Genomic DNA, 144,179 nt, shown 5'->3' with positions numbered 1-144,179 from the left:
ATATGAATAGAAGAGAATTCATAGACAAAAATTTCAATACTGTCACACAAGTCTTGTCCGAGATCAGAGCGCTGATCCTTGCAATCAGTTTTTCTTCAAGGGTTTATCTGCCCTGAGGCAAGCAGTATCCCTGCGGACTTCGTACAGACTCTGCCGCCAATATGCTTGGATTGGTTTTTCTGTATGGATATCCTTCTCGGACTATCATTGCTTTACCACTCACAACACACTACCCTTGGGGCAATCGTTCGTGTCTTCAAGCGTTAGGGTCTTGAAGTCTATACATACGGGCGTAAGGGAATAAACAATCTGATGGTGCAGAGTGATTTTCTTGGAACATCCATTATGTATTGGAGTTATTCTCTGTGAGAGATACTTCAGCTATCCGCTTCGTAAACTGTACCAACTAGCGTTTTCGTTTAATCTATTGGATGATCGACCTAAAATGCACGTGGCATACCTAGTCAAAAGGAATTTTGTTTTCCATTAAAATCAAGTCTATCCTTATTTTGTTGTACAGATCGGATGAGAAACATGATGGTATTGTGTTTTCAGTTTTCAGTCGACGTAAAGCTGCCACACAAACCATTAGCACAGTCATAAATGCTCACTGTGTCAATTGTAACGTTTATATCAAAATCATTTAGATGTTTTTACATAGCTGGTTCGAGTTACAATAATTATTGTATTTTTAAAATGAAAAGTGTATAAAGAAAATATGCAAAGCTCAGTGGCGTTTGTGTGTTTCATATTTATTTATATATAGAGAGAGAGAGTAGGTGTAGAAGTTGTGACAATGGACAACCTCTTTCCAATTCCTAAACCTAACAGTCCAGGTTTCGTTTCCAAAACCGGACCTCAGTCAGGCCCTCGTACGCGCGCCAAATCGGTTCCCACTATCTATATGATTTCTCCTTGGTAAGAATACAATAGACCGGGTCCTAGAATCACCGGTTGATATATAGACTACTAACATGCCGTACCTTAAAGGTCACCTTCATGTGAGTGTGTGTGAGTTGGGCTGGGTTCACCAGAAAAGGCGTGACGAGCAAACGCTTTAACCACTAGGCCACCCACCGCCCCAAACCTTGATATAATGGTAACTGTGGTAGTGAACACTGTGATGACAGAGAACATTCACTCACTCACTCACTCATCAACCAACAATCGATGCTATCACTTCAACAGATTTACCTATCTAGTGATATTGACGTATACCACAATCATGTTTCATACAAAATTAGTTATAAGATTAATCTAAACAGCTTAACAAGTTCGTGTTAAATATCCAACAGGACCTATTATGAAGTTAAGAAACAGCATATAACAATAGAGCAAAAACAAGCACCTGTCAATCCATGCAGTATTAATTAGGTCCTATTATGTCTGATGCCCAACAAGAACTAAATGGCTAAACCCCACACATGTTCCCACAGCGGTAATATGAAATGGAGATTGCGTTCGTGATGATGGTCAAGTTCACACAATGCCTGGAACATGGCGATCCATACTGAGGTAATTTCCACACCAGGACGACGACGAGTCTTCAACAAAGCGATGCAGCGCTACAACTGCTGGAACTCCCATAGTTTCACATAGATTTACGACATAGACGTGAGAGCTAGATCACTTTGTGGAATGAAACCTGCAGTCTCTAGGGACTGTAGCTCACCCTGGTGTCCTTTGTCTTGGACGTTTTCTTTAGTTAGCGTTACAGAGAAAATATATTCAGTATACGATTAGCTGTCTTACTATTGTATTTATCAGTTTTACAAATGTTTTTAGGCCTACAAGAAGCTAAGGTTTACATTTAGAAATCCGTTACGAAAAATGGTTGCTTGTAGTGGCTGGTCGAAAGGAAATAATCATTTTAGTGAGCCATTTTAGTATCACTGGCCTGTGTTATCAAACAAGTAATAATGAAGTAATTTTTGGATTCGTTCAAACGTATAATTAGTCTGACTGTTGAGGCTATATAAAAAGAATTTCTCGAAGGTGCCATTTAGAACGCGAATCTGAAGTGCCCTCAAAACCACATAACGTTGTTATAATGTTGAAAACCTCAATCTCTCTCACACACAAACACCCTTTTCTACTTCTTTCATCTTAAGAGTGGTAAGGCTTTAGTGGCTTATACGTCCACGCATCAACAATGCAATTGTCGATGTCATGTCTATAACAGTTAGTGGAGGTTGATGGTGACCGCTGTCAGTGTTATTATTACGTCAATTTGGCTTGTTTCTAACAGTATTACAGCTTATGAACATGTGTAGTACAGAGTATTGCAACAGATGGTCACAACTGGCTGAGGCAAACCAGTAGGTGGCACGTCCCCGTGATGAACGATGCCATGCACTGAACCAAGTACCTGTGCTGACCACCCTGTTCATTGAGCCACCTCTTCCGACGGGTATTGTTGGTGACCTGTTCTAACTGGGAGGGATGTGGTACTAGTACAAATTTCGACAGTCGAGAAGAACTAGGATAATTAATACATTGTATATATAACATAATACATACAGAAAAAGGAGGTGTAAGTGAATTTCCGGTTTGAGACTTGACTGTGAAGCATAACAAAATTACAATATACATCGTCTACATACGAGATAAAATATAATTATCTTGTGGCTTGTATAGCGACTAGTACAGTATTACTGACAGTGGTAAATAGACACATCTATTTCAAATGAAGAATATTAATTGAAAACCGTTGCAGTATGCATCACAGTCAAAAATTCATTACGCGATCCGTTTTAGCCTCGTATAAGCCGGAAGAAGGTCTAGACGTAGATTCAAAATGGCTCCTGATTACGTCCGTGGTGTATTTCCCGAAGTGTCTGATGTGTTCTGATTGTATAAACCTAGTAAGCCGAGATATTCTAATGTCACCACCTACGCTTTGGGTCATGGTCAATGCCTATCTGAGAACCTGTGGGAAGCAGGCTGTGTGAACACAACAGGTGCATTTTGGAATCTAATTTGTGTTGCTGGGAACGCGGACAACCCTTGGCGATAGATTTTCTGAATTAAAGACATGGGTCTGTCCCCAGATAGATGCCCCTGCTATCAATTCTTGACACGGTGCGTCTCGCTACCCTGACAAGCGTGTAATTGGTCGACCCCTGTCTGATTATACGCTGTCACAGAGGGGCTGGTGTTTGCACGTCGATGTAAAGAGAACACGATGCTATCATTCTAGAGCGTCTAAAAATGTTTTGTCATATAAGGGGATTTCATGTGCAGATTTGATCAGACAAACAATCTCGTTTTTTCTATAAAACTCGAGTGGTTGGAAATCTTGACATTATTTTGGGAAAACACTTTCTGTAGGAATATTTGGGGCGGATACAGCTTTTTAAGAAAAGGGGGTTGCACACTCTTGAGAAAGTGTGGGTGCACACTTCATTTTTACGAGATGCTCATTGGTCATTTGATAAACTTTTAGGACAAAAGGGGTGGGTTGGGTCCGCGCGCGCGCGCACGCACGCACGCACACACACACACACACACACACACACACACACGATCCACCTATGAATCTGCTCCCGATCTTGTTGGGATACTGAATACCATCAGTGATGACACCGTCATGTTCACGGGGTCAGTAAACGGGAGCATTGAGGTTAACGGTGGATGATTATGGGCATGGGTGGATGTTTGTTGGCATGGGTGGATGTTTGTTGGCATGGGTGGATGATTGTGGGCATGGGTGGATGATTGTGGGCAAGGGTGGATGATTGTGGGCATGGGTTGAGGATTGCGGGCAAGGGTGGATGATTGTGGGTATTGATGATTGTGGACAATTGTGGGCAAAGGTGGAGGATTGTGGGCAGGGTGGAGGACCAGGTTCAGGGTGGACAATTGTGGGCAAGGGGTGGAGGGTTGTGGGCAAGGGGTGGAAGACCAGGTTCAAGGTGGACGATTGTGGGCAAGGGGTGGAGGGTTGTGGGCAAGGGGTGGAAGACCAGGTTCAAGGTGGACGATTGTGGGCAAGGTGTGGAGGGTTGTGGGCAAGGGGTGGAGGACCAGGTTGAAGGTGGACGATTGTGGGCAAGGGGTGGAGGGTTGTGGGCGAGGGTGGAGGACCAGGTTCAAGGTGGAGGATTGTGGGCAAGGTGTAGGAGTCTTGTGAGCAAGGGGTGGAGGATTGTGGGCAAGGGTGGAGGATTGTGGGCAAGGGGTGGAGGATTGTGGGCAAGGGGTGGAGGATTGTGGGCAAGGGGTGGAGGACCAGGTTCAAGGTGGACGATTGTGGGCAAGGGGTGGAAGACCAGGTTCAAGGTGGACGATTGTGGGCAAGGGATGGAGGGTTGTGGGCAAGGGTTGGAAGACCAGGTTCAAGGTGGACGATTGTGGGCAAGGTGTGGAGGGTTGTGGGCAAGGGGTGGAGGACCAGGTTGAGGGTGGACGATTGTGGGCAAGGGTAGGAGGGTTGTGGGCGAGGGGTGGAGGACCAGGTGTTAGGTGGACGATTGTGGGCCAGGGGTGGAGGATTGTGGGCAAGGGGTGGAGGATTGTGGGCAAGTGGTGGAGGACCAGGTTCAAGGGGTGGAGGATTGTGGGCAAGGGGTGGAGGATTGTGGGCAAGGGGTGGAAGACCAGGTTCAAGGTGGACGATTGTGGGCAAGGGGTGGAGGATTGTGGGCAAGGGGAGGAGGACCAGGTTCAAGGGGACGATTGTGGGCAAGGGGTGGAGGATTGTGGGCAACGGCCGGAGGACCAGGTTTTAGGTGGACGATTGTGGGCAAGGGGTGGAGGGTTGTGGGCAAGGGGTGGAGGACCAGGTTCAAGGTGGACGATTGTGGGCAAGGGTAGGAGTCTTGTGAGCAAGGGGTGGAAGACCAGGTTCAAGGTGGACGATTGTGGGCAAGGGGTGGAAGATTGCGGGCAGGGGTGGAGGACCAGGTTGAGAGTGAAGGTTATGAGTAGGGGATTAGGATGAGGAAAGGGCTGAGTGTAACGGTACTGCTGGAAGGGCTGGTTTGTTTGTTTGTTGTTTAACGCCGCACTCATCAATATTCCAGCTATATGGCCGTGGTCTCTAAATAATCAACATTATGAGCATCGATCTACGCAGTTGAGACAAGATGACATGTGTCAACCAAATCAGCGAGCCTGACAACCCGATCCCGTTTGTCGCCTCTTTCGACAAGCAGGGGTTGCTGAAGACCAATTCTGAACCGGATCTTCACGGGTCGGGAATGGTTTAAGTTGATGGAAGAGGATGCACTTTAGGATAGGTTTGAGGGAGGGGTAAGCAATTTTAATTCCGTTTGGGAGTAGAATATACTTAAAACTAGCGATTTGTTTGTTGTTTAACGCCGCACACAGAAATAGTACAGCTCTCTATATGTCAGCGATGTGTGGGTAATCGAGTCATCGTGTGTACGGATCTACGGGCTGGAATAGGCTGATATGCATCAACTAAGCTGACGACAAGCATGGCTCTGATGAAGATAAGTTCTCACCCTGATATTCACAGGTTAAACCGATAAATATCATAATACCTTCCCTGAAGATTAGCACCTGGATGCAATCAACCAAACTCACGAACCTTAAATATTAAGTTTAATATCACCTGTATCACTGAAGCTGTATATTACCTGACATGCGACACCGACGTTTCCTGTTTCAGTAGACTTCAATATCTACACAATTTAGTGTCACCTGTTATTACAAAGCTAAATATATTAAGCGTGAGTACAATGACTTCGAGCAATACCTACTTCTAAAATAGATCTTAATCACATACCTCCATGCACAATAAGTCATATATAAATAGCGAGCCTATGGTCACTCCATAATTGTTTTGCAGGGACTGGTGTCTGACTCTTTATGGTAACGTGTTGGTGGCTCATCTTGGGCAAATAGAAAATAGCAGATGATGAGGGGCACAATATGTGTAAAGGGCACACGAATGGCAGGCTGATCGGGAAGAGGACACAGAAGTGGGCACACAAGAAGAACTCGATGGGAAGAGGGCACAGAAGCGGGAACACAAGAAGAACTCGATGGGAAGAGGGCACCGAAACAGGCACACTAGAAGAAGAGCTCGATGGGAAGAGGGCACAGAAGCGGTCACACAAGAAGGAGAGGTCGATGGGAAGAGGGCACACAAGCGGGCACACAAGAAGGAGAGCTTGACGAGAAGAGGGCACCGAAGCGGGCACAGATGAAGGAGATCTCGATGGGAGGATGGCACAGAAGCGGACACAGAAGAAGAAGAGCTCGATGGGAAGAGTGATGCAGGCCACAGACATTTACAGCTTTGGTTTAACCCCAGAGTGATGCAGGCCACACACATTTACGGCTTTGGGTTAACCCGTGAGTGATGCAGGCCACACACATTTACGGCTTTGGTTTAACCTGTGAGTGATGCAGGCCACACACATTTACGGCTTTGGTTTAACCCGTGAGTGATGCAGGCCACACACATTTAAGGCTTTGGTTTAACCGCCAAGTGATGCAGGCCACAGACATTTACGGCTCTGGTTCAACCGCCAAGTGATGCAGGCCACAAACATTCACGGCTTTGGTTTAACCCCGTAGTGATGCAGCCCACAGACCTTTACGGCTTTGGTTTAACCCCATAGTGATGCAAGCCACAGACATTTATGGCTTTTGTATACCCCAGAGTGATGCAGGCCACACACATTTACGGCTTTTGTTTAACCCCTGAGTGATGCAGGCCACACACATTTACGGCTTTGGTTTAACCCCCAAGTGATGCAGGCCACAGACATTCACCGCTTTGGTTTAACCCCAGAGTGATGCAGCCCACAGACATTTACCACTTTGGTTTAACCCCTGAGTAATGCAGGCCACAGACATTTACCGCTTTGGTTTAACCCCAGAGTGATGCAGCCCACAGACATTTACGGCTTTGGTTTAACCCCTGAGTAATGCAGCCCACAGACATTTACCACTTTGGTTTAACCCCAGAGTGATGCAGCCCACAGACATTTACCACTTTGGTTTAACCCCAGAGTGATGCAGGCCACAGACATTCACCGCTTTGGTTTAACCCAAACGGATAGTATAGTGACAAACCAGGAAACAGGAGACAAAGATGTTGTGTTATTCAACTTTTTTATTTCGAAGAAGCTGATATCCAAGACTTTTCTGAGTCATATTCATAACTTCTGAATACCCTCCACAGAATTCGGACAAAGAAAAAGTGAAGGCGGACATAACATTCAGGCGTGCACAATACAACTTTGAACATCTTTGTTTGATGTTCAAGGTGTTAAATAGACCTTTCTATCTTTCATTTGTTTGTTGTTAAACGTCGCACTCCGCAATATTTCAGCTATATGGCGGCGGACTGTAAATAATCTTCACGGATAAGATCTGGGTTAGAATTGGTCTTCAGCAACCCATGCTTGACGTAAATCGCGACTAACGGGATCGGGTGGTCAGGTTCGTTGACTGGGCTGAACAGTGTCATCGTATCCAAATCGGTAGATCGATACTCATGATGTTGATCACTGGATTGTCTGGTCAAGACTCGCTTCTTTACAGACCGCGTCCATATTACTGGAATATTGCTGAGTGCGGCGTTAAACAACAAACAAACAAACAAAACTAACCCGGATATAAAGGGTCAGACATTCTTTTCATTCCATAAACATTGACAATGGGACAATGAGAGATTCTGTCAGTGAAACAAGTGTTTACTTCTCATAGTGGAGTGTCACACCTATACAAAGGACTGCCCCCCTTGCCTTAGCGGCAACATCTATCCGAGGTTGTATTCTGTGCGTCTGTTTCGGGTACTCCCGAAGATAACAGTGAATGACACCGGTTCACTCGAGTCGAAACTCGTCAACTGCCTGGAAAATGGTAACCTCGCTGGGCCCAGGTCACGCTGACAATGGAGCGCACGTAGCGTTGCACAGCCACAATAAAGTTATCCAGCGACCACGACTGAGTGGGTGATGAGCTTCTTTGGGTACTCTGTAACCTCTTGCTGAGTTAAGTCATAGTGTTGTCACCTATATTTCCGAATTAATAAATACTTACTTCGCCGTTTATGGGCATCTCTTTCGCGCTAATGGAAATAATTTGCCTCTTACTTGGCAATTAGTTAACTAATCACATTTTTCTACCGCGGGTGCTTTCTTTTGTTGTTGAATATTGTACATCTTTAAATAATGCGCATGTTTTGCTGAAAGTGACTTCTTGTCACGAACTGGTATCAAATTTGTTGTACAGTCTTTCCTGCAAGTGTCATGGTCAATTACGTCCATCAATCATTGATCAGCTTCATTATCTAGGATACGAAGACACTCATATGAACACCCGACCTCATCATCCATTAGTGAAATAGGTCGTGCTGATCACCAGTAACAATCTATCACTTTTAAAGACATTCAAGAAAAAAACGATAGTGGACATGAAAATACTTCCTCTAGCTCAGTCAACCCATTTGATGTAAAATTCATCAGGGCGTCCTACTTCTCCATCTATCGACCCGCTGTAACACCGAGCACCGCTCGTGAATAGACGGCGAACGTCTACATTGGATGCTTCTATCCCGCTCTTTGATGCAAAGCCCTGTAATTCCACCTTAAACTGGTTTTAACAAGTTCCTTATCCCGGGATTTTGACACGCCTCGCACGTGAATCTTCGGCTCTCGGAGGGATCCAGATTGACATGCCTCTTCAATTCGACCTAATTTTATCGAGTATTTGGACTGCCAGTTTGAGTATTTTCTTTGACATATGAATAATTTAGTTGTGTCGTTTTACACTGTTTAGCCGTCAGATTTTCAAGTAAATTAAAAGTGTCCATTTTATCATGGGTGGCATTAGATTACGTGATGCTCACGTGCTTCCGATCGATTACTCAGTAATTACGCAGTCAACTCTACGAGAGCGTTGAGAGGCTCCATGTTATTACACCATAAATATATCATAGTATAACAAAACATACCTGAATTCAAATACCTTCAAAACCCTTTTATAGCTAAAGCTATTACCAACATAACGATAGCATAAAACAGATGTTTGCATATGGTTTGGTCTTCGCTTTCAATGACTGCCGGGTTGTGATTTAGAAACCCTCTGATGTGAGGTATTACGTATACGATGCAGTCAGCCCTGAGACCAGAGTGTGCCGAAAGACCGAGCTCTCCTGGCGGACATATCATCAACTACATGTTGCTCGATATTCAAAGGTCAACGTAAGGTCACAACAAATTGGTCATCACCGACCGACCCTAAAGTTTTAAAAACAAAATTGAATGCTAAATTAGTTTTATGAGAAATATTACATGTCATCGTATCCCAGTGGGTGACGTAGATCAACGCTAGTCATATCAATCAGTCGATCATTTTGTCCAATGTCGAATATTTACAGATCTCAGAGAAAGAGACGGAAGCTCAGGTCACAAATCAGTTAAATATCAGCAATGTTGGGCGCGGGGGGTTCCTGGATGGATGACCGTGTTTGGCAGTTGACTCCTGAGAGTTTCTAGGACTTCAGTCCTGCCCCACAACGAAGCACATGTGATACATGTGATTTCACCTTAGGCAAGTGAGTTTGTTCAAACTTGCCTCTGTTTACCAAGCAGAAAATGGGTACCCGGGGGGATAAGTCATGTTACTATTAACCTTCGAGCGCCTCACAGCCAGTTTGGGTTCTCCGGGGTAATAATTGATTGCAATCTACAATAATCAGATTGTGCCGCTTTGAGAGTGCCCCTCCGTGGTGCAGAATTCAGCGCATCACAAATGCCCCTATTATTATTATTATTGTTACAGTCTTGGGGTAGAGTGAGTGAGGAATTAATTATGGGGTGTGGTATAGAAGGAATGAACATGCGTTAGTTGTGGAAGATACGTTAATGTACGTGATCTAAGTTTAGTGAAGGACATGATTCTATACATGGTCTGGAGATGATGCACAATATTGTAAAGTTATGGACATTATCTGGAGGTAATGGAAAAGAAAAAAAAACATATGGAGGAGGCAATGGACATGCAAGAACGGCAGGAGACGTGGTCTAGAGGTAATGTGTCTGCAAGAACGGTTGGAGACGTGGTCTAGAGATAATGGGCATGCAAAAACGGATGGAGACGTTGTCTAGAAGCAATGGACATACAAGAACGTCAGGAGACGTGGTCTTGGGGTAATCGACATACAAGAACGGCAAGAGAGACGGTTAGAGACGTAGGGTAGATGCAATGGACATGCAAGAACGACGGTAGACGTGGTCTAGGGGTAATGGGCATGCAAGAACGACAGGAGACGTGGGCTATATGCAATGGACATGCAAGAACGGTTGGAGACGTGGGGTAGATGCAATGGACATGCAAGAACGGTTGGAGGCGTGGTCTAGAGGTAATGGGCAGGCAAATACGGTTAAAGACGTGGTCTAGATGCAATAGACATACACGAACGGCGATAGACGTGGTCTAGAGGTTATAGGCATGCAAGAACGACAGGAGACGTGGGTTAGATGCAATGGACATGCAAGAACGGTTGGACACGTGGGGTAGATGCAATGGACATGCAAGAACGGTTGGAGACGTGGTCTAGATGCAATGGACATGCAAGAACGGTTGGAGACGTGGTCTAGATGCAATGGACATGCAAGAACGTTTGGAGACGTGGTCTAGAGGTAATGCACATGCAAGAACGGTTGGAGACGTGGTCTAGAGGTAATGCTCATGCAAGAACGGTTGGAGACGTGGTCTAGATGCAATGGACATGCAAGAACGGTTGGAGACGTGGTCTAGATGCAATGGACATGCAAGAACGTTTGGAGACGAGGTCTAGAGGTAATGGGCATGCAAAAACGGATGGAGACGTTGTCTAGAAGCAATGGACATACAAGAACGTCAGGAGACGTGGTCTTGGGGTAATCGACATACAAGAACGGCAAGAGAGACGGTTAGAGACGTAGGGTAGATGCAATGGACATGCAAGAACGACGGTAGACGTGGTCTAGGGGTAATGGGCATGCAAGAACGACAGGAGACGTGGGCTATATGCAATGGACATGCAAGAACGGTTGGAGACGTGGGGTAGATGCAATGGACATGCAAGAACGGTTGGAGGCGTGGTCTAGAGGTAATGGGCAGGCAAATACGGTTAAAGACGTGGTCTAGATGCAATAGACATACACGAACGGCGATAGACGTGGTCTAGAGGTTATAGGCATGCAAGAACGACAGGAGACGTGGGTTAGATGCAATGGACATGCAAGAACGGTTGGACACGTGGGGTAGATGCAATGGACATGCAAGAACGGTTGGAGACGTGGTCTAGATGCAATGGACATGCAAGAACGGTTGGAGACGTGGTCTAGATGCAATGGACATGCAAGAACGTTTGGAGACGTGGTCTAGAGGTAATGCACATGCAAGAACGGTTGGAGACGTGGTCTAGAGGTAATGCTCATGCAAGAACGGTTGGAGACGTGGTCTAGATGCAATGGACATGCAAGAACGGTTGGAGACGTGGTCTAGATGCAATGGACATGCAAGAACGTTTGGAGACGAGGTCTAGAGGTAATGCACATGCAAGAACGGTTTGAGACGTGGTCTAGAGGTAATGGGCATGCAAGAACGGTTAGAGACGTGGTCTAGATGCAATGGACATGCAAGAACGTTTGGAGACGTGGTCTAGAGGTAATGCACATGCAAGAACGGTTTGAGACGTGGTCTAAATGCAATGGACATGCAAGAACGGTTGGAGACGTGGCCTAGATGCAATAGACATGCAAGAACGTTGTGAGACGTGGTCTAAAGGTAATGCACATGGAAGAACGGTTGGAGACGTGGTCTAGATGCAATGGACACGCAAGAACGGTTGGAGACGTGGTCTAGATGCAATAGACATGCAAGAACGTTTGGAGACGTGGTCTAGATGCAATGGACATGCAAGAACGTTTGGAGACGTGGTCTAGAGGTAATGTTCATGCAAGAACGGTCAGAGACGTGGCCTTGGGGCAATCGACATGCAAGAACGGTTAGAGGCGTGGTCTGGAGGTAATGGGCATGCAAGAACGGTTAGAGGCGTGGTCTGGAGGTAATTGGCATGCAAGAACGGTTAGAGTTGTGGTCTGGAGGTAATGGGCATGCAAGAACGGTTAGAGTTGTGGTCTGGAGGCAATGGACATGTAAGAACGTTTGGAGACGTGGTCTAGAGGTAATGGGCATACACGGACGGCAGGAGATGTGGTCTAGAGGTAATGGGCATGCAAGAACGGCGGGAGGCGTGGGTTTAGAGGTAATGGGCATACAAGAACGGTTGGAGGCGTGGTCTAGAGGTAATGGGTATACAAGAACGGTTAGAGGCGTGGTCTGGAGGTAATGGGCATGCAAGAACGCTTAGAGTTGTGGTCTGGAGGCAATGGACATGCAGGAACGGTTGGAGACGTGGTCTAGAGGTAATGGGCATACACGGACGGCAGGAGATGTGGTCTAGAGGTAATGGGCATGCAAGAACGGTTAGAGTTGTGGTCTGGAGGCAATGGACATGTAAGAACGTTTGGAGACGTGGTCTAGAGGTAATGGGCATACACGGACGGCAGGAGATGTGGTCTAGAGGTAATGGGCATGCAAGAACGGCGGGAGGCGTGGGTTTAGAGGTAATGGGCATACAAGAACGGTTGGAGGCGTGGTCTAGAGGTAATGGGTATACAAGAACGGTTAGAGGCGTGGTCTGGAGGTAATGGGCATGCAAGAACGCTTAGAGTTGTGGTCTGGAGGCAATGGACATGCAGGAACGGTTGGAGACGTGGTCTAGAGGTAATGGGCATACACGGACGGCAGGAGATGTGGTCTAGAGGTAATGGGCATGCAAGGACGGCGGGAGATGTGGGTTTAGAGGTAATGGGCATGCAAGAACGGTTGGAGACGTGGTCTAGATGTAATGGACATGCAAGAACGGTTGGAGACGTGGTCTAGATACAATAGACATGCAAGAACGGTTTGAGACGTGGTCTAGATGCAATAGACATGCAAGAACGTTTGGAGACGTGGTCTAGAGGTAATGCACATGGAAGAACGGTTGGAGACGTGGTCTAGAGGTAATGGGCATGCAAGAACGGTTAGAGGCGTGGTCTGGGGGTAATGGGCATGCAAGAACGGTTAGAGTTGTGGTCTGGAGGCAATGGACATGCAAGAACGGTTGGAAACGTGGTCTAGAGGTAATGGGCATACACGGACGGCAGGAGATGTGGTCTAGAGGTATTGGGCATGCAGGGACGGCTGGAGACGTGGGTTTAGAGGTAATGGGCAAGCAAGAACGGCAGGAGACGTGGTCTAGAGGTAATGGGCATGCAAGAACGGTTAGAGGTGTGGTCTGGGGGTAATGGGCATGCAAGAACGGTTAGAGTTGTGATCTGGAGGCAATGGACATGCAAGAACGGTTGGAAACGTGGTCTAGAGGTAATGGGCATACACGGACGGCAGGAGATGTGGTCTAGAGGTAATGGGCATGCAAGGACGGCTGGAGACGTGGGTTTAGAGGTAATGGGCATGCAAGAACGGCAGGAGACGTGGTCTAGAGGTAATGGGCATGCAAGAACGGTTGGAGACGTGGTCTAGATACAATAGACATGCAAGAACGGTTGGAGACGTGGTCTAGATGCAAAAGACATGCAAGAACGTTTGGAGACGTGGTCTAGAGGTAATGGGCATGCAAGAACGGTTGGAGACGTGGTCTAGAGGTAGTGCTCATGCAAGAACGGTTGGAGACGTGGTCTAGATGCAATGGACATGGAAGAACGGTTGGAGACGTGGTCTAGATGCAATAGACATGCAAGAACGGTTGGAGACGTGGTCTAGAGGTAATGCACATGCAAGAACGGTTGGAGACGTGGTCAAGATGCAATGGACACGCAAGAACGGTTGGAGACGTGGTCTAGATGCAATAGACATGCAAGAACGTTTGGAGACGTGGTCTAGATGCAATGGACATGCAAGAACGTTTGGAGACGTGGTCTAGAGGTAATGCTCATGCAAGAACGGTCAGAGACGTGGTCTGGAGGTAATGGGCATGCAAGAACGGTTAGAGGCGTGGTCTGGAGGTAATGGGCATGCAAGAACGGTTAGAGTTGTGGTCTGGGGGTAATGGGCATGCAAGAACGGTTAGAGTTGTGGTCTGGAGGCAATGGACATGCAAGAACGTTTGGAGACGTGGTCTAGACGTAATGGGCATACACGGACGGCAGGAGATGTGGTCTAGAGGTAATGGGCATGCAAGAACGGCGGGAGACGTGGGTTTAGAGGTAATGGGCATGCAAGAACGGTTGGAGACGTGGTCTAGAGGTAATGGGTATGCAAGAACGGTTAGAGGCGTGGTCTGGAGGTAATGGGCATGCAAGAACGGTTAGAGTTGTGGTCTGGAGGTAATGGGCATGCAAGAACGGTTAGAGTTGTGGTCTGGAGGCAATGGACATGCAAGAACGTTTGGAGACGTGGTCTAGAGGTAATGGGCATACACGGACGGCAGAAGATGTGGTCTAGAGGTAATGGGCATGCAAGGACGGCGGGAGACGTGGGTTTAGAGGTAATGGGCATGCAAGAACGGCAGGAGACGTGGTCTAGAGGTAATGGGCATGCAAGAACGGTTAGAGGCATGTTCTGGAGGTAATGGGCATGCAAGAACGGTTAGAGTTGTGATCTGGAGGCAATGGACATGCAAGAACGGTTGGAGACGTGGTATAGAGGTAATGGGCATGCAATAACGGCGGGAGACGTGGGTTTAGAGGTAATGGGCATCCAATAACGGCGGGAGACGTGGGTTTAGAGGTAATGGGCATGCAAGAACGGCAGGAGACGTGGTCTAGATGCAATGGACATGCAAGAACGACAGGAGACGTGGGCTAGATGCAATTGACATACAGGAACGGTTGGAGACGTGGTCTAGAGGTAATTGACATGCAGGAACGGTTGGAGACGTAGTCTAGATGCAATGGACATGCAAGAACTGTTGGAGACGTGGTCTAGAGGTAATGGGCAGGCAAAAACGGCAGGAGACGTGGTCTTGAGGTAATGGGCATGCAAAAACGGCAGGAGACATGGGGTAGATGCAATGGACATGCAAGAACGGTTAGAGACGTGGTCTAGAGGTAATGGGCATACACGAACGGCAGGAGACGTAGGGTAGATGCAATGGACATACAAGAACGGTTAGGAGTATAATAGGTTATATTAGTATATCGATTAATTTAAAACAAAATTTACTAACACAATTTGTGGAAATGTGCTCCCGGGAACGTGATACTGGCGAAGTCTTCTTCGTTGTGGGCCAAGTACATGTATAGCCAAGATAGACTTGAAGAAATATGTGAATCTTTATATCAACATTTTCATTAAACCTGAACTGTGACGTCAATGACTTCAGTATGTAGTTTTCTATTGCATCCAGTGCTGACAATGCAATGTATTTGAATAAACAGAATTGGTGGAATTTTCATTAAACCTGAACTGTGTTTAGTCAATGACTTCAGCGAGGTCAGTTTTCTATTGTTGGCAGTGCTGACAATGCAATGTATTGGTGGAATGTAAGAACGGTTGGAGACGTGGTCTAGATGCAATGGACATACAAGAACAGTTAGAGACGTGGTCTAGATGCAATGGACATTCAAGATCGGCAGGAGACGTGGGCTAGATGCAATGGACATGCACGAACGTTTGGAGACGTGGTCTAGATGCAATTGACATGCAAGAACGGCTTGAGACCTGGTGTAGATGCAATGGACATGCAAGAACTGTTGGAGACGTGGTGTAGATGCAATGGGCATGCAAGAACGTCAGGAGACGTGGTCTAGATGCGATGGACATGCATGAACGGTTAGAGATGTGGTCTAGGGGTAATGGGCATACAAGAGGCGTTGTCTGGAGGCAATGGACGTGCAAGAACGGTCGGACACGTGGTCGAGAGGTAATGTGCATGCAAGAACGTTTGGAGACGTGGTCTTGAGGTATTGGACAATTGTGAGGAGAATTGGTGTAGGAATATTGACTAGGCTGCCTTGACTTTTTGCTGATTTCATTGGAGGTGTGTGACAAGGATGTCAAAGACAGGAGATGGATGCCAATATATTAGTATATCGATTAATTTAAAACAAAATTGACTAACACAATTTGTGGAAATGTCCTCCCGGGAACATGATACTGGCGACGTCTTCTTCGTTGTGGGCCAAGTACGTGTATAGCCAAAATAGACTTGAAGAAATATGTGAACCTTTATATCAATATTTTCATTAAACCTGAACTGTGACGTCAATGACTTCAGTATGTAGTTTTCTATTGTATCCAGTGCTGACAATGCAATGTATTTGAATAAACTGTATTGGTGGAATTTTCATTAAACCTGAACTGTGTTTAGTCAATGACTTCAGCGAGGTCAGTTTTCTATTGTTGGCAGTGCTGACAATGCAATGTATTGGTGGAATGTGCTTGAAAATATGGCATTGATTCTGAGGAGGGCGCAATATATCACGCTCTGTTGCACCCTCACGCACTTATACAAGCCTGGACGTATCTACCAGCACACTGAACTTCACTACTAGGAGAGAAGTTCAACTGGATAGCCCACTCAGTGATTCTGACAGGGAGCTGCAATCCCCTTAATGCTGAGCATCAGAGAGGGTAACAACAAGTACCAGGACAGATTCTAGTACTTTTGTTTGGTTGAGTCACATTCGGGATTCAACCCCACACCCTCATAGTCAGGCACCTAATTGCCTCTCCGCACTGGCTGAATGGGTTAGATGGCTGACTTTGTGTGCTGGCGATTAGGTGCCTGACTCTTGAGAGTTCCCGGATGCCAGATGGGACTCAACCTAACAAAAGTAGTAGAATCTGTACTTTACTGATAAAGTGTAATCCAAAAAAATAACACGTTACATTTGACCACTTTCTAAATGGCATTGTGTGGTCATAACAAGTAAGGCCATTTACCCCCATGGCCTTGTGATTCGAGTACCAACCTTCTCTCACCAGATGAGGTGGTCTACTGGTATACAGGCACAGAATTCCCACTTCGTGTCACCAGCTGCATTTCAACATTAACAAGACTCTCAGGTTTTCAACTAAGTGAACACAACACTATTATACCAATATATGATTCCTTTATTCAGGAACAGATATGTACATATGATTTGTTTACTTGTCAAGCACAACGTACATCAAACATTCCAGGGGAGAAATAAACCAGGTTTAAAGGGAATCTTTTCTAACACTTACAATGAATATTGAACTTTGGATCACTTCAAAAATGCAATCAATGTCAAATGAGATGATTAAGTGCATTACATTCTCCCCTCCAAGTGCAATACAAATTTCAAACAGGCATAATTATAACAAGACCAGCTGTGACACCTCTGTGACTACTAAGTAGTAAAAGCATCTTCGTCACATCTAGGCTAAAAACAAAGAAACACGGACTACACATACAGCAGCCATAACACTACTACCTAATGTCTCATAAATATACTTTCAAATATACAAAATATACAAGTGCTCTGAAATTCCCCAACACTCACACCTAATTGATGATTAGTCAAGTACTTTGAAATACTCCAACAAGCTGAAGTAAATTGACAGTATATACAGAAATAATAAACACCAGATCTTTTCCTCGGACATGATACAAATCCTCCATAGAAAGTGCAGTCATTTGAAACATGAACAAACTTTACCCTCTGAATCTAAATGAGGTATGTGTGTGTTCTTGAACAAATGAGAGTCGGCATTATATAATGATTCTGGTTCATATCTAAAGTACTGGTACCTCAGTTCAACAACTTTAATCTTATATAAAAGAAAACAACCTGGGAACACACATAGAGCATCGATAATTTTGGAGCTGCCATGGTGCTCAGACCTGGTTGCAGTGAGGTATTGTATTAGAGTAAAAGACCTGATGGTAATGAGACTGGAATACCAGAACACAAGTAAAGATAACCATCAACAATATATACTGCTTGCATCAAAACTCATTCTCAAGACACAGCACCTACAAAGGCATGCACTGATCCACAAAGCCTGAGGTGCTTTGGTAAAAAACAATTCCTTAAATTTAGAATAAATTTGAAAAAGGCCAGATAAATCAACTACACGTGGCAACACACAAGGAGAGGCAACACATAAGTCAGAGATTTTTGTGGTGACTTGAAGAGTTGTCTCCCTTGGGCTCTGTGGCTCAGTATAGGCATAAATTCGAAATTATTTGGCTGCAATGCAATAATTGCACTAATCTAACAATGTTTTGTCATTTAGACAGGGCAGGGCGGAACAAATAGGCTGAATTCTATTTGATGTAACAAGTGAATGCTAATTTGTAGAGCTGTCTTAAACTTAGTAATCTAAGCGCTGTCTAAGATTTCAAAGATCTATTTTCTTTCTCAGTAAGAGCATGAACAGTTGAGAAACATGCCAAACTGTCACAATGTGAAAAACAATATAATATAATATTTTGGGGCATTCCTGTACATAAGTGTTATGTCTAGAAATATACAAATTGACCATATTTGCAGTAACATGTGAGTCAGGATTTGATGGGGTCAGAATGGGTACAGCATTGTGCAGAGTCAGAGACACCTGCTTCAAAATACACTCAAGAAAATGGATTAGTTATGGCACATAGCAACGGTAACAGTGTTGCTCGATAGAGCTGGAAATCTGACATCACTGGATCCTGGCCTACACAAAATAGCGCTGATGTTGCGTAACAAAGCTTGTAACATATCTTAATCTACTGATGTGCAGTATTTGTTGGAAAATATATATTACTGGCCATAAAGTGCCTACATCACAAGGGTTGGCATCTCTATCAAATTCTAAGAGTTGGAATCTGTTACAATTTCAAAAATGTTTATGAATGAAGGCTTGATCTCGTCCCTATATGGCTAGAATAATGCCGATGTGACGTAAAGCCCAACTCAACTCAACTCTAACAACTTCAACACTCAGTCTGTGAAACAACATATAGTAATCTTGAATTCCATGACATTATATCATGATGTGTTGTGGTCATATACTTTAAGCAAACCATATACAGCACATAAGGACAGATAGTTTGTACATATTTACAAGGGGTCACTTGTTTATGTGTATAAATGTGAAGAATGCCTGTGTAAGATGGAAACTGATGTATACATGAGAGAGGGACAGACATGAGAGCATCAGAGAGTGATGACAGTAATGTTAGTATCTTGACTCATCTGTAAAACAAAGAAACATAAATAACAAACCCCGAAACATATTCATTCCTTCAAAACACACATTTTCTCATATATGCAGACACTCGTGAACACTTTTGCACATTTGTGCAGATACTATATTCTTGTGAACACATTTTGTTGACTACTGAGATGTTGAGAAACAATATCATGGTAAGCAAGTAGTGCTGGTTATATCTCACAATATGTAAATCGATAATCGGAGCTCGATAATCGGAACTCAGTAATCGATCAATAATCGATTGTAATCATAAACCACACAACAAAAGTCATGTGGGCAATAACCGGACACAATCATAACACTGTGCGAATGAAAAAGCCGATTACTACTACGCTCAAGACAACTAAGGATACTTCCTGTTGAGACACGCACACGAGTACGTTGTTTACATTGCAGTTTTATTAGTCAGAAACTGCATCAGTTATTCAACAAACAAGCATAACAATAAGAAAACATACTTTCTAAAGATTAATTTGATGCCTCCCGAGCCGATTGATAATTGCTGACGCAAGCAGGATCGATTGACTATTCGATCAATTGTTCCAGCACTATAAGCAAGTGTGGCCAAAGATATTGGACATAGATATGGAATAATAATGACCAATAACTCTTCATGTATGTATGTCAAGAAACGACAGTTATTGCTTTTGGTCTAAATGCCCAAGCTAGTTTCAACTCTTCACTTGTATCTCCTATCATAGTATCAATATCACACAGTGTGTCTTAACAAGGGGGATAACTCCATCACAAGGCAATTTCGAAACATGACCACATGCAACCAACATCAAACATCAATGTATTAATGATACTACACAAACATTCTGGCGTAGTACTCAAATGTTACATTGTAGTAATGAATCATGTATTTATTTTTATTAACATTCACAATTATTTTTCATTTAAATAAATACTTTGCAAGTAAATGACTTTTGAATAGCAAGAGATTAATAATATTTGCTTAATTAATACAGATTTTAATATCATGAAGAACCTCAAGAATGTTAAAACATGGACACTACCTTCAAGTTTCCTGACAGAAGCTAAGTCAGCCTAAATTTGTATTTGAAGGTCAGAGAACTAGAGTACTTTTCTACAAATCATTTGCTAACAGAAATCATTTGTTGAATGTGGACAACATAGAGGTGATGATTGAAATCAACATAAAACTGCTAAATCATACATTTCTTTAATCTGATCAATAAAAGTAAATGAAAAGGGCTAAATAAAATTAGAAGAAATAAGACAATGTGCAGTTTTATGTTTGTTTGAACGAAAAAGATTGAGATTTCCTTAAGATATTTTGTTTCTGAGAATAATAGACTTCGGTAAAGATTTGAAGGGTACAAAATAGGGTGTCATTACAAAACTACATGTATACCCCGACAGCGACTTTGAAATTTTAAATCATCTTACCTGTTGGCCAAGTTAAAAGAAAATATACACCAAACAGCAGTGATGACATAGCTCTTCAGATACTTGAGCACTACTAGCCATTGGTAGGTATGTCATTCCTCAAGTGAAATGTAAAAAGTAGTCCCTTGCGAGATCTATCAAGACATGTGGCATTATACATATTTCAACTTAACTTGAGAATTATGATAAATGTTGTTCGTTAATATGTGTGATGAATTTCTACCTGTCGTTATGGATCTTAACTTGAATCAACTTTCAGTGTTAGGCTTAAGACATTAATTTACAATATTTCATGAAATGTTATGTAAAATGGCAGATTTATCACAATCGATGTCTTTTTTTCTGTTCAGAAGTCATTATTTACAAGTCCGATTTGTACATAGTAAATTGATTTAGCACTGTAAAACAGATCACATTTTCTTTCAACAATGAAACCAACAACAATCTTCAAAATATACCCACCCACCCACCCAAATACATCTAGCACCTGAAGTACACCTGTAGTAGCAACACTAAATCAGAGTAAGTCAGGCACCCTACACCATGATCACACGCTATTGACAGGGTACAGCCTCTGACAGTAAAACCCACCCACGTTTTACTGACATATACATGTACATACACATTGTTCATGAAATTTCAAGGGTTCCTTTTCACGACGCTTATGTGATAAATGTTAAAGATTTAAGCGTATCCCAGATTCAAAATCAACAGAAGACCTGAGGACCCCTGGAGCCCCTTGATTCGAACACTGCATATATATTAACACCTGGAAAACAACCAAGCATATACCCCCAACTTCCATATACCTTTAGGAAGAATCACAAGACCATGTGACACTGGTCTTGTGTTGATTCATGCCTGAGGTGACCCGATACCTATGCTTGTACAAGAACACTCACTGTTCTTTAGTTTGAGATGGTCAAAAGCACTATTAAGTGATTCCACTTACAGGTAATTGAAAGTAATTTATCAGTCAAAGAGGCTATGTACCGGTACAATTTAACCCCTATTGATCAGAAATAATGAGTTCTCTAAAGAGCTGCTGGTCGAGTGAACCAGGAAATTCATCACTGAAAGAAACCACTGAGACTGCATTGTATGACATGATACACAGATGGAGGTGAGGAAACTAGATGCATATCTGTCAACTGATGGCCAGGTAGTGTTACACTGAGAGTATAGTCTTAGTAGCTTACGCTGCTTTTAGCAATATTCCAGGTATATCACTATGGGGGACACCAGAAATGAGCTTCACACATTGTACCCATGTGGGGAATCGAAACCTGGATCTTCAGCATCACAAGTGAACGCTTCAACCACAAGGCTACCCTACCACCACTTGTACAGTTACAAACCATGGCCTCCTTTCACAAAGCATTAAGGTGATCGTAAGTCACTAAGGTAACCTTAGTGCAATGTTAAAGAATGGGGGATAAGGTTAACCTTAGTAAAGGTTGCTTCGTGAAAGGAGCTCCATATTAGATAATTGACACCAGTTTCTCTATTTCAAAATTACCATGTCACATTTTAAACAAACACAAATGTATCCCATCAGATAATTAATAGGATGGGGTGAGGAAGGGGAGGGCTTAGTATTTTTCCAGGTGTATAGACATAAAACAGAGAGGTTTTGCTGGCACATTTTCTATCTCTTTGACATTAACATGTATGTGTACTGAGTTTTCTTATATCTTAATGTTTATCTGGACCTTACTATGAACATATGAGTTATCCTGAGATAGTGTCACAAACAAATATCATTCATTTACGGGGTTCCTGCTCAGGTTGTCATCTCACACAATTTGTCATAAGGAGAGCCATCAGTGCCACATCTGAAATACAACTACATGAAGGATTTCATACTTGAACTGTCCGGAAACTCATACCACTTTCACTGAACGTGGACCAGACAATGTCACATATCTTGTGGACTGTCTCTTATGATCGTACTCCATTAGGACTTTTCAAAGCAGTAGATCAAAGAAAGCCTGATAGCCGTATGCTACATTTTCGCACAAAATGACCTTCAATTTGAAATACTATTATGTAGTGAATAATCTTAACATACATCAAACAAAGTAATGATCACAGTTTCTAAAAGTTGTATATAAAACTACCATGTGAAAACGTGTCAGTCATTAATCTTCTCCTCAGTCTACAGCCTTAGATAAACTCTTTCTTCAACAATACAAAAACAGTCTCTTTACATCCAACTTATGTCCCAATCCAATGACACTATTCTTCTGATAGGATTGATATTTGTTCAATGCTGAAAGACCTACAGGTGTAGGTAGCTAATCCTGGCATTGTTTAGAAATACTGATGGATGGAATTGACAGTGGTAACAAAGTACCCATTCGGTGGCTTGCTTCTTCCCTGAGTGGCAGTGGATTACCATGACGACTAGTCACCTTGACAACAGGTTACCACAACGACGGATAATAGAGTCATCACTGTAGCATCAGCTCAGCTGTCACTGCCAACGTGTTCCTCGAATCCCTCGCTTTCCGTGACAAGAGCACGTTCAAGAATGACACGCCCCTCCTTATAGCGCTGGTTCTCCTCTGTTGCAAACTCATAGATCCATCCAAGTTTGGCGTCACAGTTTTTGCATGATACATCCCGGACCATGTGGCGCCCAGTCAGCATGACACGATCCTGCACTTCACTGTAGTTCAGATTCACCACTCTGTTGAACAGGAATGCTCGTCCAGTTGCACCTGAAACGATCCGTAACTCAGGTATGGTTGTGTCAGGACATAATATTCAGAACATGAGTATTTGAGGTAGTATAATAGTATGACACCCGCCACAGAAACTTACCTTGGCCATTCCAAAACAATTACAGGACAAAATTCATTTTAATTCCCTAAATTCCCAAACTGCCTGTCAAGGGGTTTGAAAACATTTCAGCATAACCAAAAGGACAATATGTTTCAGCTCCAAACAAGGTAGGAATGAAACCAAGTATGGAGCAGATAAGAAATATTTTTCTACTTAGGTGACATCTATGAACAGGGTGCAATGGATACAGGACAATATTATTTGCAATTCAACAATATATACAATGAAAACCATTTGTTTTTCAATATTTCTGCTCAGAATTGTTATGAACTTTTACAACTTAGACATAAATATTTAAACATGAAGTCAATGTTTGTGGGTGCACATTTCTGGGCAAAACAGCTTTGGCAATAAAGAATCTCCCTCACACAATATGTTTTAGATTACATTGAATGTCAATTAATATTTAAGAGATAATTTGAGTTGTGATCTCTGAATCATTCCTGTGTTTACAACTGTGTGTTGATTATAATGACGAGATAAAGATGGCGGGTAATGTTCTATATGCACGACACCCAGCTGATTCAACATTCACATGCTAATTAGAGCAGCATGTCTTGCCAGATTCAATTAGCTGCTGTTACTTATCAAATTTACATTATGCACAATTATTCCTTTGGGTACATCATTCTTAAATTTCCGACAAAGTAACTGCTGAGCTTAATTTTCCTACTTTTAACTTATGTACCAGAAGATATAGACGAAGGAATACTTGACCGATGGTTAGGAGTGGAAAGATTGGTTGAACATAGGAACTGTTAATGAATGACCTGACGGTGACACTGAGGGATAGGTTACAACATCAGATGTCAGCATCAAGGAAACACTACACCATCCATCATGATCAACACTAGAGAGAGAGACAGAATGTACAGAAATATCATGAATCTGTTATAAAGACATACCTTGCTTGATTAACCGCAGCGGCCTCCAGTTAAAACTGTTCACTAAATAACAGTAGTAAGAGGTACCACCCATAATTGAACAACTTCCCAAGCAAGCTGCTGGTGAAGCTAAGACTTGTTGAATATGTTCATCTTTGTCACTATGAATATGAAATATTACGAGGAAACCTACACTCCATGGTGGTATCTTATTTAACTATCATAATACAATGTACTATTGCAACAGCTGTACTGTTATTGCAATAGCCTTCTTATCCTTATAATGTAACACATTTATCATGGTGAAAAGTTAAAGAAGACACAGGATGAGTGAGTGAGTATAGTTTAACGCCGCTTTTAGCAATATTCCAGCAATATCACGGCTGGAACACCAGAAATGGGCTTCACACATTGTACCCATGTGGGGGATCGAACACGGATCTTTGGCATGAGGAGCCAACAGTTTAACCAATAGGCTACCCGACCGCCCCAAGACACAGGATGATAAAAGAGATCTGAAGGTCATGATGCAGAATGACAGATATATGTAACACCAGCCACAGGGACATTTTGATGAGGAATATGAATCTTGTAGAGGCTACTGATGTATTACCGACTGCCTATTCAACAATACATGAAATTATGACTGTAAGTCAGAAAGTCCTTATCATATTACTACTGACTGACTAGTAACTATATACAGTAGAAATCAACAAGGATCTGGGACATTTCACATTTCCTTTAGGTTTTAAAATTTCAAGATAAATACAAGTAAATTCCATGCTCTGTTTAACATGTCTGGTGAAGATTAATGTGACTGTTAATGAACTGTTTGAGAGGCATTGTGAGCAATAGGAATGACAAGTCTTTTTGGATGACCGCCGTCTACATGGCACCATCGGCACCATCAACACCCTCAACTGCCTAGTTATTGTACAGTAGAGAAGTTGATCATCCATAAAGACTTGTCATTCCTACGACGGTTAATGTTTTACCTGTAAACCTTGTAGATATCAACTCTGCTCTGTTGGTGAGGGGTGTTTCACAGCTGGCACAGGAGAAGAGGCGAGTCCCTCCAATGTGGTTCAGAAATATACGACCCATTCTGTTAAAACAAATCATTCCAATGTTAGACAGAAATAAAACCAATCTACCTAACGACAACCCACGTTAATTCGTTTGTTTGGATTACAACAGATCTCACTTCATAAAATACCTAACTATATATACTATATGTATATGTATGCACTTAATCACACAGACGCGTGATGCAAACAAGCATAAGTATGTGCCAATAATGGCATTTCAAATATTTACAGTGACTGCGAGTTTGGGATCCGTAGCCCCACCCGATTTATAACTGTACATATGAATAGATCTAGTCCATGTACGAACAACTCTTTCACTGGTCGACCTATCATCGGTCTTTGTCCAAATTCGCTCTGATTTGGGCACACTGGCTGTTTTCAGACATTCACAATTCTTCCTTGACCAACACTGCTCATTGTTTGTTCGCTTTCATGGGACCTAGGATGTCCAAAACGCATCAAATTTCCCTTACATTATCATTTACATCGCCTTGCTGTCGCCAGCTGGTTGCGAGGAAAATATACACATCACGTGACCGATCTATTTATAGACACAAAATGGCAACAAATCCGAATTACGTCTTGTTTATTACTGGTCAGGAATCCGATAAATCAAAGATTATTCTGTTTTGACAAACTATAGTAACATATTCGACGAGAAAATAAAAGATGCAATCTAAAAATCATTGTCCTTCTAATGAATAAACAAATGATGTCAGCACGGTGTTGGTCGGTCAAAAAAAAGATTTCCTGGTTCCTTCATTAACGTTCTCAGCACCTCACCCTTCGCAAATGACGTTCGATAAATCCATGCAATTCTGCAAAATATTACGTACAGATTGCTTATGTCGATCGCCGTTAGGCGGTTAATTCATGACTTCGGCCATTAACAAACAACACTGAGTCAGTGCTCCGCAAATTTTGACAGGCCGACATATTTGCCGTCAGACTGCACGGCTAATATGTGTATTTTGCCTCATTTATTCATGTTCACTGGTATCAGTGAGGGTTTTACTGCATAGACACGACATAATGTATGCATATACTACCTTTAAGCGGCAAAACTGGTCCGATTTTGCCGCAAATTCGCCGAGATCTGACAACTTTCAGTCGTTGATGTTTACCTCTCTCTGAGCAGACAGACCTGAAAACCAAAACATTAGCTGACGTAAGTATCCACGTGGCCTGGCGAGAGGTCGAACGAGAAGGTCATAGGGCAATTGATATGCACGACTATTATAACAACAACTTGTTTCAATAAACAAAGGATGTAGTGGTCGTCTGTTAGATGTCAATGCTATTTTTACAAATTGACATGTTGTTATAACAGTTCAACTATTTTGTATGAAAGGTTGGGCATTCTCCGTATGTAACAAGAACGGTATGAATATAAGCTATACAATAAAAATACAAATGTATGGAGGAAAGCATACTCCATAACTATAGACTACCGTCTGTCTGTCTGTCTGTATGTCTGTATGTCTGTATGTATGTATGTATGTATGTATGTATGTATGTATGTATGTATGTATGTATGTATGTATGTATGTATGTATGGGAGTACTGCACTTTACCGGGCGCACTTTTTCAGATTAATTAGCGCTGCTGGGGTTCCCTAACCCTAACCCTTACCCTTAACCCTAAGGATCGTAAAGGGTACCTAACCCCAGGGATACTCTTATAGAGTCTCCCTGCTAACCCTAAGGATCGTAAAGGGTGTTATGTATGTATGTATGTATGTATGTATGTATGTATGTATGTATGTATGTATGTATGTATGTATGTATGTATGTATGTATGTATGTATGTATGTATGTATGTATGTATGTATGTATGTATGTATGTATGTATGTATGTATGTATGTATGTATGTATGTATGTATGTATGAGTGTATGTATGTATGTATGTATGAGTGTATGTGCGTGCGTGCGTGCGTGTCCTCTCAGTTGGCATATCTCATTTTGATAAATATGTATCATATGAATTGGTAAAACACTGTTTACTTGTGCCATCGCCTCAGCTATAGACTGTCTTCTTGCAGTCAGGTAGTGAGTATGGTTTAACCCCAATGCACAATGTTATAGTACTATCTCTGCGTGTCAGGTCCAACATGAGACGTCATACGTGGTAAAGGTCCATCTCCCGTGAAACCAAAGGCCCGGATACAGCGTCTGACCCTCTGACAAATCCGGCAGATTCGCCAACGGTCAGATAGAAGTCTACAACCCGCCGGCCCCAGTGTCTGACTGTATATTTCACAATGACTTTGACTGAAGTTGTTATATGTGACATGTGACACTTGTTTGTTGTTCATAAATCTTATGTTTGTTAATAATTTCAATGCCAATTATAAGAAATGTTAAATCTGAAATGTGTGTTTAATTTTATTCTATGGGTCCTGTGAATTATCAGTGGGTCAGACAGATATCTGAAACTTACAGGACCCAATGTCCTGTTACTTTGAAACACCATTCGTGAACACTGCCCGGATATAGTGCTGAGTTTAGTTATAGGCCACACTCAGCAGTATTCCAGTTATATGGTGGCGGTCTGTAAATAATCGACCAGACAATCCAGTGATCAACAGCATGAGCATCGATCTACGCAATTGGGATACGATGACATGTGTTAACCAAGTCAGCGAGCCTGACCACCCGATCCCGTTAGTCGCCTCTTACGACAAGCATAGGTTACTGAAGATCAACTTTGACACAGAGTTTCACGGGTTGATCTAGTGCTGAAACACAGAGACAATGCCCACATCTAGACGGATCCTGTTTAATGATACAACCGCCTGCAGTTCAGTAACTGAATGTTCATGGCAAACATTCTGTAACCTAACATTCACAATGCATACAAAATGAACTTGCAAATGGGCTCTGACATATACGAGAAGCAAATGTCAAAACGTCAGTGCTGATTGGTTGGAAGTGCTAATGCATGGAGGTATCAGATTTTGTTTAGACTTTCGGCGTGAATCTGGGAATCGAACACAGTACTAGTTTCATGATGTGGCAGAACTGGTATCACACGAGATAATCGTTTGTGTTTGATCCTTCATCCAAACGTTTGTCTCCAATGAAAGCCAAAATGTTCCGGCCTGTGTGAAATAATGAATCACAAGTTTCATACCGTTTGTAACTTTTGAGAACCTATTTTTGTTTACTGTGATGTGTTTGGGGTAAAGCCCTGAATAGGTTTAGTTATTTTTATCAAACCAGTTTGCATCCATTGTACTGACTTAGGCCTTACGATCCGAGAAATTGTTCTATTTTATTGTTTAATGCATAATAGAGTTGATATTGTATAAACTAACTTGTTTCATGTGAATGTAAAATAGGTAAACAGAGTCAAGGATATCTACAAAAACATATTGTAAACACTATAAATTCATTGAAGGAAGAAAAAATGACAGGTTGAGAATCACCAGTACAAGTCATACATTGACTGCAAAATTAAATCAACACTACTGAGAACAATCCACAGACAATAAATATCGCAATTTACCTCCAATAAACATCAATGTGAGAAATAATGCTAATTGATTGTGTGAACACACTAACCACTTTATTGTTTGCTGATCGACAGGTCTGCTAACTTAATTGATGATACTTCCCTTTTCTTGTTTATATGCCTTTTGCTTTCATATGTTAAGAGTTTTATAAAATTGTTCTCGTTTGACATTCCTTTCAAGCCATAAGCTTTAGATACAACTAAATAGGTTATCTCAGGTTTCATGTGTAAAGCAGTGAAAATGTATTTAATAAGAATCTCTACAGCGGTTGGGTTGTATTGTGTTCTTGCGGTACAACAGAGTGCTGTCAACATTATGATGTAAATAAGTAGTTTCATAGAATATAGCATCATTTAATCAGCTCGCGTGATTATGCGCAGTAAGGGCCCTTCGTCAAGTTCCGGTGCCTCCATCTTCTTGACATATAAAAGCCGGTAGAGGAAACACTGTGATCAGTGTGTGTTGACCAAGTTATTCAACATGTTGCGGTGGTTATCAAACGACGACCGTCGAAAGAAAGAGCCCGAGGTGTACGCGAATGTAGTTGAAGGGCTAAAGAAAGTCTACAAGCAGAAATTACTGCCATTGGAAGAGCACTACAAATTTCACGATTTTCATTCCCCGCCCCTCGATGACGCTGATTTTGACGCTAAGCCTATGATTTTGCTAATCGGCCAGTATTCAACGGGTAAAACCACATTCATCAGGTACCTTCTGGAGGCAGATTTCCCCGGAATAAGAATCGGCCCTGAACCAACAACGGATAGATTTATAGCTGTTATGTACGGTGATCAAGATGGCATGGTTCCTGGTAATGCGCTTGTGGTTGACACGAAGAAACAGTTTCGTCCCCTGTCAAAGTTTGGTAACGCCTTCCTCAACAGATTCCAGTGTTCCATGGTAAAAAATTCAGTCCTGGATAGTATTACAATTGTTGACACACCTGGAATTTTATCTGGTGAGAAGCAGAGGGTTGACAGGGGGTATGACTTTGCAGGTGTCTTGGAATGGTTTGCAGAGAGGGTTGACCGGATTATCCTTCTATTTGATGCTCATAAACTTGACATTTCTGATGAATTTCGCAGAGCAATAGATGCAATTAAGGGCTATGATGAGAAGATTAGAATTGTCTTGAACAAAGCCGATATGGTTGATCATCAGCAGTTAATGAGAGTTTATGGAGCGTTGATGTGGTCCCTTGGAAAAGTGCTCAATACACCAGAAGTAGCAAGAGTTTATATTGGATCATTTTGGGATCAACCATTACACTTTGATATGAACAGAAGGCTCTTTGAACTAGAAGAAACAGATCTGTTTAAAGATTTGCAAAGTTTACCAAGAAATGCAGCCCTTCGGAAACTGAATGACCTCATCAAGCGGGCACGACTTGCCAAGGTAAGAACACAATGATCAGAATGTTTGACATTTTTTACATACTTGTGATAATACTTCCTATTAACATGCTTGGCACAGAGACGAAGGATAGATGAGTTACCTGTGAGTGTAGGCCAACATAGGAATGTCAATAATTAGTCGGGTTTAGATGACAGTGTAATATTGACACATGGTATTTTAGAGAGAGTTATTTTATTGAATTAGGACCCTAGTGGAGCAAAATTTATCCACACTTAAACATATGGGGAATGATTAGATATAAGCTGTTCCTTACTGAAGTCAAGTATAAATATTTTTTAAACATTTTGAGTGATTGTTTTATTCAGTTAAATCATGTATTTATTGTAATCGTTTACAGTTGTGACACACATCTAAATCTCACTCTGTCATCTAAATATCAAAACTTTTAACATCATTTCTTCATGTGTTATATAATAGCTGATTCAACATCACTAATCAAATGATACACAAAAAAAAAGCAAGAACATTATCTACACATTTATATTGACAACTACAAATATGGCAAAGTGCAAAGTGCAAAGAGGCATGAAGTTCATGTTGTTTCCTTTAGATGAATATCAGATTGTCATTATGATTTGGGGCAGTAGGGTAGCCTAGTGGTTAAAGCATTCACTCATCACGCCGAAGGCGCGGGTTCGATTCCCCACATGGGTACAATGTGTGAAGCCCATTTCTGGTGTCCCCTGCCATGATGTTGCTGGAATATTGCTAAAAGCGGCGCGTGAAACCAATCTCACTCACTCACTCATTATGACTGATAATAAATCCTGTCTACAGCATGACCAAGACACTATTGTCATGATGTTGTATATTTACTGATCACGGAAGACATCTCTGGTATTTCAAACTTAGTTCTTCCTGAAACATGTGAATCCCTCATTACTGATTAGTCAGCAAGCCAGTGTTATGTCATTGTGGGTGGTTGTGACATGTTATGATGCTGTTATTGTTCAGGGAATGAAGTAAGGACCTGCAGGCGTGTTTGTTAGGTCAGAGATGAGGTCATTCTGTCTTGTTGGTTGTTGATGCTTATGTCAGTTGCCACTTTTCCGTCAGTCACAGTGGCAAATTTGACGTTAATAAATTGCAGATCAAGCTGACTTATATTCAGATTTTGGTAACAACTTGGAGGAAGTTGTTAAAAGTTTTATTCAAGTGCACTAACAAAATCACTACAGATGATCATGTAATTTATGTTTCAATTAATGTTTTCTTTTCTTTATGTCTTGTAAAATGAAAGAAAAAAAACACCAACGAAACGTTTCTGTCACAAGCCTCTGTCAGACTGTTCTCTGAGCTTTCAGTAGTTGTAAATGCCTACAATGGTTACATTGTAAACAGACAAAGTGACATGCCAGATATATATTTCATGGTGGCTGATGTACATAGCGATACATAGCTGTATGTAGGTCACAGCTGCTGGATAGTCAGCCAGTCCACATCTTGTATCATGTATATATAATGTATGTATATCTTTAGACTCAAACCTAGACTAATGCTTAGTCTCTGAATATTTATAATTTTGATAGTAACAAATATACTCATTTAAATTTAAAAGGAGCCCCAGTGAGATGGAGTTTCAGAACCTGAGGAAATCTAGACTTACTTCAATTAGAGCTTTAAATAGCACTTCAGGAAGGACTAGGCAGTAGGGAAAATAATGTGGTTCAGATACTGTGAGACAGACTAACTCAAACACAACCCTCCATGCCCCAGTTCGTCCCTGTTATGTGCCTGTTGTAGCCTAAAGTGCAAACACTGTTACACATACAGTATACATCACATACATGAGAGCTACAGCTTCGAGGGCCCATTATTACATTCCTGTGTAGATTTGACCTGTGATCTGATGGTTTGGAGCCCATTCAGCTTGGAAAATCTCTGTTCTCTCCATTAATGACACATGTAACTCACTGTGAACTAGATCGAGTAGATTCCTATGAATTGCAAGTTGTAAATCAGCACCAGTCAATTTTCCTTCATGCCTTAGTTCAAGTTTGAACTTTTTGTAATTGAGTCTTTGTTTTGACTGTAGTGAAGAGGGCATGTGGTGCCACAGCTAACAGTTTCCTCAAACACACTAAGGTTAAATCAAGGATTTACCAAACCTGCTCAGAGGCCAATATTCAGCCCCAAGTCTGCATTATAGGACTATGAATTCCCGATCGAATGAATAAAATCCCAATACCTCAAAGGTACAAAAAAACAAAGTGAATTTTGTACAATATCACAATTTTTTCTCAAATGGTAATTTGTCTGTAGTAAACTGAATTAATCGTTTCATGTTATTGCACTGAGCCATGTGATGGATTAATTTTCTGTTATAATACTATTAATAATATTATAGATAATATCAGTATCCACCTAGTGGCTCTCCAGGCCATCACCATAACTGCACACAACAGTCAGAGCTCCAGATAAGATTTAGCTCATGTGGGTATTATGAATGTTGAGTGGGTATGTCATTTTCCGTTACCCACTGCTTTCAAATATGTGCGTATTTCAGTCACTTTACTCACCTAAGTATTACGTCATTGAGTAAGTTTACTAAGCAGGTATGTTCTGCCTTATGTCATACCTAATCAAAACCAACTTAAATATAATGGAAATTATTTCATAAAAAATCACTCACCCTATACTGACATTACAACACTTGTCCTATACTAACAGTACAACTTGATAGCAATCAATGTCTTTTTCATTACGCAAGCGATTTTTATAAATATATTCCGTACGCATTTGTTTTAAACTTTTTGCGTATCTAACATTTTAAATGCGTAATTGGTACGCAACAATTATTTTTCAATGCGTAATTCTATGCGTATTTTACCCGGATACACAGCTTATCTGGCCCTCTGCAACAGGGTAATATAGATACGGATTAAGGTAGGCGTGCTATTCTACTTGATGTCAACTATGCAGGAAATGCCTCGCCTAATTGTTTAGTTTTCTGTTGCTATGGTTACATGGTTAATGTCAGTTATATGTAGGTAGGAAAGAAAAGCATACTATTCTTTAGTAAGTTTTAAGAATTACACACATATATGTTCTAAGAATACTCTAAAATGAGATAATGATTGTGTGTCAGTATCCCAGCACCAACACTGTTGTGTTGATAGAACAACACGAAGGGCCTGCGCAGTCGTTGAAGTGAATCGATTTGAACAAGGAATAACTTGTTTTGGACTAAAATCACACTTAAGAGTAATTTGGTGTATGCGATATAAGTCTTTTCAAACCATGTTTGAGTCTACTAGCCTGTTGTGCCCAGCAACAATCACCAAGCAATATTAACAAACTGTCTTCTTTAGCATACATTAACATAATCAATATCAGTGACAGTGACAGCATTAGGTGTAGAGTCAAGTGAAGTGTTTTGGGATTGCGAAACATTGTTCAAAACATCATTAGAAACGGGGCGGTGGGGTAGCCTAATGGTTAAAGCATTCACTGGTCATGCTGAAGACCCGGGTATAATTTTTAAAATTTCCTCACTTGGGTATAATGTGAGAAGCCCATTTCTGGTGTCCGCTGTCGTGATATTGTTGGAATATTGCTAAAAGTGGTGTTAAACGATACTCACTCTCTCATTAAAAACATTTAGACTCAGTAGTGCATTTGATCATGACTGTCTCATTTGTGTGCAGTATGTCAAAGCAGATGAAAAGGAATTATCTGAATTTCTGCCCGAATTTAAACATAATTTTCTAGGGTTATTTTTGTTGATCCCATTAATAGAAATAATCAAAGAAGGTTCTGATGGCTGAGCAATTGAATGCAAATTTTCCATAATCAACTGCAATCAGTTTTGCCCCCTCTCTCAAATTCTCAACAGCTGTAATCTTTCATGGTTTATTCATTACTTGCTACTTTGTGCTTGCAGAAAAAATAAGGATGGGTGTGGTCAGTATCCTTTTTCAAATATGCTGACATAAGTATTTGTGTTTGTGTCTGCAATGTATGATTGAAAACAGCATTAGTTTGCAAATTGAATAATTTTCATAATCAATCAGTTATGACAATCATCAATAATCATTTTACAACCAGTTCTCAAACGGAGATTTACAAAGTAGCTCTGTTATATATACCCACAATTCTCATGCATGTGGGTTTCATCAAACAAGAAACATTTCCAAGCTATGTCATTTTGGACTTTCCTTCCACATTGATCTCCACCTTGTGGCATGACTGAAGTACAGTTCCATCCAAAGCTGGGTTAATCCCAAGTCAGTGAAACATGCTAGTGTTATATGATCTGAAGTTATCACGTTTCCTGTGATGTAGTGTGTGGTGGGTTGTGTCCGTGTTAGTGAAGGACCAGTGCTGTAGAAACATGTCCTGGCACCTGGCAGTGTTGTACTGACTAATGAATGTGAATGCTGGCTTCTAGGATGGCGACGGGTTGTGTCCATGTTAGTGAAGGACCAGCGCTGTAAAGGCATGTCCTGGCACCTGGCAGTGTTGTACTGACTAATGAATGTGAATGCTGGCTTCTAGGCTGGCAGTGTGTGACAAAAAGGTCACTAAATGGCAGAGGCTTAACATACCTAAGGCCACCATTGGCCTATTTTTGAATAGTAAACAAATAGTAACAAATTAAAACTATCCTGTAAATTTGTAAATTAGTAAACTGGCTAACAGGATGTTGTCAGTGTAGAAATTAAGGGGCAATCTTAGGCAGGGCTCCAGATAAGGTCCGTATCGAAATATGCACGATACGGTAGGAAATAATTTAGAAAACGTAGCAGATATGCTACACAGCAATGGTGTATGGTCTTAAAATCATTTACAGACATATTTATCTGAAAAAGTATTGTTTTATTGGGTTTTTTTACCTGTTTACACAAGAGTAGCAATGTTGTGGTGCATATATGAAACGAAACACAAGATTACTGATACGCCATTAAATTCCATTCAGTACTCTAAATGTACTCTTAAGTTTTTCCAGTACTCCTATATTGAAAAAATAAGGAGTACGTACTCCTGATGTTGAAAAATGATCTGGAGCCCTGCTTAGGTCTTGAGGTTTGCACTATGGTTGATTAGAACATTAAAAAGGTTGTGACAACAATGACTTGACTGTCATGCTTAACTCAAAACACAGGTTTAGAGTTTCAAATCATATCATTATTTCTGGACATTGCCTGATGAAAGGTAGTGACAGTAAAATATGTCATGTGTCATGTAGTGTTCGAAATTAAGCATGAACATTAATTGGTTCTCATTATATTCCAGATGATTGATTTCCAAAATGAAATAGATTTAGAAGTTCTATGTTCAAATACTGCAGAAGAATAACTCAGGACACTCCGTAACCATGGCTACACTGTCGTAGAATGTAAGCTGTTTGCTTAAACTATTGCATTTCCTTTATGTATGTATTTCCATGTAAGTAGCCTGGACGTTTTGCTGTGTCAGCACTAATATCATATTGTTACCAAAGAAGTGTTACATGTGGCAGGCATTTGGTGATTCGGTTAGTGGTTGATGGTAATACTGAAATTGATTTTGAGAAGGATCTAAGATCCAGGAATACTGGTATTACTAGAACAGTGTAGATCAGCATGGTCAAGAGGAAATGTTAATGCCCCATTATGTTGTTATAGCGTGTGATTGAATTATGTCAAGGTGAAATATGATCAGTCCCAGGTGAACTAATTCACAACATGTATGTTATGTTGGACATGTTAGAAATCAGTATATGTCTGACATTTACATGTACAACATTGGTCAAAGCAGTGTGGCATACAATGCAGGAATTATTAGAGTTCCTTGTCATTGCCCCAGTGCGAAACAGGATGGTTTCAAGGGTCCCTTGTTTCAGGTACTAGATACTGTTGAAACACATTTTAAGGATACACTCTCACATTCAGTGTTAGCAGTGAATGGTACATGTGTGGATGATATATAATATATATGGTATATATGTTTAATGTGGATATTTAGGAAGTCTGTTTGATGAATTGACTGTCTGTGAGAATGATGTGAGAATGATGGAGCCTGAGACCCACATCGCTGCTGTTTCCGCTGTACAGCTGCAAGACGTGGTAGTGAAATTCCTGGTGAGGGTGTCACTTCAGACTTGCCTCTCTCTCACACTGTGTGATCAGGTTTCCTTGAACTGCTGCAACACAACTGCACTGACTGCTAACCACAGTTGACTTGTTCAGTGCCAGCTACTGATGATATACAGGGCACACTGTTGAAAGTGATCCTGTCGCAGGTTATATAGAAGTATTTCAGTTGGTGTCCGCTAAGTGAGTGGGTTGAGTGAGTGAGTAGTATTCCACCATCATCAGGAATGGGAGTCCTGCCTTGTCCCACATTGGGAATCAAACACTGTGTGTAGGCTTAAACTACTAGACTGCCCTCTCCACTGAATCATATTAATACTGTGATGATATACAGTTACATACATGAAACAGGTGGTTTTAATTAACCACCTGAAAACTGAAATAATTCATTTCTAATTCATAAAATAATACTGAGAAATAATAGATGGGTTTCCTACTGTTTCAGTGCATATTGTGATACAGTGTATGACAACTGTACCATAAGGTGGTCTACCACCATTAATGGTGGAAAAGATCAGTTTTTGATTTCATTGTGTACCTGTTGAACTTGAACAAAGCAGATCACAGTGTCACTGTGCTTGAGTGTTACATCTTGAGATCCCAAGATTCATATACTATTGTTGAAAGCTCAAAGATTCCAGGGGCGTTGGGGTAGCCTAGTTGGGTAGCTGGAATATTGCAAAAGAATGGGTAGAAGTAAACTCACTCACTCAAAGATTGCATGTGCCCCTGCTGCCCCCAGTATTCGTGTTAACTTTAATTGTAAGTACTTGTCGTGTGGAATCTATGATTTTACTTATCATTGACATGTAGAACAAGACCAACTTCAAAATATGATACTTTTCTACCATGACCTCTCTATCTAAAGTGTAGATAAGTATACTTCCTGATGGCCTGTGTGAAGTGAGACAATTGCCATCTTCATGTTGAAATTGCTGGAGATAATAGTTTATTGGTATTAATGTCCTTCAGTTTAGGTGTTTGTATCCAATGAGCATGTCATAACCACATTGAAAATAAGAAAATGTTGCATTTTTAGTTCCTATGATTAACCTGATTAAGTCCTGGCGCGCAAATTGTTGTGTTATGTCCCGATTGGTTGTGCCAGTCTTCACAGTTCTCACTTCCCTCTCACTGTATGTATTCAGTGATAGTTGGTTTGCAAGATCCAAATTGAGCTTGAAATTCCACAGAACCTTGTCATGGTCATTTGTGCTGAAAGGAACAGGACCCATAGATTCCTTCAGAGTTCGAACTCTGGGTTTGAATCCATGATCCTCCCTGACTAGAATAATTGTTTTTCTGCATGTACCGATGGTTTTCTGTTTCACTAAAGTGGTAATAGTTGACCTTATTTTCTTGGGGATTTCCTCCAACATGGAGTAGACACCCACAGACAGGAAGTATAGCAGAAATGCTGTTAATAGCAGCAGCAGCATCAAGCGTTACTCCTGACTTTGAGTTTGTGTCTTTACTTTCTCAATTTGCTTCCTCCCTAAGCTGCAGTTTGAGAACCCTTATTTTCAGTGTCTTATCTTGTGCATGTTTGTTTAATGCTGCTGTCAGCAATATTTCACCAGTATGACAGCAGCCTATCTAAAATCAAGTCATGGAGAGTCAAACCAGTGGCTGATAGTAGGAGAGTCAAACCATAGACTGATAGTATATACTGTAATGTCAACGGAATCTCCAAGCCTGACCACCCCATCCTAGAAGAGACCTCCAACAGCAAGCATAAAAGGGGACTGTCTAACCCAGGTCTGCACAAGGTTGTCCCTTACATAATGTTGTCCTAGCCACAATTCATATACTGTCGAGTCTCCTTGCCTGAGTTTGATTCTTTCGAAATGAATCCGTAAAATGTTCTATGGATTTATTATTAGGAGAACTTACTAAACCAAACAGAATTTTACTTGACTTGGGCTTCGAACCTGTGACTGATGACAAATATACCTCCATATATCTGAATCAGTGTTGACACCTAACACTGTAACAGCTGACAGTGGGTGTTTTATGTCACTATTGTGAGATCTATTTCAGGTGTCAACTTACCAAACTTTAAACACTGTAGTCTATTCACCTGTGAGTGTGTTACACAGGGCCAAGCCTATAGGGTTAACTCCAGCTCACTGTGGTGGTGACAGATTATCTGTTGTCCAGGTTCACAGTTTCCACGGGGAGACTGAGTCATGAGAAGTTGTAGGTGGAATTATTCGTTGGCTGTATGTGTGTGACTCCCTCGACCAGAATAACTCTGGCATCACTCCCATATCACACCATTGATGACATTCAAACAGCAGCTTGTGTCATATTGACCGTGGAATAGAAATATGTACTTTTTACCCAAGCCAGAGTCTGATCGTCATGGTGATTACAAACAAAGGGCTCATTGATGATAACATAAGTATTATTATCAACATACTGATATCCCCTAGATATGTATAAATATATATACTGAAGAAAGAAATGATTTATGGAGAATGTATTTATGAAAACAATGAGCTCAGTCTAAACTAAAAAGAATATGCCACAAATTTCCATGATTTCTTTGTTCAGTATTTTTTTCATCTTACTAATGAAATGAATGCACATTTGAATATGAAAAGTAACATAGTGATATCATAATGTTAACTATTAGCCTTTTATATCCAGGAAAAGGATATGATTTATGTTTTGAGAAATTGATCACAAGCAGGTAAAAATGCATAACTTCCTCAGATATGGAAGGTATTTGACTAGAGTGAGTGAGTGAGTGAGTGAGTATGGTTTTACACCACTTTCAGCAATAGTCCAGCATTATCACGGTGAGGGACACCAGAAATGGGCTTCACACATTGTACCCATGTGGGGAATCGAACGCGGGTCTTCGGCGTGATGAGCGGGTGCTTGGAAGGTATTTGAAAGATGAATGTATTGGTATGTTTCAGTCGAGAATTCAGTGAGTTTTGGTTGTGATAATACAAAGTATTAGTTTTTAGGTTTATATAATGTTGACACATGTTGTTCCTACACTGTGATATAAGTAAAGTACTGTCCAAAGTATGATATAACTTTCATGACTCAACTCAGGTATAAATGTTTCTCGTGAATCACAATTCTACAGAAAATATTACATTAGAAAATATCTGTGAAACTACGACATTCACAACTAATTTCTGTCCAAGTTGTATTGGATGAAAAGAGATATCAACAGTCTGTTTTCTGCCTTTATTGAAGTAGAAATTCCATATACATGCACTTGTTTCCCTGTGCTGGCCAAGTATTGATGGAGACGACGTCTTACACTGAAGATATTCGTGGCTGCAGCATGTTGGCGGAACAAGACATAAAACTGTGTCTTTTTCATGGTGTTTTCAGTAATATATAGGACAGATCTATATATACACCATGCCAGCAAGCCTGAAGGGTATGGCAGCATATCCCAGGAAAGAACATTAACCACACAACCCAAGGTGTGTTAATGCTTGTACACTAGCCATGTATTAATATTTCCTGTTTTTCTTCTGGTGATTCTGTTTATCTGTTCAGATGTGTGGAAATATATATATATATCGGCACTGCACTCCATACACTGAGATACACCATATTATAGTGTATATATATTAGCCATATTCAGTATTTAAATTAATTGTTGTCTGGGGGTGCTTGTAGGTAGGGAAGACTATTTTACTTTTAACATTAAGGTTATCACAAAACTCCTTGACTTACATACGTCATTTGAAACAGTGCCTGTTTCTTATCTTTGACTGCATGTGATGGTATAAAACTTTCCTTGTTTCTAAACTGAGTGGTTTGCCATGTGTTAATGTAATGTCATCCACTGGGTGTGTGCCTGCTGATTTTACTATTCAGGCTAGAAGCCTCGTCATGTTTGTCTGTGTCAACTTTGGGGTGTGGGGCAGCCTGTGGCTAAACCTTTCCATCAACAGGTTCCACTCATCATAAAACAGTATCAAAATCATGATTAATTCTTATCAGTTAATACTTTTGAAATAATTTGTAACACCAAGACTGCTTTAACTTCTAGGTTTGTGGTTTTGAAGAGACAGTGGAAACCATAAACCTGAGAATTCACAGCTATTCATGGTAAAGGGAAAGATTCAACAGATAGTGATATGTTACAAGCAGGAGTATTCGTGGAACTATAAAATTTGAGTAAGATTTTGAAAACTGATCAACCTCTGTCATGGAGGAAACACAAGTCCTTGTTGGCTGTGAAGGGTCACTTGACATTTCCATGCCCTGCTGATCAGGACGTCCTGCTGTTACACTGGACGATATGTAACTACAACATACATTTCCTGGTATTACGAAAATCAGATTAAACTACATTCTTACGAAACCACCGGTTCACACTATGATATGGTGTATCTCAGTGTATGGAGTGCAGTGCCGATGATTAACACAGACAGGGCGAAACCAGGGTTCAAGCTATGTACACATACAAGGAAGGGCGTGGCATCACTTTGCTGGTCAGATGTCCTGCTATTTACATATACTGACAGATAAAGGAAATACGCACTGCTCACCACTCCCCAGAGTGATGCATGACCTGTTCCCTCATCTCGGTGTGATACGTAGCTGTATACATCATAGGATATAGTCGTATACATCAGTATGTGTATACATGTATACGTCAGGCAGAATGTCACGTATGCGGGGCTAAGCACTGGAGTGAATTTCACAGATGAGCTGATGTTGGCATTTCATCATAGTGATAGTACTGGTACAATGAAAATGGTTGCTAGTCACCCTGCTGTTGATGAATGTTCCCATAGCAACAAGATAAACATGTTTGTTGTAAGGGGAAATGTTTCTGTTGATCATAACTGTTATGATTATTACTTGTCCTGGGGAAAAATGTCAATTTGACCAGGGAAAGGTATACAGGGCTCCAGATAAGGGGAGTAACGGTGTATGTACGGATAAAAAATATGCACGATACGGTAGGAAATAATTCAGAAAACGTAGCAGATACGCACCACGGCAATGATGTACTGTCTTAGAATCATTTACAGACGTATTTATCTGAAAAAGTATTGTTTTATTGTTTATTGACCTGTTTACACAGGACTAGCAATATTGTGGTGCATATATGAAACGAAACACAAGACTACTGATACTCCATTAAATTCCATTCAGTGCTCTAAATGTACTCTTAAGGTTTTCCAGTACTCCTATATAGAAAAAGTAAGGAGTACGTACTCCTGATGTTGAAAATGTATCTGGAGCCCTGGGTATACATGTTTGTATTAAATGAATGAGTGACTATGAAGATTACAGTATCATTTATCATGGTTATACTATTCCACAGTCATACCAATATTCAGGATAATATTCTGTGTGACCCTGATACATGTATTCCTATAATATCAGTACAAGGCTGGGAGGGCTACAGTGAGGTTACTTCAAGTTCTTTGTTGTTGTATTTGAAATTTGAAAGTGTTTGAAATTACAGAAAAATATCAGTTCTACTGTAAGTTTGATATGTGTCCGTGTCACTATCAAAAACAGATAAAAGAAGTCAGAATTTAGAATCATTTTCCCCAATTTGACTGTAATTGAACAAAATGAGCAATAGGATATATAATGATAAATAGCTATTTGACACAAACAGAAAGAGCTTTGTTACAAATGTCTTTGAAGTTAAAGATGTGTATCTACTGAGTAATGAACACAAGGTGAGGAATTCTTCTATCAATGATTGTAATTAGATATGCCATCCACATGGCCAGTATTTACATAGAGATAGCCAGGCAGTGGCTGACCAGTATATATACAAGGCTGGTATCTACACAGTCTGTCATGCACACACAGATACAGGGCGATTACATTGATGTCAGTGGAGATAAACAGTCTGGTTTACTGATGGATTAGATACCTACTGCAGGTACCACAGTCACTGTGACCAGCCTCCTACATATATAACATTGACAAATGAAGGGTTTAGTAAAGCCCACACAGCAAATGACATCTGTTTACAGAGATTGTACCATGATGTCGTGAATTGTCAACCATTGGTTGTATGGACATAATTAGACAGCATATAGTCCACAGTGACAAACTTGTAATTTGATAAGTACGACTTTAAAGAACAATGATATTCATGTTAAAATCAGTTGTAACTGTTTTATGTTATATTGATATGGTATAGAAATGAGAAACAGATCGCTGCTTCAAGTTGCAGTTAGTCACGAAGTATCGGATGACAGCAGACAGGGGCTGTGATGCTGATGTGTATGTGGGCCATGTATGCAGTGAATCTGAATGATAAACTCAGCAGTTGATAGCCTGATACCAGACACTTGATGATATACATCAGCAGATATGCAGCTGCAACATGTGGGAGGCTATCTCATGACCAGCGTTGTGACATATACCACATTCACTGTATAGAACATCTGCCTCAATTAGTTCCCCCTGATGAGCTTGACCAATCAACAATTTATCTTTATGTAGTTAAAAGTTTACATGATAGTCAGTATTTTTTTGTTTATATTACAGAAAATGTGTCTTTGAAAGTGATGCAAGTTGTTCACAAAGACATGGAGTTTTTCTCCAAGACTGGACACATGACTGCCGCCACATTAGCATAGGAATAGAATGGTGTTTCAGTACCGGAGGTCAATCATTGGTTGATGTCAAACAATCTCTCATCAATCTGTTCCATGTATGAAAATTACCCTCTTGGTGATCTACAACACAACAGCAAGTAAAATAACAACAGGCTTTCAATTAACACATGAAGTGTATTATTGCCTAAGTTTGAGTTTCAGTGATGTTTCATCATTTAAGTATTGTCAATTAATTTGGTAACATGTTCATAAAAGCTTTAGAAACAAGGTAAGGATGGAAATAATTAACTGCTCCAGGGCCCTCGTAGAAATATTCAGGGTGTTCTTCTTGAAATTTGAGTGTGCCATCAAGAAGGATGATATACTTTTTAGAACATATTTTATTGTCCCAAAGACAAAGGGGTTTGGCACCTTCTTCGTAAATTCTGGAGTTTCATCATTATCTGTAGTACTTTGAGCCATCATTGAACTCTGTGAATGTCATTTCACCATGAGTTTGATGATGATCAGTTGTGATTTGCATATTTGCCTCTTCCTACCCATTGTGCTTCATAATACAATTTCCTGAACTCCAAGTACAATCATTTCCCATTCCTAGCTTCCTTGTGTAAAAGTACATTTGTCACTGGTGGTAAATAATAATCTTTTTCACAATATTTGCCTGTGGTGTAGATTATTCTGAAATGATTATTTCTCTGAATTGTGATGTAACGAAAACCCGAAAAAGATGGACATGCTGCTTCACTTTAGGATAAGCCTAGACAGAGTGGTGGTGAGTGGGCTAGTGCTGATTCTGTCTTGTTAATGACTGGCTCATCAAGATCATGCTCTCGTTGTCCTTGGTCATGGATCTTCCTTGATTATGATATGATAAGTGTCAATCATTTTTAGCTGAGAAACTGGAGTAGAATTGTACTGAGGATAATTACAAATACAGTAATTTAGTCCTTTCCAACTAGTAGAATTTGAAGGCCATGGTTCTGAACCAATTCTCAGTGTTTCAGTTATGTTATGAAATAGAACTCAATAAAAACTGATAGAAAATGTAAACACAGTCAACAATTTAGTCATGTTCAAGTAGGACGAGCTATAGACTCTGAGGATCTGCAAAATACGTTTTTCATTCTTGTTGAACCTCAGATATTATAGTTTCTTTGAGTACCATCTCAGGTATTATAGTGTATTAAGGAAAACATTCAACATCAATTATTTAATAATCACATCCAGCAGGAATGGTGAGATACAGATGGACCTGCATGGCAGCCATATTGACATACTGCAGAAGGAAATGTCATGTGAAGTTTATTATCCAGTCATACCAGCAGGCAGTAAGTGGGATCAGTGACTATAGACCATATATCATACTACAAGGTCATAGAAATACTTAGGTTCCCTTGACATTGCGGAGCAAATCATGATCTAAGGGAGATAACTCCAGCTTTGCGTGGACTCCTCCATCAGTGATACAGATCAGATGGAATTATCAACATTTCACAAATGAAGATATATCTGTGAAGCATATATATAATAACTGCCACAGGAAAGAATTCATTTTAAGTCCTTTAAGTTTTCAGAAATCGGCTCCTGATACTTTGAGTGAATGTTGCTGTATGCCATAGTCGGCAACATTCAGTCAGCAGTCTCCAACTTCTTCCACTGGCTGTAGCACCAGTGAAGTAATGTCTTACGGTCTAGTGAGATCAGCTTATTTCAGTGATTGCTTCTGAATATGGGAGTCATATACATATGTACATATAATAAGGGTCCAAGTGACTTAACATGAGAATAGATTGACTTGCCATTGCATCACATCGACCCAAGAGCAAAATAGAAAGTATTTTGAACACAGATTGCATAAAAATTGCAAGATTTCTGTGTCATGTCAATCCCTTTTATGGTAGTTCTCCTTAACAGGGCCACCTGTATGTAATGGGTCCTTTAGATACCCGACCATGTGTAATTGGTCTTCGGGTATTGGACCATTAGTCCTTCAGTTGTTGAGCCATAGGCAACAGGTCATTCCCATAGGTAATTGAGACGTGTTCTATCTTGGAATCCTCATGGAGCCCATGTTGCTTTAAAGTATTTTGTATTGTACAGTCTGGGACTTTGACCACTCGTCCGAAGTCTAGTAAAATTCTGTTCTGTCCTGTAAGCACAGCCAATAATAGTTTGTATAGTAACATTAATATAGACTGAAAATGATCCAAAGAGTCAGACTGATTGTATGAAAGACCATGTATATTCTTCCCTTGTTGTTGCAGGTCCATGCTACAATCATCAGTCAGTTGAGAAAAGAGATGCCATCAGTGTTTGGAAAGGATTCCAAGAAGAAGGAACTCATCAACAAACTGGGAGACACGTTTGCTACCCTCCAGCGAGAGTACCAGATATCCCCTGGAGATTTCCCTGACATCAAACGCATGCAGGAACAACTCCAACACCATGACTTCACCAAGTTCCACGCCCTCAAACCCAAACTGGTGGAAACAGTGGACCACATGCTGGCCAATGACATCTCTCGGCTGATGCAGATGGTGCCTCACGAAGAAATGATGGAAAACTCAGACATTGGGAATGTCAAAGGTGGAGCATTTGAGGGCTACAATGAGAGTCCATTCGGGATTGGCCGTGGAGAAGGTATTGACAAGGGTCGTGGCGAGCATGAATGGGTCGTCAGTCATGAGAAGTATGAATATGATGATGCATTCGAGAGACTGAACCCTGTCAATGGAAAAATTACTGGTGCTGCTGCCAAAAGTGAAATGGTTAAATCCAAGCTACCTAATTCTGTGTTGAGTAAGGTATGGAAGTTAGCCGATGTTGACAAGGACGGAATGCTAGATGCTGACGAGTGGGCATTGGCAAATCATTTGATAAAGATAAAGTTGGAGGGCCACGACCTTCCATCGGACCTCCCTGATCATCTTATACCACCATCCAAGAAGAAAGAAGGGCCGGAATGAAAATTGCTGTTGCGTTAGAGTGTAATCTGACCTTCAACTTTAACATGATGGCTTGTATCTAACAACTCTCCTTCAAGTGTTGTTTGTGTTTGGATTCTGACATTAACACCGATTGTGTGTGGTGCACACATCTTGGATTGAAGAAGTCTGTGATGAAACAAGTCTGACCATAACCCTATCATGATCTTCTTCCGATGTAGGGGTGGGGTGTAACAAACAACTGATGGGAGGTAGTGCCTGGCACATGTCGTCATCCTTCTGATTGTGTCTGTCTCTTGTGTGGGTATATTGGTACTATTCATTAGACATGGAGATACAACGGCCACGATACATGCATTTGGTATTGCTTTGACAAATTTGTACCTCAACTGTAATTAATGAATGAGAAATGCAATTGATAAAGAACTTTGATTTAGTACCGTTTGTACAAAAGACATTTCTGTGTACAAAATCCAATATCATTTTTGACAAATATATATATAATTATATATTCTATATTATTTTAATTAATTATCTTATATCAGTGTATGACATAAGCCAAAAATCCAGCCAGACATCAGGATTTAACCAGACCAAATGTGGTGAATTTGCTTGGATGTATGGAACATCTGATATTTTTACCAGACCATCGGGCTGGCTAAATGTAAATTTAGACCATCCGTCAGAAATCTAGACCGTCTCGGGCGGGCAGATGGGCCTTATTTCACACACTGCTTATATTTACAATCATAAGCTAGGCATGGAAATTAGACATTGTTTTCAAGCGAGTAGTGTAGGAGCTAAAGGCAATGTCTTTACATATCACATGATATCGGTCACTGACATAGCCGATTCATTGTTATCATCCACTGGAGTAGTATACATTACTGAAATGTGCATTAACAAGAAAGAATTGAAATGTTAGAAGTTGAAGATAAATGTCAATGAAATTTGTTACAGGGATATATTTAACAAGTTTTTGTTGTAACAGAGCAAACAGAGGTATGACGTTATGACGCCTATCTTTACTAAAGTGTATTGTTATACTTGTTACACCCATAGTGTTGCTGTCATCTTCATCACCTTTTCCAGGGCAGCACATCTCAGTGTCATGTTCCTGTACATGGCCATCTGCTGCATAGGAACAGGGACAAGTAGGGTGTCAGTATCACGCTGATTGCCACACATTGTCAAGAGACACCCTTGACTGCAGCATGCTTAGTGTGGTGCAGGAATACTTGTCTTGAAAATTATTGAGGGTCAGTTTGTATACTAAACAATGTATGTCATTACTTTCTGTACTTGCAGCATTAAAGAGGGACTACAATAAAGGCTACAACAGAAAATGTGGTGGTGGCACAGTGTACCACATACTCTTAGTTTGTTTTGGCCTAACACCTGCATTGTATGTAAGCAGAATTGGATAAGATCACATTTCATGTTTTGGTATTTCCCCTACAAATAGTAGGCCTTAAGTTTATTTTCGCATCACCATTGAAACTGTTGTGTGTGTGTTTAGTATGTAGTTTGTAGCATGCAAGACACGTTAATTGTAGCTGTGTCAGCATTGTGTCAGCATTGTGTCATTAAGCATGAGTCGTGAATGTAACCTAATGTACAGCCACTCTACATTGACATGATGTTGCTTACCTTACAACCCTGGAAGATTAATTTTTACAGGCTAACTCTAAGCTAACCATTTCATTTGTGAAGCCAAGAAACTGATGTTTTGTCAACCACATTTTCTGACATTAAATGTTAGCAGACTGCAGTATTTGACCTTATACTCGTGGCAATATACCAGTGCAATTATACAGTCATCACAGGGTGTAATTATCAGATTTTCATCCAGAGTTGTTAATAATATGAAGCGGGAGGCATTCTATTCTATGAAGCATATTGGATATTTTACAGGATCACGTATACTGTGTATAGGATATTTCATCACATAAAGAAACAAGGGAACAGCTATTTTCTTCATCTGTAGGCACTCAGTGACAATGATATGTTGCAAGATGGGGTAATGCTGTCAAGGATGAAAGTCTAATAATTATTTCATGGTGGACTTATTACATTCTTGTACAGTTTGAGTTGTATTTATAGATATAATGAGGGACTAACAGATGTGTACACATGACAACACCTTATCATCATAGCTGTAATGTCAGTCTGTTAAGTTGTATGAGTTCAGTGGTCGAGAGCTTTTGCTGAGTGATAGTGACTTTGATCTCTTACAGCACATACTGGATCCCATCTGATAATGTAGGAGTGTCACGGTATACCTACCTATTTTGATACCTGTGTTGATATGTACTGCAGTCCTGACTTTGGGATGTTTTGGTGTGGAATTCTACATGGTTGTTTCTATCAACCAGTCTGTGTTTGATTGACAGCTTAAATATACTTGCAGCAATGGTATTGTGCTGTCGGATTATTGTGGCGTAATCCAAGTAGTCATTATAAATTGAGAACAAATCGAGTCAGCCCAGGCTGGCATTTTGTGCATATTATCATCAAGCGTTAGTTCTCAATACATTGGTACATTGGTGTATTGTGACACTCCTAAGGTAATTAACGTGATATGAGCAGTATTAAGTGTTGAAAATGTATGTTCAGTGGGTTCAAGGCTCTTGGGTTTTCAGGTGGTATCCTTGCTGTTACGTTTTACGTTTAGTTTGTTAGTGGTTAATTTTTAAAACCATCGTTGTTAATTTGTTCTGATTCTACCATTTTTATAACCATCATATTCCTTGGAACTTCCAATATTTTTGTAAAAGTTTTAAGATTTAGTTAGCATGGTTACAATTGCCACTATTTGTGTAAAACTGTTTTATTCAGATTTAGTTAGCTTGGTAGAGCTGCTTCTCAGTGTTAAGGAGAAAATCTAGAGCTGCCATGTATAGCACTGTATTGATGTCGTTGAGATCATGTGATTGATGTCTTGACTGTGCTCCTGCGACTGACTCCTTCATATTGGCTTTGCAGATTTAAGCATTCCAGGCTAGTTGTGCAGATCAGGCCTTTGTGCATACCTTTAACATTATATTTTAACTACATGATGAAAAGTTGAAACACTCGCTGGTCATGCACAATGTTTTCTATTTCAATTCTGAAATGTGCCAAACCTTTCAGTAATTTTATAATAAAGATCTATTTTCACTTTTCGAGGCATAATTTATGTTCATTATCATGAAAATGTGATAACATGGTATAGTGAAGCGGTATAACAAAATTGTAAATATTTTGTCAATATTTTCTCAGTTCTCAGCTCTTATCGTATGTTATTAAACTTCAAGTTACCAGAGGTCCTAGGTATTGTATTTCTGTAATTGCATTTTGTATTTTTCTCCAGATCTTTATGATCCAGATTAGGTCCTACATTTGCAGTGGCCAGTATGTACGAGGTGATTTGAACAACAGGTTAGAAAGTTTGGTCATTAGCATAATTGAGTGGGAAATTATATTTTGTTTTATTTTTTATACTCTCACATTCATAAATCAAATCATATTTTTGTATCAGATGGATACAGTTTGTAAAATAATGGAACTATTCAAAAATATTCAACAACAAGAGGGCCACTTGTCATCTCAGTGTGTTGCTTAACGGAGACTCACAACTAACTCCCCATGCCAGAAAGAGTGTTGCTGTTGTGATTTTTGAAATAACAGCTCAGAAAATGACCACTAGGATTAACAGTTACAGGATTGTCAATGTAATATAACCAAGGTATATATCTATTTGGCGATTTGTGTTCTTCCACCTTTGTCATTTAACAATTTCCCTTTATGATATGTGGATAAGGATCACATAATCCTTGAAGGGGAGTTATATCTGAGCAATAGCGTAATGTTTCCTTTACAGCAACGTCTTCCTGTTTGAAGCCAAGGGTAGGACCAATTTAGTAGTATGTATTAGTTTCATATTTCATTTATGTTTTGAACTTTACTTTAGATTTGATTTTGTTTGTTGCTACAACAGCACAAATACTTTCAAACAGCACCTATGTCAAATGAAAATGATTATCACTTAGAATCTGTTAGTATTTATTAACATATGCTTTCCCAATAAGCCTTGAAAGTGCTCAGGACTAGTCCTTCATTAGCTCAAAGTTTTACCAGGTCCACCATGTGTTGTTTAGTTAATTTACCACACTTATGGGCCGAGTAACACTGAATCCCTGGAGCTTGTAGCTCAGTGTAGTGTCTAGTTGCTGATTGTTATGTACAATGTAGTATTGTGAATTGTACATTTTGTAGATATGTAGATAATCTTGTATATATGGTATGTGAAATGTAGGTACACCGAATAAATGCATGATAAACAGCTCTTGATTCAGGAACAGTCGTGAAATCCAGTTCCAACTGCTATAATCATTATATTAGACATCTGCTTAGCATGCTGACAGTTCCCTGCTATTCTCTATGCATACAGACAACTTTAAATGTGTAGCTTTATACGTTTCACCAGTTTCAATAGGTAGAAGTTTAATGCATATATTTCAGCAGTAGGTTATCATCTTCCTTAGTCAAGGGTGTATTATGTCATAGAATCCCTGAACAAATATAACAGATTGACCTATGCATTTTTTGTTTCAAGCAGGGTCTATCCATGGTGTTGTTTTTCATTGAAAGATTTGAATGACTAGTCCTACCTGATGATAAGGTCATCTTATACTGTTATCACTTGATCTCTGTTAATCAACTTTTATTTACACACAATATGAAAAGTGTATGTAGAACAATATTGGTGGTTTGTATATATTGAACTATTGGCCTCAATAATGCTATGAGTAGGGGTGTGATGATGATTTATGATGAAATTTGTATGTTTTAGTGTGAAGGAATAACCCTGTGCTGTAGCAGGAATCAGTAGTACATTGTGTTTTACTGGAATGTCTGGTGTCAAGACAGGATCTGTGAAATACCAAACTGGATACTAAATGTCAGTTTTTGGAGAAGAAAGTTAAATCCTGACTTTAGCCAGTCAGAATGGTGGTTGGATTTGGTTGTTGTCATGTTAGGATGAGACATCATGTATTTATTCAGCGTCACACCTCTACTTATCTATGTTCTGGCAGCCTTGGCTCCAAGGAACCACAAGGAATGAGCTATGCATGCTACCCAGCTGTACGGTCAACTGTGCTTGCATATAAATTGTATGAAAACCACTACTTACAAAGACATTTGTAATTCAAGCCAATAAACAATTATACCAGTAGAAAAGTGTTTTGTTTTATATTCTTTAGAGGGTTGAGAACTTCGAAGCCGATAACTATTACCCATTTTGAGAATTGTATCGGCATTTGGTATTTGTATGTGACAATTCAAGTAGGTGAGACAAACTGGTGACTGTTGGTGTTGAAAATGCAATCCCTGTTGTCCTTGATCATGTTTCTTCATGTGTCATCACCATGCACCTGCTGGTGGGATTCATCCTAGTGAGTGAGTGAGTGAGTGTGGCTTTACACCACTTTTAGCAATATTCCAGTAGTATCACAGCATAGACACCAGAAATGGGCTTCACACATTGCACCCATGTGGGGAATCGATCCCGGATTTTCAGCGTGACGATGCTTTAACCCACCGCCTCTCACCCTTGTAGTGAATATCACAAATTCATTACTTGGGACTTGATTCCACATCAAGTGGACCTGCTGTGGTATTACTGATATACTGTCCAGTGATGATAAATCAAACTCACTGAAGGTGTTAAAGGGCCATTAATAGATATTGTAAATGATGGGATACTGCAATGACATCCCAAATAGATATATTTTCCATTCCACTTACCGAATATCACAGAAAGCTGTAAGTAATGCAGATATATTTATGACATACACCAACTTTAGTATAGAAAAACATTGAAACCTTGTTAGACAGGAAAAAGATCTCACATTTACTTTACATGAAGTCACTTGGATAAAATCGTCCCTCTTGGATTAGAGCACAACATGAATATAATATCCTTATTGTTTGGTTCATAAGTTTTCTCTACTAAACATTTTAATAAGAAAGAAAAAAGATTTTGAAAACAACCTTTACTGATATTGCTAAGGAGAAAGACAATAGTGTACCTACTCCATGAAGGCAAATGTACAAACTATATAGGATAACCTAACATAATGTTGTGGAAACCACAGGAACTAAACCAATGGTAATAAGGGGAGATAGTTCTGTTTGGATATACAAATGTACTCAAAGTTTGCTAAGGATCACATTTTCAAGTCAACATAAAATTATGATATGAAGCAGTCTAAGTAAACTTAGGCTCAGTATTATTGGTTACACTGCTATACTAAGTCTCAGTATAGCAATGTAACGAATAATACTGAGCCTAAGTTTACTTAGACTGTAATATGAAGTCATATTGGAATAAAACCCGGTACGCAATGATTGGGTAACCCCACTACCACATAAAGCAGGGAAAAGCATCCCGTGATGGACACCACGTGATGCATGATTACCACAGTTTTCTCCGTTCTGATTTTTTGTCATTGCAACCGGCAGCCTGTTTTTGAGAGTCTGCCAAGCGTTTATCTCAATTACTGAAAACAGAAATGCTCCCTCAACGACAACGTCGTTTGACAGTTGAAGAATTAGCCAGATGCGAAGTGACGCTTGAAAGTGGGATAACACAACGTCACGTTGTCAACGTCTTTGATGTGAGTCAAAGCGTGGTCTGCAGGGCTTGGAAGCAGTATCAAACTCATGATTCAGCAATCCAGCGACAAGCGGGTGATCGAGCACGTTCCGCCAGTCAGCTTTCAGCAAGACGGCAACCACGCTACGAAATGAACTCCGTAATCGTCTTCGGGAGGCTGGGGCCCGATCCACAAAGCGTTAGTTTATCATAGGTTTATACGAATGTCGTATTGCTACGAACTCTTTGTGGATCGGGGCCCTGGTCTTCGGTCAAGGAGAGCATTCCCATCCCTCTTACCCGGCGTCACCGGCAAGCACATTCGGAGTGGGCGAGAGATCATGTCAACTGGACAGTCAATGATCGGGTATCCGTACTCTTCACAGACGTGTCAAGGTAATGTGTTGACCGAAGAGCAGGACAACGGTTTCATGACGTTAACGGAGCCGAACATGACAGATGGGGAGTACTGATGGTTTGGGGTGGTATCAGCAGGGCTTGGAGCACTGATCTCCATGTGCTACTGAGAGGCACGATTACAGGGATTAGATTCTGGATGTGTACGAGAGACCGTTTGCTGGTGCAGGTGGTCCTGACGTCATCCTCATGGACGATAATGCACGACCCTTGATGCTTACCTTGAGCAAGAGACAGCCGTGCTGTCTGGTGGGGCCAGCTCGTTCACCGGACCTCAACCAGATAGAGCACATTAGGAACATGCTTCAGGTTTCCATCTCACGTCGTCCTGTGTATCCAGGTTCTCTCAGAACTCGGAATTGCTCTCCGCCATGAGTGGAACAATCTTCCCTTGGCGTCTATCAAGACTGTTATTGGAACCATGAGGCGACAGTGCCAGGCTGTAATCGCATCTCATGGATCCCATAACCGCTAAATAGTTATTTGTATAGTGAGATGTTTATTGTCATATTCGGAAAATGTTATCCTTAGCAAACTTTGAGTAGTATATATATCACATCTGTCACAGTAAAAGGATGTACATTTTAAATGATTATCACCAAATCCAAACTGTTGAAACATCCCTCACTCAAATTTAATAACTTTTAGAACTTTGTAATGTATTAAGTAATATAATGTAACAATGGTCTTGTGAATTATCATTTCAAATACATTATATACATAGGTTATTAAAATGAACCATGTGTAATCTGTAAAGACATTACATCACTTAAAATGTAGGTATAAAATGATTATTGTTTCGAATTTGTAAGACAAATAACAACGATACATCATTAACCAATCTTATATCAAAAGAGAAACACGCAGCATTTGAAAAACATCTTCTGCATTACAAGACTGTCAGAATCACATGATATGCCATAACGATGAGTCATAACGCGAGAATATAATATTGGTCACTGAAGGTACATAACGTGTGCGAGGTCCAAGGGAGGCAACACAGGATGGGAGCGTAACGATGCGCTCGTAAAATATTATATTACCATACTGTGGCCAATTTCGAATTTGTGAGAAATCTGTATTGACGTGTTTGAAATGTTTTAAGTACTCCGAGATTTTTCCTTTTTGCTGAGGACAAATATTCGTGCATTCCGGATGAAACTTTAAGAGACTCGATTGTAAACGAGCCTGCGGTATACGGAGGGACTGTTTCTGATTGCGGCGTCAAGTTCGCGAATCATCTATATTACGGTAACTGGGCATGTGTAACGATACATCACAGATCTTCGTGAAATCAAGTACAGAATGTCGTATGTCGGCAGGTCTAGGATACAGAACCAACATTACGTGTCAGTAACTCTCTTACCGGAGTAATAAATAACGAGAAGAAGCTTCAGTCATTTTTTTTGATGCAGTGTAAATCACAGTGTGACACACCACAAGTGATATTCGATCCCATTTTAATCCGACAGAACAATTACATCGTCAAAGTGGTGCTTAAAATTCTGGTTAAATATGCAACCGCACGTTCACGTAAGAAAGAGATACCCCTGTCCAGCGCTCATTACTGAATTCGGTCCACAGAAAAGTTTCCAGCAGCTCTTATAACAGGAGAATAACATTTCCACTGCTTCAGCGGACCTCATTAGTTAGGAGACAGACCTGTTCTATTCCAGCTTTTAAGGTGGTTCATCGTTGAATAAAGATCTCTAATTGTTACATTTACATTTATTCAGCGATGAACCGCTTAAAATGTAGAACAGAACAGGTTTATCACCATTCTCCCAGACTTAAAAGCATTTCTGAATACGGACTCTTTTTCTTGCGCGTGTATTCAGTGCAGTGATACTGTGTGAAGAGGTTATTGCCGTATATTTGATATAAGTAATCAGTCAAATTGGATCATCCTGCAACTTCATGGCATAATACTTAATAAAACTAGGTGCTAAGACGTAAGTTAGCAGAGTGTTTCCTGATAGCCCCCATTCATACCTGGAGGAGTTTTAACGACTCTTCTGTGCCACCATCAGGAAAAAACCTTCAAAATTTGACACTGAACCATCACATTGAGCATCAGTCGCTTTTTGCTTCCATTCAACAATTGTGAATCCGGATCGTTTCCAGATATCCTGGACCTGCTCTGCGCTGATCTTGAGGCAGGAAAATGAATGGCTTCCCACACGGTAGAATGATTCACCAAGAACTCCAAAGAGAACTACATGACCCCCATCTTTCAGAAGTCTCCCCATACGTCTCACCATGTTCTCGTAGCTAGCGAGATCTTGAGCCGCAGCCTCTAAACACAGTGACGAATTGATGATATCAAAGGGAGGAAACAGTGATGGCATCAGAGGCTCAGCCTGCAGAAGGTCAAGAGGAAAGATTCCCACAACTTTATCTTTTAACATAGCTTCTCGGTCATTCGGAAGTTCCCTGAAAGATTGATACAAAGATTTTAGAGACTTACTTCTTCGTCTTGCACACCCTCAATAACCCAATGTATTCCAGCTCTATTCTAGTTCGATACATGACCTGGACCCAATCACCACCAAAGCTTAGGAAAGGGAGTACAGTAACCACCCACATCAATGTTAGACCCAGCATAAATGTTTGGACACGTTTGAACTTTAGTAAGGTGCCATTCGAATCGGGATGTTGGCGGACGGGTCCAGCAAATTTATCAAACGATACATAAACAATCGAAGATGTTTGTTGATCAGCAAATATTGTAACTGCTCAAGTCGATCAAAACAAAATAACTCGCTACATTCTGACCAAATGCATACACGAATTCCAGATTGCTGAAGATTTCGCTATTTAATGATTATTTCGTTACAGTGCTTTAATACGATTTCCTGATAAATGTGATATTTCTATGCTGTAGTTCATAGTTCCATATCTTTCATTAGTTTTACTGTTTGTGATATTATGAAAACCAAACCAACTGGTGATCCGGAAGAGGACATCCAAATCAAGACGAATAAGTGGATAAAATATACATCATGACCCTCAAGTTTCTTCATTCATAAACCTACCAGTATTTTACGGACAACTAGCATAGTGCGAATTCCAGAAAGACATATTCCCATAAAATGTGCTCCTCAACGCTACAATATGTACTATTGTCAGTCAAGGAGAGATAGTTACCCTTCCCTGTCCACCACATATTGGACTCTGCCAGTCAAGGAGAGATAGTTACCCTTCCCTGTCCACCACATATTGGACTCTGCCAGTCAAGGAGAGATAGTTACCCTTTCCCTGTCCACCACATATTGGACTCTGCCAGTCAAGGAGAGATAGTTACCCTTCCCTGTCCACCACATATTGGACTCTGCCAGTCAAGGAGAGATAGTTACCCTTCCCTGTCCACCACATATTGGACTCTGCCAGTCAAGGAGTGAAAGTTACCCTTTCCTGTCCACCACATATTGGACTCTGCCAGTCAAGGAGAGATAGTTACCCTTCCCTGTCCACCACATATTGGACTCTGCCAGACAAGGAGTGATAGTTACCCTTCCCTGTCCACCACATATTGGACTCTGCCAGACAAGGAGTGATAGTCACCCTTTCCCTGTCCACCACATATTGGACTCTGCCAGACAAGGAGTGATAGTTACCCTTCCCTGTCCACCACATATTGGACTCCGTCAGACAAGGAGTGATAGTTACCCTTCCCTGTCCACCACATATTGGACTCTGCCAGACAAGGAGTGATAGTTACCCTTTCCCTTCCTTGTCCACCACAAACTGGAAGAAACTCTTGAAGCTGTGCTGCAGACTCCCATCCAGCCATTTCCTCAACGTTTCCCTGTTCTGGGGGGCGAAGTCGGACAGGTAGACGGTGTCGCAGTAGTTGGAGGCGCTGATTACAGAGTGGATTGTAGGGCCTGTTCCGATGTCGAGCAGTCGGCGGCCTGTCATGTGACCTAGGAGAATGAGTGAAACATTTATGTTCCAACTGGATTTTTAACATTATGTCAACATTGTGGTATTGTCATATCTGTGCTTCATGTAAAGATGGACGATTACTGTAATTATGACATGACAACTTGGGTCGTCAGGATTGTGAAGATGTCTCAATCATTTGATTAACACATACAGTACCAAGCCAGTACCTAATGCCTACATTTGTACAGTCACCGGCCGTTTGAGTATTGGACGTATCCCTAGAGGTTCGTTATTGAAATTGGTCGCTATTGTTGTTCATAATCGGATTTCCATTTCTGCCGTGGTCATCAATTCAAAGTTCAAGTGGGATCACATAATGCCGTGATGTCAGGATCTAAGTCACCAACAGGTAGGTGCTAATAGAAATGTTACACGCCATGTCTAGAAAGACATCGAAATGTCTCCGAAACGTTGACATCGGGAAGGGGACATTTAGCTATTTGATGAAATAACGTTCGGTATTAAATATTTGTAAAACTCAAGATATTAGTAGAGTGTGTGAGAGACTGAGTAGGTGAGTGAGTGTGTATAACTGGAGGTGAGTGAGTGAGTTTAGTTTTACGCCGCACTCAGCAATATTCCAGCTATAAGGCGGCGGTCTGTAAATAATCGACTCTGGACCAGACAATCCAGTGATCAGCAGTATGAGCATCGATCTGCGCAATTGGGAAACCGATGACATGTGTCAACCAAGCAGGGAGCCTGACCACCCGTAAATTGGGATTCTAATCCACCTTTATGAGATTTGGCGTACCTAGGGGAGGCAACTCTATAGAAGTAACTCTGGAGTGACAAGACTCGTGACTAGAGACGAGTATGTGAATACCTTGATTGAATGCTTCATGCCAGAACAGCATGGACGCCTCCAGCATGTCTCCCTCAGCCGGTGCACCTTTCAGCGTACTGTAGTACATCTGTAGATACTCTTCCGGCTGAAAGTCTGTTTTGTAATCTTCGCCATACTTTACTTGTTCCATAGTCTCCGGCTGAGGTACTTTCGACCAGGGTGGACAGAATCTGCAAAAATATAGTCTTACGTCGCTATTGACAGGTCCTGTTTAAATAATTGATCTTCCGACTTCTAAATGCTGATAATGCACCAAAGTTAACGAGTGACTGTATGTACTACTGAACAGGTCCCAATGTTGGTTCGAGCATTTGCCTTGGGTGATAATTATTTACAATTTTTATTTTAAGAGGTCAATATTATTTCACTAACAATTCGTTCTTAATCGCGGACCAATCAATGCTATGTTTAGTTTCGTCCAATCGCATCCTACGAGAAATTGGTTATCGCCTGTTCGTCTACTGGTTTAGTAGACAGGAGTCCAGTCCAGTGTATTACCTGCTACAAATTTCATTTCATTTCAGTCCCTTATGTGAAACAAGAATCTATTGGGTCTAACCACCATGTTGACGTTACAGACGTACCAATTCTCATGGAACACGCGGTTCATGTGTTTGTCGGCGTCCTTGGCAGCAGACACCCATGTTCCGGCAATACCAGTCACGATATGGCTGAAATATTGCTGATGTGACTTACAATCTTAACTCACTAACTCCAGCAATACCACGGGAGTCTGATTGGCCATACGATCAGCGTCCAGTAATGTCGGGGCACGTTGGCAGACCACCCAATCCACATTCTTACTGTGAAGGTTGCACTTTAGTGGATACATACTGGATACCTTCGTCATAGTTGATGCGCTAGTGGATACCCTGGTCTATACCTTAGTTGGTACCTACTGGATACCTTCGTCATAGTGGATGCGCTTGTGGATACCCTGGTCTATACCTTAGTTGATACCTAGAGGCTACCTACTGGATACCTTCGTCATAGTGGATACGCTAGTGGATACCCTGGTCTATACCTTAGTTGATACCTAGATGCTACCTACTGGATACCTTCGTCTTAGTGGATACGCTTGTAGATACCCTGGTCTATACCCTAGTTGATACCTAGAGGCTACCTACTGGATACCTTCGTCATAGTGGATACGCTTGTGGATACCCTGGTCTATACCCTAGAGGCTACCTACTGGATACCTTCGTCATAGTGGATACGCTAGTGGATACCCTGGTCTATACCCTAGTTGATACCTAGAGGCTACCTACTGGATACCTTCGTCATAGTGGATACGCTAGTGGATACCCTGGTCTATACCCTAGTTGATACCTAGAGGCTACCTACTGGATACCTTCGTCATAGTGGATACGCTTGTGGATACCCTGGTCTATACCCTAGTTGATACCTAGAGGCTACCTACTGGATACCTAGTGCATAGAGCCTATATCCGGGGAAGTTAAGGTCAGTTCGCCTCGCCGCGTCCTAAATATTTATGGGCATTCAACGGTACATGTTACAGTTGGAGTAGGATAAAGCAAGGGCTTGTGAGCTCCATGGAAACATTTTGTGTCTGAGTGGTAGGCCTATTCAGGTCATGTTAAACTTCCGCGTGGTATCTCGACACTCCCAAACCGACATTCGTCAAGCGTCACACTCTAAATCGCCCAAAGTCCGCCTCTTCATCAAATACATAGACACATGGCGAGGACTGTGGGGCGTCTCAGTGTCAGTAAGATGTGGGTAACTTACGCGACTCAATGTGCAATGGTTGTAGCAAGTCAAGTGTCCGTGATATTACATACACCATCGGAATATCTCAAATATATGCACCGGAGCTGACAATCTACAGATCTGGCAAACATGTACAAACCTGTGGTCACTGTTGTCCTTGAGCAGCCAGCTGCAACTTGACGAGATCAAGCGGTGTGACCTTAAATAGCTCCCTGTGTTATGAGGCAGTGTTATACGTGTTGCAACACTGTGTCAACTGTGTTTATTGTACCTGTAGAGTCAGTAATGGGTGGTGGTATTCTATATTAACAGATTATGGGAGTTAACTCTTATCTCACATTACATCTCACGTTACCAGAAAATTGTCTCTGATGATTACTCTCTAGCCCGCCAGGCCTAGTTGCAAGTTGGATTCCTGCTGCTGAGAGATGAATACCATCGTTGCCTTTAAGTTAACTAATGTATCTAGGGATACAGACCAAGATACCTTACACCGATAGTGTTCAGGTGCCATCAACCTCTGCATCTCTGGAGTCGCTTAGAGTGAGTAAGTGAATTTAGTTTTACGCCTCTTTTAGCGATATTCACGCAATATCACGGCGGTTGACACCAGAAATGGGCTTCACACATTGTACCCATGTGGGGTATCGAACCTGGGTCTTTGGCGTGACGAGCGAACGCTTTAACCACTAGGCTACCCCACCGCCCCTAATCGGTTAGAGGTATGACGATGAAAGAACGTCTCTGTTCTGGCGGGCTAGATTGAATCATCAGAGACAATTTTCTGCTAACGTGAGATGTAATGTGAGATCACCTGGTAATACAATATCCCAGCACACTAATTTGCATAAAGCTATGGTCTGTTCCAACGAAGTCGCTTAGGACTTGCTCATTTGTGCACTAATCTCTCCTCAGTAAAGTCCTGTTTTAACGTTTCCTATCTCCCTACCACTGAGACTGTAGTTAGGCCGAACTTAGTTAGTCTTAGAAAAGACACAGATCTGATGAAAAAAACTCAAAATCTGATGAGACAGTTTCGAATATGGTTTGAAGAAACAACCAAAAAGAAATTAAAATATCAAAATCAATTATCTTACTTGGAGACCCCAATCAAACCATTTGTATAACTTTCTCTAAATGTATATTTATACGTGTAAACATAAAAAAAAACAAATTTGCATTTCCAAGGTTTGATAAAAAATATCAAGCAAATTTATACGGCCCTGCCAATACCACACTAAAACATAAATGGTCAACATTGATGCCGACACTTACTGCGTAAACACGCAGCCACCAACACGACCCCTCCCCCGTCTTTTTCCCCCCATTCTCATCTACTCTTTCCCCCCCTCTCCTGTCTTCCTCTCCCTATTTCCACACTTTCACGTCTAGTACTTATCCTATATTTGCCCTAATTTTTCAATATAGTGTGTAAAGCAAATGCTGTACATTTCCAAGGATGACACTTTCACATCCGTAGATAATATCTTCATCTCTATGTGAAATGGATATATTTGTATTCACATAGTACATGTATCAGTGTAACATCTCGCTATATATATATATGTACATATGTAATGGATATGTAACATCTGTCCCTATGCTAATAATAATATAAAAGAAAAAAGAAAAGCCATAGATATCGTCTTCGTCTTTTCTTTGATCTTCCTTGGATAGCCAGAGAAGGCCCTGCACAGTCCACTCCAACTGGAGAAAACTGCTCTCAGCGAATAGCTATCAGTTTTGGAAGTGGAGCCATGCATGATCTCAGGTCTGAGTTAAACCTATTGTCTACGACAAAAGGCACATTCTGTCTCCCAGGCTCGAATCTCTTCACGATCAGCAATGACCCAGTATCTTGAGGATAGAGCAGCTAAAGTTTGATTAGTACCTACTGCATGTTTACCAGCTTCGGGGTAATGTTTGACAATAAGTCTTTTCACCCAATGTTTTCAAAGGCAAGATTATTGGCTAAAGTCCAGTGAGTTTGCTGTCTCTTGGAAGCTGTTTTCCATTTTGTAGTGCAGACAATTCTTTTGCGAATTACTGTTGCATCTGACTGATGATTCTCATTTCAGCATCTCCGATTTCCTCTATTTCCAAATTACCACTTCGTAATGTTGGTGCAATATGGGCGTCGGTAACAAATCAGCATACCCAAGCATATGTTCCAGTCAGCTTCTTCCAGTCAGAGTATCTGGATGGATGAAGACGCCATGTATTGTCCTCGCCTTCAGACGTTACAGTAACAAGTCCTTTTTTTCTGGAAAGTTTCTTCATTTCTAATGTACTATCAGTTTGAAATCCAACTATTTGTTTTGGCCATTCCCTTTCTGTGAGTGTCAGAAGTGCTGGACCTGTCAGCCATGTACTACTGGCTATGTTCTTCACTGATGTACCCCTGGTAAGTATGTAACCGAGATGGAACATATTTCCACTCATATGGACTGGTATGTTCTGGGATGTAACCAATGCGATTTGCCACAAAAGACTTGCAATTTCTGCTTTGACGTTTTATCCAATAACACATTCATACTGTCACACCAAAAAATATGTGTTGACAGTGAACATTTCTAACACCTTTGCTGAGGCAACAAACACTTTTACCCCAAGGACTGCCGCCATCAGTTCCATTCTTGGAATGCTTACAGATTGAAGAGGAGCAACCCTGCTTTTGGAGGTAACTAAACGACTCACCGCTCTGGATATAGACTGCATATATTGCTGCCCCATATGCATTATCTTGTGATGCATCTGCAAATACATGAAATGTTTTGTTTTCTATTTCAGATTTGATTCTCAAGCAACGTGGTACTATGCTACGGCATAACTCCTTAACTTCACATGCCCATATCAAAGTTCTAAGATTCAGATCTGGATGATGTTCTTCATCCCACCCAAAACCTGCTATCCACATCTCTTGCATGATCAGTTTCCCCACAATGGTGAAAGGTGTCAAGAGTCCAAGATCCTTGCAATTTCACCGAGAAACATTCTTTTGGTCATTCTCACAATGTCTTCAGGAACATTCATGCAGAAACTGAACTCATCATCATTTGCAATCTACATAAGACCTAGTGTTTTCACTGAAGGCAATTCATTTCTGTTTATGTTGATCTTCTGTGCCCTAGATTCTAACGGTATTCCATCAAGTTCCATCAGGTCTATGAAAGAAATTAAATAATTTCTAATTTATGTAAATATGCATTTGAGATATTCATATAAACAATTTCAGACAGCATCTAAAGCTGATAAACTTCAAATTTTCAAATTAAAGATAAACATGCAACTTTTGAACAACCTAAGGCTTCTGACATATTTCAAAAATAGACATACTGACCAAATAAAGTATACTCTTACTCTCCCCCCATTACACTTGTAGCCCCCATGGTCCCACAGATTTGTGATTTAGTTGTTGAATGGTAAAGTCAATGTTGTTACGTTCTGAGTCCCTGGCTGAAACGCTGTTTTAACCGGAAATTTTTTTAAAAGAACAAGATGTGCAAAGGGCAAACAACAAAGAATTGTGATGTATTCTGAAATTGACAAAGTTCACAAATCAATACATATGTATCACTATGGCAGTACATAATAGCGTGGCAGTACAAATATATAACAGAGGTGATATAATACAAGAGCAGAGATTATAGCTCTAGAGACAATGTGGTAATGTTAACCTCTCAGTAACAGTAATCCAACTTCCGAAATTAGGGTTAGCTGGAATTTCCAAGAGTGGAGAGCGATCACACAAAATGCTGGTCTTCTTGTGGCTTGAGTTGCACTGACTGACTGACTGAGTTTGGTTTTACCTGCTTTTAGCAATATTCCAGCAATATCACGGTGGGGGACACCAGAAATGGGCTTCACTCATTGTACCCATGTGGGGATTCGAAACCGGGTCTTCGGCATGACGAGCCAACGCTTTAACCATTAGACTACCCCACCGCCCCGCTTGAGTTGCAATGTGAAAAAAGAGGCAATAGCTAGCTCCCCTTACACAAGAATAAGATGCTAAAAAAATTCTACAACAACCCACGGGTTGCAGCACCTGTAGCAGCTTCCAGAACATTCTATATCATTCTGATACAAGTCTAAAAAAAAAAGCCCACTATTAGGATAACCAGTGAGTGGCTAATATAGTTACAATGAATAACACTGACACCATCTTCTATGTTCTCATATTTAGTATGGCCCCTACAGGTGGATGCGACATCAAATACACACATACTCTTGATATAGTTACAATTGTACAATCGAATCTGCTTTTGGCAGAGATTTCTTACAAAAGTGGAGAGTGTTTTGTCCCAGTTTAATTTACAACTTTGGCTAACATCTGTGGACCACACTATTGATACGTGGATTGATCAACGTAAACTGATGACAGATGGAAGCATGAAGTGAGGCATGCAGCTGTCTGCCACAACATCTGGGCTTCACTGGCAGTTGGATGTGTCCACCAAGTTAAGGTATGTCTATGTTAATTTCATATTTATCAAGAATTTCTGTTTCCTAGCAATGCTGATGTGAAATATGGATGAGGTAAACGAAAATCAAGCAGGATCACCTGGGTAGGCACAGAAATATCATTAACTGGTACATTTAATATATAAATTAAAATTAACATATGATGACTGAGTAAAGTAAGCTGGAACTTACAAACTGAAATTTTGATCATCAGCTACGCTATTGCAATCCAGGAATCAACTTGCCTGTATACATCAACCAGATTGAAATCTTGACACATATTAAATCGAATCCAACAATGAAAGTAGTGAGTATTGTAAACATACTGATATCACCCTGATAACAATACAGACGATGAAAAGTCGATTTCCATTGGAAAGTATATCGTATGGTAATTCATTGTGACTTCAAATTATATCAATACCTAATTTGTATCATTATCACAGGTTATAATTAGTAATGTAATATGATTCTGTCTGTATATCAGAATCGGGCACTTCCCTTGGAAATGCCAACTTGCTAACCAACTTTAAAAGTGTTTAATCCTTGTACGATAATATTTTATCGCGGTTTAATGCTTAAAAATGTGTGAATCGTAAACTTATTAGAAATTGAGTAGACTGAAAACTTTTCAGACTCAATCTATTATTACGTGTTGAAACTAAAAGGTTGAACGGGAATCAATCCGTAAATGAACGAGGGGTGAAACTATCAAACAACAAGGTAAGGTGATGTAATTAACAATAGTGTTCGTTCTAACTAAGTTCAGTCCACAAAGCAACATCAATCAATGCAAGGTGTCACCATGGCAGCACAAACTATAAGGCAGTAAAATACAAGAACAGCTGTTCCTATGTAAACTCAATCAGTTATATATGGGTAATGACATAACACAGTATCGTGCGGCGATATGGTTATAGCAAGGTGTGCTTTGTTACTACAAACAGAAACACTTTCCAATCACACCTGACCGAGACTTTACGATTTGTCACATCTTGAGATATATATTTTCACAAGAAATTCACCTAGCTTTCGAATTGTTACTTATTGAATGGAAAACATGTAATGTGATTCTTCTTCTGTGCTTACTTCAATCAAGTTTCAACAATGTAAACGCTGCGTTGATTATCCAATTGTCTACTCCAGCTTGCCGGAGATGTCAAGTCGAGTCCCGGACCTCCCAATGTAAGCCCAGATCAATCACTCTCTATATTTCACTTAAATGTTACAAGTTTTCGTCACAAGCAAAGGTATTTGTCTGAAATAGTGTCAGATTATGATGTTGTATGTTTGACTGAAGCTCACCTTGATGAATCTGTTTCTGATGAAATCTAAAATGGGATGATTTTCATAACTCCATTAGAAAGGATAGAAATGCTTTGTGATTTCTATTTTGAAGCACGTTCACAGACAAAGTTATTTATTCATTAACCTGTGCTGTGCCGTCTCCATCCGTTCTCGAACACCTGGCTGTCCCTTTCTCTGCACTCCTCCCTCGTAACAAATAGTGAACTGTGTCAATATTTTAATGATAGTTTGTTAAACAACTTTTTAATTTTTAGGACAAAAATTCTGCAAAAACGTCACAGAGTGGGTATGATGTTTTGATTATGATCAGCGTTTCATTGCGTATTTTATGTTTATTAGTTTTCGAGTTAGATTGCAATTCATCGGTCCGCTCTTGAGCCAAACGGACTATACTTTCTTGATAACAAATTGTTGTACAAATATCAGGCTGGTTTACAGCGAGGCCACTTTACTGTACATCAACTTATAGAAATGTACCACAATGTATGTACATCGCTTGATAACATAGACAACCATTGTATGGTAATGAACAAGTCTGTCCACATATACCTCTTCGCTGGTCCAAAGAACCATTTAAAATCCTGGGAATAATTTTTTCAACCAATTTAAAAGAAATGATTACATTAAATTTCGAACCGCAGTTTTCAAATATTAGAAAAATATTATTCTCGTGGTCAAATAGATCAATAACTTTGACAGGCAGAATAACGATAATTAAAACTCAAATTAACCCCCTTTTTACACACTTGTTCATCGCCCTCCCTAATCCATCTAAACTCTTTTTCAAACGTTTGAATACTATACTTGTTACGTTTATTTGGGGTGGGAAGCGCGATAAAATCCAAAGGAAAATGTTGATAAACGACTACTGTAAGGTTGGCTTAAAAATGATCGATGTTATATCATTACTACGTGAAAATCAAATGGATAAGGAGATTACTGACATCAAAAGGGTTGTGGCAGCACCTAGCATTCGAGACATTATCACCTTTTGGTGACAGTAACCTATTCAGCTTTCAAGTGGAAAAAATACAATCCTACTCCAAAAATATTAAAAACGGTTTTTTTTAAAAAGATGTTGTTTCATGCTATGCATGTATCCATTCTAAAATTAGTGAAAGTGTTGAAGATTTTATGTGCTTGCCACTTCTTAATTTGGTACCTGTTACCGATATTGGGTTGTTTGTCTCATGGATAAACAAAGGCATGAAATTTATGAAAGACATTGTCTCAAACAACGGTCAATTCAAGTCCTTTGATACGCTTAAAGAGAATTTAATCTTAACGAAAGACCCAAACATTGGATCAAAGCCATCAAAGACACAAATCAAAAGATAGAATCAGTAAACACTCAATGTAATACTCTCACACAAATACTCAAGTCAGCTAACTGTAAATTCATATATACTCAATTATGTGAAAGTCAAGGAAGCTCTCTCTATAATCTACAGCTGAAATGGAAACCAAACTTAATACTAGTATTACTCTAGCAGATGACTATCTTCGTGACTGTTTTGCATTGAAAAATAAGACAACCATAGAAAATAAAGCCAGGAATTTTCAGTATAAATTGATGGGTTTAAACATATTTATTCATTTAGTCATGATGGGATTGGCTTACATCAATGCCGCCCCCTAACAATGATACAATAGTATTTACAATAATGATAGTGACGTACACATGAGCTGGGTGCAAAACATAATGTGAATCTACAAGGAACTATATTGACAATATAATGTGTTACAATTTGCAAACATACGTTGAAGGCAAATAAACTAGAAGCTGTTGTGATCTCAGTATAACAGCAAGGCACGGCATGTACAACAAAACTAGGCTAGGTAAATGGCGAGAATCTCTGGGAAGATATGATACAATTATGTATCGATTTTAGTAGTACCTGTTCTAATGAGTCCGAATGACCAAATAAGATTGATGAAAAATTAAATCCTCTACTAAAGAAGTATGCATTAGATCTTATGTCGTTAAATATATGACAGATGAGGAAGAAATGAAGCGCATCTTCGGTGTGATGCCCGCAGTTACATTCAGGACTATCAGATATATATCTGGAAAACTTATCTCCATTTAAATCGCTACACCCAAGCCGAAGTCGGGAGTGGGTTATCTGGCAAGATCTTGAACCATGGGAAAGATTAAAGTAGATTTCACTGGTGTTGTGTTCTTTTAGTTGGTTTTTGACTTCCCCAAGAGTATTGGCGTTTACGATATCAGGAGGGAGAGAGTTCCAGATGTTTACCGTGTCAGGGATAAATGAATTGGAGTACAAACTAGTATTGCATTTAATATTTTGAAGGGCAGAATTATTTCTCAAATTATACCCACTTACAGATGTTACTTTTTCTGGAACTAAACTAGACAAATAATCTGGAACTAGTTAAATTGATTCATCCAATAGTTACAACTATGTCATTTCTGTTTAAGATAGGTATTAGTGATAATAATGTCTGTACCATCTGCAACAAAGAAACAGAAACTTGTTTCTAATTTATTCTATTACTGTGAAAAAACAATTTGTTGAGTGGTATCGATACAAAAGCAGCTGTAATCTAAGTATAAATGTTGAACATTTTCTGCTGGGAGACCCGGAGGCACCTGTCCTGATTAACCACCTTTTTATCATTATCAAGAATTATTATTAACAAAACAAGATATGACTTTACGGAATTAAATATTTAATAAAATACCATTTCAAACTAGAAAAACATATTTTCGGTGAAAATGATGAAACATTTCGTATGTAATGGAATTCTCTTTCTGCACCCTGTGTCTATACCGCTATCTTTCTCTTTTCAAATTCCTTTCGTCTGCACGTTTAATTTAATGTGAATCAAACCTTATCTGTATCTCGTCGATTCAATAAAAAGTACAATAAAAAATATTTAAAAAGTAAAATAAAAAAAAAATAAAAATTAAAAAATAAAAAAATAAAACAACAACAACAATTAAACAACTATTGTACGGTATTTTGTGATCTTTCTAAAGCTTTTGATCGTGTCTGGCATAGAGGGCTTGTATTGAAATTGGATATGTATGGTGTTAAAGGTAACTTACTAACTTTGGCTTGCTACTTACATAAGCAAACGTACTAAATCAGTTTTTGTGAATGGCACATTATCTCATTCGAGAAACTACAAGCTGGAGTCCCACAGGGTTCAGTTTTGGGTCCCTTTTCATTGTGTATGTGAACGAAGTAGCCGATGTATTAAATTGTTCAACAAGATTGTTTGCTAATGACACATCACTCAGTGCATCTTCCAATAACATGCAGTCATTACAACTATGAATGACAATTTAAGCTCGTTAAGTGATTGGGCTAAGAACTGGTTACTCAAATACAACCCAGATAAGACAGAGACTGTATTGTTCTCGACCAGAGATAGTGACAAGCTAGACAATTTAAATCTTATCTTAAATCTAGTCCCATCACATAAATGATATTTTAAAGAAAACCTCCAAAATGATAAATTCCATGAGAAAGTTAAAGTTTTTGTTAAAAAGAACACCGCTAAATAAGATCTACACTGTTTTCATTCGTCCTCATTTTGAATATGCGTGTGAATTATGGGATGGATGTACAGCTGATCAAAGTAACTCCTTAGAACAGTTACAGTTAGAAGCAGCTCGTATAGTGACAGGACTTCCAAAATATACTTCTCGTGATCATTTGTACTTTGAAACTGGTTGGGAAACCCTTAGTGAACGTAGAAGAAAAAGAAACGTTTGCTTATTTTATAAGATTCTTCACAATATTGCACCATCATACCTTCAGGAGTTACTACCCAATATATTGCCCAAAGTCATGTTATAACCTTCGCAACTCTTTAAACCTCTCCCTTCCATTTACGAGATTGAAACTTCCCTTATCATCTTTTTTTCCCATCTACTATACGAATGTGGAACAATGTTTCCATAGAAATAAGAAACATAGACTCTTTAGCAGCTTTAAAATTGAAAATGCAAAGTAAAATAAATGCAGCCCCACCTGTTTTTGGTCCGGTACAAGGAAATTGAACATTATTCACATAAACTAAGGTACAATACAAGATCGCTTAATTACGATTTATTCAGAATTAACTTAAGACCAGATGCTTCAGGTTGTTCTTGTGAAAATTCATGACATTATACTTTAGAATGTTCTTTGTATACAACGCAGCGTAAAGATTTGTTTGTAAATGTAAAAACTGTCGTTAAACATCGCATACCCATTAATCAAGATTTATTGTTATTTGGTCATGTTACACTATCACTATATGAAAATGAATTATCATTTGAATATATACACAGATATATTAAGCTCACTGAAAGATTTTTGTAGTTTTATTCTTTTATATATTATACACATCCTCTTTAAAGACCTTGTAAATTCATTCCACAAATCCCTGTTGTCAATGTTTTTTTATATTGTAAATATGACATATGTAACTTCTGGGAGAGGGCGTTCCTAAGTTGGATAACTTGTGCCCAATCCATTTCATTTTCGAATAAAATATGTTTAAAACATACAAGAACAGTGATTATATACAAAAAGAACTTAATTGAGTATCTACTGTATTTTGGCAATGGTAGATGTTCAACACGTACATAAAACTTCTCGTGGTGACCACGATGGGAAAACATGAGTTTTTCTGACCCGCATCATCATTGACTCATAAAAAACGACAAACTGATTGGAATCCATGTTGATATTCAGATAACAATTGCTCATTTTGAAAATGCTCACTGATTTTCATATTAAACCATGCCTGTACAAGTATGGCCCTGGAATGTTTAATGTTGAATTTATTGGTGAATGTGAACATTCAAAATGTCATTTTGCGTGTCTAAAACGATTCAAGGTCAATACGGAGTGTAACCTCCATGTGACTGTATGGCAGCCAGCACTCCCCTCTTCATACCCCCTGTCAGCGTCCTGATCCCCTGTAGAGTCAGCTTACGCCATTCCTTGTGTAAAGCAGTGTCCAATTGGGCCAGGTTCTGTACAGGAAGATCCCTTTGTTGCACACGACCAATATGACCAATTATGTCCCAGATATGCTACAAAGGGTTAAAATCGGGTCTCATTCAATCGTGAGATATGTCAATGGGTGCTTAGCTAAGTTCTTTGTGTATAGTAACAAAGACAAAGCTCTCATCAACAGTGAACAAACCTAAGAAGAAAGGCTAGCAGAGTTCCCAAAGTGTAATGATCTCAACATACATTCTTGTTGCTTAAGATGTAATGGAAGATCAGAGCTAATAACTAGCTCCCATTATATACGAAAGAAAATGAAGCTAGAAAATTCTATACTGAGCCAGATGATTCTGAAATAATCTTTCCAGATCTTTCTGTCTCAGTTTAGAAAGTCTAAACGTAGCACACTGAAAGTCTAAACATAGCAGACCAGTGATCCTCACTGACTCGACATGTACAAGGCACAACAGTTGAAACACCGCCTCATAACACTCTTCCCTTTCGGTGAAAGACAGTTTGATTGCAGTAAGAACTTTGCTAATTAAAGTACTGAAACTGTTAGAACAATAATATTAAACAACATTCATAATTATAAGAATATGTTTACACGAAAGCAGATCATGTCTGCAGTCAAAACTGATCACAATCAGCCAACCCGAGATAATGCATTAGGGATAATGTTGTCTTGCCATTAAAAGGTTTGATGTCTAAATCAAATTCCTGCAAAGACAGGCTTCAGCGCATTGCACATTGTTTTTTGGTCTTCATTTCATGAAGAAAAGTCAGTGACTAGTAATCAGTGTACACTGGAATAGGAAACAAAGTAGTACTAATTCAAATTGCTGCTGAGCTAACAACAAAACAAGTCTCTTTGTCAATGGTGGAATAATGTATCTGAAGTCAAATTTTCGTGAAAAATAACAAGCAGGATGACCAAAGCCTAATACATCTTCCTGCAACAGGATAGCTCCAGCACCAATGTTACTGGTATCTAAGGCTAATTAGAAACGTTGCTTAATGTCCGGTGCCTTGATAATACAGGAGAATTTCATGAGAATGGTCTTGACTTTCTCAAAAGCAGCCTGACAATTGCTGTTCCACACAGGTGTCACTCCTTTGCCGAGAATTGAGACAGACGTGCTGCCACCAGTGAGATTTCTTCACACAATGCACGGTAGTAGTCGGTCATTCCATTGTATTTTGTACTGCACCCAGTTTACTTACACCAAGGCTTTGAGGCTTGTTGGTTTCACACCAAGTTTCTTTACGGACAGATTCCTGGTGGATTTTGTGTTTCACTTGGCAATTCACACGTGTAAACATTGATTCAAAATTCTAGTTTGAGCAACCACCCGAATTACACCTGCAAACGTGAATGCCCTAAAGTAACGATAGGAATATCAGGAAACACGTTAGAAATGACAACAAATACATTGTGAAATGCCTGGTGACTGAAGGGTGTGCTAACATAGCTGTCAGGCTCATCCCTTGGGCCACATCAGCCCTGGAAGAACTGCACTGGCTACCTGTCAGACAGATATTCATTGTAAGTCCCTAGTGTTGATCTACAAATCACTTCTTGGTCTACCTCCTGTGTACCTACAAGAATTTGCAAGGTTTTACAACCTAAAGGGGCATTACTGTCTACATGCCAACAACAGATGACAGAGCAACCAGCATGAACACCAACCTAAGGAGACATTTGATTGTCGCAGCTTTGTGGAATGAACTTCGATTGGATGTCAGGTGATAGGAAATACTACCAGATTGCTGTCAACGCTCAAAACATCTTCAAGTGGTCTTGAGTAGGGAAGATTCGCTAAATAGATTGATATTAATACATAGATCAAAGAGGGTTCAGGTGATCCTGGCACAGTCAGGCTGGTTGAGATCATCATCAGCTCAGGGCCCTTGACCCCTTCTAAGGCAGCGCATACAGAGAGTGAGACTTCCACTGTTATTATCACTGTTACTATCATCGCCATTGGAGGATAGGCTAGTTTCATTAAAATATAAAGTCGGGGTCACTTTGTGGGTGACCCTAGGATACCGTCATTGTCCTGGAAATAGTTCTTCATCTACTTGTACACACGTTGATAAACATGTTCACTGTTGAGTTTAGATCTATGCATAAACATTCAGATTGACAACAAATTTTCCACAACGCTTTATGACAAAATGGATGATTTCAACTTTCCAACAGTCAACTTCCCTTCATGCTGTTTACATTTCACGACTTTTGAGGTACAATCAAGATATGACAGATTTTAAAGAACCTCTTGGGACTCTTGTTCAGAGGTTACAACATTTAGGTCTTTAGGAAAGCTTTCGAAAATGTTTTGATAGACAAGCGGAGGACATTTCAAATGTCTCGTTTCTCGAATTTTGTTGATTTAGATGACCTCAGAAAAGAACGCAATCCTGTGCGTGGGTCTTGTCTGTGTGGATTCTATTCTTGTTGTGGAAACATACCCTGCTGAAGACACTGGTCAGAGGTAGGCACTTACATGTTTACATACACGACATATCACCATGCAACGTCAGTATATTGACTGTATTTACACACAACATGACTGAATGTTCTGTTCTTGTTGACGTGAAGGTGTGTGGAGTCCAAGTGTTAGTATATTGACTGTATCTACACACAACATGACTGTATGTTCTGTTCTTGTTGACGTGAAGGTGTGTGGAGTCCAAGTGTTAGTATATTGACTGTATCTACACACAACATGACTGAATGTTCTGTTCTTGTTGACGTGAAGGTGTGTGGAGTCCAAGTGTTAGTATATTGACTGTATCTACACACAACATGACTGTATGTTCTGTTCTTGTTGACGTGAAGGTGTGTGGAGTCCAAGTGTTAGTATATTGACTGTATCTACACACAACATGACTGAATGTTCTGTCTTTGTTGACGTGAAGGTGTGTGGAGTCCAAGTGTTAGTATATTGACTGTATCTACACACAACATGACTGAATGTTCTGTCTTTGTTGACGTGAAGGTGTGTGGAGTCCAAGTGTTAGTATATTGACTGTATCTACACACAACGTGACTGAATGTTCTGTCTTTGTTGACGTGAAGGTGTGTGGAGTCAAGTGTTAGTATATTGACTGTATCTACACACAACAATGTTCTGTGACTGTATGTTCTGTTCTTGTTGACGTGAAGGTGTGTGGAGTCCAAGTGTTAGTATATTGACTGTATCTACACACAACATGACTGAATGTTCTGTCTTTGTTGACGTGAAGGTGTGTGGAGTCCAAGTGTTAGTATATTGACTGTATCTACACACAACGTGACTGTATGTTCTGTTCTTGTTGACGTGAAGGTGTGTGGAGTCCAAGTGTTAGTATATTGACTGTATCTACACACAACATGACTGAATGTTCTGTCTTTGTTGACGTGAAGGTGTGTGGAGTCCAAGTGTTAGTATATTGACTGTATCTACACACAACATGACTGTATGTTCTGTTCTTGTTGACGTGAAGGTGTGTGGAGTCCAAGTGTTAGTATATTGACTGTATCTACACACAACGTGACTGTATGTTCTGTTCTTGTTGACGTGAAGGTGTGTGGAGTCCAAGTGTTAGTATATTGACTGTATCTACACACAACGTGACTGAATGTTCTGTCTTTGTTGACGTGAAGGTGTGTGGAGTCTAAGTGGCAGCGAGGTGGAAATGCCTCCACTACAGCCACCGTTCTGTCGATGCTTGGTGAAGATGCGGAGTTCATGGGTACAATAACGGACAGGGCAGAACAGCGGTAAGTTAGTCAGGACATTTCTCATTAAGACTGTTTAACTTATAATAGGACTTAATAAGATTTAAAAAGGCCTCACTAATCCAAACCCCCAAACTGTTTAAAAAGTAATACATATGACGTGTCTGTTTCATGCAGTACAACCGAAAGACAAAGGACCACAATTACACCCGGTTTTGTATTCGAACACATTTTCCTCAGACTTTGATAGAGCATGACAAAATACACGCTTTATATATACGGAATAGTATATCATTGAACGCGATATTTTTAGCAAATTGTTATTCAGGAATTAAAACATGTAAATGGTATCACTATTGGTTACTGTTATGCGGGTTCTGCCTAATGTGTTTATCCCTAAAGCACGGACGTGCTGATTACCTGTACGTTGACAAAACCTAGCCCTGACGATATGATCCTGGTGGGCCAAATTGATTATTTCAGCTCTACCTGACCAGTTCAAACCATTCCATTTGTGACTGCTTGGATCAATACGTTACCAATATTGATCAGTACAATCTGACTGTTTTTATATGAAACGATGCAGTTTGTCAAAATCATTTGTTTTGTACGCTCGAAATCATATTCAAGGTAGAATGACATCGATGAAACTAGCAGTTATCAGTTTAATCAGTACGAAAGTGTATACTGTATAGTGTGGTCCATATCATCCCAGTTGTGTTCAAGGCACGGTGGTATTGGTCGAACAATGTCAACTACATAGCTATAATGCAGGATAAACACACGGGGCAGAGAGACGTATACCAAATAACAGTTTGACGCTCACACACACGCAAGAACACGCATACATACACACATACAGACATGTTATGCCATTTTTAAAGCAAAAATGTGGTGTTTTCCTTAGTCACTGTTTAACTACTGACAGGATAATATCGAAATCTCTATGTCTGTCGAGTGCCCTCCCAAATGTAACACTGATGGCGCTTGGTATCCGTGGCCTATCCAGCAATATCGGTTTTGCCTGTTGAGTGCCCTCCCCAATGTAACAATGATGGCGACTGGTATCCGAGGCCTTTCCAGCAATATCGGTTTTGTCTGTCGAGTGCCCTCCCGGATGTAACAATGATGGCGCTTGGTATCCGTGGCCTATCCAGCAATATCGGTTTTGACTGTCGAGTGCCCTCCCCAATGTAACAATGATGGCGCTCGATATCCGTGGCCTATCCAGCTATATCGGTTTTGTCTGTCGAGTGCCCTCCCCAATGTAACAATGATGGCGCTCGATATCCGTGGCCTATCCAGCAATATCGGTTTTGTCTGTCGAGTGCCCTTCCCAATGTAACAATGATGGCGCTTGGTATCCGTGGCCTATCCAGCAATATCGGTTTTGTCTGTCGAGTGCCCTCCCCAATGTAACAATGATGGCGCTTGGTATCCGTGGCCTATCCAGCAATATCGGTTTTGTCTGTCGAGTGCCCTCCCCAATGTAACAATGATGGCGACTGGTATCCGTGGCCTTTCCAGCAATATCGGTTTTGTCTGTCGAGTGCCCTCCCCAATGTAACAATGATGGCGACTGGTATCCGTGGCCTTTCCAGCAATATCGGTTTTGTCTGTCGAGTGCCCTCCCCAATGTAACAATGATGGCGCTTGGTATCCGTGGCCTTTCCAGCAATATCGGTTTTGTCTGTCGAGTGCCCTCCCCAATGTAACAATGATGGCGCTTGATATCCGTGGCCTATCCAGCAATATCGGTTTTGTCTGTCGAGTGCCCTCCCCAATGTAACAATGATGGCGCTCGATATCCTCGGCCTATCCAGCAATATCGGTTTTGCCTGTTGAGTGCTCTCCCCACCGGATGCCATCACTGATGGCGAAGGTCCGGTCATGTCCGTTGTATTTTACCACTCTTCCTTGTTGATTATTGTGTGGTGCTGACGGGTTGTACCTACACAGAAACTTTAATTATCTTCAGTTGTAAGGTTGCAATCACTGCGACATCTACATTGACGTTACATTCTGTTACAGGTTTCTAATGGAGGATTTTAAAACTAATTGCGTTGACACTAAAAACGTCATAGTTTGTGAAGGATCTGGTTGCCCTACAGCAACTGTTATAATTAACAAACAAACTGGATCAAGGACCATCCTGAATTCAAGAAAGTAAGTCGATCACTAAGGCGCAAACGTATTTTATGCACATCCGTTTAGAATATTCCGTTGTAACGGACGTTCTCTCATAAATAAGGCAAACCTGCATCGGTCAGTGAAGCCTACGGACGGTCCGGTCCAGAGATGCAGATGTCAGTGTGCCATGATCCCACCACTGGATTATCTGGCCCACAATCGACATTTAGACGATTCAGATGCCACAGTTAGCATATTGCTCAGACAAATAAAAATTCAGTTTAGGGCAACACCTGTCAACTAAACCACGCTCTACCAGATATATAGTATACACATCGAAAAATTTATCGCAACACCCCATATGTTTCACAGTATCAATATACGCTACCATTAACCACACCAAACGAACTTATTCAAACCTACATTTAACTTACTATCTCAATAAATTGACTCTCAAGGAATAAATAATGGCAAATAGCAACGCAATAAGAACGGGAAACTGTAGTCATTTTGTAGGGCTGATAACTTTGGTCGTCAGTTCTTTATTTCGGTACAATGGTGTGGGCCATCAGCTATGTATACAACATGGTCTATATACAGTGATACATTACAAGGTACTTATACAAGTACATCAAGGCGGAGATTTGAAGCTGGGGGATATAACTGTCCATATCCAGGGATACATAGTTTTACAAGGTACTTATACAAGTATTATACAATAATAACATCTTAAGTTCTTTGAGTGGCATTTTAGAAATTGTGAATAGTAACATCTAACCCTACATTAATAATTGGTAATGAAACATGCCGCTTTAACAAGGCAGCTGTGTTCCCTGTGGTCATTAAACCATGACCCTTCCCACCTTCCTGCCAGTTAAACACAGTTTTGATAGACTTCACATACATGTTTCAAAGAGCAAGGTGCCTGTCTTCCTGGTCTAGTACACAGAGCATTTACCCCGAGAGAATGTCTGTGGATCGATCCTATGGTGGCTGATTAGGGCCATCGCTTTCTCGCCTTAAAATTCGGAGGCGAGAAAGCGAAAAACTGATATCACGAGACGAGAAAGCGATAACACGAGACGAAAGCGATAGCACGAGACGAGAAAGCGATAACGCGAGACGAGAAAGCGATAGCGCGAGACGAAAAGCGATAACGCGAGACGAGAAAGCGATAACGCGAGACGAGAAAGCGATAGCACGAGACGAGAAAGCGATACCATTACGCGATAAAGCGAGAAAGCGATAGAGCGAGAAAGCGATATACCAAGGCGAGAAAGCGATATAGCGAGAAAGCGATAGAGCGAAAAAGCGAGAAAGCGAGAAAGCGAGAAAGCAAGAAAGCGAGAAAGCGAGAAAGCGATAGAGCGAGAAAGCGATAGAGCGAGAAAGCGATAGAGCGAGAAAGCGATTAAGCGAGAAAGCGATAGAGCGAGAAAGCGATAGAGCGAGAAAGCGATATTTCACATAATTCTGCCCTGTCTGCACATGACGTCTAACCTGCGTATGATTTAATCCAACAGGAGGCTTTATTTTCATTTGGTTTAGTCGTATAGAAACAACATGAACATGCTTTCAAATTCTGTGGCATTTTTCTAATTAATCCTTCAACTTGTCCAAACAATAATCCAACAATAACTCCAGAAACCGAGTGTGTTTTCGTTGAAATATATGAGTGCTCTTAAAAAGTCTGTAAAAAGGATAACAATCATTTAATTTATTGTTACATCACTAATTAGGCTTGGATTAATTCCTGGCTTGCATTTCTTTATTGTCATTTCCCTTGTTAAATGCTACCATTGTTATCTCATTATTCATGCCGGGATTAACAATCCCTGGCTTCCATTTGTCCATCCACCCTACCAATTTAGCGCTAATTAAGTACTGGCTTCCCTTGTTATCTTATCACTGTTGTTTCAAATGACCGTCTTTAGCTTTCTCTTCCTAGTTTCTAGTCTCTTCATTTACCTGATGAAGGATAAGAATATACTCCGTAACATCGTGTTTCAGTCCGGTGTTAAACAACAAACCAACCAAACGAACTTCCCGTCGGGCTTATTGTATTAGTGATGGAATTTCATACACCCTGTGCCTTTCATCTGGTCTTTTTATGTGTGCCTATTTCACACATATATATTTCCACTATTATGTGAAAAAGGTATTGTTCTAAATGTATGTGCCATCGTCTCCCATACTTCTACAAGAATGGCTTGTCTACATACTTATATGTCTGTCTGTCCCCATATCCCAACTATCTACTTGAGACAGTGCCACAAGTCATCGACCGACGTGATAGGTGTGTTTAACAAAAACGTAATATAATTATTACTTGGGGAATAAAGCACTATATCATAAAACACCTGTATATTGAAAATAATTTAGTTTAGATGGGGAGTTGAGAAGTTGGACGTAAGAGGGTTGGGAACTTGATTGCGTATAAGTTCAACTAAGTAAGTAGTGTAAAGTATATTGTGACTTATTGTGCAGAACAGTTCAACTGTTGCTGATAAGCTAATAAGGAGTCTACTAAATAGATGAAAAGGGGTTAAATGTTAAAAAGTAGGGCTGGGGAGGCAGGGTACGGTGTTTATGTTTTGGTTGTAAAACGTGCGGTGTGTGGCCTTGACATTGTGACTTAGTCTGGATAATCGAGTTTACACTGTAATGTGTGGCTGGATAGGGATGTTTTAAAGGGTTTATTCTGAATTTAAGGGCCTGCCTTTTTTGTTTGGTGTTTTGATATTTTGTTTTCAGACCCAGTCTGGTAGTTATTGAGTAATTTGGTTTCTTCTAGTAACTGCTATCTAGTAGGTACTAGTCTTTGCACCTATGGCATTTTTTATATATTGTAAGGAGTTTAGCTGGGGATAGAGAAGGACGGGAACCACTCACTCCAGTGTGTACATGATAAATGTTTTGTAGATGTGTAGGAGGGTTTATTTGGCTGCAGTGACCTCAATGCTCACAAATATGAAAGATACATTTTAGAAAGTCCGATATGCTCATGTGGACTAGCAAAATGAGGATAGTTTTCACTTTTTCTTTACTTGTCCAATATATACTGTAACTCGAAATAACATGTACTTTTACCAAAAAGGATATACATTAGACTCAGTACTATTCGGAAATGCCCATGCAACTGCACCTGTAAATATGCAGATTCTTGAATCTGTTCATTTATATATCGTAAAATCAGGCAGATTTGACGCCCTTTTCTCATTTGTCTGCATCCCAGTGAATGTCACCTATTGCTCTCATTCGATTTGAATCGTTTTGACATGAGTTGACCAAGTTATAAACAAGATGATACAGGTAGATAGTTCCATATATTGAACGAGTTTCAAGTCCTCCTCTGGAAACGAAAATGTTACGAAAGGTTAATTGGATACACGCGTAACCAATCACTTTTTCAAAACCTATGCGACCACGTCCAGCTGTAGCCTTTACTTTACTTTTATTCTCAATAGACCACCAATGGTGGTATAAGAGTACATATCACACACATCAATTATTACACACAGTCAAAATGGCGGCGGAGGGTAACAATATATTGTAGAAAACCAGTTGTTGGTATAACATGTCTATTATCTAACTTTTGTCAGAAGAAAACATGGCGGAAAAGATGGGTTTTGATAGATATTTTGATGGCAGAACAGGTTTGAAATTGGCGGACCAAAATGTCGCTTACATTATAATAAAGGAGTTGTATATCCATATAACTTTCCCCGTTGTTAAGCACACCAACTTCTAAATGCCATCCAAAGAAGTTCACTATATATGGCTAGACCAGCGTTTAACTGCGTACTATTTTCAGCTTTGATTAGACGAACGTTTGACTGCATCTTTTTATTTGCTTTGATTACACCATTGACTGTGGAATGGTTCTGTTACTACATTGAGGTACCGAGGTGCTTTACTGTCACGTGCATCTCCTCTATCTTTGGGTAGGAGCGAATTGGGTTCATGTAGGTGAAGTTCTTCAGTTAATAAATTTCATCGTCTTTTTTAATTCAAAGAAACTACAGCTGTGTTTTGATCACCCTGAAATACAATAAAGTGACATAAACATAAACGGTTAAGTTCCCATGCCTCATTTCTAATTCCTCCACCTATAACCAAACAGCGAGAACTGATAATTATTTTTGAATTGTCTACATACGGCTCATTTATAGTGTCACATATTTCAAAACATTCTGAATGTGATGTATATGTAATAAACTGAGCTGCAAAAGAAACGCAAGCTCCAATTTGTTTGAAATGTAAGTGTAACTCACCATTCCATTAAGTTGGAATTGAACTGATGGCGTACAATATGGCGTCACAAAACCATCAACAATGAACCTAAAACATGAATATTGCTCTTAGGCGACATATATTTCAATTCACACACTCACTCAGTGATTTTATTTTAGGATGATGGTTGGGATGTGGTTGATTGTCTTAGTGCTGGCCACTCATGGTGGAAATCGCCATGAAAATATACTCGTCACAATGCTTCATTTGTCATAGGTCCCTCCCGTTCATCTGGCACTTCCAACACATTTCTCACACAACATCATAATTCAAAGAAAACCATAGAAAAGAACCAGTCGGACTAGAAAATTCGGAAACTTTTGGAAGCAGTACACATCAAGAAGATACGATCCGCTCTCAACAGAGATGAAGGATAGTACATTCCCAATGCCTACCATCACTTGTTAAAGTAATCAATAATATTTCTTGTGTACATTATCTGTTTCAATTCAACTATGTACATCAAACCCATTTTTTGTATATACATCCACCTGGCCTCCTATAAATTCTAATTCAGACCTTGTATATCACCCTTCTGGCTTCCAATCAACTTACTCAATCTCTTCTACAAGCGTTGTACATCAACCTCATTTAATGTATAAACAACTCATTCCCTATCTACTGTAATAAAAACTCATGAATAAATTCTCTCAATTTGTTACTCATGTATCACTTGCTTGACAACGACATTAGAATCTATGTCGAAACGTCGCCTCCACAGAATAAAAGAAGTTGTATATCCAATATAATTGTCATTATTCTTCATCAACTCAACATCTAAAATGCCCATCAAAGAAACAATTCAATTGGTTGGTGTGATTAAGTTGGTTAAGACAATTCGAATCCAGTTACTTATGTCAAAAAATATGTAATTCCTAAAGTCACATCACAAAATGAACGTTTCCGTTATTTCACGATATGACTATTGCATACGTGCAAATTGCATGTCAAAGGAAAGTCTACATCTCTGTTAGATATTTTCTAAACGTCAAGTCATACACCGCCATTCGTGGGCAAGAACATTACTGAAAACCATTTAATACTATCCAGAAATTACGATGGCGACTGAGCTCCCGTTTGTAGTCGATCATGCGCAGACAGCAATGAATTGTGGGTAATATCGCTTTCTCGCTTTCTCGCTCTATCGCTTTATCGCTTTCTCGCTTTATCGCTTTCTCGCGCAATGATATCGCTTTCTCGTCTCGTGCTATCGCTTTCTCGTCTCGTGTTATCGCTTTCTCGTCTCGCGTTATCGCTTTCTCGTCTCGCGCTATCGCTTTCTCGTCTCGTGTTATCGCTTTCTCGTCTCGTGATATCGCTTTCTCGTCTCGTGATATCGCTTTCTCGTCTCGTGATATCGCTTTCTCGCTTTCTCGCCTCCGAATTTTAAGGCGAGAAAGCGATGACCCTAATCAGCCACCATACGAACCCGGGTCGGCGTGACGAGCGAAGGCTTTAACCACCAGACTACCCCACTGCCCCCTTCCCCCTCCCTTTCACTGGAAGTGGGGCTGCCGTTTCATCGTACGCTGATGTACATATGTTCCAGTGGACTTCGTGAGATGAGCTATGCGGATTTTCTCAGTGTGAATTTGGATCTCTATAAGTGGATTCACTTTGAGGTAACTTCCGTCTTTTACGTGATGACTTTTTGAATGTTTCATTTTTAAATAAACCTTAGAGGGACCATATACATGTGAGTAAATATATTAGAATTTTGGTCCTTAAATGTATATTGATAACCGGATATGAGGCCAGAGCTCATTTACAAGAATGTTTCTCAATATAACTGAAAGTATCGATATCAAGTGTACACAATCGAAACGTGTACAAGAAAGACGTAGACACAAATGTAACAATTTTGGTTCATGTTCACAAACTGAACTGAACTTGTATATTCCAACACGTGTAGAAACAATAAACATGCATTCAAGATAGTAATTATGATCAATCCCCTTCCAAAATATTATCTCGCGAAGGGTATTACTTGCTGCTTGTATTTATTTGTTGGGGATGTAGAAGCCTATCTGTCCTATATAAATAGAGTCAAAAAAGAAACTTCACAAAATGTAATTTGAAAAATAATGAATAATTTTTCTCTGATGATACATCTATGTATCCGAAATGAGACCCCTATCTTTCGACTCTAGAAAAACGTTAGCAAAACCCACTCAAACCCATCCATTCCTCGTGCAAATGACGTTAGTGCCAAATCAGGTTTTGCACGTGCAGTCGATCACGTGAACTTCGCATCGAGGTTTTCTTCATATGACGTGTTTGCATTGGCCTCAAGAATTGAAAAAAACACTTTTAAACCACAGTTCTAACGGTACTTGAAATGCCACGATTGTCAAATGTGCAACGTGAACGTGCCGTTGGCATGTTGCAAGCGGGAAGATCAGTTATTGACGTCGCAAGAGCAATGGGATGCAGCCGTCGTACTGTGTATGACTCGCGAGGTCGTCTACAACAAACTGGCACCACTTCTGATCGCCCAAGGTCGGGTCGTCCACGTGTGACGTCACGAGCAGAAGACCGTCAAATCGTCCTACGTCACCTACGTGACAGATTTCTGCCGGCTACACGAACCAGGGCTGAGATGTTTAGAGGTCGACTGTCCTCACAGACCATTCGAAATCGGTTGCGGGCTGCCAATCTCCATTCTCGACGTCCATATCGTGGGCCAATATTGACGCCGTTTCATCAACGTCAACGTCTGCTGTGGGCCCAACGTCACCCCCGATGGACCCAGAGAGACTGGAATCGAGTCTTCTTTAGCGATGAATCCAGGTTTACCCTCAGTTTCGCGGACGGCAGGCATAGAGTCTGGCGACGACGTCGTGAACGGTATGCCCAATGTTGTGTACAGGAAGTCGACAGATTCGGGGGCGGAAGTTGCATGGTGTGGGGTGCTTTCTGTGGGAACAACCGTTCCCGACTTCTGGTCATCCGTGGAAACCTCACGGCTGCTGCTTACCGCGACCAGGTGCTCACCCCTGAACCCGTTCCTTTCATGGCGGCTCATGGCCCAGGTCTACAGTTCCAGCATGATAATGCTCGGCCGCATACCGCGATGTTGACACGAAATTTCCTTCAAAACGCTGGAATCAACGTCATGGACTGGCCATCGAGGTCCCCTGACCTTAATCCAATAGAGCACGTTTGGGATGCACTTGGGAGAAGGCTTCGTGGTCTTAGGAACCAACCTCAGAATTTGCAGGAACTTGGCGCTGCCTTGCAAGAGCAATGGCGCAGAATCCCCAACCACGTGTTCACAAGCATCAGGCAGTCGATGAGGAGACGGTGTTTGGCAGTGGTGAATGCGCGGGGCGGCCATACACGATATTGAACTGAGAAATTTCGCATTTTTATTCTTGTGACTTGACATTCTGTATACCCATGTTTTAGAACGGCGGTGTAGCCTAATGGAACTGATTATGGCACTGTCAGTGTATCGAGTACATCACACTGATCTCAGCAATGAAATAATAACAATTTAACCATCTTACCATCTCTTGTTCTTTGATAGTGCCCTGAAGAAAGAATGTGAAGTTTCTTTTTTGACTCAGTATATAACAAATGCCGGATATACCAGACGCGGCCCAACTGTCCAGAGGTGATGCAGAAGCCTATCTGTCCTATATATAACATATGACGGATATATCAGACGCGGCCCAACTTTCCAGAGGTGATGTAGAAGCCTATCTGTCATATATATAACAATGCCGGTTATATCAGACGCGGCCCAACTGTCCAGAGGTGATGTAGAAGCCTATCTGTCCTATATATAACAAATGCCGGTTATATCAGACGCGGCCCAACTGTCCAGAGGTAATGTAGAAGCCTATCTGTCCTATATATAACAAATGCCGGTTATATCAGACGCGGCCCAACTGTCCAGAGGTGATGTAGAAGCCTATGTGTCCTATATATAACAAATGCCGGTTATATCAGACGCGGCCCAACTGTCCAGAGGTGATGTAGAAGCCTATGTGTCCTATATATAACAAATGCCGGTTATATCAGACGCGGCCCAACTGTCCAGAGGTGATGTAGAAGCCTATGTGTCCTATATATAACAAATGCCGGATATACCAGACGCGGCCCAACTGTCCAGAGGTGATGTAGAAGCCTATGTGTCCTATATATAACAAATGCCGGATATACCAGACGCGGCCCAACTGTCCAGAGGTGATGTAGAAGCCTATCTGTCCTATATATAACATATGCCGGTTACACTAGACGCGGCCCAACTGTCCAGAGGTGATGTAGAAGCCTATCTGTCCTATATATAACATATGCCGGTTATACTAGACGCGGCCCAACTGTCCGGAGGTGATGTAGAAGCCTATCTGTCCTATATATAACAAATGCCGGTTATACCAGACGCGGCCCAACTGTCCAGAGGTGATGTAGAAGCCTATGTGTCCTATATATAACAAATGCCGGATATACCAGACGCGGCCCAACTGTCCAGAGGTGATGTAGAAGCCTATCTGTCCTATATATAACATATGCCGGTTATACTAGACGCGGCCCAACTGTCCAGAGGTGATGTAGAAGCCTATCTGTCCTATATATAACATATGCCGGTTATACTAGACGCGGCCCAACTGTCCAGAGGTGATGTAGAAGCCTATCTGTCCTATATATAACAAATGCCGGTTATATCAGACGCGGCCCAACTGTCCAGATGTGATGTAGAAGCCTATCTGTCCTATATATAACAAATGCCGGTTATATCAGACGCGGCCCAACTGTCCAGAGGTGATGTAGAAGCCTATCTGTCCTATATATAACAAATGCCGGTTATACCAGACGCGGCCCAACTGTCCAGAGGTGATGTAGAAGCCTATCTGTCCTATATATAACATATGCCGGTTATACCAGACGCGGCCCAACTGTCCAGAGGTGATGTAGAAGCCTATCTGTCCTATATATAACATATGCCGGTTATACCAGACGCGGCCCAACTGTCCAGAGGTGATGTAGAAGCCTATCTGTCCTATATATAACAAATGCCGGTTATACCAGACGCGGCCCTACTGTCCAGAGGTGATGTAGAAGCCTATCTGTCCTATATATAACATATGCCGGTTATACCAGACGCGGCCCAACTGTCCAGAGGTGATGTAGAAGCCTATCTGTCCCATATATAACAAATGCCGGTTATACCAGACGCGGCCCTACTGTCCAGAGGTGATGTAGAAGCCTATCTGTCCTATATATAACAAATGCCGGTTATATCAGACGCGGCCCAACTGTCCAGATGTGATGTAGAAGCCTATCTGTCCTATATATAACAAATGCCGGTTATATCAGACGCGGCCCTACTGTCCAGAGGTGATGTAGAAGCCTATCTGTCCTATATATAACATATGCCGGTTATATCAGACGCGGCCCAACTGTCCAGAGGTGATGTAGAAGCCTATCTGTCCTATATATAACATATGCCGGTTATATCAGACGCGGCCCAACTGTCCAGATGTGATGTAGAAGCCTATCTGTCCTATATATAACATATGCCGGTTATATCAGACGCGGCCCAACTGTCCAGAGGTGATGTAGAAGCCTATCTGTCCTATATATAACAAATGCCGGTTATACCACACGCGGCCCTACTGTCCAGAGGTGATGTAGAAGCCTATCTGTCCTATATATAACAAATGCCGGTTATATCAGACGCGGCCCAACTGTCCAGAGGTGATGTAGAAGCCTATCTGTCCTATATATAACAAATGCCGGTTATACCAAACGCGGCCCAACTGTCCAGAGGTGATGTAGAAGCCTATCTGTCCTATATATAACATATGCCGGTTATACCAGACGCGGCCCAACTGTCCAGAGGTGATGTAGAAGCCTATCTGTCCTATATATAACAAATGCTGGTTATACGAGACGCGGCCCTACTGTCCAGAGGTGATGTAGAAGCCTATCTGTCCTATATATAACAAATGCCGGTTATATCAGACGCGGCCCAACTGTCCAGAGGTAATGTAGAAGCCTATCTGTCCTATATATAACAAATGCCGGTTATATCAGACGCGGCCCAACTGTCCAGAGGTGATGTAGAAGCCTATGTGTCCTATATATAACAAATGCCGGTTATATCAGACGCGGCCCAACTGTCCAGAGGTGATGTAGAAGCCTATGTGTCCTATATATAACAAATGCCGGATATACCAGACGCGGCCCAACTGTCCAGAGGTGATGTAGAAGCCTATGTGTCCTATATATAACAAATGCCGGATATACCAGACGCGGCCCAACTGTCCAGAGGTGATGTAGAAGCCTATGTGTCCTATACATAACAAATGCCGGATATACCAGACGCGGCCCAACTGTCCAGAGGTGATGTAGAAGCCTATCTGTCCTATATATAACATATGCCGGTTACACTAGACGCGGCCCAACTGTCCAGAGGTGATGTAGAAGCCTATCTGTCCTATATATAACATATGCCGGTTATACTAGACGCGGCCCAACTGTCCAGAGGTGATGTAGAAGCCTATCTGTCCTATATATAACAAATGCCGGTTATACCAGACGCGGCCCAACTGTCCAGAGGTGATGTAGAAGCCTATGTGTCCTATATATAACAAATGCCGGATATACCAGACGCGGCCCAACTGTCCAGAGGTGATGTAGAAGCCTATCTGTCCTATATATAAGATATGCCGGTTATACTAGACGCGGCCCAACTGTCCAGAGGTGATGTAGAAGCCTATCTGTCCTATATATAACATATGCCGGTTATACTAGACGCGGCCCAACTGTCAGAGGTGATGTAGAAGCCTATCTGTCCTATATATAACAAATGCCGGTTATATCAGACGCGGCCCAACTGTCCAGATGTGATGTAGAAGCCTATCTGTCCTATATATAACAAATGCCGGTTATATCAGACGCGGCCCAACTGTCCAGAGGTGATGTAGAAGCCTATCTGTCCTATATATAACAAATGCCGGTTATACCAGACGCGGCCCAACTGTCCAGAGGTGATGTAGAAGCCTATCTGTCCTATATATAACAAATGCCGGTTATATCAGACGCGGCCCTACTGTCCAGAGGTGATGTAGAAGCCTATGTGTCCTATATATAACAAATGCCGGTTATATCAGACGCGGCCCAACTGTCCAGAGGTGATGTAGAAGCCTATGTGTCCTATATATAACAAATGCCGGTTATATCAGACGCGGCCCAACTGTCCAGAGGTGATGTAGAAGCCTATGTGTCCTATATATAACAAATGCCGGATATACCAGACGCGGCCCAACTGTCCAGAGGTGATGTAGAAGCCTATGTGTCCTATATATAACAAATGCCGGATATACCAGACGCGGCCCAACTGTCCAGAGGTGATGTAGAAGCCTATCTGTCCTATATATAACATATGCCGGTTACACTAGACGCGGCCCAACTGTCCAGAGGTGATGTAGAAGCCTATCTGTCCTATATATAACATATGCCGGTTATACTAGACGCGGCCCAACTGTCCAGAGGTGATGTAGAAGCCTATCTGTCCTATATATAACAAATGCCGGTTATACCAGACGCGGCCCAACTGTCCAGAGGTGATGTAGAAGCCTATGTGTCCTATATATAACAAATGCCGGATATACCAGACGCGGCCCAACTGTCCAGAGGTGATGTAGAAGCCTATCTGTCCTATATATAAGATATGCCGGTTATACTAGACGCGGCCCAACTGTCCAGAGGTGATGTAGAAGCCTATCTGTCCTATATATAACATATGCCGGTTATACTAGACGCGGCCCAACTGTCCAGAGGTGATGTAGAAGCCTATCTGTCCTATATATAACAAATGCCGGTTATATCAGACGCGGCCCAACTGTCCAGATGTGATGTAGAAGCCTATCTGTCCTATATATAACAAATGCCGGTTATATCAGACGCGGCCCAACTGTCCAGAGGTGATGTAGAAGCCTATCTGTCCTATATATAACATATGCCGGTTATACCAGACGCGGCCCAACTGTCCAGAGGTGATGTAGAAGCCTATCTGTCCTATATATAACATATGCCGGTTATACCAGACGCGGCCCAACTGTCCAGAGGGGGATGTAGAAGCCTATCTGTCCTATATATAACAAATGCCGGTTATACCAGACGCGGCCCTACTGTCCAGAGGTGATGTAGAAGCCTATCTGTCCTATATATAACATATGCCGGTTATACCAGACGCGGCCCAACTGTCCAGAGGTGATGTAGAAGCCTATCTGTCCTATATATAACAAATGCCGGTTATACCAGACGCGGCCCTACTGTCCAGAGGTGATGTAGAAGCCTATCTGTCCTATATATAACAAATGCCGGTTATATCAGACGCGGCCCAACTGTCCAGAGGTGATGTAGAAGCCTATGTGTCCTATATATAACAAATGCCGGATATACCAGACGCGGCCCAACTGTCCAGAGGTGATGTAAAGCCTATCTGTCCTATATATAACATATGCCGGTTACACTAGACGCGGCCCAACTGTCCAGAGGTGATGTAGAAGCCTATCTGTCCTATATATAACATATGCCGGTTATACTAGACGCGGCCCAACTGTCCAGAGGTGATGTAGAAGCCTATCTGTCCTATATATAACAAATGCCGGTTATACCAGACGCGGCCCAACTGTCCAGAGGTGATGTAGAAGCCTATGTGTCCTATATATAACAAATGCCGGATATACCAGACGCGGCCCAACTGTCCAGAGGTGATGTAGAAGCCTATCTGTCCTATATATAACAAATGCCGGTTATACCAGACGCGGCCCTACTGTCCAGAGGTGATGTAGAAGCCTATCTGTCCTATATATAACATATGCCGGTTATACCAGACGCGGCCCAACTGTCCAGAGGTGATGTAGAAGCCTATCTGTCCTATATATAACAAATGCCGGTTATACCAGACGCGGCCCTACTGTCCAGAGGTGATGTAGAAGCCTATCTGTCCTATATATAACAAATGCCGGTTATATCAGACGCGGCCCAACTGTCCAGAGGTGATGTAGAAGCCTATGTGTCCTATATATAACAAATGCCGGATATACCAGACGCGGCCCAACTGTCCAGAGGTGATGTAGAAGCCTATCTGTCCTATATATAACATATGCCGGTTACACTAGACGCGGCCCAACTGTCCAGAGGTGATGTAGAAGCCTATCTGTCCTATATATAACATATGCCGGTTATACTAGACGCGGCCCAACTGTCCAGAGGTGATGTAGAAGCCTATCTGTCCTATATATAAGATATGCCGGTTATACTAGACGCGGCCCAACTGTCCAGAGGTGATGTAGAAGCCTATCTGTCCTATATATAACAAATGCCGGTTATACCAGACGCGGCCCAACTGTCCAGAGGTGATGTAGAAGCCTATGTGTCCTATATATAACAAATGCCGGATATACCAGACGCGGCCCAACTGTCCAGAGGTGATGTAGAAGCCTATCTGTCCTATATATAAGATATGCCGGTTATACTAGACGCGGCCCAACTGTCAGAGGTGATGTAGAAGCCTATCTGTCCTATATATAACATATGCCGGTTATACTAGACGCGGCCCAACTGTCCAGAGGTGATGTAGAAGCCTATCTGTCCTATATATAACAAATGCCGGTTATATCAGACGCGGCCCAACTGTCCAGATGTGATGTAGAAGCCTATCTGTCCTATATATAACAAATGCCGGTTATATCAGACGCGGCCCAACTGTCCAGAGGTGATGTAGAAGCCTATCTGTCCTATATATAACATATGCCGGTTATACCAGACGCGGCCCAACTGTCCAGAGGTGATGTAGAAGCCTATCTGTCCTATATATAACATATGCCGGTTATACCAGACGCGGCCCAACTGTCCAGAGGGATGTAGAAGCCTATCTGTCCTATATATAACAAATGCCGGTTATACCAGACGCGGCCCTACTGTCCAGAGGTGATGTAGAAGCCTATCTGTCCTATATATAACATATGCCGGTTATACCAGACGCGGCCCAACTGTCCAGAGGTGATGTAGAAGCCTATCTGTCCTATATATAACATATGCCGGTTATACCAGACGCGGCCCAACTGTCCAGATGTGATGTAGAAGCCTATCTGTCCTATATATAACAAATGCCGGTTATATCAGACGCGGCCCAACTGTCCAGAGGTGATGTAGAAGCCTATCTGTCCTATATATAACATATGCCGGTTATACCAGACGCGGCCCAACTGTCCAGAGGGATGTAGAAGCCTATCTGTCCTATATATAACAAATGCCGGTTATACCAGACGCGGCCCTACTGTCCAGAGGTGATGTAGAAGCCTATCTGTCCTATATATAACATATGCCGGTTATACCAGACGCGGCCCAACTGTCCAGAGGTGATGTAGAAGCCTATCTGTCCTATATATAACAAATGCCGGTTATATCAGACGCGGCCCAACTGTCCAGAGGTGATGTAGAAGCCTATGTGTCCTATATATAACAAATGCCGGATATACCAGACGCGGCCCAACTGTCCAGAGGTGATGTAGAAGCCTATCTGTCCTATATATAACATATGCCGGTTACACTAGACGCGGCCCAACTGTCCAGAGGTGATGTAGAAGCCTATCTGTCCTATATAAACATATGCCGGTTATACTAGACGCGGCCCAACTGTCCAGAGGTGATGTAGAAGCCTATCTGTCCTATATATAACAAATGCCGGTTATACCAGACGCGGCCCAACTGTCCAGAGGTGATGTAGAAGCCTATGTGTCCTATATATAACAAATGCCGGATATACCAGACGCGGCCCAACTGTCCAGAGGTGATGTAGAAGCCTATCTGTCCTATATATAACAAATGCCGGTTATACCAGACGCGGCCCTACTGTCCAGAGGTGATGTAGAAGCCTATCTGTCCTATATATAACATATGCCGGTTATACCAGACGCGGCCCAACTGTCCAGAGGTGATGTAGAAGCCTATCTGTCCTATATATAACAAATGCCGGTTATACCAGACGCGGCCCTACTGTCCAGAGGTGATGTAGAAGCCTATCTGTCCTATATATAACAAATGCCGGTTATATCAGACGCGGCCCAACTGTCCAGAGGTGATGTAGAAGCCTATGTGTCCTATATATAACAAATGCCGGATATACCAGACGCGGCCCAACTGTCCAGAGGTGATGTAGAAGCCTATCTGTCCTATATATAACATATGCCGGTTACACTAGACGCGGCCCAACTGTCCAGAGGTGATGTAGAAGCCTATCTGTCCTATATATAACATATGCCGGTTATACTAGACGCGGCCCAACTGTCCAGAGGTGATGTAGAAGCCTATCTGTCCTATATATAACAAATGCCGGTTATACCAGACGCGGCCCAACTGTCCAGAGGTGATGTAGAAGCCTATGTGTCCTATATATAACAAATGCCGGATATACCAGACGCGGCCCAACTGTCCAGAGGTGATGTAGAAGCCTATCTGTCCTATATATAAGATATGCCGGTTATACTAGACGCGGCCCAACTGTCCAGAGGTGATGTAGAAGCCTATCTGTCCTATATATAACATATGCCGGTTATACTAGACGCGGCCCAACTGTCCAGAGGTGATGTAGAAGCCTATCTGTCCTATATATAACAAATGCCGGTTATATCAGACGCGGCCCAACTGTCCAGATGTGATGTAGAAGCCTATCTGTCCTATATATAACAAATGCCGGTTATATCAGACGCGGCCCAACTGTCAGAGGTGATGTAGAAGCCTATCTGTCCTATATATAACAAATGCCGGTTATACCAGACGCGGCCCAACTGTCCAGAGGTGATGTAGAAGCCTATCTGTCCTATATATAACATATGCCGGTTATACCAGACGCGGCCCAACTGTCCAGAGGTGTTGTAGAAGCCTATCTGTCCTATATATAACATATGCCGGTTATACCAGACGCGGCCCAACTGTCCAGAGGTGATGTAGAAGCCTATCTGTCCTATATATAACAAATGCCGGTTATACCAGACGCGGCCCTACTGTCCAGAGGTGATGTAGAAGCCTATCTGTCCTATATATAACATATGCCGGTTATACCAGACGCGGCCCAACTGTCAGAGGTGATGTAGAAGCCTATCTGTCCTATATATAACAAATGCCGGTTATACCAGACGCGGCCCTACTGTCCAGAGGTGATGTAGAAGCCTATCTGTCCTATATATAACAAATGCCGGTTATATCAGACGCGGCCCAACTGTCCAGATGTGATGTAGAAGCCTATCTGTCCTATATATAACAAATGCCGGTTATACCAGACGCGGCCCAACTGTCCAGAGGTGATGTAGAAGCCTATCTGTCCTATATATAACAAATGCCGGTTATATCAGACGCGGCCCAACTGTCCAGAGGTGATGTAGAAGCCTATGTGTCCTATATATAACATATGCCGGATATACCAGACGCGGCCCAACTGTCCAGAGGTGATGTAGAAGCCTATCTGTCCTATATATAACATATGCCGGTTATACTAGACGCGGCCCAACTGTCCAGAGGTGATGTAGAAGCCTATCTGTCCTATATATAACATATGCCGGTTATACCAGACGCGGCCCAACTGTCCAGAGGTGATGTAGAAGCCTATGTGTCCTATATATAACAAATGCCGGATATACCAGACGCGGCCCAACTGTCAGAGGTGATGTAGAAGCCTATCTGTCCTATATATAACATATGCCGGTTATACTAGACGCTACCCAACTGTCAGAGAGGTGATGTAGAAGCCTATCTGTCCTATATATAACATATGCCGGTTATACTAGACGCGGCCCAACTGTCCAGAGGTGATGTAGAAGCCTATCTGTCCTATATATAACAAATGCCGGTTATACCAGACGCGGCCCAACTGTCGAGAGGTGATGTAGAAGCCTATGTGTCCTATATATAACAAATGCCGGATATACCAGACGCGGCCCAACTGTCCAGAGGTGATGTAGAAGCCTATCTGTCCTATATATAAGATATGCCGGTTATACTAGACGCGGCCCAACTGTCCAGAGGTGATGTAGAAGCCTATCTGTCCTATATATAACATATGCCGGTTATACTAGACGCGGCCCAACTGTCCAGAGGTGATGTAGAAGCCTATCTGTCCTATATATAACAAATGCCGGTTATATCAGACGCGGCCCAACTGTCCAGATGTGATGTAGAAGCCTATCTGTCCTATATATAACAAATGCCGGTTATATCAGACGCGGCCCAACTGTCCAGAGGTGATGTAGAAGCCTATCTGTCCTATATATAACAAATGCCGGTTATACCAGACGCGGCCCAACTGTCCAGAGGTGATGTAGAAGCCTATCTGTCCTATATATAACAAATGCCGGTTATATCAGACGCGGCCCAACTGTCCAGAGGTGATGTAGAAGCCTATCTGTCCTATATATAACAAATGCCGGTTATACCAGAGGCGGCCCAACTGTCCAGATGTGATGTAGAAGCCTATCTGTCCTATATATAACAATGCCGGTTATACCAGACGCGGCCCAACTGTCCAGATGTTATGTAGAAGCCTATCTGTCCTATATATAACATATGCCGGTTATATCAGACGCGGCCCAACTGTCCAGAGGTGATGTAGAAGCCTATCTGTCCTATATATAACAAATGCCGGTTATATCAGACGCGGCCCAACTGTCCAGAGGTGATGTAGAAGCCTATCTGTCCTATATATAACAAATGCCGGTTATATCAGACGCGGCCCAACTGTCCAGAGGTGATGTAGAAGCCTATCTGTCCTATATATAACATATGCCGGTTATATCAGACGCGGCCCAACTGTCCAGAGGTGATGTAGAAGCCTATCTGTCCTATATATAACAAATGCCGGTTATACCAGACGCGGCCCAACTGTCCAGAGGTGATGTAGAAGCCTATCTGTCCTATATATAACAATGCCGGTTATACCAGACGCGGCCCAACTGTCCAGAGGTGATGTAGAAGCCTATCTGTCCTATATATAACATATGCCGGTTATACTAGACGCGGCCCAACTGTCCACAGGTGATGTAGAAGCCTATCTGTCCTATATATAACAAATGCCGGTTATACCAGACGCGGCCCAACTGTCCAGAGGTGATGTAGAAGCCTATCTGTCCTATATATAACAAATGCCGGTTATATCAGACGCGGCCCAACTGTCCAGAGGTGATGTAGAAGCCTATCTGTCCTATATATAACAAATGCCGGTTATACCAGAGGCGGCCCAACTGTCCAGATGTGATGTAGAAGCCTATCTGTCCTATATATAACAATGCCGGTTATACCAGACGCGGCCCAACTGTCCAGATGTTATGTAGAAGCCTATCTGTCCTATATATAACATATGCCGGTTATATCAGACGCGGCCCAACTGTCCAGAGGTGATGTAGAAGCCTATCTGTCCTATATATAACAAATGCCGGTTATATCAGACGCGGCCCAACTGTCCAGAGGTGATGTAGAAGCCTATCTGTCCTATATATAACAAATGCCGGTTATATCAGACGCGGCCCAACTGTCCAGAGGTGATGTAGAAGCCTATCTGTCCTATATATAACATATGCCGGTTATATCAGACGCGGCCCAACTGTCCAGAGGTGATGTAGAAGCCTATCTGTCCTATATATAACAAATGCCGGTTATACCAGACGCGGCCCAACTGTCCAGAGGTGATGTAGAAGCCTATCTGTCCTATATATAACAATGCCGGTTATACCAGACGCGGCCCAACTGTCCAGAGGTGATGTAGAAGCCTATCTGTCCTATATATAACATATGCCGGTTATACTAGACGCGGCCCAACTGTCCAGAGGTGATGTAGAAGCCTATCCTCCTATATATAACAAATGCCGGTTATATCAGACGCGGCCCAACTGTCCAGATGTGATGACGATGCTGAGTCGGGTGCTGGACCACAATGCTAGGGTGGAGGACAAGATCGTGACATCTGTGGAATTTGAGAACCCACATCGCCCACATCATGGTATGTTTGTTTCTCCTGTAACTACACAGTCAACTACTGATGTGTCGAACTTGCGGTTGTCTTGAGGTAAAGGCTTAGTCCTTGCGTATTAGTCATCATTGTGTCGTTCCTCGGATAACTCGAAAATGCCTTCTGTCTTGAGGTAAAGGTTTAGTCCTTGCGTATTGGTCCTAATTAGTCATCCTTGTGTCGATCCTCGGATAACTCGAAGGTTCCTTCTGTCTTGAGGTAAAGGCTTAGTCCTTGCGTATTGGTCCTAAGTAGTCATCATTGTGTCGATCCTCGGATAACTCGAAGGTCCCTTCTGTCTTGAGGTGAGGCTTAGTCCTTGCGTACTGGTCTTAATTAGTCATCATTGTGTCGATCCTCGTATAACTCGAAGGTCCCTTCAACTTCGACACAAGAGTGTTTGTATGTGATTGGGACCTGGAGATAAACGGTTCTGGATAGAGATTTCTGGTATGTGCAGTTAACTCAGTCATCGAACCCGATCTATTAAACCGCGTGTTATGGCACACATATGTTGCTGGAGACCAACACTAACCCAGAATCCATTGACTAATACATACACAAGTGAGTCGAATAATCCAGACACAAACATCCCAGGTGATCTGACGGTATGGAGTCAAAATATCATCTCTCATGTTGCATGTTTACACCATTATTTTCCTGTACACACTGCATATCACTTTAGATAATACATTGTAGTAAGTTATGTTTTTAATATTAGGTATCTTTTGGCCTATCAATAGAATAAAACGTGATGTTCTCAAGGAAGCAGCGAGGTCGAGGTCTCTGTACTGTTTAACACAGTAAAGCCATCAATGACTGCAGATCTTAAGGTGTCAGTTCAAATCGAAATGAATGATTGACATGTCTTCGGCGTGACGAGCGAACGCTGTAGCCATTAGGCTACCCCACTGCCCTTGTCTCACATTGACCACATGGACTGTCAAGCATTGGGACGGGTTGGAGGCCTGAACGTTAAAGCGTTGGCTCGTTTGATTCCCATAGGAACTCTGAACCAAATGGTTGTTGTTCCCGCAGTGACATCGCTGGAATATTGCTAATTGCGACATTAACCACGAAGCATTCAACCACTTACAAATCAATGAAATTTGTTATACATTATAATGATACAATAATGTTTTTTGTTACTTTGTAGGGAGGTTACCTATTTCTACCAATGAATGTTTTCAGATGTTCTGTTCAACATGGCGGACTATATGTTCGTCAGCAAGGAGTTTGCCCAGCATTACGGCTACACGAACATGGAGGAAGCAGTGGAGGGTCTCACACATACATGTCAACCAAGGTATGTCTCTCTCAGAACCACATCCCTTACCATATGTTTTTTGTTATTCCAGAAACACATTGAATGACACCATCGAACGATACCCAACGGCTGGACGACCGCTCATAATAGCTGACCTGAATAAGTATCACTTGAATTCACTTCATGCACTCCGCACAGGTGTTAACGAAGGATGGCTGAAAAGGCATGAGCGTCTGTGTGATGGATGACGTTAGCTGTTAGGTAAATACTATTTCACATAATCGACCCACTGGTCCACACACTTCTGTCGACGATGCTGTGCCTCGATCTCACTGGGTAGGACGTATCCCCTGGTGGTGCAAAGAGTCACTAACAGTATGAGACAGCATCATCATCAGTTGCATAATGCGTACTAGACAGTCATTTCTGCATGACTGGGAAAGAGTGGAAATCTGGCGGTTCCAAATCTGGCAAGAGATTGAGCACTGTTTTACAGCAATATTCCAGCAATATATATATAGCGGCGGCGGCCATCAGAAAAATAATGACGTTCACGTATTGTACTGGAACCGAACCCGTGATGAGCGAACGCTTTAACTACCAGGCTGCCGGGCCGCCACGCCAAAATTTTGAACACGGAGGATTAACAATTATATCATAGCTACAGTCAAGGATTGTAGTCATGACTACGACGGTCTTTTCACAGCGACATCGTCCTGGTGGAACATACTCTCCGTGAGTTTTCCACAAGATTAAACCTTGCGGTTCCATGTCAGGAGACCAACCTATCACCTTGCCATCTGATGAAACAAGTCTTGCTTTCTTCAAAAGAGATTTAGGTTTACACTACTTTGATTGTTGCTGCTTGAACGTAATATACCACTGTTCATGGCTACAAATCTCTCACCAAACACAGCAGAGTCAGCCTCGACAACAAGTAAATTCATACCAGAGATGATGAACGTGTCACCATGGCGCAACGCGGTTCATTATATCAGTGGTATCATTATCAAACTTGCATTCTTTGGAGGTTACTGTTTGTGCTGTACACAAGTAGTCTCAGCTCCAGACAGTATGGGATAGACATATTTAATTTTGGAGCAAATTCTGAAACTTACTTTAAGATTAAAAATCCTTTTTGGCGTGATGTGCTAAAAGCATGGCAACTATTCCACAAAAAACATTATATTGACCCTAATAATATTAATGAAATTCTATCCCAACCATTATGGTATAATCATAATTTTAAAAATTCATTAAACTTCATAAAGAACCGGGCAGATAAAGGGATTATAAATATTAGGGATATTGTAATGAAACTGGATTATTGTCAATAGAATCTTTAAAAGAAATATATGGTATCAAAGGCACTTTTTTAGATTATAAATATTTACTACATGTATTACCTGACTCTTGGAAAAATACTCTTAACCACTATCATTTAATACCAGTCAGGGATTTAAATATTAACCAATGCCAGATATATCTAGTAAAAACATCTAAAGGCTGCAGGAATTTTTATGATAAACTTATTTCCAATGATATACACCCAAATATGTGTAATAAATGGCAGCTGCTATTTCCTGAAATAGACTTTGATTGGAAAAATATATTTACAGCATAAAGAAAAGGATTGCAAGACACAAAACTTTTAGATTTTCAATATAGATTTCTACAAGGAGTTATTTATACAAAAAGAGAGAATTGCTTAAGATGAAAAAAAGGTTGATAGCAGTCTATGTTGTTTCTGCAATGATTTAAATGAGAGTGTTTGTCATGTGTACTGGGAATGTCAGGAGACACAAACTTTTTGGAAAAACCTACAAATTTGGCTTAACAATTTATACCCTCATCCATTGCTATTATCAAAACATATGGTTTGGTTTGGTACTCTACATCATAATATATTACTAAATCACATCATCATTGCAGCAAAAAGACACATTTACGTATGCAGTATTAAAAATACGCATCCAAACATAACTCTATTTATAAAAACTTTGAAAGAAATATTCTTTGTGGAAAACCATATATGCAGAAGAAATAGTAAAATAGAAGATTTCAATCATAAATGGGGTCTTCTCTTCCCAGTACTTTGATGAATTTATAATGTATCCAATTTACCTGAGGTCATATTTCTCTTTTATTGACTTATATATGTGTATTAACATGATATTGACATAATACCTGTACATCATCCATCTGTCTGTACATCACTGTTCTACATACGACATTGTAATCCTGGGAACCAATAACAACACAAAAGTATGGGATAGACCACCATGCATATGCTGACGACACCCAGCTGTATCTAGGTTTCAAAGCAAGCGAAGCAGTCGATGTACTTGCAAGAACTACTGATTGCACTAAATCAATAAACACATGGATGACATCAAACAGATTAAAACGTAATGATGGAACAAATGAGGCCTTACTTGTTGGATCCAGACAGCGCATTCAACAGTTGAATATCACGTCAGTGGCTGTTGGAGACTCAGTCATACCATTCGCTGACAAAGCAAAGAATCTGGGTGTCATCTTTGATTCTCCCTTGTCAATTGAAGCCCAAGTTAATCAAGTGTGCCAAACCTGCTACTACCATCTAAGAAGTATTGGTAATATCCGCCATCTTATTACCAAAGACGTCACAAAGACACTAGTCCAACAACTCGTGATGTCCCGCATTGACTACAGCAACAGTGTGTTGTATGGTTTGAGTCAGGATCTGCTGAACAAACTCCAGAAGGTACAAAATAGGGCAGCTCGTATTGTGAGTCGTGCACCAAACCGATGCCACATAACACCGGTATTGATGTCCCTACACTGGCTACGAATAGAAGCCCGGATCCACTTCAAGATCTTGTGTTTTGCCTACTACTGTTTGAAAGGTACAGCATCGAGCTATCTATCAGAACTGATCTCACCATACCAGCCTTCAAAGGTCTATGGTCTGAAAACCAACGCCTACTTGCAGTACCAAACTCAAGACTAAAATCCTACGGCAACAGATCGTTTCAAGTAGCAGCACCTCAGTTATGGACCTCACTACCTCAGAACATTAAAGAATCCCCCACCCTTGAGACATTCAAAACCCACCTAAAAACCTTTCTCTTCAGAAAGTTCTATCCCAACGAACTATCTCCTCCCGTGAACTTCTCATCTGTGACTATTGTAGCGCCTTGAGCATGCACCTTTGTGGATGGAACCCAGCGCAATATAAATAGACATTATTATTATTATTATGTTTTACACATTAAAGATGAAAATGCAGCAGAGAGGGTTCGGGTGATCATGGCACAGTCAGGCTGGTAAGGCTCATCATCAGCTCAGGGCCCTTGCCCCCTCTACACGCAGCCCAGACAGCGAATGGGACTTCTCCAAAGAAACACTGCCTAGTCGAACCCACCAAGAACTTTCCGGAGAATATAAAGGCTACCCAAGACTGCAGCCTTCTCCTGATCTGCGCCAAGAGATCAGGAGGTACCACACCAAGGGCACCGAGAACAATGGGGAGCCTGACCACAATGTACTTGGGATGCAAGCGAGACATTTCAAAGGCGAGGTCCGCATAATGATCATGCTTTTCCTGAATCTCGCCAATCACGTTGCTGTCAAAAGGGACAGAAAATTCAATGATATAAATAAATTCATTGGCTTTATCAAAAAGGACAAGATCAGGTTTGTTGGCAGGAATTCTTCTGAGGCTGTATATGGGCCTGTTCCACAGAAGTTTGAAAGCATCATTTTCCATGACGCCCTGGACATGTTTAGGGTCGTACCATGGATGGGATACACAAGTTTATATACAAGATACATGTAAATATGGTGTACTCCGTCATTCCTCCATATGCTTGAACACGGTATAAGAAGCTGTACCGAAACGTCGCTATTGTGAATATAAAGAAGTTGATCATCCATAAAGTTTTGTCATCTCCAAGTCAGGATTGTTTTCATCACATGCCGATCCAAATGACACATTAAGCTGATCACTAAAATCCTCAACTCTGGTTTGTTATTCTGAGGTATCGACCTCATTTGTAACTATCCAAATCCGTAAACCGGATAAATGTTTGGCCTAAATGATGTGTGTTAAAAAAAGGTGTTACCAGGATACACACTCTTTGTTTCAGAATAGCCATCATATGTGCGTGGGGCGAATGTGGGGCTGCTGGCAAACAGTCCACGTCAGAAACAGTTACCTCCCCTGCTCTGAAGCTTGACCATGTGGTGGACACACTAGGAGCTGGGGACACTTTCATTGCCGGGACACTGCACGCGCTGGCTAAAGGACGGTGTTTGAAGTCCGCTATAGCATTTGGATGTAAGCTCTCTGGATTCAAATGTGGCATGCGTGGATTAAAAGGAATCGAACATTTGAAAAACAGTTCCCCCGTGTTAAGTATCTTAAAATGAACGATGTGTTATACATGTATGTAATAGATTATGTAATCTGGTGGTTAATCTTTCATTGTTGTACACATGTGGGAATTTTGCTTTTACAATTAAACTCCACTGGTATCTCCTGTAAACTAGTTGACCATAACCTCGTGTACAGTGTAAATCATGAAATTAAGGAGTGAGTGAGTTTAGTTTTACGCCGCACTCAGCAATATTCCAGCTATATGGCGGCGGTCTGTAAATAATCGAGTCTGGACCAGACAATGCAGCATGGGCATCAATCTGCGCCATTGGGAACCGAGGACATGTGTCAACCAAGTCTGCGAGCCTGACCACCCGATCCTGTTAGTCGCCTCTTACAAGCATGGGTTACTGAAGATCAATTTTCTAACCCGGACCTTTACGGGTTTGAAAGTATGGAAGCAGGAGATGGTGCGACAAATGTGACGGATATTAGCTGGCCATTCGTCACCACTCGCCCCTTTCCGTAACCTCCAAGAAGACTCGTCCCCCTCTCGATACTTGTTATGTGCGAAAATACGACAAACCAATCAGAACGCGCGTAAATGAGCGCGGTGCTTTGATAAAAGTAATCCCGAGTACTTAAATCGTTTATGGCATTATGTCATTGTTTAAAGAATCATGAAAAATATATATCGTCATATTGAAAGTACAAATAACGTAGCTAAAAGGATTTTGCTGGCTATTATGAACTGTTTGATTGGCATTTAGAAGTTGGTGACTAATAAGAAAGTAAGAAAGTTTATGGATAACAACTTCTTTATTATATATGATGCGACGTTTCGGTATGGATTCTTATACCGTTGTCAAGCAAGAGTGAAGTACTATACAGAAGAAGAAGAAGAAATATAGTTTATTAATGTGTCACATGCTGCAGAACATTAAAAAGGACGGTACATTATTGCGAGAGTTTAAAAGCAGCATCCGGCCATAAGGCCTATGAGACACAAATATCACAGTTGTATAAAACATTAGTAATAAAATCACACCCACACATACACACACGCAGGCCGAACTGTATACACAAACACAAAACGCATACACCTTCACACACCCACACGCACGCACACATACACATACACACGAGCGCACGAGCCTACAGACAGACACCTACGACAGACAGACCCACATACACGCGCACGCACGCACGCACACACACTTACACTTTCTTACCTAAAATGCATAAATTACATAAATAACAAACATGTTGACCTTATTATTATAAGTACATTGTAGAGTTACCTATTCTACAGAAATATTCCGGCGCCTAAACATAGTATGGACGAGTGCGGCAAGGGGCTTTACGAACTGGTTATTTGTAAGTAAGAATACCATTTTATCTACTGCTGACATAGATGAGAATGTAGGATGGACACTGGTTATTTCCTTCCAAAGATTATATCTGAGATCTGAATAATAATCACAGTTAACCAGAAAATGTAATTCATCTTCAACGGCATTGCTACTACAGCGAGTACACACCCTTTCATGAAGGGGAGACTTCGGACGAGAATATCTACCCAATTCTACCTCTAATGGCAAAGTGCCACAACGGAATTTACTCAAGATACTACGATGTGACCTAGGTAGAATTGTTTCAACATAATGTTCAACTTGTAAAAATCTTTAAAAGACGATAAGTACGTAATTTATTTCCGTTGTCCTGCCCTTTATCATTCCAGAGCCCAGAAAACCAATCAAAACTGTCTAGTGTCTTAAGGTGTTCTTTAGCCGCAACAAACTCCTCATGTGAAATACTAAACAGATCATTTATAGGTAAATGAAAACTAATTAATAATTTATGAGCTCCACTATACCAAGATCTCCTCCAATTAAATGACCATCTGCTAATAACGCTGGGTATTCTGCTAAATTCAAGTAACTGCAGTTTACGCCAAAGACGAAGAACCTCAATTTTTTTGTTTGGTATACTGAGAAACCCAGCCCATTTCGCCACGAACTGCTAAATTTGGAGTTTTTCTAGCGACGGCTAAGAAGAATCTGGCTGCCCGATGTTGAACTGCATTAATACAGCTATACTGCCGTGTTCCCCAAATAGCGGCTCCATATGAAAGAATATGCTGAACAAGATTATCATATAACTTATTATAAACTTTATAATCCATACCGCCAACTGCCTTAAACTTACAAAAAAATCACACCCAAAGCTCTATTAGCAGACTTAGCTATTTCCTTAGCAGTAACATTTAAATCAAGATTCTCATGCAGCCACAGACCCAAGTACTTGTAAGCACAACAGTAGGTAATGACCTCACCACCCAATGAAAATACAAACTCTGAGCGTTTAACAGAACAAGGACGGTAATGTACAACTTTAGTCTTATTGAAATTAACCAAGATCCTCCAACGTGAACACCATCCAGCAACACAGTCTAGCATACGCTGTAAGGACTGCTCATCAGGTGCTATCAAAGCAACGTCATCAGCATAAAACAATGAACTCAACACAACTCCATCAATATTTATGCCACAATGTAAACTGTCTATTTCACTGGCTAGATCATTAATATAAACTGAAAAAAGTGTCGGCGACAAAACACAGCCTTGTCGTACACCCGAGTTTACATCAAACACTTCAGTGAAGCTATCATTAATACGAACTCGTGACAAAGTGCCCTCGTACATCGACTGGACTGTATAGAGAAACTTACCATTAATACCCAATTTCAACAATTTATACCGTAAACAATTACGATTAACCTTATCAAAAGCTTTCATGGCATCAATTAAACAAACAAACGTAGATTGTTTAGATAACTTTCTGTTATTAACAATGGAGAAGAGGCTATATAAATGTTCATGTGTACTGCGCGAAGAACGGAATCCATTTTGGACTTCAGTCAATAAACCATTAGCTTCTAGCCACTTGCTAAGGCGCATATTTAAAATGTCTGAATAAATTTTGCAAGGCACACATAATAGCGAAATGCCTCTATATCCCAGAGGATCACGTGCATCACCGTCCGTTTTCTTGATTGTATAGATGATGCTGTTTTGCCAGAGTTCGGGACACACACCATTTTCAAAACAAAAGGTCATCAAGGTAAAAAGAAGTTGTATGCACGTATTATTTTTAAGAAACTCAGCTGGGAGCAGGTCAATACCAGCAGACTTTCCACGTTTAGCGCGTGCCACCGCGCACTCGACTTCTTGGAAAGTGATCGGCGAATTGAGAACAGTTGTGTCATACGTTACATCACATGTCACATGACCATTGTTGATTTCATCCCGGATGTTTTGATAGTGAATGTCATCGTGATTCGGCGATGGTGAGTCAGCAAAAAGAGAGGAATAGTCTTGTTTCCATTTGTCCAGAACAACTGTTTTATCCGTACAAAGATTGCCATTTAGCTCCATCTCCCAGGGAATCAAAGTAGTCCTGTCGTTGGCGATACCAAGTTTACCGATCTTTCTCCAGAAACTCCGGGAATCATTGTCATTGCACTTATCTAGTAGTTTCTGTTGTTCAGATAACTGATGTGCACGCTTATGTTTTCGTAATAGTTTGTCAAAACATTTTCTCTCCACAACATACAATTCCCTGAGGTATTTACGCCTTCTGGTACATTTACAAGATAAAAAGTTCTTCTCAAACTCACATGCCTTATCCCATTGAAGCTGCACTATACAGCACAGAACAGACTTATATACATGAACAGGGATTAAGTAATAACAACATGTAGGAATGAATCAGGGGGGATTAACAACAACAACAAGGCACGGTGGCAATAATGTAGTGACAATAGGAGGAAGCCAATGGTGGTGGAGGTAGAAACAAAATAGCCAGCAAAATCCTTTTAGCTACGTTATTTGTACTTTCAATATGACGATATATATTTTTCATGATTCTTTAAACAATGACATAATGCCATAAACGATTTAAGTACTCGGGATTATTTTTATCAAAGCACCGCGCTCATTTACGCGCGTTCTGATTGGTTTGTCGTATTTTCGCACATAACAAGTATCGAGTGGGGGACGAGACTTCTTGGAGGTTACGGAAAGGGGGGAGTGGTGACGAATGGGGTCCAACTGAGTGTATTTGTGATAGTAAATATAGCTTGCGGGCTTGTTATGGAGATTGCAGTTCCTAAAATTGGTCGAAGCGCACGTACAATTATAATCGCTACGAGTTTCAAAACAATAATATCGTATTTGAGATTCAAATACACGGACGTGCGTTTGTTGACATAACGGCTCTCATGGGTCCAACTGAGTGTATTTCTGACGAGCTTGCGGGCTTGTTATGGAGATTGTACGTGCGCTTCGACCAATTTTAGGAACTGCAATTATAATCGCTACGAGTTTCAAAGCAATAATATCGTATTTGTATGTAACTAATCAACCTTAATCTTTAACATTGGGCCTATATTTCATAGCTCTGGGGCTATTTTACTCTGACTGTTTTGGTCATTCATATTGTTTTCAGCGAATCCATGTGAAATTCCACCTGGGGTGTGACAGCAAGGTTACACGAATGTTCAGTTTGAGAAATATTTCAAAGTCATTTTTGAGTATCTGCTTTGGGATTTAATGTAGCTGAAAAAATATTATTTTATTTGTATATTCAATTAAACAATTTCCATTCGTGATTATTAAACCCTATTTAGAAAATTGGAAATATAAGGTGAACAGCCGGTAATTACATAAGAATATGTCTTTCACAAATATGTTTTTCTCCTTCATTTAGTTGTATCAAAGAGGTTTAATTCTGTAAAATAGATAAGAAAAAAACCCCAGAACAACAACCTAGCAATGAACATGTATTTCGGTGATGTTAAGAAACATTGGTATCAAACAGGCATAGAGTTATCGTTCTTGTTTAAAGTAGTTCTGATGTTCATGAGCCAATATGAAATCCTTCGAGAGGGACACGAGTCGCTATTCGGCTTGTCCCGGAATAACACGAGTGGGTCACGAATGATTAGCTGGCATGAATACAATTTTATTGTGGATTTCGCTACAAGCATTCGCTGCCACTATCACAAAATATTTACGGGTTGAACTTGGGATCAATGACTCACTACGTTAGTGTTTGAATGTAAAATCAAAATAGGCTGTATTTGTTTTGCTACTCATGCTGGCTTTCTGTTCGTGAGGCACTACTTTCATAATTTACAGTATTCAAAAACTGAAGCAACAGAGAATCTGAGATCATGACATGTTATGATCATAGCTCAGATATGAACTAATATCAATAAACTTTATCGGCTTCATACTTTTTTCCATCACCCATATTCTGTTGATTTATAGTTATTTTTATTACAGTTATGATTTAATTATTTTATCATGTTGGTAAATGGATGTTAAGGCCGAAATACCACGAGCCTTCACATGTGTTACTTCATGTCCCAAACAAGCCCGTACAGAACGGAGTGTTTTGCTGGTGGATACACCTGGTTTACGGACGTAATGAAAGACACTAAAATAGGATTAGACATTCAGGTGCCCACAGTGAACGATGGGTCACGAACATCCAATCCCGCATTTTGCAGGAAATTTAGCCATCTGGGGGGGGGGGGGGTCGTTGTTTTGTTTTTTTGTTGTGGCCAGCGTAGTCCTTCATTACTGTTTACCAAAGTCAGAGAAAGACATCGGGCACGAACATGGGCAGCGCGCATTCGGTTCCGTATGCACGAGGCAGTTACGCGACCCCTAAACAGCGCGTTACTGCATGTTGACGTTGCGATCGCAAAAAGATTACCCAAATGACGCAGCCGAAGTTGATTGTCCTCGTCATGTCACGTCACATGTGGCCGTCCAAGAAACGTGGGCAGATCAGATGTCGTACCCGTTTGATGCACACGTGTTGTGATATATCCGACTACTACACCTCATGACACGTGCAACAACCACAGTAGAGTGGCCAGCCTGGAGCATACTGCACGTTCACGTTCAACATTTGTAAGGCGTGACATGAGAAGTGTTATCTCTCAAGGATTGTCAACGTGGTTTTCTAGTCACCAGCAAATTCTGTTGGCGGTTTGGCACATGTCCATTTGACCCGGAACACGCACAGGATCGCGTTTTCACGATACAGCGTGTTACATTCACCCCCGCGTGGTTCACCACAGTTAAAATGGGCGGATGTGTCAGGTTAGACATGACCACTATGATATTCGCCCATATTAACTACTTTGTCCAACTCATGTTTAATATAATTCATTTCTCCAAGTGTGAAGTAGGTTTCTTTTCTTTCTCTTTCATTCAGTATATTACACAGGTTTATTACCTACGTGGTCAACGTATGGGTAGTTGCATACTAATCTCGTACGTCACACGAGTGTCGTATCGCGTTGACCTGTGTCGTAACGACTTGACCTGAGATTCTAACGATTTGATTGGATAACCGATGACCTCTCAATTAGGTCACATTCTGACGTAACTATTTTTTCATTCATAACAAACACGTGAATCGATTCATTCTACAACTTAAATGCATTGTGGGAATGTAAACATCGCGAACGATGCCGTGTCGCTGTTAATTGTGAGTCGAACTGAGACATTATACCCGTCGAAAAACATAAGCGCAATGTTTCCACCAGTGATGTTAGCTGAACGAAGCAATAGACCGATCCAGTCTCGGCCGATAAGCCCCGCCCACTTCGTTTTTGACGTTAGGGGGGACAACCACTGGCACATCACAATGGCGTCACCGCCGGCGAAACGTTACGTGATTGCGAACGTTGTTGATGAATTCTGCTTGTGATACTTTGGTATCCGTCGTTTGTGAATGTTATTTAAAGAGGCAAGTTATACGTATGTGATTTTTTAATATATTTTAGCTGGCAGATTACAACTGGCGAGTGAAAATGAGTTACATGCCCGATGAAAAAGCGTCTCGACTAGCTGCTGAGACTGTAGGAAGCGTAATTTCTTTCGAATCAATTAATCTATCTGGCAATTCACCTCCTTCACAGATATTAGCAGGGAAAGGATAACTGAATTTTGTTGTTTGGGTTTATAATTTTTTAAAACTCGTGAACACAACCACATGGTCATGTTGCACATCGTTTCGGTATCTATAAATAGATTATCAACACTGCGCGTGGCGCCTTTACTTATCCGTTTGTGTTGTTCAAATTTAGTTCAATAATCTGAAAACATGGGTTTCTATCTTTTAATGAATTAAGAGAATGGTAAATAAAAAGCAGAAAATATTTCCCGTCTACTACTTCATGCACCTTATTTGTCTGTACAATTAATGTAAACAAATCAATCACAGCATAACCTATTTGATCTTATTTGGAAATCTGGAAAAGGTAATTGGGCTTGTAAACAATATGTTTCCATGGATGTATCTGGACATACCCAGAAGCAAATACTCAACTGCTGAGCTGCAGCAACTCTCAGTAAAGTTTCTCTCTCAAAATCTGTACACCATGATAAAATGACACTGAATATAAGGAAATCATTTTTTTTAATCATCATTTCCATTTAATTTTTCTATATGTACTTTCTTGTGGAATCTAATTTACATACAAACTTCCACAATACTGGACTTCATGAACTGCCAGCGTTTATGTACAGGTATGTCACAGCACCAGAACACAAAGAAGATCCAAGATACAGTCTGCACCTGTACACTAGCTGACCCATCTTCCAGAAATAGGAAACATGTGATGCCAAATTTTGGAACAGAGAATCCACAGTTATTCGAACAATTAACTAGCATTGAAATAGAATGTTACACAAAATACAAATGTAGATCTATTGTTTTTCATCAGAGATGTTTAACTGCTAACTACTAGTGTAAATAAGGTGCAAAGAATATATCCTATGTTCAAAGCCTTCTGTCAATACAATTATTGCTTCTTAATTAAACAATGATAATCTTTGTTTTATTAGATCTGAGACCATATCCCTAGAGGACATAACACTGATTTTGATCTATTTCCTTTTCTGAGATACTTACTGGTGTCATAAAAATTATAGTAAAGTTGATTCAAAATTTGGTAAAAGTCATAACAAAGGTTTAGGAAAACAGACATGAAAATGTCCTGAAGCGTTCACCTCCTACAAACCAGTGTGCAATTTAATAAGAAGCTCATTTTGCAAATAACCATCAACAAACCTTGAACAATTTGTCCAAATCCACCATCTTAATAAACACTAGCTTTGGCTCAGTCTTCAAATAGTAGTAACCTCCTAAAAAACTTATGGTTTATCAGAAGAACTATATCAAATATGGATTAAATATATGTTTCAATCTTTATTCCGTTACATGAAAAGTCACCTGAGATTTTTGTAAGTTATTCTGTTCCAGAACTAGATAATGCCTGACCAGGGTTTGACCAAAACGTAGCCTTTGCTTTTTCAAATTTTCTGGATGTTGAAATAACTTTAATGAGTTATGATACTAGCAATCACTTTCAGAATTATCTTATTAGTAAATGTAGTATTTAAAAAAAGACATCTAAAAGCAGGAGCCAAGAAACTAAGTTAATACCAAGTGATTGTCCTGCCTTGATATGTATGGTGTTTGTTTGCCTAGTTCTGCCTTAAAATCTAAAAAATCTGATATGTCAATCAATTAAATAATTATTTATTATTGATTTGATTATTAATTTTATTACCCTTCCACGTTTACTAAAAAAAGCAAGATTCTGAAAACATACCTTGATATCATTTCCAGTGAATTAATCAAAATTACAGTTGTAATATTACTCCTAAAATGTACCATTATATGTGAATAATTTATGTGGTAACAAAACTTCAAATAATGTTCTCATAATTAAGATATACACTTTATTTCACTCCGTCCAATACTCCAGAAAGTCACTATTCTTCTCACATAGTTTTCGTATTCGATCAACCTGGAGGAAGGTAATTCAGTTCAAAGTCCCATGCAATTCTTTATAAAAATCTGAAATATTTAAAGCATGGTTTTATAGGCACTCATATGAACTAATTTTGATACTTGGATATTGCATGATAGGCAACTGCTGACACTGACAATACTTCCGTTTGAATAAAAAATATTACTCCTCGAATATTTTGCTCTGTTAACAAGATACTGTAGGCCTTCAGATTGTGCTTATGAAACTTAAAACATCCTAAAATGTGTGACAAATTGAAGAATATCTAAGAGCGAAGGGGACAATATCCGCCACATTGTTCTTTCATGTAACATGTTTTGCTATTTCGGTTGACCCTAACCGAAATGAAGATTTGTTTACATTGTGTCACGGCTTTCTCGCCTGTCTCTTATGCGCTTTGAGGCGTACCAACTCAATGCCAAGTAGTGACTAAAAACGTTAAGCAAAAACAATTTTGTAGTTACAAGAATTGTCCGTGTTTATAACACTTGCAAAGTCTTAAACTGCTATTTGTTGTCATCAATTGGTAATAATTTTGCACATGTGCAAAAGTGTGCAAATTCGTGCAAATTCGTGCAAATTCTCATCAGCAGGCAGACGTAGGTTTCCTGAACGATGGTGCAGACATTTAACTGATCGTCAGGCCTATCGCGTTTCTTGATCCGCCTCCATTTTTGTTGTCTTGGCCGTAATGGTTTTGTTAAGGTACACATCAAATCGCAGCAATATGTAATAAATATAGCGAGTGTAAATGGCATAATTTGAAGCACATCGCTTCGGATGCATCGTTTGACCCCGGAAATAAGTCTGACAAATCCACACAGCGCGCCCGGCCTGCTGATTGGCCAAAATTGACGCATGCGCCAGTTTTGATTGACAGACTGGATCGGTCTATTGCTACGGAGTAGTTTACTGAAGGAGGCTGTACGAGGCGATGACAACTGACATGAATCGTGACGTCGGTTACCAATGCAGTGACGTCATTACAGTGACGTCATGCAAATATTGTAACACAGTACATAACTCTTCCGCAACCTCTTTATGAAACCGGTTTCGGTTTGAAACCAAATTATTAACAAAAATACGCTATTTTGTCAATTAAATGCATGTAAGACGTGGGTAATAAATAAAATACCACACTCGGTCTCATTACATACGAATTATACGAAACGAGTGTCCTTCCTATGTTTCGCTCGGTCAGATACCATAGGAAGGACACTCGTTTCGTATAATTCGTATGTAATGAGACCTCGTGTAGTATTCTCTATTTAATATGCACGGTGGGGTGTCTGCTTTTCCAAAAAATTAACGTTGGGCTAATAGATAAGTGAACTGGATATTGTTGTATCCAATTCGCAAAGTTTAATCCCACATTATCGTCATGTTACATCGTACGACATTGTGCCACCTGCATGATTTATCGGTATTATCACACACAAGCTCCCACATTTTTGTGAAAATAATCCATCCATGATTTTTCAAGAGAAATATTGCTTTTTCCAGACACAGCAGTATATGTCCTAAGGTATTTTGATACCTCTAAACATAAATTACTGTGTCTGAATAAAACAATATGTTAAATACGGCCTCCTATCTCCCCTTACAGCTGTCCATTCACATCTCTTTATGATAAGATGACAACATATAAGTGAAACATCAAGTGCAGCACAACAAAAAACAACAAGAAGATTAGTCCATGATTTCATCCATTTTTTTGCAAATTCCAGCATTTTTCCAAGACTGGAAAATGGGGTGTGAAATTTCCAGGTTTTGTGGGAACTCGGACACACTGTCCTCTTGAAACACTGTACCGCACATGACATAATACCACCTGCATGATATATCGGTGGTGTAGCCTAAAGGTTAAAGCGTCCGCTTGTCAAGCTGAACATCCGGGTTCGATTCCTCACATGGGTACAATGTGTGAAGTCCATTTCTGGTGTTCCCCGCCGTGATATTGCTGGAATAATGCTAAAAGCGGCGTAAAGCCATACTCACTCAACTCATCCTTATAACGTTGGGGGTTTCATGACACTGTACACGGGAACGATGTAGCATGAAAATCACACTGTGCCCTCCACCAACACTGTCACGAACCAGTGATGATACCACCGACGTGTGACTTCAATCTCTCACTACCGATCACGTTTTTTTATGCAACACTGCACTTTATGAGTCATATCTGTACGAAACTGTCTCAAGTCCTGTCTGAACTGCCGGCCACAGAAGCTGTACACAATGGGATTACATGCACTGTTCACGTGATGAAACTTCAAGAAGAATTGGTAGACCACAGACCTTACATCGTCAACGTGATGCAAGGTGCGTCTATTGAAGTATTTCAGCGTGGCGATTGTCAGATACGGCAGGAAACTGAGGATGAAGATGACCGTTACAAGGAACATTACCAGCGTTGCCTTGGTAACAGCACTTGAACCAGCCTTCGTCTTCGCCTGGACCTTTGGTTTGGGGACTGTTTGCAGAATGGAGCGTTCCAGTGGCTCCTCATTCTGCAACAAGAACGCAAGTATTGAGTAATGAAGTAACATAACCGAGAACTTCACGAGAACAGTTTTCGTAATATTTGATAATGTTATGCGCAACATAGGCCTGGTTGTACTGTCAACTATACATGGCGGTGTCATGGTGATGTGATGATAATACCGGGTAATGATCCCAGAGGTTCGCGAATGGCAAACGTATCCTGGCTCGTCGATGTCACAAACACAGACCAAGGCAAGTTCAGTGTTTATCTGGGTAAACATGGCAACATATGCTTCTCCACATAGGGAACTGCTTCGAACGTTTGAAAATGTCCACTACATTCTCCATGCCCTCTACATTATCTATGCCCTTTAAAGTTTTACTGAAACCTGGGGAGTTTTAGTTAAAGTGGCGTGACACTCTTTGAAATATCTCGATGAACAAGCATCTAAGACATATCTAAGACTTACCATAGAATCTGTACAGCTAATTGACGATGAGGATCCAGACGTTGACGCTGGTGGTGATGTGTTCGTCATGGGTGTCGGTTGCGGCGGCGGTGAAGATGATGAATCCATTATCACATCGATCGGCTTCGCTGAGAGACTCCGTGTTGCCCTAGAGTATCTCATACGCCGGAAACTTCTTCCTAGTGCTCTTCTGAACTTCTGCTGAACCTGGAGACGTTTCCATATTAGTGTGTACAGCACAATTAGCACTGTACATCCACTTAAGTATAGAGAAAACAACACGGAATTGTAAACAATCGGAAATGGTCCGTCTTTATGCTCGTCGGAGATGGTACACTCGGATCCTGGAATCGCGTTCATAAGGACTGTTCTCTTCCCGTTCAGGAACCAAGCAGGCGTTGCAATACACATGGCCAATAGGCAGCATATGCCGAGAGCAGTTCTTGCTAGCGCTGGGCTTGTTTGGTGTTTGAACGGTTTGCATATCTGTTTGTAACGGTCTATTGCGATGACGATCAATATGCCACATGGGGCAAAGATTGTAAAGGCTATTAGCACTCGGCTACCTTTACACCAGTAGACATATCTACCGAGGGTGTACTTAAATCGTAGATGCACAATCTCTGCAGGGATACTGCATAAACTGTTGATCAGGTCAAGGACTGCAAGTGTTCCAATCAGTAGGTTAATTACACTCTTCCGTCGAGCACAGAAATACACACTGGCCACCACGACGTTCCCACAGGCGCCTGTGCACATCACCACCGACAGGAACGTAATGGGCCACACCATTTTGTCAGCATATTCACCGTTTAACCTTTCCAAAATGGCAGAAATATTCGCCTCGGAATACGTTCCATTCGACATCTTGACCCGACGATGCAATCCGACTGCCAGCCCGCACACTGGAAAAATGTTTCCGGGTTGAACTGTAAATAGTCCATGCACAATACTTCTGAAAGTAAACAAAATAACGATATTGAAATAATATTATTACCGGTAACTGCAATAGTAAGGGGAAATATAACGGGAACGGCAACGTATTCCTTATACTAGTCTTCCCCCAAAAGAGCGAGTCAATCATGGTGTTTGGGGTGGCGCCTTCCGACGTTGTCACTGAATTGCATGTCTAATACAAACATGTTGGGTATGGTTGGTTGGTTGGTTGGTTGTTTAACGCCGCACTCAGCGATATTACAGCTATATTGCGGCGGTCTGTAAATAATCTGAGTCTCATAGATCAAGGCAATTAGGATACGATGACACGTATCAACCAAGTCAGCGAGCCTGACTACTCGATCCCGTTAGTTGCCTTTTATGACAAGCATGGGTTACTGAAGACCAGTTCTGACCCTGATCTTCACGGGTATGGCGAAATCAGCGCTTTCTGTTCTAGTAACTCTCAAGATTTTAAATACGGTACAGATATGAACGCAGTGGCTGGAGTGGCGTAGTTAATGTTAATCCATGCACCTAATGACACATTAAAATTCGTACTTTACATGTTCGATTCTGTACAAAGAAATAAAACAACCCGGTTACATCAGCCCCGTTTCCGCGTTCTCAACGAGGGTTGAACTGGACGTGTGAAATGAAATAGGAGTGTCGAGGATCATGTTAAAATTGAGAATTTCATCGAAACTAAACTGATTCCGTGTTGTCAGACGAACGTTTGAAACTCAGAACCTCGCCCCACTTCCTCCCAGCTGATTGATACACACTAAGTACATTCGTCATCACTCAACAGAAGACAATGTCCACTTCCGTCATTTTACAGGAGATCATAACCCCGTCCGTCATCCCAAGGCGAACACATCGACTTTTGTCCTAAACAGGTCGACGTAATCAAATCAAGTCTGATCCAAGGCACCCGTGAAGAGCCACCTCCTCGTGGTGGGTGCTAGGTAACGCTAAGAGCTCTTCAACCCCCGTTGTGGACCCGGGGGTATATTTGGTCCAACAACCTGTTGGCCGTGGGTTGCGCCCCTGTGTCGGTGGAGGACAGGAGTCTGGTGGTTGAGGGCACTAGGTCCAGGAACAGTGTTCCTTTGCCCAAATCTTTTGGTTTTTCTGCTGGAGTATATCATCCGGGTATCCTTGGTGCTGCAAGCTGGAAACCCGCTTGTTTTTAGCATTGTCCTTGTGATACTCCGTGGTGAGTGGAGAGCTCGGATGGTGAACCATTAAACACTAACTATGGCCCAACACACCACTTCGCCCCTTACTTCACCTAGACGGGTGGTTGAATGGGCCCGGTTCAACCAATCGGCTGGTCATGCCAAGCCCTGTGCATTGATTTTTTGCACACAATTTGATTTGGAATTGTATAAATTTTGGTCTTGGTGCCCTTTGTTTATATAACAGCATTTGACTTGTTTATTATGATCTTTGCCTAGAGTCTTATGCCCAGAAGGCGGTGGCTCATGGGCCAATCTGGTGGAAGAATTAATCTTTTGTTTTTTCTGCTGGAGTATATCATCCGGGTATCCTTGGTGCTGCAAGCCCGCTTGTTTTTAGCATTGTCCTTGTGATACTCCGTGGTGAGTGGAGAGCTCGGATGGTGAACCATTAAACACTAACTATGGCTTATGAAACTCCCCATAAGAAAACAAAACGTCCACTCGATACTGATCCTGAAGATAACGACCAAAGACTGCCCACATCAATTGACTACTGGCCACGTTTTTTTGTAATTGAGACCGTTGACAAAACACCTTTAAAGCTGAACCCTTTTGCTGTATCGAAAGGGATACAAGGCATTGCAGGAGACGTTAGAAGCGTTAAACGTTTACGTTTACGGACAGGTGCTCTTCTAGTTGAATGTAGTAAGAGTCATCAAGCGACTAACCTCCTGTCAACTAAATCATTTATCGGCATTCCCGTGTCAGTCTCTGCTCATAGAACGCTCAACACCAGCAAAGGCATAGTGAGAGATCGGGATAGACTTTTCACTGACATGATGGAAATAGATATTGTCTCCGAAATGAAAGAACAAGGTGTTATATACGTTAAACGCTTCACAACACGGAAAAATAACGAAATCCAAAAAACCAATACCTATCAGTTTTATTTTCCACTCCGATTGCTCCAAAGTGCATAAAGGCAGGTTACTGTCACGTCAAAGTTGAAACATACACACCAAATCGACTGAGATGTTTCAAATGCCAAAAGTTCGGTCATGGCGTCAATACTTGCACATTGTCTGTTGTGTGTGCTCACTGTGGTAACAACAAATCGTTAAAACCAAAGGTAAAGAGCCAGAATTATCGCAAAAGCCAAGTGGCAGAGCCCCAAAAGGGTCAGAAAATAAAATTCAGTTATTCAACAAATATGGATCTCTAGAAGATATGGACGTATCCGAAAACGTCCGTTCTAGGGCACACAGCTTGTCGCCCACCCAAAAAGTGCGGAGTAGATCCCCAATGAATCCCCCCAAAAGATAGGTTATCAGAATAATATTATACAGTGGAATTGCAGAGGACAGGACTAATTTCAATGAATTGCAGTTTTTAATCCATGATTTAACACCATCAGCGTTCTGTCTGCAGGAGACCTATTTAAAACAGATAGATGCTTTTGTCCTGCGTTCTTTCAATGCATATCATTGTTTTTCACCTCCGGGTGATAGGGCCACTGGAGGATCTTCAATCCTAGTCAAACAGAACGTCATCCATAGCCTTGTTTCACTTACTACTAAACAGCAGGCTGTTGCAGTACGACTTACTTTACACGTTGCGTTTACATTATGCTCTTTATATATCTCTCCGTCTTCAACGTTACACAAAACCGATCTTCAAGCTGTATATGACCAACTCCCGAAACCGTGCATTATTATGGGAGATTTAAATGGCCACAATCCACTATGGGGTGGTACAACTACAAACGCCAAAGGTAAAATACTGGAGGAGTTTTGTTCAGATAATGATTTATGTATTTGTAATGATGGATCCAACACATATTTACACCCTGGCACAGGAACATATTCTGCTCTCGACTTGTCAGTTACAAATTCAGAACTACTGAATGAATTCGAATGGTCAGTCCACGATGACCTCTGTGGAAGTGACCATTTTCCTACTATACTAAAATCTGTAACTCCATCTGACGTTCCTCCATCATCAAGACGGAAATTTAAAAAGGCTTACTTGGCTCTATATGAAACACTGTGTGCTACAAAATTTAAACCTGAACTTTTTATTGACGTTCCTGATGCTATCAAATGTTTTTCTGTTGAACTGAACATCATAGCTGATGAGTGCATACCACAGTCCCTCTGCAATTCCACATATTCGAAAACCTTGGTTCAACGATGAGTGCAAACAAGCTAGGAAGGCAAGGAAAGAAGCAGAACGTTATTTCCCTGGCCACCCTATGGTGCATAATTTTAACAAATTTTAAATTTTAAATACATTTAAACAGAATAAACGCCAATTTTGGCAACATTATGTATCCAAAATGAAATCTCGAACGCCCATGTCCAAAGTATGGAACATGGTACAGAAAATTAAAGGTAAAGGTACTAAATCTAGCGTCCATCATCTTATACATGGAGACCAATTACTTACAGATAAATCAGATATTGCGAATAAACTTGGTGAAACTCTCGCTAAACACTCTTCCTCTTCTAATTATGTTCCTACATTCCAACAATATCAAAAGCAACAAGAAAAGAACATCATTAATTTCAAATTAAATAATTGGGAAGATTACAATGAACTATATTCTATTCATGGACTCGATACTGCTCTTTAACAAGCTCACGATACTGCTACAGAGGCTGATAACATACATTATCAACTCCTGAAGCACTTACCAGAATCTTGTCTAGAAACTCTTTTAAATATTTTGATGATATTTGGACATCAGGTAAAATTCCTCCCTTATGGCGTGTTACTTGGAACACAATCCAGCTCGTCTGTCTACAGGGAACGCAACGCAACGCAATCAAGTCCGTTAGTCTACAGGGAACGTTGTCAACTCCGGCATTCTACAGGGAACGTTGTCAACCCCGGCATTCTACAGGGAACGTTGTCAACTCCGGCATTCTACAGGGAACGCAGTCTAATCCATTATTCTATGGAGACGTAACGCAGTCTACTTTCTCACTCTACAGGGAAGACAATCAAGTCAGTCTACAAGGAACGCAGTCTAGTCCGTCAGTTTACAGGGAACACAATCCATCTACAGGGAACGCAACGCAATGCAATCCAGCTCGTCTGGCTACAGGGAACGGAATCACGTCCCTCAATCTGCAGGGAACGAAATCACGTCTGTCCATGTCGTTCAGTATCCACGATGTGATTCTGATGTGGCGGTTCACGTGCCTCGATTGCACCTGGAAATGTTCAGTCAAGCAGGTGGAACAGCCAGTACCGCTTCTTACAGATTTGACTTGGATTTTAAACCCATGTTCAGCAAAACGCAAGATCAGTCTAAGTATTCCCTACGCGAAATGACGCGAACGTCCTCGTACTTTACTGTCAAAGTCCAAAGCAAAATGATAATATGTTACACAGCACATATGGGTAGAACAAGCAATAGTTATTACATATAATACCTAAAGTACAAACACATAAACCCAGACAGACTGAAGCCTTATATCCAACAATCTCGCATGCTTAATACATACTTACGGGGCGGTGGGGTAGTCTAGCGGTTAAAGCGTTGGCTCGTCACGCCGAAGACCCGGGTTCGAATCCCCACATGGGTACAATGAGTGAAGCCCATTTCTGGCGTCCCCCGCCGTGATATTGCTGGAATATTGCTAAAAGCGGCGTAAAACCAAACTCAGTCAGTCAGTAATACATACTTACAAAAAAAAAAAGCCTCCAGAATATACACCAATCTTAATGTGTAACACATATTACATTTGGGATTACACTTTCTCAGTAAAGTACAGATCCTAGTACTTTTCTTGGGTTGAGTCCCATTCGGGATTCGAACCCACACCCTCAGACTCAGGCACGTAATCGCCAGCACACAAAGTCAGCCGCCTAACCTGCTCAGCCACAGCGGCTTCAAATCTGTACTGTACTGAGAAATAGAGAATCTCACCCAAGTGTCTTCTGATATCAATTATATCAACACGAGTTGATAAAGTTACAAATATCCGAGGCTTGCCGAGGATATTTTTACTTTTATCAACGAGTGTTGATATATTTGATATCAGAAGACACAAGGGTGAGATTCTATTTATCATCCAAAATCACTCTTCATTAATTTTCAATGAAAAATGTACATCTCTGAACATGGTGCTGCCATTAGACTTGCAGTGCAGCGATGTCATAGCATTGTGACGTCATCAAGTACATGACTTCATAGCATTGTACAAAATCTACTGTCAAAACGATATCTCCTGTGGAACACAGTTTTGGATGATAAAGTGTAATCCCATAAATATTACATGTTACATTTGACCACTTTCCAAATGTCATTGTGTATTCGTTTTAATGTGCATGAATGTAAACACAATAAATGGGCACATATGTATGCATAATGATAGCTCAACACATATATAAATAAGCTGAGAGACTGTATATGAACTATCAGCCACTCAGGGCCACGAGGGCGTTGCTTTAGTGTTACCACGCAACCAGCGACAGTGATTGATGGATTGGTTAACCATCACGCTGCAATCAACACCATGAAATGTACACGCAGTACGCCGGGTGCGAGGCATGCGGGTGTTACGATTACAAACAAGCCCCAAGCACATAGCTAGAGGACACAATACAACACCCTTCACATAAATATAGTCTTCACATTCACATGATTGGTTTATGGCAGGAAATGGAGTACTTCTCTAATGACCGTTGAAAAAGCTTAAATCCCTTCGCGACCTACTGCTGTTTGTTAAGCTTAAGATATGACATGACACATTCATCAGTTCTATCTCCTTGTCAATATCATGCGAAATGTGTATTCTGACAAGCAAACTAGACTTCATCCTGTTGACAACACCATTCTTATGCAAGCCAAGCAACATGCGCTTACCTTCTAGCGTACGCTTGGCGATAGGGGGTTCAGATGGTTTAGACTGTGCCTCTCTGTGTTCAGTCTTGATCTGTCACCTGTCAGATTTGGCGGTAAGTTGATCACGTGTCTCGATCACATCCGGAAACATCCGAACAAAAGCGGTTATCCGGATTCTGTCCCTTTGGGGCAGGAGACTTGTTCCCGATCGACGGGCGTTATGTGCGATATTAGGAAAAAGAAAAATTGGAGTGGGCGCAGGATTCAGACACTCTGATAAAAATTATCTCAACTGCGTAAAAAAACATGTCTTGGCCAAATGTGATCGTTAGTTTTACGCCGCACTCAGCAATATCCGTCTATATGGCGGCGGTCTGTAAATAATCGAGTCTTGACCAGACAAACCAGTGATCAACAGCATGAGCATCGACCTGCGCAATTGGGAACCGATGACATGTGTCAACCAAGCCAGCGGGCCTGACCACCCGATCCCGTTAGTCGCCTCTTACGACAAGCATGGGTTACTGAAGGTTCATTCTAACCCAGACCTTCACGGATGGAAAATATATGTCATCTTTTCGACATACTAAAGTAATGCTTAACACCACCCTGCTGCAGTTGTTGTTTGTTGTTGTTGATATAGACTTGATTATGCACAATGACACATTGTGTTCGTTTACAGAACAGCTCAAGTGCTTTTAGATTGAGTTTGAAACTATTGGCTTTCTACATTAAGTAAGCTTAAGATGTTTTCTTATACGTAACTGATCATAAAATAGCTACGAATTTCTAAACAATGTATTTTCATAATATAAAAATGAATTTTAATACTAAACTTTGTTTTTGTTAAATCTTTCACAACCATTACATATGAAAATAAGGTAGATTTGTGGTTAGTCTTATGCGGAACACCAAATTTATTCTTTAAAAATCTTGTGGTTAATTAATACCGAGCGATTAAAATTGGCCAAAAGTCGCCTGCTTCCTTTAAAGCCCTAAACTTTGTTTTTGTTACGAAACCACATATGAAAGATTTGTGGTTACGTAACTTATGTCGCCAGAGCACTGCAGTGACGTCATATGAACGAACGATTTTCAGTTAGTTGTATAGAAAATGTGTATAGAAAATGTGTACGCTCATCATTTTGATGATTTCTCGACATCCACGACGACATGCCGAATCGTTGCTTTGTCGTCAATTGCTCCTAGGGGTCGGGCGATGGTGTCCCCATGCACAGATTTCCACAGGACCCCCGCAGTTCGTGCTAAATGGGTTATGTTTGTTAGTGCGAAGCGAGCGTTGTGGAAGCCTGAAACGATATCTTACTTGTGTTCAGATCGCTTCACGGAAGTTAAAGAATCAAAACTACTTACTAGTTGTAGTAAAATATGCATATGATTGATGACCATAAAGATTTTCTATGTTACAAGTTAACATAACGATTTCTTCCTCGGAAGTGAGGTTGTGGTCGAAGTAACAATAATATTGTAAGTAGTATTATATTGACACCCACCTCGCTGCCACGAGAGAAATTGTTATGATATACGCTATGTCATGCAAAATCCTATTGGCCATCAATAAAATACATATTTTACTACCAGTAGAAAGTAGTTTTGATTTTGTAACTCGGTGAAAACAAACCTCAATACCATTCATCTTCAGACTGGCGGATGTTCCCGACAGGGCGCCGCCATTTTTAACAATAAAAAAATCTGTTAGAATTAATGAGATTATAGTTTGTTTTCATCAAGTTAGAAAATCAAGACTACTTTCTACTCGTTGTTAAATATGTATTGGAATCATAACCAAACGGATTTTGCATGACACAACTTATAACATAACGATTTCTTCCACGGAAGCGAGGTGGGGGTCGAAGTCACAATACTGCGCGATACATTTCTTGCTACATTCCCATGGTTAATGTCCACTCACCAGTATGTAGATACTAGTCAATGTGCGTCTTTATATTTGGTCTTATAATCCTAATTAGTTTATTATCATACTTTTATGCATTTTGAAACTAAATAAAAAAGAAGACGATCTGCTGATACTTATAGTAAATTTATAACAGAACTGTAATATCTAGACATTTTATAGTTTGCCAATGTGAATCATAATTCGCACACACACCCTAGTGCATGTTGTCTGTCTCATTACACTTCACGGCGAAAACAATGATTCTGTTGAATGCTACGACAAATGAATAAAAACAAAATGCAAATATTAAAATTAAAACAGATTAAAGTTATAGGAACAATATCAGGCCATTACCTTGTTCGAGGAATGTATCCATCAATATCCACAAAACTGTTCCAAATGATGTGTCTTTTAACAGTTTAATATACGAAAAAGTGATAAATCTTTTCAGGTATTGGTGTATAGTCTCATTGGTCACCCAAGATAGCACACCTGGCAACTAATTGCATAATGTCCGCCTTTCTTTAAAAACAGTAATTTAGTTAGCCAATAATGGGCAATCAATCAATGTATTGCTGGTTAATCCTTTGAAAGAAGGACGTTGTTTTTACGCAGATACCGACACGACAGAGTGTATTCAGTATAGATTAGTAAATCTACATACATAAACACTACCTTTTGACAAATCCGCTGTGTAAGATAAAAGTAATTAATCAATCAGCGTGTTATCGGTTAATCCTTTGATCGATGTTTATAATGTTGAATATTTACTCCAGACACAAGAAATGCCAAATGGGAACCTTTGTCGGGTAATCTAAGTGTGTTACCACTAATTATACCTGTTATAAATTCATTAACTGACCATCAAGTGAATGATGACAAATAACATGTGTAGGTTTATACCACCTAACACGGGTTACAACGAGGGAGTATTAATTGCTGTATTGCATGTGAAAACTTATGGGCCGACACTGTTTTGAGAATACAAACAGATTTTTACATGACATGATTAAATATCGAGGTAAAACAACACAGAAATGGGATCAATTTGGATCAGTCATTATACAAATAGGGCCTAACGACACCAATCGATTTTGACAGAATCGTCTATGAAAACAAGTTGTAACTCGGAAACTAGGCAAAGCAGGAGACAAAATTAAATGCCAGTAGATTGTGAGAACATATAGCTTTCATTTTCCACAACAATTGTCACGATTTCAGGTTTATACAAGCCTGTAAACACGCTAATTTACCCCCTAAAATGTAGATGAATTCTGCATCGGCCCTCAAAGCTATTCCTCATATGACGTCACAGAGTCGCGCCGCTCTGATTGGTTGAAATTTCGTTCGCGGGTGAGAATTGTGCACTGTTGTCAAAAAGGTCGATTTAAGTCAATTAAAGGTCGAAATGAGTAGTTTTAATGACGGGGTTTCATTTATAACGATGCCAGTTAGTGATGTATGTATTTGAACCCCCTAGGGTTTATGTGACCTTTAATCGCCTCTTACGACAAGCATGGGTTGCTGAAGCCCAGTTGTAACGCGGTTCTTCACGGGTTAATTTTGACATTCAACATGGGAACATATTCATTTTCGTCATTTTACAGGAAAACACATTCACTTATGTCATTCTACAGGGAAACACATTCACTTCCGTTTTTTACAGGAAAACACATTCACTTATGTCATTCTACAGGAAAACACACTCACTTCCGTTATTTTACAGGAAAACACACTCACTTCCGTCATTCTACAGGAAAACACATTCACTTCCGTCATTCTACAGGAAAACACAATCACTTCCGTCATTTTACAGGAAAACACATTCACTTATGTCATTCTACTGGAAAACACATTCACTTATGTCATTCTACAGGGAAACACATTCACTTCCGTCATTTTACAGGAAAACACATTCACTTATGTCATTCTACAGGAAAACACATTCACTTTCGTCATTCTACAGGAAAACACATTCACTTCCGACATTTTACAGGAAAACACATTCACTTATGTCATTCTACAGGAAAACACACTCACTTCCGTTATTTTACAGGAAAACACACTCACTTCCGTCATTCTACAGGAAAACACATTCACTTTCGTCATTCTACAGGAAAACACATTCACTTCCGTCATTTTACAGGAAAACACATTCACTTATGTCATTCTACAGGAAAACACATTCACTTATGGCATTCTACAGGGAAACACATTCACTTCCGTCATTTTACAGGAAAACACATTCACTTATGTCATTCTACAGGAAAACACATTCACTTATGTCATTCTACAGGAAAACACATTCACTTTCGTCATTCTACAGGAAAACACATTCACTTCCGTCATTCTACAGGAAAACACATTCACATCCGTCATTTTGAAGGGGAAAACATTCACCCAAATGTTCTACAAAGCAACATTTTCACTGACGTCATCCTATTATGGAACACGTGTTCTGACGTCACAGCAACACAAGCTGTCAGGAAACACCTTCTCCATTAAAAATACACAACCACAGTATTTCCCCACGTGATTCACGTGAAGGCCACCAATAAGACAACACATATAGCTGCAGGGAAGACCGGCCAGGTTAGATTTTATTCTTCACATTACACGGTCAGCTGTACCGTTCCCGTGGATGTGTCATTGCTGTATCTGATTGATGCCACCCCTTTCCTTTGAGTCTCCCATAGATCGCCATAATAGCTGTCAGTAGCAGACCAGCTCCACGCCCCTCGGTAGCCATGGTCATAGGCGTACTGGAACAGTGCCTCAATGGCCATCCCGCCCCCAGACCGGGCGGCAAACTCACCCACTATCACTGGCTTGTTCAGCTTGTAGTCACTCTTTTCGTGCTGGGGGAGATAGGACACAGTGCACTCCAAGATGGACACATTGATGAACACAAGGATGATGAACACAAGGATGATGTACACAAGGATGAACACAAGGATGGACACAAGGATGAACAAAAGGATGAACACATTGATAAACACAAGGATGAACACAAGGATGGACACATTGATGAACACAAGGATGAACACAAGGATGGACACATTGATGAACACAAGGATGAACACATTGATGGATACAAGGATGAACACAAGGATGAACTCATTGGTGAACACAAGGATGAACACAAGGATGGACACATTGATAAACACAAGGATGAAAACAAGGATGAACACAAGGATGAACACAAGGATGGACACAAGGATGAACACATTGATGAACACAAGGATGAACATAAAGATGAACACATTGATGAACACAAGGATGAACACAAGAATGGACACATTGATGAACACAAGGATGATGAACACAAGGATGAACACAAGGATGGACACAAGGATGGACACAAGGATGAACACATTGGTGAACACAAGGATGAACACAAGGATGAACACAAGGATGGAAACATTGATGAACACAAGGATGAACACAAGGATTGACACATTGATGAACACAAGGATGAACACATTGGTGAACACAAGGATGAACACTAGGATGAACACATTGATGAACACATTGATGAACACAACGATGAACACAAGGATAGACACAAGGATGAACACAATGATGAACATATTGATGAACACAAGGATGAACACATTGGTGAACACAAGGATGAACACATTGATGAACACAAGGATGAACACAAAGATGAACACAAGGATGGACACATTGATGAACACAAGGATGAACACAAGGGTGAACACAAGGATGGACACAAGGATGAACACATTGACGAACACAAGGATGAACACAAGGATGAACACATTGATGAACACAAGGATGAACACATTGATGAACACAAGGATGAACACAAGGATGGACACAAGGATGAACACAAGGATGAACACAAGGAAGAACACAAGGATGGACACAAGGATGAACACAAGGATGTAAGGATGGACACATTGATGAACACAAGGATGAACACATTGATGAACACAAGGATGAACACATTGATGAACACAAGGATGAACACAAGGATGGACACAAGGATGAACACATTGATGAACACATTGATGAACACAAGGATGAACACAAGGATGAACACAATCATAAGAATGACGAATACTAAGATGAAGTCAATGAACACCGTGATGAACGAGGAACACGCCAATGAATCAAGACTAATAAATTGTAACGTAAGAATGGCTTGTAGTTTGAAACCCAGCGAAGTAAATTCATTTTGCGTTTTGAGAGTAATAGAACTTGACATGACATGATAGTCAAGTACCCGTGGTTGTACACTGTTTTGTGCCTTACGTTACAGAACCAACAGGTATCAATGGTCATCCTATCATTAGTCTGTCTCACAGTCCCCGAACCACATTATTTTCCCTACTGTTTAGTCCCCCTGCAATGCTAAAGCCCTAAATGAAGCAAGTCTAGATTTAGTCATGTTCTGAATTTCACATCGCACTGGGGCTCCTTTTCAATTATATTAGTTTCAGAGACTAAACGTTAGTCAACCCTACCATAACAATGCTCTCCCATGATTAACAGATAACAATGGGGTACCCGGCTTACACGTCAAATCTTGCATATGTAAACGCCCAAATTCCTGTAATTGTTGATACTAGCCGAGATGGACACCACTCGTCAGCTGCACCACATCAGGTTAAACATATGCGATGCGCACGTAATTGTAGCGCACATAAAATATATTATGCGACTATCCAGTTTGTCAGGAGAAAGGGCACAGGTGTATGGGATGATGTTGGTTTGTACATAAGGCAGTGTTATACGGCTTAGTGCTTTACACATCACCTGTAATTACAGTAAAACCCTTATCCAATGATAGTGACCTTGGATATAGTACCTGAGTTTGGACAAAAGAGGGCGTTACCTTGAATGGCGAGAGGTAGTCAAACTGTCCGTGGGAGCTGTAAGAGTGCATCTCATAGAACTGCAGCACTCCCTGAAACAATAACACCTTCAACAGGTCATACACTCAGGTGTATCATACACTACTCAAGTGTGTCATACACCCAGGTGTGTCATACACTCAGGTGTATCATACACTCAGGTGTGTCATACACTCAGGTGTATCATATACTCAGGTGTGTCATACACTCAGGTGTGTCAAACACTCAGTTGTATCATACACCCAGGTGTATTGGCTGTTGTAGGAACAGCCACGTCAGGTTCCTGGCTACAACTGGTACCACACAGCCACCCAGGTGTATTGGCTGTTGTAGGTACAGCCACGTCAGGTTCCTGGTTACAACTGGTACCATACAGCCACGTCAGGTTCCTGGCTACAACTGGTACCATACAGCCACGTCAGGTTCCTGGCTACAACTGGTACCACACAGCCACGTCAGGTTCCTGGTTACAACTGGTACCATACAGCCACGTCAGGTTCCTGGTTACAACTGGTACCATACAGCCACGTCAGGTTCCTGGCTACAACTGGTACCATACAGCCACGTCAGGTTCCTGGCTACAACTGGTACCACCCAGCCACGTCAGGTTCCTGCTACAACTGGTACCACCCAGCCACGTCAGGTTCCTGGTTACAACTGGTACCATACAGCCACGTCAGGTTCCTGGTTACAACTGGTACCATACAGCCACGTCAGGTTCCTGGCTACAACTGGTACCACCCAGCCACGTCAGGTTCCTGGCTACAACTGGTACCATACAGCCACGTCAGGTTCCTGGTTACAACTGGTACCATACAGCCACGTCAGGTTCCTGGTTACAACTGGTACCATACAGCCACGCCAGGTTCCTGGCTACAACTGGTACCACCCAGCCATGTCAGGTTCCTGGTTACAACTGGTACCATACAGCCACGTCAGGTTCCTGGTTACAACTGGTACCACACAGCCACTCAGGTGTATTTGCTGTTGTAGGTACAGCCACGTCAGGTTCCTGCTTACAGCAGTACCACATGGGCAATGGTATTCGTGAGAGGTTACCAAGGTTACCAAACTAAACCGGTGGTCAAGTTCGTTGTGGCGATGGGCTGCGTGTTATGGTACCAGACAGCTTGAATGGTTGCTTGTTACATCAATCACTTTATTGGCTGGATTGACACGCTGCTGTCGCAGAGCTATAATACTGTAGATGGCGTCGTTAAACAACCAACCAACAGTATCTACAACAGGCCGAGACTGAATCCACCCCAAGGTTGGTCTCCAGATGTGATACAGATGACCTATGGCTGTGGACAGCGTGCACCTAACCATAACATAGTATATGTAAATCTGACCTGTGGCTTGCCTCCTGACTGAGTCAGACAATGATCCGAGTAGTGGTTATGAGAGCCGTACTCGTCCGTATTGGCCTGTGGCTTCCATGATCCCACCGTCACAAGAGCACCAGGGTCTGTTTGTCTGATGGCGTCGACCTGCCAGTTGATGAACCTGCGCATATTCACACGACATTAATATATGACACTGTCATCACAGCCCTATACTCACCTACCACTCATACAATTTGACCCGAGTGAGAAGATCCCAGAAACACATGTTTGTTCAATAACGGGATCGGGTAGTGAGGGCCGCACACTTAGTTGATGCATACCAGGATATCCCCTTGCAGGGATCGACGCTCAAGATTTATCACTGGATTGTCTGGCCCAGAATATTGTTTTCAGAACCGCCAAATTACAGCTTGACTATTGCTGATTGTGGCGTTAACAACTGACATAAAAAAACAAGCGACAAAATCTATCAGTTGTACCATCCTTTAAAACAAACCTGAGAACATCTTCATAGTTGTAAAGTTTCCCAGACCAGCCGGCTCCATCCGGTATGAGATGGGTTGCATTCAAGCAAGGATTACTGCTGCTTCTCTGCGTGTTGATGAGGCCCTCGGGTTCATTCATAATGTCCCAGCCTCCAATTGCCGGGTGGTCTTTCACAGACTTGACCCACGGGATGAGGGCATGTTCCAGGTAGGACGTGAGTTTCCCGGTATCCCGAATCAGACCATCCATCCGGTATTCAAACTTAAACTTAACGGCCGCGTTCCAGAGGCAGAAGAACACGAGGATGTTGTATTTCTGGCCCATGTCAAGCACCTCCTTGATATCACTGAGAAATGTACCCGAACTGTCTGTACCGATCACGTAGCCGTTTTTGTCAAATTCGGGACTGCTGTCACCCTGCATATGTACCCATATCCCTGCAACAAGACGGATATACCTGCGGAAACATGGGACCACTGTCAGTAATGTGAGCAGACTCACAGTATATCCCTCTACAGTGTATTTAAAAGTGCACATAACCTACACAACCTGGATAAACACATAGTAACCAACAGTAACATCAATACACATGCAATATCATCATTATGCAAAGTAACATGCGAACATATCTGGGGTAACATGAATACAGGTGAAGTAACACATATATCAGAGGCAGTAACACGAATAAATCTGAGGTAATAAGAATATACCTGAAATAACATGAACGTCTGGGTAACCTGACTATTCCTAAAGTATTGTGGAAACATTCAGGCAATGAGAAGGTATCATTGTGGGTTGACTAAGCTCTGCTTCTGACTGGTTTTGACGGATGACACTAATGGATACTAGTAATTTTGAAATAGTCGGATTCCCACAATGGACTTTGTGTTTCTTCCCTCCCTACTGTCTCCCTCTAATATCATTATACCTCACTTAAATACACCCTTCAGTACATCAAGCAGAGATTCAGTTCTGGAAACATCTGATGATGCTCTACAACAAGCAGAGACTGATTCAGTTCTGGAAACATCTGATGATGATTTACAACAAGCAGAGACTGATTCAGTCCTGGAAACATCTGATGATGCTCTACAACAAGCAGAGACTGATTCAGTTCTGGAAACATCTGATGATGATTTACAACAAGCAGAGACTGATTCAGTTCTGGAAACATCTGATGAGGATCTACAACAAGCAGAGACTGATGCAGTTCTGGAAACATCTGATGATGATTTACAACAAGCAGAGACTGATTCAGTTCTGGAAACATCTGATGATGCTCTACAACAAGCAGAGACTGATTCAGTTCTTGAAACATCTGATGAGGATCTACAACAAGCAGATACTGATTCAGTTCTGGAAACATCTGATGATGCTCTACAACAAGCAGAGACTGATTCAGTTCTGGAAACATCTGATGATGCTCTACAGCAAGCAGAGACTGATTCAGTTCTGGAAACATCTGATGATGATCTACAACAAGCAGAGACTGATGCAGTTCTGGAAACATCTGATGATGATTTACAACAAGCAGAGACTGATTCAGTTCTGGAAACATCTGATGATGCTCTATATTAACAAGCAGAGACTAATTCAGTTCTGGAAACATCTGATGATGCTCTACAGCAAGCAGAGACTGATGCAGTTCTGGAAACATCTGATGATGATTTACAACAAGCAGAGACTGATTCAGTTCTGGAAACATCTGATGATGCCCTATATTAACAAGCAGAGACTGATTCAGTTCTGGAAACATCTGATGATGCTCTACAGCAAGCAGAGACTGATTCAGTTCTGGAAACATCTGATGATGCTCTACAACAAGCAGATACTGATTCAGTTCTAGAAACATCTGATGATGCTCTACAACAAGCAGAGACTGATGCAGTTCTGGAAACATCTGATGATGCTCTACAACAAGCAGAGACTGATGCAGTTCTGGAAACATCTGATGATGCTCTACAACAAGCAGAGACTGATGCAGTTCTGGAAACATCTGATGATGATTTACAACAAGCAGAGACTGATTCAGTTCTGGAAACATCTGATGATGCTCTATATTAACAAGCAGAGACTGATTCAGTTCTGGAAACATCTGATGATGATCTACAGCAAGCAGAGACTGATGCAGTTCTGGAAACATCTGATGATGATTTACAACAAGCAGAGACTGATTCAGTTCTGGAAACATCTGATGATGCCCTATATTAACAAGCAGAGACTGATTCAGTTCTGGAAACATCTGATGATGCTCTACAGCAAGCAGAGACTGATTCAGTTCTGGAAACATCTGATGAGGATCTACAACAAGCAGAGAATGATTCAGTTCTGGAAACATCTGATGATGCTCTACAACAAGCAGAGACTGATTCAGTTCTGGAAACATCTGATGATGATTTACAACAAGCAGAGACTGATTCAGTCCTGGAAACATCTGATGATGCTCTACAACAAGCAGAGACTGATTCAGTTCTGGAAACATCTGATGATGATTTACAACAAGCAGAGACTGATTCAGTTCTGGAAACATCTGATGATGCTCTACAACAAGCAGAGACTGATTCAGTTCTGGAAACATCTGATGATGATTTACAACAAGCAGAGACTGATTCAGTTCTGGAAACATGTGATGATGATTTACAACAAGCAGAGACTGATTCAGTTCTTGAAACATCTGATGATGCTCTACAACAAGCAGATACTGATTCAGTTCTGGAAACATCTGATGATGCTCTACAACAAGCAGAGACTGATTCAGTTCTGGAAACATCTGATGATGCTCTACAGCAAGCAGAGACTGATGCAGTTCTGGAAACATCTGATGATGATCTACAACAAGCAGAGACTGATGCAGTTCTGGAAACATCTGATGATGATTTACAACAAGCAGAGACTGATTCAGTTCTGGAAACATCTGATGATGCTCTATATTAACAAGCAGAGACTAATTCAGTTCTGGAAACATCTGATGATGATCTACAGCAAGCAGAGACTGATGCAGTTCTTGAAACATCTGATGATGATTTACAACAAGCAGAGACTGATTCAGTTCTGGAAACATCTGATGATGCCCTATATTAACAAGCAGAGACTGATTCAGTTCTGGAAACATCTGATGATGCTCTACAACAAGCAGAGACTGATTCAGTTCTGGAAACATCTGATGATGCTCTACAACAAGCAGAGACTGATTCAGTTCTGGAAACATCTGATGATGATTTACAACAAGCAGAGACTGATTCAGTTCTGGAAACATCTGATGATGCTCTACAACAAGCAGATACTGATTCAGTTCTGGAAACATCTGATGATGATCTACAACAAGCAGAGACTGATGCAGTTCTGGAAACATCTGATGATGCTCTACAACAAGCAGAGACTGATGCAGTTCTGGAAACATCTGATGATGATCTACAACAAGCAGAGACTGATGCAGTTCTGGAAACATCTGATGATGATTTACAACAAGCAGAGACTGATTCAGTTCTGGAAACATCTGATGATGCTCTATATTAACAAGCAGAGACTGATTCAGTTCTGGAAACATCTGATGATGATCTACAGCAAGCAGAGACTGATGCAGTTCTGGAAACATCTGATGATGATTTACAACAAGCAGAGACTGATTCAGTTCTGGAAACATCTGATGATGCCCTATATTAACAAGCAGAGACTGATTCAGTTCTGGAAACATCTGATGATGCTCTACAGCAAGCAGAGACTGATTCAGTTCTGGAAACATCTGATGAGGATCTACAACAAGCAGAGAATGATTCAGTTCTGGAAACATCTGATGATGCTCTACAACAAGCAGAGACTGATTCAGTTCTGGAAACATCTGATGATGATCTACAACAAGCAGAGACTGATGCAGTTCTGGAAACATCTGATGAGGATCTACAACAAGCAGAGACTGATGCAGTTCTGGAAACATCTGATGATGATTTACAACAAGCAGAGACTGATTCAGTTCTGGAAACATCTGATGATGCTCTATATTAACAAGCAGAGACTGATTCAGTTCTGGAAACATCTGATGATGATCTACAGCAAGCAGAGACTGATGCAGTTCTGGAAACATCTGATGATGATTTACAACAAGCAGAGACTGATTCAGTTCTGGAAACATCTGATGATGCCCTATATTAACAAGCAGAGACTGATTCAGTTCTGGAAACATCTGATGATGCTCTACAGCAAGCAGAGACTGATTCAGTTCTGGAAACATCTGATGAGGATCTACAACAAGCAGAGACTGATTCAGTTCTGGAAACATCTGATGATGCTCTACAACAAGCAGAGACTGATTCAGTTCTGGAAACATCTGATGATGCTCTACAACAAGCAGAGACTGATTCAGTTCTGGAAACATCTGATGATGATTTACAACAAGCAGAGACTGATTCAGTTCTGGAAACATCTGATGATGATTTACAACAAGCAGAGACTGATTCAGTTCTGGAAACATCTGATGATGCTCTACAACAAGCAGATACTGATTCAGTTCTGGAAACATCTGATGATGCTCTACAACAAGCAGAGACTGATTCAGTTCTGGAAACATCTGATGATGCTCTACAGCAAGCAGAGACTGATGCAGTTCTGGAAACATCTGATGATGATCTACAACAAGCAGAGACTGATGCAGTTCTGGAAACATCTGATGATGATTTACAACAAGCAGAGACTGATTCAGTTCTGGAAACATCTGATGATGCTCTATATTAACAAGCAGAGACTAATTCAGTTCTGGAAACATCTGATGATGCTCTACAGCAAGCAGAGACTGATGCAGTTCTTGAAACATCTGATGATGATTTACAACAAGCAGAGACTGATTCAGTTCTGGAAACATCTGATGATGCTCTATATTAACCAGCAGAGACTGATTCAGTTCTGGAAACATCTGATGATGCTCTACAACAAGCAGAGACTGATTCAGTTCTGGAAACATCTGATGATGATCTACAACAAGCAGAGACTGATTCAGTTCTGGAAACATCTGATGATGATTTACAACAAGCAGAGACTGATTCAGTTCTTGAAACATCTGATGATGCTCTACAACAAGCAGATACTGATTCAGTTCTGGAAACATCTGATGATGCTCTACAACAAGCAGAGACTGATGCAGTTCTGGAAACATCTGATGATGATTTACAACAAGCAGAGACTGATTCAGTTCTGGAAACATCTGATGATGCTCTATATTAACAAGCAGAGACTGATTCAGTTCTGGAAACATCTGATGATGATCTACAACAAGCAGAGACTGATGCAGTTCTGGAAACATCTGATGATGATTTACAACAAGCAGAGACTGATTCAGTTCTGGAAACATCTGATGATGCCCTATATTAACAAGCAGAGACTGATTCAGTTCTGGAAACATCTGATGATGCTCTACAGCAAGCAGAGACTGATTCAGTTCTGGAAACATCTGATGAGGATCTACAACAAGCAGAGACTGATTCAGTTCTGGAAACATCTGATGATGCTCTACAACAAGCAGAGACTGATTCAGTTCTGGAAACATCTGATGATGATCTACAGCAAGCAGAGACTGATGCAGTTCTGGAAACATCTGATGAGGATCTACAACAAGCAGAGACTGATTCAGTTCTGGACACATCTGATGATGATTTACAACAAGCAGAGACTGATTCAGTTCTGGAAACATCTGATGATGCTCTACAGCAAGCAGAAACTGATGCAGTTCTGGAAACATGTGATGATGATCTACAACACTGACTGACTGACTGAGTTTGGTTTTACGCCACTTTTAGCAATATTTCAGCAACATCACGGCGGGAGACACAAGAAATGGGCTTCACACATTGTACCCACGTGGGGATTCGAACCCGGGTCTTCGGCGTGACGAGCCAACGCTTTAACCACTAGGCTACCCCACCGCCCCTGATCTACAACAAGCAGAGACTGATGCAGTTCTGGAAACATCTGATGATGCTCTACAACAAGCAGAGACTGATTCAGTTCTGGAAACATCTGATGATGCTCTACAACAAGCAGAGACTGATTCAGTTCTGGAAACATCTGATGATGCTCTACAACAAGCAGAGACTGATTCAGTTCTGGAAACATCTGATGATGCTCTACAACAAGCAGAGACTGATGCAGTTCTGGAAACATCTGATGATGATTTACAACAAGCAGAGACTGATTCAGTTTTGGAAACATCTGATGATGATTTACAACAAGCAGACAGTGATTCAGTTCTGGAAACATCTGATGATGCTCTATATTAACAAGCAGAGACTGATGCAGTTCTGGAAACATCTGATGATGATCTACAACAAGCAGATCCTGATTCAGTTCTGGAAACATCTGATGATGCTCTACAGCAAGCAGAGACTGATTCAGTTCTGGAAACATCTGATGATGCTCTACAACAAGCAGAGACTGATTCAGTTCTGGAAACATCTGATGATGCTCTATATAAACAAGCAGAGACTGATTCAGTTCTGGAAACATCTGATGATGCTCTACAACAAGCAGAGACTGATTCAGTTCTGGAAACATCTGATGATGATTTACAACAAGCAGAGACTGATTCAGTTCTGGAAACATCTGATGATGCTCTACAACAAGCAGAGACTGATTCAGTTCTGGAAACATCTGATGATGCTCTACAACAAGCAGAGACTGATTCAGTTCTGGAAACATCTGATGATGATCTACAGCAAGCAGAGACTGATGCAGTTCTGGAAACATCTGATGAGGATCTACAACAAGCAGAGACTGATGCAGTTCTGGAAACATCTGATGATGATTTACAACAAGCAGAGACTGATTCAGTTCTGGAAACATCTGATGATGCTCTACAGCAAGCAGAGACTGATTCAGTTCTGGAAACATGTGATGATGATCTACAACACTGACTGACTGACTGACTGAGTTTGGTTTTACGCCACTTTTAGCAATATTTCAGCAACATCACGGCGGGAGACACAAGAAATGGGCTTCACACATTGTACCCACGTGGGGATTCGAACCCGGGTCTTCGGCGTGACGAGCCAACGCTTTAACCACTAGGCTACCCCACCGCCCCTGATCTACAACAAGCAGAGACTGATGCAGTTCTGGAAACATCTGATGATGCTCTACAACAAGCAGAGACTGATTCAGTTCTGGAAACATCTGATGATGCTCTACAACAAGCAGAGACTGATGCAATTCTGGAAACATGATGATCTACAACACTGACTGACTGACTGACTGAGTTTGGTTTTACGCCACTTTTAGCAATATTTCAGCAACATCACGGCGGGAGACACAAGAAATGGGCTTCACACATTGTACCCACGTGGGGATTCGAACCCGGGTCTTCGGCGTGACGAGCCAACGGTTTAACCACTAGGCTACCCCACCGCCCCTGATCTACAACAAGCAGAGACTGATGCAGTTCTGGAAACATCTGATGATGCTCTACAACAAGCAGAGACTGATTCAGTTCTGGAAACATCTGATGATGATCTACAACAAGCAGAGACTGATGCAGTTCTGGAAACATCTGATGATGATTTACAACAAGCAGAGACTGATTCAGTTTTGGAAACATCTGATGATGATTTACAACAAGCAGACAGTGATTCAGTTCTGGAAACATCTGATGATGCTCTATATTAACAAGCAGAGACTGATTCAGTTCTGGAAACATCTGATGATGATCTACAACAAGCAGATCCTGATTCAGTTCTGGAAACATCTGATGATGCTCTACAGCAAGCAGAGACTGATTCAGTTCTGGAAACATCTGATGATGCTCTACAACAAGCAGAGACTGATTCAGTTCTGGAAACATCTGATGATGCTCTATATAAACAAGCAGAGACTGATTCAGTTCTGGAAACATCTGATGATGCTCTACAACAAGCAGAGACTGATTCAGTTCTGGAAACATCTGATGATGATTTACAACAAGCAGAGACTGATTCAGTTCTGGAAACATCTGATTATGCTCTACAACAAGCAGATACTGATTCAGTTCTGGAAACATCTGATGATGCTCTACAACAAGCAGAGACTGATTCAGTTCTGGAAACATCTAATGACACTCTAAATTCTTTAATGGTCGCACAGACTAACGTGGAACCTGTCAACGCTTACAAACCAGGATCTTTTGTACATGTTATGTCCTCAAACAGGACTAATACTTCAGAACCACTTCACTTACGGATGGAGTTCCCCCCTGAGTCGTGCAGGTCCTTGAAGAATCTCTCATAGCTGGATTTTCGTGCAGCAAATTGATTGTTCCCAAAGTCGTAGGCCAGTTTAATCCAGCCCAGGTTGACGCCTGACAGAAAGACGCGGCTCCCGTCTTTCACGAAATAATCACCGCTGACTTGTAGCCGACCGCATTCCACAACTAAAACAGGTTGCCCTCATACGTTAATCATTGTAAGTAACACATAGTGATAGCTGGATACGTGGGGTTAGGGACTGGGCGTTTGTTACACTGATTTCCGAATTCTCTCACATGTTGTCTTTGCCATAATTGAAAGGAGCAATTGTTTCGTCTAGTTCCACCGTACTCCTCCCTTCCTACAACACATGTATACATGGCAATGGCAATATTCATAAAATAAATGACCAATCTCTGACTTCAAATTTAGAACCTTCTTAATTTGAAAATAACACTGTAACACTGTACAGCTTATTGGGATGTAGTTCAAACGTGGTTTACGGTAAATCTTTGTTCCGAAGGATGTGTGAATTTTGGTGAAATGAGTTACGTTTTAAGAATGAAAATTAAATGATACTTCTACCGTATTGTGTAAGGTCGGATTGGATTGACAGTGTGAAAATGGGGGTATTTGTGGCATATAAGGTGCCATTATGTATTCAACAATTTTCACAAAACTCTGCAACACAATATCCAACAATATATTGTGGGAGAAGTTTATCACCACACATATTTGATATCTGTACGAACAAGAACTTCTTTATGTTTCTTGTTTTCCATTGTTCTCGGGCATATTACATCTATAAGTCTTGCAACAACCGAATCGCTAACAGGCAGACCAGTGACTGGTAGTATGAGCAATGTTCCACTCCAAGAAGCCAGGGTACGCTAACACCCTGGGTACAATTTTAACCTGTATGGGGTTTTGCAAGACGACACATTCACCCTTCTCGGCCGAATATCAGCTTTACATTTAGGTCCGTATAAACATTTGATCTATTAGTAGCTATGAATGGAAATTGCACAGTGTACACGATGTGTGTGATGCAACAATGATATACGGTACACACCTGGTAATATTAATAGTAGGAGCAGTGCTAGTACCATCTTGTGTCCTGAAATAGAAACAGGAACATGGTGTTAACTTTATATACCACCCACCCTCCTGCTCACAAATACTTACATGCTCATCGAGGTACAGTCACGGGAACGTGACACGGGCTTTCTGAAGTTTGCAGAATTGCTGCGATTACCATGGTGTGTCCGTAGTAGAACAGTGTTATGTTTGCGGAAATGTCGCAACATGCCGCTGTGATTTCGCAAACACTTCAAGAAGATTCTGCAAACCTGAGGTACATACTTGGGAGATACCATAGGATGTTTACTTCTTCAAAACATGATATCTAACGATATGTAGCATTCCCGGTGTATAGACACACTTACTTGGTGAACGAACAGATGGTAAGATACAACACTCGTAGGCTACATTTGTGACCCAGCGGATAAGTGATCAAATTGTGCACTTTGTGTTACAAGCATGAAACTTGGCATGATTGTAGCTTATACCATTCTAACTGAATAAAGATCGAGAGGCCTCGCAGATTCGAGAGGCCTCGCAGATATTTTCCATAATTTTGGGGAAAAAAGTGAAAAAATATAATTTTTTATACTATTTTCGTCATAACCTTTTACAAAATTCTCCAATTCTCATAAGTCATATATCAAATTGTAGGAAATCCATAGCTGGTCATTTTCCATCTGTACATGTCTTTTTATCTTTAACGGTTAGGTCTACGGAAGTCAGTTTATATCATGACTACCCGAAAATGCGAAAAGTGGCGGCCATTTTGAAAAATGGCCGCCAATTTTCGCACACCATTTTGCAAAATGGCCGCCATATAGAGTACATCAGTAAAATAAGTATGAGATCACCCCATGATCTAAAATATTTTTATCATTTCTTTGCAAATTCAATACCAGAAGCCTCACAGATTGTTGTAATTTTTTATATTTGGGGGGAAAAGTGGGGAAAAAATTGAATTTTCCAAAATGTTCCTTTAAGTCAATTTTAAATCCTCATAAATTATGTATCTAGAATATTGTGAGAACAGACGAAAGTTTATTTTAAGGAATATATCATTAGATTTACTTACATGTATAATGTATGAGCTTGGTTGGCTATAGAACACCTATAAAAACATTTCAAAATCAACACAACATCAATGTCAAAGTAGCTATCTCATCACTCTATGGAATGTTACTCAATCATGTGTAATTGTATCTAGCTTGACTGAATGAGAAAAGTGCATAGCACTTGAGAGATGCTTTAACGCACTTGGACCGGTTTGAACATTTTATACACATGCATTTCAGCAATTCCCGGCTGCTCTTTCATGCCTTCGTGAGAGTTGTCCATAGTTACTAGTATGTTGGATCAAAGTTGATTCTGTTGGGGGAATGATTCTGTTGGGGGAATATTGTCCAGTGTTCTCCCCTTTGTGGCAAACACATGTTTTCTTGCTCATTCACTTTCATGAGGTTGCTTGCACTGTCATACAGCAGTACAACAACTCTCTCATGCTGATTAATTTTGTGCATTAGGATTTCAAGTGGTGGACAAGCGAGGGAAATAAAGGTGCCTGTAAGTTCAGGAAAAGTATTCCATGTATTCCGCGAGGCCTTCTTTTCAATTCCACTAAAGGATGACATACTGTCATGGCCTGTGAAGCTGTGAAACACTGAGAACGCTTGATGCAGCAATGGCCAACACAACCACATCTGTGTCAACAATACGGATGTAGAACTTCTTCCATGAAGACAAGATATACACAGACGAGTCAAGGGATGGAAACCTGGATGAGTTTGTCAGACATGAAAATCAGTCTTGCTATCCAACTATATCTCATCAAGGTTCTCTACGTCCATGCGCAAAATCAGTTCTTCTCAATTGCTTTGAAGAAAATTTCACCACCAACTGACTCAACACCAAATGTTGACGTATCAATCCTTGATGGATATGCAGTAATAAACATGCTAAAACCAGCAGCTCCAATAGCATTTGATGAATATGCTGATAATGTGTTCTTGAAGTACTTGCAGTCTCTTCTGGACACTAATCAGAGAGTGGATATTGTCTGGGACGAATACAAAACGGACAGCGTAAAAATCCAGTGTAAGAACAAGAAGAGGAAGTGGAAAAAGACGACGAGTGGAAGCCAGTTCTGAGGCACTGGCAAGAATTCCTGAGGTGTGATACCAGCAAGAAATATCTTTTTGCTTTCCTTGTACAGAAATAGCCTTGATAGAATCAAACAAGTCATCAGCCCTATTGGCGAATATGTGGTGTCCAATCAACCAAAAGACCTTTTGGAATTGGCACCCTGTAACTATTAAGAGATAAAAAGACTTTCTTCACTGATGCTTCACATAAAGGATGGAAGAAGTTTTACAGCCGTACTGTTGACACTGATGTGGTTGTCTTGACCATTTCTGGTGTCACCCACCGTGATGTTGCTGGAATATTGCTAAAAGCGGCGTAAAACCAAACTCAGTCAGTCAGTCAGTCAGTCTTGGCCGTAGCTGCAACAGGCATTCTCGATCTTGAAGAAGTATGGGTGGGGTTTGGTACCGGAAAACTCTTCCTCTATATTGTAATTCATGAACTTGCATCAGGTCTGGGTCCTGAGAAAAGTAGATCCCTTCCAATGTGTCACAGCTTCACATTCTGTGACATTGTGTCATCCTTTGATATGAAAAGACCTCGTGGAATGCATGGATTGCTTTTCCTGAACTTACAGGCACCTCTATTTCCCTCACCTGTCCACCACTTGAAATCACTAATCACTAATGCTGATTCATCATTGCTGTATGACAGAGCAAGCAACCTCATGAAAGTGAATGAAGCAAGAAAGCATTTGTTCACCACGATGGGGAGAACTTTGGACAATATTCCCCCAACAGAATAAGCTTTGATCCAACATATAAAGAGAGCTGTAAATCAGGGGAGTTATGTTTCAGAGCAATCCCTGATGAAATCACAGGAGTTACCAAGCCCTCTGTATAGGGTTGGCAATAACTCTAGGGGAGAGCTTGGACCTGTATGGACAACTCTTCTGTTGGCATGAAAGGGCTGCCACGAATTGCTGAAATGCATGTGTATAAAATGTTCAAACTGGTCCAAGTGTTTAAAAGCAGCTCTTAAGTGCACTGCACTTTTCTGATCCAGTCAAGCTAGATACAATTACACATGATTGAGTAACCGTCCATAGATTAATGAGATAGCTACTTTGACATTGATGTTGAAATGAAATATATTTGCGTTGATTTTGATAAGTTTTCATAGGTGATCTATAGCCAATCAAGCTCTTACATTATACATGTAAGTAAATCTAATGATATATTCCTTAAAATAAACTTTCGTCTGTTCTCACAATATTCTAGTTAGATAATTTATGAGGATTTGAAATTGAGTTAAAGGAACATTTTGGGAAAATTCAATTTTCCCCCACTTTTTCCCCACTTTTTCCCCCCAAATATAAAAAATTACAACAATCTGTGAGGCTTCTGGTATTGAATTTGCAAAGAAATGATAAAAATATTTTAGATCATGGGATGATCTCATACTTATTTTACTGATGTACTCTATATGGCGGCCATTTTGCAAAATGGTGTGCGAAAATTGGCGGCCATTTTTCAAAATGGCCGCCACTTTTCGCATTTTCGGGTAGTCATGATATAAATTGACTTCCGTAGACCTAACCGTTAAAGATAAAAAGACATGTACAGATGGAAAATGACCAGCTATGGATTTCCTACAATTTGATATATGACTTATGAGAATTGGAGAATTTTGTAAAGGTTATGACGAAAATAGTATAAAAATTATATTTTTCACTTTTTCCCCAAAATTATGGAAAATATACAAAATCTGCGAGGCCTCTCGATCTTTATTCTGTTAGAATGGTATAAGCTACAATCATGCCAAGTTTCATGCTTGTAACACAAAGTGCACAATTCAGTGAAAAAGTGCACTTATCCGCTGGGAATTCACTCATGCGTTACCCTTACTGTAAACATATTATATATCGCGCAGGTGTTATTTTCGCGTTCTTCGCGCAAAACATTTTACCGCGAAAATTTATACACAGCAAATAAACCCACGCTAGCCTCTGAATATGTTTGTGTGAGAGGAGGGGATGCCCCCCCCCCCCTTTTTTTTTTGTTGTTGTTGTCCTGAAAGTCTTTAAATGACCATTGAAACTGATCCATTTGATTGCCATTTAGAAGTTGGTGACTAATTAGAAAGTAAGATGCTTTATGGATACAACTGCATCATATATAATAAAAGAAGTTGTTATCCATATACAATCTTACTTTTTTACCATTAAAACTCTCGTGATAACAGGTGAAAAAGAAGTGTGCAAACCCCCACCCCCCTTCCCTTTCTCAAAAAGTTGTACCCGCCTGTTATGTAACAGAGGGCGGGAGACTGAAGTATGGAGAAAATTAGATAGTAAATATAGAATTGCTCAAAATACAAGAACAGTTGAAAATGTATAGCAGAACCCCCAAAAAATTCAACATAGTGTTTTATGCACGGTACACATATAGCAGAGTTAAATGCAACATTGAGCGTTTGCGTGTACGGCTGTTTGATCGTCCTTGGATATCCAGTTGTTATTATACGTAATCATCTGGAACAAACACCTTCCTTCACGTAACTGGTATTGTTCTCTCACTCTCAAGAGTTTGTGTGCTTTCCATGTTTAAATCGCATTATGGGAGTCTGTTGTGTTTCGAGCTAATGTTTTGCTGCTTGCAATGAGCTATTCATACAGATTGTATGTATTAAGCCAACAAATTATCAAGATTGTAGATTGTACACACCATATCTGTCGTTGGATAGGTATTGACTATTAACAGGTTGTACGTATAATGTTTGTGTTTGTAAACAGCAAATGATAGAGACAAAGATTGTATGGTGATACTTGTGATCACCTGTGATAAAGTTCGTTATCATATTCAGCCAATAATTACCCATTCCCTGAGGCTCCAACAGTGCCCCCTTCCCACGGCTATGTTTCTTTCTGCATACAGATTATTTACAGACCGCCGCCATATAGCTGGGATATTGCTGAGTGCGGCGCAAAACTAAACTCACTCACTCACTTTATTTCTGCTCGCATATGCAAAGTGCAAACGGAATACAACAGCTTAGGCGTTAACCTTGAAGTTATGGGTATATCCATGATCTGACAACGTTCTAAGATCCTCAGGTAGTCTATTTCCTGATTTACCTGTGTGCATATTCTAGAAAACGTGAATACCAGTTAGGCAGCCTCTGTTTTCATATATAAATACCAGTCTCTCTCCCTCACCTTGCTTGGAAATAGAATTTGATGAAAGTCACAATTTTGTTCCAATTAAGTTATGTTTAGCATCTTACAGATATTACTTCATAATGTATTGACGCGTCTTGTGGTCGGGGTAAGTTTTACTTACAATTCGTGTCACTCAGGACTGTCTAAAATCAACTCTGCCACCAGGGGTGGCCTTCTGTCTCACTTCCTGTCACTGAACATATTACCGTCAGTTCCGATCATAACGTTTGTCCGTAGATGGCATGCCCAAACCACTCCTGTCTTTGGAAGCGTTACACCTCTAGTGCAAGTTTCTGCAGTACTTGCCAGATAAAGTGAGTATGTTATGGTAAACGTATACTTATTTCATATTATTTAAGAAGTGTAAATAAGAAAAGAAATACAAACGTCTTTTACCGACATGAAATCACACTTTCATATCTTATGTCTATCGACTTCAGAATGTTATTATGAGTCTTATATTGTTTTTGTTTCTCGCTCTTTGTGGGACTGACTGACTGACTGAATTTGGTTTTACGCCGCTTTTAGCAATATTCCAGAAATATCACGGCGGGGGACACCAGAAAATGGGCTTAACACATTGTGCCCATGTGGGGAATCGAACCCGGGTCTTCGGCGTGACGAGCCAACGCTTTAACCACTAGGCTACCCCACCGCCCCTCTCTCTTTGTGGGAAGGCGATGGACGTAGCTTGTTGACTAAACCGTATTGACAGCTTGATTTCTATGGCAACCATCACACACACATGCAGAGGCATGTCAAGGGCAAGTAACGTAAACAAACACAGGCTCACGTATTTACAATAAAACATTCACAGAGGTCTTTGTCGTAACCTTGACAACACCACTTTCGTCAAAACTCGTACATCACAACTTGTGCAGTACATACACATACGGCTGTTACTTTTCATTGTGACAAATTGTCCTGATCTTTGAACTATTACTTCTATAGTCATCACCTTTCGTGACCCATTGATGAAAGAATTAAGTTTGTCCTTAAATAAGTGGGCTAGAAATTATATATACAAAGAAAACACAAATTGTAGCAAATACAGTTAAAT

The 144,179-nt window shown here is 40.9% G+C and overlaps 7 protein-coding genes across 12 annotated transcripts in view; 3 read left to right on the top strand and 4 right to left on the bottom strand.

Annotated features, from left to right (window-relative positions):
- Positions 1-22,155: 22,155 nt before the first annotated feature.
- LOC124291006 (protein yippee-like 5) lies at positions 22,156-26,628 on the bottom strand. Its single transcript, XM_046727910.1, has 3 exons — positions 26,488-26,628; positions 25,346-25,455; positions 22,156-23,342 (listed from the first exon to the last, which is right to left on the bottom strand). Exons 2-3 carry the CDS (start codon positions 25,452-25,454, stop codon positions 23,089-23,091), a joined length of 363 nt encoding a protein of 120 aa, XP_046583866.1. The 5' UTR covers position 25,455; positions 26,488-26,628; the 3' UTR covers positions 22,156-23,088.
- Positions 26,629-29,342: 2,714 nt separating this feature from the next.
- On the top strand, positions 29,343-46,556 carry LOC124290993 (EH domain-containing protein 3-like). The gene is made up of 2 exons (XM_046727858.1): positions 29,343-30,348; positions 45,283-46,556. The coding sequence occupies exons 1-2, from the start codon at positions 29,434-29,436 to the stop codon at positions 45,982-45,984; spliced, it is 1,617 nt and encodes a 538-aa protein (XP_046583814.1). The 5' UTR covers positions 29,343-29,433; the 3' UTR covers positions 45,985-46,556.
- Positions 46,557-54,429: 7,873 nt separating this feature from the next.
- Positions 54,430-59,839, bottom strand: LOC124291002 (nicotinamide N-methyltransferase-like). Of its 4 annotated transcripts, none has more exons than XM_046727897.1 (5): positions 59,696-59,839; positions 59,232-59,234; positions 57,795-57,985; positions 56,769-56,946; positions 54,430-55,453 (listed from the first exon to the last, which is right to left on the bottom strand). In XM_046727897.1, the coding sequence occupies exons 3-5, from the start codon at positions 57,943-57,945 to the stop codon at positions 55,024-55,026; spliced, it is 759 nt and encodes a 252-aa protein (XP_046583853.1). In that variant the 5' UTR covers positions 57,946-57,985; positions 59,232-59,234; positions 59,696-59,839; the 3' UTR covers positions 54,430-55,023. The 4 variants fall into 4 exon arrangements, with proteins under 4 accessions (XP_046583853.1, XP_046583827.1, XP_046583846.1 ...); XM_046727871.1 differs by having other exon boundaries at positions 56,742-56,946; positions 59,696-59,838; XM_046727890.1 differs by lacking the exon at positions 59,232-59,234 and having other exon boundaries at positions 56,742-56,946; positions 57,795-57,988; positions 59,696-59,838.
- Positions 59,840-63,839: 4,000 nt separating this feature from the next.
- LOC124290977 (ketohexokinase-like) lies at positions 63,840-101,243 on the top strand. Of its 2 annotated transcripts, XM_046727839.1 has the most exons (8): positions 63,944-64,012; positions 72,689-72,786; positions 73,941-74,057; positions 76,047-76,181; positions 81,988-82,060; positions 95,325-95,445; positions 96,646-96,760; positions 100,852-101,243. In XM_046727839.1, exons 2-8 carry the CDS (start codon positions 72,689-72,691, stop codon positions 101,132-101,134), a joined length of 942 nt encoding a protein of 313 aa, XP_046583795.1. In that variant the 5' UTR covers positions 63,944-64,012; the 3' UTR covers positions 101,135-101,243. The 2 variants fall into 2 exon arrangements, with proteins under 2 accessions (XP_046583804.1, XP_046583795.1); XM_046727848.1 differs by lacking the exon at positions 72,689-72,786 and having other exon boundaries at positions 63,840-64,012.
- Positions 101,244-112,115: 10,872 nt separating this feature from the next.
- LOC124291036 (5-hydroxytryptamine receptor 1A-beta-like) lies at positions 112,116-120,004 on the bottom strand. Its single transcript, XM_046727939.1, has 3 exons — positions 119,928-120,004; positions 112,935-113,889; positions 112,116-112,490 (listed from the first exon to the last, which is right to left on the bottom strand). The coding sequence occupies exons 2-3, from the start codon at positions 113,799-113,801 to the stop codon at positions 112,116-112,118; spliced, it is 1,242 nt and encodes a 413-aa protein (XP_046583895.1). The 5' UTR covers positions 113,802-113,889; positions 119,928-120,004.
- Positions 120,005-124,397: 4,393 nt separating this feature from the next.
- LOC124290967 (mannan endo-1,4-beta-mannosidase-like) lies at positions 124,398-138,228 on the bottom strand. Of its 2 annotated transcripts, none has more exons than XM_046727829.1 (7): positions 138,183-138,228; positions 137,810-137,854; positions 136,731-136,922; positions 128,547-128,973; positions 128,057-128,210; positions 126,686-126,757; positions 124,398-124,682 (listed from the first exon to the last, which is right to left on the bottom strand). In XM_046727829.1, the coding sequence occupies exons 2-7, from the start codon at positions 137,844-137,846 to the stop codon at positions 124,437-124,439; spliced, it is 1,128 nt and encodes a 375-aa protein (XP_046583785.1). In that variant the 5' UTR covers positions 137,847-137,854; positions 138,183-138,228; the 3' UTR covers positions 124,398-124,436. The 2 variants fall into 2 exon arrangements, with proteins under 2 accessions (XP_046583785.1, XP_046583775.1); XM_046727819.1 differs by having other exon boundaries at positions 138,100-138,186.
- A 5,128-nt stretch (positions 138,229-143,356) lies between these two features.
- LOC124291024 (early endosome antigen 1-like) overlaps positions 143,357-144,179 on the top strand; it is a 4,203-nt gene continuing 3,380 nt past the window's right edge. The window contains exon 1 of the mRNA XM_046727928.1: positions 143,357-143,433. Within this exon, the coding sequence (XP_046583884.1) occupies positions 143,357-143,433 (77 nt within the window). The remainder of the gene's footprint in view (positions 143,434-144,179) is intronic.

The sequence above is a fragment of the Haliotis rubra genome, unplaced genomic scaffold (genome assembly GCF_003918875.1).
Source record: "Haliotis rubra isolate DU_JTF1 unplaced genomic scaffold, ASM391887v1 Scf1129, whole genome shotgun sequence".
Classification (NCBI taxonomy): Eukaryota; Metazoa; Mollusca; class Gastropoda; order Lepetellida; family Haliotidae; genus Haliotis; species Haliotis rubra.
This window is presented reverse-complemented; position numbering and strand designations above follow the sequence as displayed.

Bases quoted from the DNA above. Each gene is read 5' to 3' on its own strand.
- LOC124291006 (XM_046727910.1), bottom strand. From the start codon at position 25,454: ATGGGTCGTATATTTCTGAACCACATTGGAGGGACTCGCCTCTTCTCC. The intron at 23,343-25,345 runs GTAAAACATTAA...GGATCGTTTCAG, and splicing joins GATATCTACAAGGTTTACAG to GTGCAACTGGACGAGCATTC.
- LOC124290993 (XM_046727858.1), top strand. From the start codon at position 29,434: ATGTTGCGGTGGTTATCAAACGACGACCGTCGAAAGAAAGAGCCCGAG. The intron at 30,349-45,282 runs GTAAGAACACAA...TTGTTGTTGCAG, and splicing joins AGCGGGCACGACTTGCCAAG to GTCCATGCTACAATCATCAG.
- LOC124291002 (XM_046727871.1), bottom strand. From the start codon at position 57,945: ATGGAACAAGTAAAGTATGGCGAAGATTACAAAACAGACTTTCAGCCG. The intron at 56,947-57,794 runs GTATTCACATAC...TCATTCTCCTAG, and splicing joins GCATGAAGCATTCAATCAAG to GTCACATGACAGGCCGCCGA. The intron at 55,454-56,741 runs GTAACTATCACT...TCAATCTTTCAG, and splicing joins GTGGACAAGGAAGGGAAAGG to GGAACTTCCGAATGACCGAG.
- LOC124290977 (XM_046727839.1), top strand. From the start codon at position 72,689: ATGACCTCAGAAAAGAACGCAATCCTGTGCGTGGGTCTTGTCTGTGTG. The intron at 74,058-76,046 runs GTAAGTTAGTCA...ATTCTGTTACAG, and splicing joins ACGGACAGGGCAGAACAGCG to GTTTCTAATGGAGGATTTTA. The intron at 96,761-100,851 runs GTATGTCTCTCT...TCTTTGTTTCAG, and splicing joins ACACATACATGTCAACCAAG to AATAGCCATCATATGTGCGT.
- LOC124291036 (XM_046727939.1), bottom strand. From the start codon at position 113,801: ATGTCGAATGGAACGTATTCCGAGGCGAATATTTCTGCCATTTTGGAA. The intron at 112,491-112,934 runs GTAAGTCTTAGA...TTCTTGTTGCAG, and splicing joins TTAGCTGTACAGATTCTATG to AATGAGGAGCCACTGGAACG.
- LOC124290967 (XM_046727829.1), bottom strand. From the start codon at position 137,846: ATGGTACTAGCACTGCTCCTACTATTAATATTACCAG. The intron at 136,923-137,809 runs GTGTGTACCGTA...AACCTGTTTTAG, and splicing joins CCTACTATTAATATTACCAG to TTGTGGAATGCGGTCGGCTA. The intron at 126,758-128,056 runs GTCAGATTTACA...TTATTGTTTCAG, and splicing joins AGTCAGGAGGCAAGCCACAG to GGAGTGCTGCAGTTCTATGA.